The sequence below is a fragment of the Pholcus phalangioides genome, unplaced genomic scaffold (assembly GCF_987345545.1).
Source record: "Pholcus phalangioides strain wild (caught in Gottingen) unplaced genomic scaffold, Ppha-v1.0 ptg000004l_1, whole genome shotgun sequence".
NCBI classification, from domain to species: Eukaryota; Metazoa; Arthropoda; class Arachnida; order Araneae; family Pholcidae; genus Pholcus; species Pholcus phalangioides.
In genome coordinates this window covers 30,721,206-30,849,595 of record NW_028301597.1, presented here as the reverse complement: position 1 = coordinate 30,849,595, position 128,390 = coordinate 30,721,206, and the positions used below count along the sequence as shown (strand labels likewise).

Here is a 128,390-nt window from a genome sequence, read left to right as displayed (position 1 = left end):
TTGTCCTTCTTTACAGGTTTCCGGAATAATTTTCCCTTTTGCGTAAGTTTTTTTTCCCCTCCACCTTCAAACACACATTTTTTCATTCATATGTGTTTTTGTAGGGTTTTTCTTGCCCGCACGCATTCACAGCCGTAGATTTGTTTTGGTTTCCGCTTTTTTTAGCGGTTTGATTTTACGATCATAAAAGTGATGCCATATATTGGGAAAATCGGGATAAGTGACGTCACTAAAGGTGCATGCGTCCTCCTTTCTCAATTTGCGAAACTGTTAACCCTACATAGGGAAAGAGAGAGAGAGAGAGATTACTGGGGTTTTTTTTCACATTTTCCCCTCTGTTTTCCTCATGGACTGCACGTGCTGCCATCTCTTAAATAAAACTCAAAACTAAACTCAATAATTATTTATTAGTTACGAGCGTTGAACATAGATGTCAGTAAAATCCATTTCGGCTGAAAAGAACATTCGAATTTTCTTATTAAATTAATTTAATAAATTTCAATGATTAATAATGTGAGAGAAGAAGAAAAAAAATTCCCATTACTGGAAAAAAATCATATTTCCAGAGAAATATTTCTTCAAATACACTCAATGAAATCATGTATAAATATAATTTTGTTCACATATATTATTTTTAAAAGAATTTATTAGCAACTAGCGTTTTTTCCACTGAGGGCAAAGCAAGAATTGGGGAACGAAGGGGGGCGAGACTAAGGTGAAGAGATGCTTGGCTATTCAGTGAATATCTGTTGTTTAAATTTTGTTGGCTGCGTGGGCTATGCCCTCACATCCCGTGGGCTGGGATTTTTGGCGGGGTAGAGGTGGATTTAAGGGCGGGCGCACCAGGCACACACACCCTGAGTCACGTAAAACCCAAACGTTACACTTTTTTCTAAAATTTAAGGGATCCAGTATTTACTTTTTCATCCGGGACCTCAACTGACTTTAATCCGCATCTGCCCCCAAAGCAAAACTTTTCACGGGCCCTTCTGTAGTGAATTTACAGCTGGGAAAAAAAAACCCCAAAAAATTATGGTAATTGTCCCAGGCGCCAGGGCTGTTCCTATGTCATCCCTACCCTTGTGGGGGTCAAATGCTGAACTTGGCCATACGGAAATCGGGCGACGACATCTGCACAACAATTTAAAAAAATTTAAGAGTTGAACTTGAAGTTCATCAGTATGACACTATGAAATCCTTTGGACTTTGAAAAAAAACAAATCTTAAGCATTTTTTTTTGCTCACATAGGAGCGTTACATTATTCCAATAGAGCAAATTTGTGATTACTACTATCTTACATGAATAGTTCAATCTTACACGAAAGGCAAGGAATGGTTCGATTCTCTACATGTTGTTGCTGGTCATCTGACAAAGGTGAGCGGGGAAAAATATTACGCACCACCGTTGCTGTACAGCGGAAACGATTTTTCCCCCGTATATGGTAGGTATACTGTATATCTATTCAAGAAAACAGCCAGGGAATTAGCCGCACACTAATTGCATGCTATCAGAGGCTCACTTTTCAATGAGTGAAAAAAAGACCGACAGCTACAATATTATTAATTGAACGCAATGGGTCTGCAAAACGATATTCGAAATATTTGGTTCCGAGGAAAAAAAGAAGCTATAATATCCGTTTGCAGTTCCCGTTTCCCCCATGGTGCCGCGGGCATTGGTGCTGGCCTTGATTTTGAACAACACAACGCAAATCACAGGGTAGGGGGATGAATACAAGAAACGGTGTGAAGAAAATTACAACGACATTTGGTTACTGGCGTCCATTTTTAAGCGAAATTCTGTTTTGTCAACCGTAGGGAAGCAAGCGCCAGACCCTTGCACCAGATGTTTTGGGAAAAGTGTGCAAATTTCGCAAACATGAATTCATTGTTTCATCGTGGGTGGGGGGATGGTGTCTTTTACCGTTAGCAATGCGGAAAAGTAATGAAAAAAAAACCACGCATGTTAGCGCGCTAGTATAAACTAACAAAAAACTCGCGCTAGTATATAAGCACTTTTAGACGTGATTGGGAATTTTTTTTTGTTTTTAAGGAATGCGTGGGAGGTATGAGAACACACTTAAAAGATCTTGCAAGATTATAACTTTTTGGGGAGCGAGGAAATGGGCAAGGATCGCTTGCTTTACTGTGTACTCGGCGACCGACTCATTGCAAAAGTCGATCTTGCATGGTTAGTTAGGTCGAACATCGATTGGTGTGGAACATACCATAACTAGCTTATTATTAATCCCTTTGGTTAATCCAAAAGAAGATAATAGTATGAGAGAAAAACTTGAGAAATTTTGATGAATCAATGTTGATTATGTACGCGTGGGCTTGGTGGAGTCAAAATCAAAAAATACAAAAATAGAATTCAATTTTCTTATATTTTTTAAACCAATGCATTATATGAAATGCATTTGATGCTTCTAAGGAGTGCCGTCTTAACGCATGGGCCCATCCGGGCACGGCCCGTGGGCCTCAGGAGAAGAGGGGCCTCACAAAAGTGAGATCCGGTTGAAATTCTCTAAAATTTTCAAGGTAGGACCTTAGAAAAACCACTTGGCCCGGGGGCCAGTGATGCTCTTAAGACGGCCCTACTTCTAAGGAGCTCCTAAACATTCGATTCTTGTGAGCTGTTCATGAAGTTTTTATACTTACCAGCAGATGTCTCGGAAGTGCACTTCTCCCTATTTCCTATAAGCCAAGCAATAACGGTTTTTAACTTTTACATTTTAGAGGGAAATAACCACTTGTTGAGGAGAGATATTGTTGTATGAATTCTTCAAGGTTTCTAGAATATATAACATGCGTCCTCCTTTCTACGTTTGCGAAGCTGGTAAACCACGGTAGCAAAAGATTTTTTTTTTAATTTTTTTCCTCATGGACTGCACGTGCTGCCATCTCTTAAATAAAACTTGAAACTAAACTTAATGATCCTTTATTAGTTAAAAGCGTTGAACATAGATGACAGTGAAATCGATTACAGCAAAAACTACCGGATTGAAATTTTGTTTTACTAAATTAATTTAATAAATTTCAATGAGGAACAATGAAGAAAAACATTTTACATTGCTAGAAAAAATCATTTCCAGGGAAACATTTCTTCAAATACTCTCATGTTTAAATGAAATCATGTATAAATATTATTTTTTCACATACAATATAAATTATTATTTATTTAAAAAGAATTTATTAATAACAAAATAATAAGTTAGCGGTATGAGAAACAGTATGTGATAATAATAACGATATACGTAATCATTAAATTAAAATAATTCAACCAGATAAATTGAACTCATCTTTAGTAATTCAAGCATCAATGACTTCAATACATTATTTCCACAAATTTCACTGTATTGATTTTAAATAATAATAATACATATTATAAAAAAGTAAAATTGCACGTAAAAAACCAAGTCTGCATAACATCAAGTGACATGAATGCTTTGCAATTTTTTTCCCCAAGTATATGTTACGCGGTAAATGTAATAAATCCGACTATTATGCATAATTACCGAGCATTTCGGTAAGTTTGATAAGTTTATAAATACAAACACAAAGGCCACAACAGGCAAATTGTCCAATGAGGTTCATGAAAATAGATGCCAAAGAAAAATATGGATGTCAAATATAACAAAAATACAGCAACCCAACTATAAGAGCATATACGTATCACGAAAGAAAAAAAACTAATAATTAATACCATAAAATACACTGCCCATAAAATACATTATGGTTGTCTTATCCAAGTATGGATAGCTTCTTGATTTATCGTAATATATTTACCCGTATTTCTTTTTAAACGTGACAATTGTGTTAGAATTCACAATCCCCGGAGGTAAGCTATTCTATTTATTGACAAACCTATTCGAGAAAAAATTCATTCGAGGCAACAACCAGGAATTGTCCCTTACTAAACGATGCTGGTGTCCCCTCGTTGAAGCAGTTGATTGGCGGTGTATTAACAACTCACGTTCCATTCTATCCATCCCGTTGAAAAAAAAATTAAACACTTCAATCATATCCCCTTGAAACTTGCGTTCCTCCAATGTAAACATATTCAAGAAATCTAGTCCCTCTTCATAGCTCAAGCCTGCGTGCCAACAAGAGCACGCGTATCTTTTCTCTGCTCCACTCTCAACCTCAACCAAGTCTGTCCCTCGGTAGGTATTGTTTCCAAAACTTTACGTCATACTGCAGTCCAGGACGAGCAAAGCCTCGGAAAAGAGGAAGAATGACTGTATGAGAACACGAAGAGACTTCGCCGAATGAAACCGAGCATTCTATTCGATTTTTCGATCACCGCTGAACAATGCTCAGAAAACCCAAGCCGCTCGTCAATGAGAATACCCTAGTTTGATCTGGGATATCAACACCATTCAAAGTGTAGTGAAACATTGATTGTTCGAACCATAATGAGCGACCATGCACTTATCCACACTGAAGGCTCCATTCATTAGCCCATGTTGCGATCATATTCAAGTTCACCTGGAGCATCTCCCTATCGCTTGGATTCCTGACTATCCTTTAATTTTTTAATAATTATAATTACTAATTAAGCAGAAACTAATAAGTTCAGGAATTAATGAATTCGTGATGGTTAATTTATTCATTAAAAACGGACTTTGATTCGGTAAAAGTCCGAAATGAAAACGTTTACAAGCGTATTTAAGGTTTTTACCAATTCGCCTTGATTAAGCCTAGGTCTTACTACTAAAACCTAGGTTTTACCAGTCTTTGGGCTTTTACCATAACATATACGTATAAAGCAAAAACGTGATTATGAGGGAAATCAAAAGAATTGGCGAAGCTCCAGAATCAATTATAATTAAATCAAAAAAACACTCGTTTCTCGGGAAATCGATGTCGCATTTGGATATATTTTTTCTTCATTTTATTATTTTGGATCGTGGAAATTCCTCGCGCTTCATTAAATAAGTCATGTATCGTCTCTTCATCACGTTGTAGGGTCACAAGTTTTTTGCTCAGCGTGACGATCATCGTTAGAGAAGGTACATTCATGAATACAAATTAGCTGATCTGTGTGTAACGCCACTATAACGCTCTTCTATGTAATGACGTTACGGAAATGAAATTCTAGAAATGTAATTTAGCATATATGGACGAGCAACACACTTTTACAAATTGACTAGAAATTCTGACTGATTTCTACCGGTTACGTATCCTCTCTCGCTCGATAATATTGATATTTATCAGTACTTTGTAATGAGAATACACAGTAATGGAAATATTTTACTTTTTTAGGGTAATTGAAATTGTTTTTTTACATTCAGCTCATTTTGTTCTAGATTTTTCATATTTTGCTATTCAGTTTTTCGTTTCAGATCCATCACATATATTTTTATTCCTTGTTTTTCTGGCTGGTCATATTTTTTTTCATTCGTTTTCTTTCAGATATTCATATTTTTGGATCAATTTCAAATACGAGTTATCTTTTAAGTTATTTTCTTTTTCTTCAGATCAGTCATACTTTTCAGTTATTTCTTTTCAAGTTGATTTTCAAACATTATAACGCATAGGAGTTTTATCTATCCTTATTTCATCGTTTCTCAACCTATGGGCCTCAAAGATTAGATAGATAGATAGAACCACTCACAATCCCGGACTGATGCAAAGCAACTTACTTCCGTTACCTCAAAAGAGGCAAGGTTGTGTCGGAAAAATTAGCAAAGGTTAATAGTTGTGGACCCCCTTGTGCCCCGTGCTCGTGGGAGGTTCTACGCACGGCCACCTGAACAATATGCCCCCCCCCCCTCCCGAAAAAGGATGTTCTGGGGCCCGTACTTAGCTAGAAATAACAATTTAAAAATTTTCATGCTTATTCCTGAAAATTATGGAATCAGATCTCATCATGTAGAACAGTGATTCCCAACGTGGGCGTTAACGCCCCCTTGGGGGCGATGAGAACTTCCGGGGGTGGTAGAAGCTACGGGTATAACAGAGGATCCTATTGGCTAGATTGTGTTGGGAGCGATGGGAGGAAAAAATTTCTGAGGAAGGAGGCGATGGGAGGAAAAAATTTCTGAGGAAGGAGGCGATGTGACAAGAAAGGTTGGGAAACTATGATGTAGAACCTCTATAGACATGAAGTACCCGGGCGATGCCCGGATAAGCCCATGCTTAAAAGTGGGAGGATGGTTTTATTGGTAGTTTCACTATAGATTCAGAAAGTAACCGTACTTCCCCCTCCCCTACCATGTTTCACTTAAAAACCTTATTTATTTACATCCGAATTTATTTTTTCACGGCTCTCTGCGGCCCCTTTAACCTGCAGAGAACCTCCGCTCTAGAGGCGGGTTTTTAGCCTTCAGTGTTCCACGGACCCTTTTTGTGCCAATAACATGAAGGCCACGGACTCTTTCACAGAATAATATTGAGCACGTGGACCCCCCGGTTAATAACCACTTTGCTATAGAAGAATCTTTAAATACAGAAAAACTTCATCGTTAATCTTTTTTTATACCTAATATAATCACAGATAATTAATTCACACTGTTTTACTGTACCAGGCGTCTCCATCAGAAAAGATTCATTCTTCCTCCTTCCTCAAGAAAACCCCACCTCTAGTGTTAATGGTTGAAAAGATGACAATGGTAATACTACTAATAATAATAATAATTGCGTTATAGAAAATTCCATTCGGAAATCTTTGAATCCTTTGGGACAATCATTAAAGGACCAGAGAAGAAATGTATATTTAAAAAAAGAAGCAGATGGCGGAATCCAAGGTAAATTATAGGTGGCAAAAGGAGGACTTCTCTAGAAAGTTGATTGAATGTCAAAGCATGACAAGGCAGCTTAATGCAGCGTAACAAATAAACACTTCTATTCGGATACATTTTCTTCTTTTTCTTGCAACCTTGATATTATTTCGTGTCGGGAAATGGCACTTTTTTTTTTTGGTTGAACGTGTTTGCAACAGCTTTTGATGATATAATCATTTTCGCAGGTCGATGGTCAGCTAAGCATGGAAATATAACTTTTTTTTGCTATGCCTTTCTTTCTATATTATCATTATTATTATCGAGAATACAATATAAGTTACGTCTTAACACACTTCCTGAAAAAACCTCGAGAATCGAATGGTTTTCCCATTGAAAAATAGTACAATATCGATTCTCCGTTACATCATTCGCAATGCATTCAAAACCAAACATTATTTCCAAGAATATAACTTCTTTTTTTTCCTTTTACTTAATGTTTGATATTTTTGATGATGATGATGATAGTGGTGATGATAACGCGTCGAGGTTATTATTTCGACCGTCGTATAGATGAGAACATCGAATGGACGGTCCTAATGCCGATTCAGGCAGTACTGAAAATTTATTTTATAGACGTCCTAGAATGGCTTCCTTGCAGAGAAAAAAAGGTGGTGATTTGATGGGATATTACAGTAAAACCCCGCTTTTACGGACACTCGCGGGACGAAAAAAATTATCCGTAAAAGAGGTGTGATCATTTCAGAGGGTCCGTTTCTGTATTAATTGTATTATATAGTATTAGCAGTGACTGAAAAACCTGAAATGGTTCTTTATTTGAATATAAATGAAATTCTGACAATATATCAGATGCGTTTAAATTCATGAAAATACATAATTATTGCATAGATACGTAATTAAAATTCCACAAGAAATATTATACGAAGTTTATGTACTGAATTAACATCTTTTGGGAAAACTGATCAGAAGCTGTCTGGTGGGTTTTGCTGTGTATTTCAACTCCTTCACAATGCATTTTAAGCTGAGAGACTAAAATCCAATGACTTTCCGTCATTTCATTTACAGGAAAATGTATTTAATCAATGCATTGAATTCATTTTCAAGAGCCCGAATTCCAATTTTTCGTTTTTCACTGTTTTTGAAACATCAATTTTTAATCTCAGTGATAGAGAGCGACGATATACTAGAGCTGGGCGTATTAAACGGTGGGGGAACAATGTAAAATATAGGAGCACAATCAGCAATACGTAATTTCAGATTCTAAACGGACATCAGAGGTGCCAAACATTAGCAAACTTCAAGCCAAAATTCATCCATTCAAAAGGAGCCAAATATAAAAAAAGTTGATTAAATATTCAAGCAGCCTGGCAGTCCGGTGGTTAGGAAGCTAGCTTCTGACTGTGCAGGTCTGGGTCGAATCCCGGTTCGGGCATGGATTTCGACTAAACACACTAACAAATTCCCTGGACAGATCGTAAAGATCTCTTGGGAATACGTGATGATCACGTTATTTAAAAAAAAATTTTTACTGCTATCTAGTGAGCATAATTCGAATAAAAATTGCAACTATTGATGTCCGTCCGTGCAGGGGTTTCAGTCCAATAGAACGAATGATAAAAATGGCATATGTGACCGTATCTGAGGGTGATCGTTAAACAGGGGTTCGAAATACATTATTTAAATGGGTCCGGGATATTTTTATTTGGCCGTAAAACAGGGGTGACCGTTGAGAGGGAGTTTTACTGCATTACATTCAATAACTTCTTTATAAATTCCACCAAATACGGTTCCGTTGTTTAGCAAAATCACCAGTTGTTGCCGAAATTGTTGAAAAATTATTAATGTGTCGGATGTGAAGGGTACTGGAAATCGCAGTGAATTGAAAAAAAAAATGTTCATGAAAAAAAAGTTGTCTCATCATGTGCTACGGCAGTATTTCTCAACCTATGGCCTGCGACGATGGGTGGTCCGCAGAGGTTGACTTGATAATTTTAATCCTAATTGAATTGAAAATTATTCAGTTGTTGCAACTGATATTAGTAATATTTTCAAGGGTTCAAATAGAAAAAAAAATCAGACCTTTATAAAATAACCATATTTCATTGAGAAAAATACGGGAAATTGTGATTCCGGGATAATGTTGCTTGTGAAAAAATTCAACTTTCTACAAATTCAAAATAAAAATATTTTTCACGAAAGAACACGTTCATAGTGACTGGTGACCATGCATCATAGAGGAAAAATAGTGGAAATAATTGAAATCTTAAGGTGCGTTTACATCCACGTGCTATGCGTTGTTCTTGAGTGGTTTGCTGAGATTTCCCATCGATGTGTACGGCCGATGTCACGAAATATTTCGTTGCGAGCTAAGGAACGTGAACTAGACTAGATGAACGTCAAACATGGAGCGATACTCCGACAGTCGGCACATCAAAGAGACGTGCGTTGAGTCTCTTGAATTTTCTATAGCGAAGGCTGCGTTGCTGCTATCGCAACTGGGTTGTGCGAGGAGGGGAAAAGAAGTAAAAAAAAAAAAAGACGAATGCAAAAGTTCGAATTCATTCCCCCACAGTCAAAGTGAGCATTTGTGGAAGCCCGTTTGAATACAGGACGTCGCCAATTGTCACCAAAAACATCGCCATAACTTGACAAAATCACACACCAATTGTTGCTATAATTGCTGAAAAATTGCCAGTGGTAAGTGAAGAGCTTCTAGAAATCTCGGTGAATTGAAATTATGGTTTACGGAAAAAAGTTGAAAAAAAAAAGAAGAAAAAAATAGCAAAAATGGGTGAGATAAATACATGTATTCATATTTGTTGTTCAAAATAGAATTGAAAAGTTATTAAAATTATCGTAACTTCCATCGCAATAATCATCATACCATCATGGTCATCGTAATAATTTTAATCACGATATTTTAGCAAAGATTACAAATTCAAATGAACTTCAAAAACGAAAAAATACACATAAAGTAGAGAAATCGAAATGACCAAAACTACAGGAACTATGATCACATCACTCACGCTGTAAGTTGGTGGTCCGTCGAATTTTTTCAGACATATTTTACAGGTCCTTTGGTTCAAAACTTGTGATTTTTATTCCAAAAGTTTCATTTCATGCACTGAGTTGGTTGTCTGATAGTATGTTCTTGAAGTTGATACTCTCTCTGGTCAATGAAATAATCGGTCAAATCAATATCGGTCTTTTACAGCCTTTTGCGGTCATAATTCATAAAATTAATCAGAACTTTTCGGGCTGTATACAGTTTTGAATTGACGACTTCACTCAGCTCGCTAGAGCCGAGCATCTTGAGGAGTGTCTCGAAGAAGATGCTAGACAAACCGTTGATTTACACTAAACACGAATAAACAGCCCTTAATATTCTAATGGGAATAGTTTCGCGTGTGACTAGACACCATGGCGTGCTGAAACTGTGTGATGGTCACAATGACCTCCATTTTTGACTCATTCCCATTACATTGCGCTTTTTTTAAACCTGTTTAAATTGTTTTTCGCTGTGACTGGGTAGTTATACGCGATGATATCTTCTTAACATTAAATAATGACATAATGCGACTCTGAATGAATTTGCTTAATTGAGGCTCCTCGGTGTCCATTTTGAGGCTTTTCTCGAAAACATCATTTAGGAAAATTATGCCGCATAAAATTGTGCAGTTCTCTTTGCCCAACTATTCTTCTAGCCCAGATGGACATTAGGAATTGTTACGAGCAGGGAGGGTCCACTGCCTACTATCATTGAAGTTGAATTTACCCTTCTTTTGCTTACTTGCATGCTGATATAATGATGATGGCATAATGATGATACTCTCGTATGCTTATCCTTGATTTATCGTGGTGATTCTTGATGTTCTACTCGTTCTAACTCTTTCGTGGTTCTTTTTCTTCTATATTATCTAGCAGGGCATGATAAGTCGTTGTCCGCTTATCCCTCCTCGATTATCTTTTCTTTTTTTTTTTTCGAATATTCCTTCGTAAATTAAAAATTTCGTAGAGCTTCAAATTTAGTCATCACTTTATATAAATTGGGTTATAATAGACAGGGCCTCGATGTTTTGAAGCCGGGATTTAAAAAAAAAGATTCTAAGTCAGAATTTTTTCAAGGGACTCCTCTTTCCCCCCCCCCCCCGTTATAAATTGATAGGTAGAAACAGGACCGTAGCTAGCCATTCCTGTGCCCTGTGCAAGAACTTGAATTTAGGCCCCTCCTGGACCATTTTGGGCTCATTTAGGCCCCCTTCCAAATGGGCTCTGTTGCACCTACCTAGTTACGGCACTGGGTAGAAAAAACAAAAAAATATTATTCATGCCCGTGTCTTGGAAAAACAACTATAAAGTTTATTTTGATTGCTAATTTGATTGCAGGTGTGAAATATGCATTGGGACGCTAAATATTTCGGGCCGTAAAACAATATTTCAATTGATTACGTTTTAAGGTTTTGATTTCAACTGTTTAACAAAGCTATGGCTTTAAATTCTTTCGATCGTCATAGATAGGTCATATGAAAAAGATGTGTCGTACGATGACTATTGAATATACAGGCAAGAACCTATTTCCTCCTCCAGATCCTTGAATAGGGAATGGAGCACCATTGCGGCACACACATCAGAACCGGTGCCGTCTTAACACGGGCCCACCCGGGAACGGCTCGCGGGGGACCTCAATAGAAGAGGGGTGTCACAAAAATGAGATATGGTTGAAATTTTCGAGGGGTATGCATGTATATTTGCCTGGTAGGGCTTCAGAAAAATCACTTGGCCCGGGGGCCCAATCACCGTGGGCCCTGATCAGAACACACATTCTGGCATGTACGACATGATGTCCGGTATTTTTCCGTATGTAAGAGTTCGAGTGAAACAGGGTCACTTAGTCAAAATGAACATTTTTTTTCGTAAAACATTTCTTTACTGTGCTTTGCACAGTAGTCCATTTTTTTGGACGCTTAAGCAAATTTAGCAGTAGGCAATTAACAAAGCTTTCGGGAATTGATTTTTTTTTTTTTTTTTTTGCTATTAACAAAGAACTCATTCGTTTTATTCCACTCCGTATTTAGAATCGAAATTTCCATGTTCTCGATAGAACATGGTCACTCCAGTCATGAAGGTATAGCTTTCATATTTGAACTCAGTAAAATATTACTTATATTAGTTGCAGCGATTGAATAATTTTTATTCAATGACAATTAAATTATCAATCCTTAAGGACCCCACCCATCGTCGCAAGCCAAGGCTGTCGTTATCGGACGCGGGGCCCGGTGGGAAAATAATTTCGGGGATCCTTACTTTTGATTTTGTATCAAAAGATACAAGGAGAATCGGCATCGAAATATTAATGCATTATCACAGAATATACGGGAATGCTGAACTATCTATTTACCAATGAAAATTCAGAATGAATCAAAGAAAAAAAAATCCCAGAAATGATGGAAATTCAGAATTAATGAGAGAAAAAAATCCCATAATTGATGGAAATTCAGAATTAATGAGAGAAAAAATCCAATAATTGATGGAAATTCAGAATTAATGAGAGAAAAATCCCATAATTTGATGAAAATTCTAAATTAATGAAAAAAAAATTCCCAAAATTGACGAAACCTCAGAATTAATGAAAGAAACATTCCCAGAATTCATCAATTCTAGAAATTTTTTTTTCTGGATTTCCATCAATTCTAGAATTATTGAGAGGAAAAAATCCCAGAATTGAAAAAAAATTTGTTTGATATATACATTATATACGTATATTTTTCCACTTTTAATTATGCGACCTCACCTGTCGCATACCCCTAAGTGCGGCTTTGCCGCAAACCATAGGTAGAGAAAAACTGCACATGACGAGACACGATTGCGTACTAAATTAAATGATGTCCCAATTCATGGGACTATTAATCTCGAGATCATCACAAATCATAATGAGTCATAATGCATCACTGATAAAAAAAAAAAAAAAAAAAATTCCAGACCTCCGCCAAGAAACCTCACGGTGCCTAAATATTTAGATTCCGCAACATAATTTTTAAGAAAATAAAATAATAGCAGAGAAACGTCATTACCACCACCACCACTACTGGCAGTTGCAGTCACGAAAGCGAAACAGTAAAATCACGCTTGGCTTCCAGACTTTGTAATGGTCTCGTATGTATATACATACGTGTATTTCCAAGAGCAGAAATGAGAAGAAAAAAAAAAAGGCACCACGACTACCAACCACGACATTCTCTAAGCGTTTCGAATTTCGAACAGCAAAAAACCAAGGAAAGCAGCAGCAAACTCATATAGAAGAAGACGGGGGGACTCGACAAAAATATAACAACCAACCAACCAAACTCAAGGCACATACACACACACACACACACATGTAAAAGAAAAATGTGTAAAATATAAAAAAAAAGCAATGGTGGGCTGTTGACTCCTTTGGAGAAACGTCGACGGTCGCCCTTGGAGAGAACCATCAGCAGTTGAATTTTTAAAGGTTCATTCTTCGACGAAGCCTGATGCTAAGTTTGAAAGAAAAAAGTGGAAGAGAGAAGATTGGTTTCTTTTACTCTGCAACCTTATTCATTACTCTCCTTCCTCATTTTCTTTTTACTTCAATGTAAGAGTGGTATATTTATAGGCAGAAAAAACCCCCTCTTGAATATACTCCTATAAATTAAAATATCGGATAGTCTTCTTGTGTTATTGTGTGATTCTTCTATTCACCACGTTCACTTTAACAATTCGGTCTCTCTAAGTCTGAGAGAAACAACTTTTTTGCGTTTTTTCTGGTCACATTCCACATGAAATCATTTAATTTCATGTGCTTTTATCGATTCAGAGAAGCATAAGGCTGCGAACATACTGGGACGGACGGACGAACGAACGAAGAGGTACGAGGATAGCGATTTGGAAGGAAAAACATCGCATAGGGACGGAGGAAGAGATGTCCGCACATAGTTAGAGAAAATGACCAGAGTGGTTCTGAAGGGGAAAGCTGTGAAATAGTGAGAGGAAAAAAAGTGGAGAGCAAAAGACCAATCACAGCAGATAAGTCCCGTTTACATGTGTAATAAAATATCCCGGGAAGTTACCCGTAACAGGGATTTTCGCTAAAACCCGTTTACATAGCGTTTAGTTTATGCCGGTATTCCTCCTCTTCTTTCCGGAAGTCGTCACTGGTTACGTGGGTTGAATGGAAGTGGTTGGTTCAAGATGGCTGATGAAGGAGCTTACAGTAATTTTCGCGGCACAAAAGATTATGGGAGAGGAGGTCGGAGTCACCCACTAGTATTCCGCAACAAAGATGAGACTCTTTTGACTCAAATCGGCCTTCTGTTTCCCCCCCCCCCCCCATAACGAAAAAAGTTGCCATGCAGGTAATAATCACCAAAGCGACCCCCAATCTTACACACTTAAACGGGGCTATAGAGGTTAGATGCGAAAACTAAGCTGTTTGTTCAAGAGAGTCGCGCACCTCGTGTGTGGAAAGTTGCCTCTCCTTCTCTCGCTCCTTGAGTATGTGCGGTGTATAACAAGGCAATGCAACTGGGGTTCGTTGCTAATCTCTATTCAACAGTCTCGTACCTCTTGGTCGCCCTCACTATTTGCGCCATCTGAAGGCCGGTCGTCCACTGGAAGTGACAATATGCGGAAATAAAGAGAAACGATGTCACTCTCCGCTGTTCATACGAAGGCCTGGATAACCAAGCGGAGATCAAGATGTAGTTCGGAAAGAAAATTCACATTCCTCTGTGGGAAATCGAACCACCAATCTCTCACTATCCGGGCGAGTGTTGTAACGATTGAACTACAGAGGACAGACATTTTCATTCCTTAGAGCATATGTAAGAATGATGAACGGGACTGAGCATGAGCAGCCTCCTAGCTCAGCTAATAGCTCTTACGACAGTAGCCCCCAGATGGCGACATGTAGAGAGAAACGTCCTTTGTAGTTCAATGGTTAGAACACTCACCCGGACAGTGAGAGATTGGTGGTTCGATACCCCACAGAGGAATGTGAACTTTCGAACTACATCTCGATATCCGCTTGGTTATTCAGGCTTTCGTACTTCGTATGAACAGCGAAGAGTGACATCGTTTCTCTCTATATGTCGTCCTCTGGGGGCTAACGTCGTAAGAGCTATTAGCTGAGCTAGGTGGCTGTCCATGCGCAGTTCCGTTCAACATTCATACATATGCTCTAAGGAATGGAAATGTCTGTCCTCTGTAGTTCAATGGTTAACCACTCGCCCGGACAGTGAGAGATTGGTGGTTCGATTCCCCACAGAGGAATGTGAATTTTCTTTCCGAACTACATCTTACTTGCAAATCAAATGCAAAAATTTTCGTGTCTATAAGTTACATAATTCTTTAAAACAGAAGAAAAAAGAAATGGGTGACACACACACACAAAATATGTAAAAGATAGAGTATATCCACAAAGAGAAACAGACTTTGAGCGTGTTTTTCTGAGGTCGACTTTTTTTGCTGCACATCCGTAAGATTAAAGAAAAAAAAAACTATTTTGCCAAAATTGCTGAAATTTTATAGGATCGTTAAGTCGATTTAAGTTAGGCCGGGATCACACAATAAAAGTGTTTGATAAAAGCTCTTTGTATAAAACTTGCAAAATGCATCCGGTAAGCGCGTCGGTTACATTCGCGCGAATTTAACTAACAGGCTCATTGGTTGTTTCAAGTTTTATAAAAGGTCTTTCATCAAACTTTTATTGTGTAATCTCAGCCTAAAGCCGAGATTACATTATAAAAGTTTTTTAAAAGTTATTGGTTGAATTTTTCAAATTTTAAAATATAAGATTATCGGTTGCATTTGCACAAATGAAATCTATAAGCTTTGTTAGTTAGATTTTTCAAGTTTTCTAAAAGGGATTTTATCAAACTTTTATATTGTTATCCTGGCCTTAGTAAAATGCACCTCAAATATGGATATCAGCCCATTTATTGAAATTTTATGACTTTTAAAAGTGACATTAAAAATTTTTTTTTAAATTGTAATTCAAATATTAAAAAACAACTTAACATTAGTAAATTGCTAAATCTGACGTTCATTTTACTAACACATATTAAAATTGACATTCCTATAAAATTTCAGCAGTTTTTGTGCAGCTTTCTTCCCCTTAATCTTACGGACAAGCAGCGAAAAATCGATCTGAGAAAAACATGTTTAGAATTTGTTTCGTGAATTCTCTTGCACTGTATATCATTGATTTTATTATTATTATTATTAATATTTATTTTTTTGAAACAGCCAATCAACCGATTGACGTAAAAATCTTTGCATTTGATTTGCAATTGTGAATGAAACATTTTTTAGTCGTTTTTGACGCCTTCCTTCGACACCCAATTGATCGGCCAAATATCAGTATTTCTTGCCACAGAAAAGATTAAACGATTCTGAAACAACTACTTGTCCCATTAAGCTCCAAGCTTGAGAAAGTGTCTTTCACAGTCATTATAGTGAAATGAAGTTTTTTGGACTTGCATAACTCTGGACGTTAGTTGCAGAAATGTTTATATTAATATTATTAAATTTTATGAATCTGTAGACAAAATATTACGGTGATTAGATTTTTTCCTCTTTTAATATTTTTTATATACTATATGAATTAAATTTTTTTGTTAAATTTAGTTTTATTCTATCTCCGTTTGCAGTTTCTATTCTAGATGTGAGGAGTGCGAATCTCCCCTTTTATTGGCACGTGTCGTGATAATAATAGCTCTATGTTGTTTAGATTTGGCAAGTTTGAAATTCTGTGAGACACCGAGTGTTCAACTGTTAACTAATCAGCTGCTGACGCAAGAAGAGAGGATGTTTTGAGGATTGATTTTTACAGGAGCCAATGATGATGAAATCATCACTGGGATGGATTATTGGATACTCCCTGCATGAATGCTTCCCGGTGAACTCAATAGAATGGAAAAAAAATTGTTAAATTTCTGACGTTATGGTGACGAGACATCCGCGGTGTCCCGGCTGATTGTTTGAGTTGTCCCAAGAGGTACAATATAATTTCGTAGTATACAGACAGTATTTAGCAAAATACTGTACTTAAGGTATCTGACCATGAGTAATGTGCTGGGGTCCCAATCGCCACTGCAATATAGTGTCTAAAACCAATACCTACTAAAACAGAAGGTGCTCTAGAACAGTGGTTCTCAACCGGGGGCCATATGGCCCCCCTAGTGGTACTGGGATACTTCAAGGGGGGCCATGGAAGAAAATTTAGAAAGGGACCATGGCAGGTGGTTTGGAGGGCTGCAGATAGCTGAGAAGGAAAATTAAAGTGTGAAGAAATAATGATTTTACATTAGTGACTATACACTTACAGAATCCAACAAAACCACCCAAAACCAGGGCCGTCTTAGGGCATGGACCCATCCGGGCCTCACCGCCTACATTTTGGAGCAGGCCCCCAGCTAGATTCTTCACAGACAGGGTTCTGTGAAAAAGCTAGTCCCTATATTAAATTTATAGTGTGAAAAACAAAATATGACGAAAACCACATCAGGTCCCGGGCTGCAGCTCTGTCAGTCCCACTCTTGTAAGGGGTCATGCGCGGGGGGGGGGGGGGGTTCTCGTGTCCATAAATGACCCCAACTTATGATATTTTGTATAGTGCAATGTATTTAGGAAATATGTAGGCTGTTTATTTCCGGCTAAGTATAGGACTACCATAGCATCACTTTGCCTAGGGGAACCCATTGTGTTTAGACGTTGCTGAATAGAACACGGATTAGCTGGTAGCTCAATAAATTCTAGGCCAGTGGTCTGGAGGCCAATCTTATTAGCAAAGTTTTCATTCAGTAGAAATGCACTGAAAAACTTGAAAAATCAATGCAATACGTATAAAGATCTTGCTTCTAGATGAAGGTCGAAGACGGTAAGACGGGGGCCGCGAGAAAAAATGTGCTTCAAAGGGGGCCACGGGCACAAAAAGGTTAAGAAACGCTGCTCTAGGAGGTGTTACCCATACCTCTTTCATCTGTCTTCGCCATCTGCATAGCGAGTTCGCGTGAAGCCATTGGCGTTTGTGCAGACTGAATAAAATTAATACTTTCCTTGCGAAAGCTGGCGCCCTTAAGGGCTGAAATACTTAAGGTATCTGATTACGTTCGAGAGCAATTTCCTATAAAATGGTACCTAAATGAACTTTAATAACATTGTTTTTTTGATAGAAAGTGTCCCAAAATGATGAAAATAATCATAAATTTTGTCTACCTATGTCATATTCAATGAAAAAGTCATTTTTATGTCAAATATTCAACAAAATTCGTGTGATATTCGAAATACGATTGGAAAAAATTCTTATAAATGAAATGTTTTGTTATTTTTACAGTACACCCAGCTGGTAATGGTGCAGGCTATTCAAGTATGATACGCTCATGAGTTACATCCTAATCTGTTGATTGTACGTGTGAATTTTTTTTTCCGAAATTTCGTTCATGTATAAAATACTGTAATTCGACAAATAAACGTGAAAGACCTTAGGTTTTGGTTCATAACCTTAATCACATATAACAAAATATCATTTGAGAATTTTGTAATGATGCAATTAACAGATTTTTTTAGAAATCATGTTTCAAACTCAATAAAATGTCAAAAATAGCATCCTTCGTAAAATGCGTTTAAAGCTTTTATTCACGGATTATTTGTATCTTTTATGCAAAAACGAAATACTAAAGTGGACGTAACTTCGGTTCCGAGCGTCATATGAACCAAACAAGGCCACTTTTGGAATCGCAATAAAAAAATAGGGCTGTCATGAAGGAATTATTATATTTTCTTCCAAAATGGCGTTTTCAACGTAGTAGGATACGTTAAGCAAAATAACATTAGGTGCCTCATTTTCGCGTTCGAGTGACTGATATATTGTCAAACTAAGAGCCTAGTTAAAGAGAAAGTACTCCAATAATGAGAATATACTTTAATGTGTCACGTCACGTGTGATAACGAACGATTTTTTTGTAGGTCGAATGGTGTCAAAAACCAGCTATGTAACTGGGTATCGAAGCTTCTCAGCGGTATTATGGAACCATATAAATTTGATTTGTGCAGCCAAGGAAAACAGAATAGCCTACTAAACGCCCAGTGGAAAGGACTTAGTAAAAGTAAAAGATTTAAAGTCATAGACAACTAGCAATAATAACACTAACTATGCACTAACAACACTAGCAACTCTGGAGAATCCCACCCCCAATTTCTCTCAACATAATAGAACCCCCTTTCAAATGGCGGTCTGGAATCCAGTCTGACTGCTGGAGAACAAAAAAAAGTTGCACACTCACCTCTTGAATATTTCCTGAGGTTATATGTTCTCAACGGTGTAAGTCGAAAAGTGTTGTGTTGGTGATAATCTTATATTTTATATCATCGAACCTCGTTATAGCATTCCTCCGGTATGGCCCTACCCACGCTCAGCTTCATAAATTTTCCGTGAGCTAATCCTCCAAATATAGGGATTACAAGGGATCATCCGTGATTCGGTTTAACGCCAAACTCGTTAAAGCACCTTAGTTCTGAGATATAAATGTCTGCTTTGCATCGAGACTCGACTGTACGTGTTTGTCGGCATGGTGTTGTTCGTGTCATAAGGTTGTAGTGATCGAGTGGTCATAGTCGCGAGGTCCCGGGTTTGGACCGCACCGGTGCCATGGTGATGGCCGGCTGAAGTTAATTTTCTGTGGTTCCCGCAGTCCTTAGAGTCGCAATTGCGAGCCGATCTCGTCCTTAAAAGCTTTGCCACAGATAGCAACAACCTATTACGGTACAAATATTTAATAATTACGCTTCACTCATAGATGGCAGCACTGAAATTCAAAAACACGACGCTAGGCACGCACTCAAACTGTTAGGTACCTATATACACACACACGTACTTCCATCATAACTCAATCGGTAGTAAATTGCCCATGGTGATAGATCAGAGTTATGCTCGGTTTGAATGAATGGATGAATGTTCGTGTTATAAGTTTGAGAAGTTCTGTCATCTATCATTTCCCTATCTTGGGACAGAGTGGGAGACATGTTCTGGTTTGGTGGTGATGTCATCTATCATTCATATTAGAAGGAATAAATCAGTGACTGCAGTAACTGCATGTATTTTTTTTGTTAACGCCATTTCTGTAATGCATCTGGTTGTCACTATGACAACATGCCCACGAATTGAACCCTTCACGTACAAACTTTTAGCGTCAAATTTAGATGATCTGTATTTGAAGTATCAGCGATAAATCTGAAAATCTGGTTTCCTTGTTTGTATGTTAGAAATAAAGGGGGGGGGGCAATGAGTGCAATGATTTCTCTTTTGAAAAAAAAATCCGTCACGCGGGAAGAATAAATGTTTATACACCTCCACAAAGACGATAAAAGTGAAAAAAAAAAATGCCGAGGGGAGAAACAGCTTCCGTTCATAGGGTTGAACATAGAACAATGAAGCTTCGCGATGATGAGAAAAGAGGTGAAGGAAACAGGGAGAGCTAAGAATAAATTTCTTCCTTTTCCGTTTGGCCGAGACATCTCGTCTCTGATTGTTATGGGGGTTAAGTCAGTCACGCTTTGAAATTACAAAATGTGCAAAAGCATACTGCCTCATTATTCCATCATCCAGAATAACGTCATGACAGGTCGTAGCGATCCATCCGTAGATCTCCGAATCAACACTTTTTAAAATGGAAACAGATATTTTTGGATTCCACATTTAAACGAAGTACGATACATTTACCCTTAAATGCGTATCTTCACATACGCGCAAAGGATTCTTTAAAAGTTCATGACTGCAGCCTGTTTGAAGATAAAATTTAAGAATTGTAAGTGTCCTATTTAACGACAACAACTCTTTGATTGTTCCAGAGCACAAGGCAGTAGCGAGGGGGAGGGGGGGGGACTTAAGGGGTTCTGCCCCGAGAAACGTGAAAATTACCGGGAAAAGGGTGGAATGGGGGGTGTCAAATCTACTGTTCTCTATCACTTTGCCCTCCGGCCCTTGAGATATGAAAGTGGTCTCCCCTCAGAACGAAATTTCTGGTTACAGACCTAGCATAGCAGTTGTGGCTGTGATTTCGCTAATTAGTTAAATGTTTAACAAATTAGCGAAATAATTCGTCTGCATTTCTTTGTTCTCTTAACCTTGAAGTTTGCGATCAGAATTTTTTTTCTTACTAAAATTTGAAACACAAAAAAAGTTTTAACTCTATCAGACACGAGCATTCATTTTTTTGAATTTTCAAAATGTTTTTGCACTTTTGATTCTCAAGAAATGCATTAAAATCATAAATATCAGCACTTTTTTCTCCCTCAAATTTTCATTTTTTTTTGTGAAGAAATAATTCACATCGTTAAATTTTTTTTTCAGCCAAAATAATGGAGGTTATATTCATGTTTTGGCTGTTGAATAGTCCTTACTTGTTAACTAAGAGAACAAATAAATTGCTTCATTAAGAGGACTTGAAGGAATCGACTAGGAGTAGAGACAAAGTCCAATCCGCACCTTCTCGTGGTGCAGCTTGTAAGTAGCCATGTTTAACACGTTGCGAACGGACGCGGATGGGCTTCCTCCAATCCGCACTGGCCAGCGTGGAGGATTACGGCCAAAAACCCTCTAAAAAAGAAAAATTTAGAGGAGACCTTCATCCAGCAGTGAATTGAAAATGGTTGTTGTTGATTGATATTCATCTTTACTTACAATTTTATTGCTAAATTTTATATGAAAAATCATACTTTTCTCCGGAGGCACTTTCTCCTGAAAGTTATTTTAACCCCCCCCCCCCCCCGGGAAGTGCAGCTTTAAGTGTACCCTCTGGCCTCCAAAATTCATATTTAACCCAAAACTTACACAATCCTTTAAGTCAAGGCTCAAGGCTTAACTACCTGAGATTAAAAGAAAAACTCTACAGTAAAAAAACAACGACAACAACAACCACACATTTGTGGCACTGTGGTCTGAAAGAGATGTATTTGGAAAAAGTATACAGTAACGCACATATTACTTCAATACGTTTATTTAAGTGTGATATTTGAGGCTTCAACAAGGCCTATATAAGCAGTACAATTCGAAATATATATATTTTTACATATTTTTCTTTTCTTTCAATACGTGTCATTGACTATGAAAAAAATTATCAGCTCGAATTTTTTTTTTTTTACATTTAAGCGTAAAATTTTGAAAATATATTAGATTTATACAATATGACTAATAAAATATCATCACATTAAACATGATCTATACATGCAATTTTTAATCTCTCTCATCACAAAGGAAACATTTTGCTGAGAAAATATCGTCTCAAATATTTACATATTTTCTTCGCAATACGTACCAAAAATAACATGTATTTTCTATTGTTGACCTCACACTAGAAACATATGCACGATTTCAGAAAAGCCAAAAAAACTTCCAAACTAAGTTACATGGAAATCCATCCCTTCTGAGTGACTGGACACGAATCCACTTCAGAAGAATTGAATGGTCTGCAGAATGATATAATAAGCTGCTGTTATATCATTGCAGAGACTCACCCATCAGCATTCAAGCTAAGGGTCAGTTCCAACGCCTACTAATCCTATAAATAAATAAAAAAACACGAATCATAAGATTTAGAACATTGATACGACAGCATTCGACCATCTCAAAAAGAAATCTTAATAACGATAATTTTTAAAGGATCCTAAAATAATAACAATAAAAACAAATACAAGCAGAGCGGTTATTATTCGAACATCGGTCAAAAGGATTTAGATCCACGTTCGTGTGATACAACAACGAAAAGCATTGGTCAAGAGCTTGACCTCTAAAAGATTTCCAAGATTATCCAAGATCCTCGTATGTGAAATTTCAATGAACTTTACAGGAAGAACATGATCTTACCATACATATATATAAAAAAAAATATGTATATATTTTTATTCACATTTACATACGGTTATTCTTCCACGGTCACCAAAAAACACCAACATCTCTACACGCAATCTCTCAAAAAGGTCGCCTCTTTTTTTTACATGCTCAAGGTGAAAATCGAGCCCATGAACTTCAAAAAAAAAGACGATTCTTGTAATGTATTATCTCTCTTTTTATTTTTTCTATATATATTCACCCCTTTATATCCTCCAAAAATCTCAATTTTATCTCTGTTATTTCTCATGGGTCCTATATCATTAGGAACAAAGTAAACCGCGCGCGCATTTGGGGAACCGGTTCAGTTCGGAGGGAACCACACGATTACGGAATGCGGACTACGCCTTTTTCATAACCCCAGCACACACAATGGGCTATCCCCGAATTTTCTTTTTTTATATATATTCATAGAGACTTTAAATGTACCATTCAATGTGAATGGCCGAGGTTTTCTTTTAAAAAAAACAGACATGAGTATACATAAGAGAAAAATGAGATAATAGATTATAATTTCCTTCCAAAAATAATTTCAAGTGGGGAGAAAAATATGGATCATTTCAAAAATCGGGGGCGTCATTGTGTTATTTGTGTTGACTTCTGATGAATAGAACTTTACACGAATGGCGTATTGTGAGTGTGTTTTTTGGTCTTATCAATGCGATCTTGAATGCTATTTGTAGGTAAAATGGGACTCATGTTCATTCTTCCTACTCCTGGGTAATGTGAGAAAGATTAGGGCGGGTTCCCGTTAATCTCTGGTACCGTATTCCTTTTGTGTTGATTGGGTTAAGTGAAGCGTCTGGTAATCAACAATGATCGTCTAGGTCTTGGGCGTTTTGTCTGCTTTTGCTTTTACTGTCTGGTGTTTTTTTTAAATATTTTTCTGTGTGTGTCAGGTACTTCCTTCTGTTGGAAATCCTATAACAGGCTTTAAAGACTTTGGTTTAGATAAGAATGATTATGAAGCCGAATGGTCATTACACTGTTAAAAAGCTGATCCATCTACCAGACAGGGGATATTAAAAAGGCTTATCTATATAATGAAAGAGTACGAGTGGAATCATTGAGATGGATGAAAAGGTGGAGTTGATGGTGTGGAAGACTTATGCCTCGATGCATTACCACTGCACCACAGTACACGCACCAAGTGAACATTCTTATGGGAACTTCTGACGGATTGGAACATGCCGGAACCTTTGTTATGTACATCAGGCGCTGTGCTAACGTACTCATGATGCCACAGTTATGTGAGTTTAACGTTCGGCAGATGTCTGAATTTGAAGGAAAACATTAGAGATCGTAAGAAGTCAGCACAGGAAACCAAACAGGCATCAAACTTATTTAGGCATAGGCGTAAAGTTATTGGAAATATTGGGAGGGCTCAAAACTATATGTTAGAGAAACGGGGGGAGGGGTCCTCACACCTAATATTTCCATAGGTTACTATGGAGACGGCGGGTGTTGGTGGTTCGGGCCTATGAGCCGGAAATACGTTTACGCCTATGTATTCAAGTTGACACAAGATACTGGAAACTGGCGGTTTATGTGAAGATACTGATTTTTTGAAAGAAAAATTCTCCTCTACCTCTACGGAGACTCCAACCCACACCCTGAGCGTATATATCCTGAATGTATATCATTTACGAGCTATTAGCTGATAAATCACCGCCCATCGCACGGTACCGTCAACATATACACGCTCAAAGGAAGAAATATTCTGTCTGCTTCTATAGCGTAGAGGTAGTGCACTCATCCGTAATGCGAGAGGGCGTGGGTTTGACTCGGTGGTAGCAGTGGTGAATTTTTCTTTCCAAATATCAATATCTTCATATAAACAGCCAGTTTTTATTGTATCTTGTATTATCAAGTGGGGAGGACATCTTTCTCTGCATATAAGTTATTGTCCAAGGTTGAGAACTTTGGACATTGATGTTTTTTCGAAATCTCTGTTAATAGTTATTTATTCATCATTAGTTATGTTAATTTTCACTTGTAAGTGTGCAAATGGTTATTATGTGAGAACGAAAAGTAAGGTCTAAATAGCTCATTTACTGCAAATCGTGCCAACTTGGCGATTTGGTGAAATTAATAACGTTTGTGACGTATTCAGAAGCTTGTGGATGGTACGGGAAAGACGAGAATTCCCGATGTTCTTTGAGAAATTTTTTTATCCTTAAAGAAGTGGGACTTGTCGAACAGATGGATACGAGACAAAGAAACAAACCCTATGCGTTTTTTTTTGTAAGCGTGTCACATTGCTGTGCGTATTTGAATTACTGCTTGTGAGTAATGCAGAACTTGTTGTTCTGTAAATAAATTTGTATCGTCCTATATTAGGATCATCGTGTTTTATTCATTTCTAGGATTTGAGGGAAAATATTATACGTAACAATATAGTACAAGGAAAGCTAAATGCAGTCATCATAACTAATCGATCTGGCATGCTTCCCCTTGGTGAGATTCGGTTATACTCAACAATTCATACGGGTTTTTTTCGGTCTGAATAAAGGAAAGTGACATGGTTGCAGAATAGGCCCATGGGAGTGATGAAGAGCTTGCTTTCATGTTGTGAACATTGTGCAGGATTCTTTAGCATTAAAATGGCTTTTATTAGATTTTACATTACTCATATAGCTCCATACTGACGTACACAAGATGGGAAGGTAGGTAAAAAGGGTACTTCCCTTTCCCCCCTCCCCGTGAGAATCTTGCGTACGCTATTATAGCTCCGATCTATCATATATGATTTTCATTTGTTCAGAACCACGAGAGAAGTAAGCTCTAAAGACACATGGACGACGACAAACATTTTTGTGCTACAGACTCACACCAAGTTAAAATATGCCAGATAGATAGATTAGTCACCATGCTTTCGCTAGTGGCGGTTAGTCAATGAGACATTAGCCAACTTACCAAAATTCTTATCCCAGAGGAGAGAAATTCCTTCTTCACTGGAAGTTGGATGCCTGTCTGAATACCGATGGCAAATTCCCCTACGAACAGTAGTACATTCTGGTTTCCAGAAAGTGTTCTTTATTTAACCCTCTCAGACCTTACTGACATAAATATGTGTGGGTTGCTTTTTCTCACTACTACTACTACTACTACAAAGTGTGATTTATTACTTAAAATTTAGCGATGAAATTCTGGAAAATATTGCATGTGAATATGAATATACCCTGCATCATCTTGGCTGAAAAAATTTGCAAGAAGTGAATTATTTCTTCACAAAAAAAAGTAAAGATTTGCGGGCATTTTTATGTCATTAATGCATTTCTTGAGCATCAAAAATGCAAAAAAACATTTTGAAAATTCCAAAAAATGAATGTCCGGGTCATGAATGTGATATTCCATAACATTTGAAGAATATTGTACGACCCTCGTCCCCCTGGAACTACGCAGGGATGTCCATTCGTTGAGAAATTGGCAGAAATCTTCACTAAATGTGTACAGGTAATAATAGTTTTGTAATTACATAGGTAGAAAGCATACCAATACATTACTACCCAAAGATCTCATTAAACCTCCGATTACAATATGAAAACTATAAAAAAAACAGGGAAAAAACAAACTCATTATGAATAGTATACGAGACGGTAATTTCGAAATCCGAAACTTTTCCTATGAAGAAGGTGATTTGATAACTCATCTAAAGAGTTTTGTTTTTCCTTGAAAACTACGTCTCGAAAGGATTTCGTGCTCGGAATAAATCCAACACCAAATCCGTCAGCCATTTGTGGCGATTCTTCGTTGATGGGTGTGTTGAATTATGTCCAACGGTGTTGTATTTCACAGTGTCGTAATTAGAATTGAGTTCTTGATCTTCTTCCGAAGCGTTATCGCGTTTCTTTCGAGATGACGGGCTATTTAATATAATTAGATGCACTTAGAGGACAAGCCATTTTATCGGGAATTTTCTTGTTACATTACGAGCATGCAATTTTGCAGAAACTTTCACCATAATTATGACAGTAATTTGAAAGTTTCATAAATGGTTGGCTCCTGATATTTTCCTTGTTTTTTTGGAAACATTTGATGGGCTTGATTTCCTCATGGGAAAGTGGACATTGAAATTCGAGATTTCTAAATTTTAAGGAACAAACATGATTAACTAAACATCTTTGACAATAATCACAAGGAGAGTCCCCATAATTGGTTTGATCATATGGCCGGAACAGGGGGGGGGGGGGCGGGGGGAAGCAACTGTCCTAGACGGAAAAATTTAGTGGAACAGTTTGTGGGAACAAAGAATACCGCTATAAAATCATTTAATGTCAGAGTTGTAGGGTGACAAATCATGTTGGATGGCAAAAACCCTAGTTACGGCCCTGATTAAGCATACTTAGAATTTCTTGATTTTTTTATTGGAATCATTGGTTGAAATTTTTTCCCAAATTATAAATTACATGACCCGTTGTAAACTGTGTATGTGGACCTTGTGAACTCTGCCGTTGCTGGATTTGTGACTCACCTCCAATGTGTAATCCCCTGTGGCGGTGGTCATGTGGAACATATACTGCTGTAATGACCGATTTGGAGGCATTCTGTTCATTATTTGCGTATTTCTTTTATATATATATATATAAATGAAATAGCATTGGAATCAAAAATAGAATTTTTGATTCCAATTCCCCGTATATTTTATCTCAAGGAAATGTGGTCAGCCAACCAACATTGCTTCTTTGTTTTTGCCTAAGACTCTTCTAATCAGGAGATTCTAAACCTTTGTGTTTTATAGACTCACCGTGCCTTTAAGCTGATGGCCACGCGAACCCCATTACAAAATTATATCCAGGATACATAGTTCATTACATAATTCAGCACATATTATTCAACCACAATGTACACAGAAGTAGTAGTAATACATGAGGATTTAAAAACAACCCAACTGGTTAATAATTTTTTTCCTCATCTAATCAATCTACACACACCTTGAAACCTTTCCGCGGACCCATGGTTGAGTACCACTGCTTCAAGTGAAATATATGATATTTGGCTATGGAACTTAAGGAAGTTAAGTTACCCAGATCGGAAAAGATCCGTGTACGTGTGTACAGTTATTTTTCTGAAAATTCAGATCGATCGAATGATTTTTCAATTTTGTGATTTTGAATCAATTTGTCTTCGTTGAATTCATAAACGAATTATTATGAATAGCTTCTTAATCGGAATCGGTACGCGTTCTCTTTGCATCCATCGATTCCTCTCCCCCCCCCCCCTCCCCACCCACAATGTCATGGATCGATTGCTCGTTCTATCATTATCATAATCATTTCATATGAAAGAATTTTTTTTTTTTGATATCTTCTTTCATGATCTGTTTTGACCAATGTCTGACTCAGCCAAGGTCAATCGAACGATAAAATAGCGGAGAAAAGAAAGATAAATATTTTTCTCCAGGGGTAAATAAAAACAGATAAATGATTGGGTCGAATGATACTCAAGTAATAATTATGTCCATTATCATTTATAATTTGCATGTCATTTGACTATTAAGGCGTAGTAATAAATAGATCGCTTTGTGGAGTAGATCTAAATTGGAGTTAACTATATGATGATGGGAAATAACTGGTCCTCTTCGAATCGCTCGAGTTTACACGCAGATTGTATTGAATAAATTATTTCACTGAAGTAAATCGAAGATATCTATAAGGCCGGGATTACACTATAAAAGGTTTTTAAAAGATCTTTCACTAAACAACCAATAAGCCTATATTGGTTACATTCACGTATACAATACACTTATTTTAATATAGAAATGTCCTCTTCACTTGTTAATACAAGATTCATTGAAAGACCGGTTACTTGTGGAGATGAAGATTTTACAAGGAAGAAAAATCATCACTGCCCTCACGGGGACTCGAACACCGGTCTCACGATTGCCGGACGAGTGCTCTACCATCTATATATAAGCCATAGTTTCCCAACCATTTTTGTCCCGTCGTCCCCTTCATCAGAAGTTATTTTCTCCCATCGCAATCTAACCCATAGATATACTCTTTTTTTTTTGGAAAGAAAATCTTTTTGTATTATTTATATATATTCAGCGTATATTTCTTTCTCTTTTTTTCTTGTTCCTTCTCTTATCTAACCTTGAACAAGAGCTGACTCCGCACACAGGCAGTTGATTGATTGGGGTTAGAAACATGTTTCGCACTAAAGACAGCTTCAACGCGTTTTTAGAAGATGAGATATTTCGGGATGGCTGAAACAAAGCAGACAAGTTTGACTCGGAATCGCCACTCAAAGGGTTAAGTAGTGGCACATAGTAGAAACGAGCGGGGAGCCACTGTGCGGTTGTGTGGCCATAAAGACGGACTCACATAGCGAGGGCTCGGGTTCGAACCCCCCACCAGTGGCACAGTGGTGGTCGGCATAATCTTGTTTTTTGTGGTTTCCAGCTCCGAAGCATGAATGCGAACCAATCTTCCCGTTGAAAAGTCTCGCCACAGAGAGCAACAGAACAGATCCACAACGGTGCAAATATTAAATCATCGCAGTACTAAAATTCACGCATTAAATACGCACTTAGACTCTCAGGTACGCATGTACACTTCCGGGGAACGCTCATTCGGTAGTAAATTGCCCATAACGATAGACCGGAGTTGCGCTCGGGATGAAAAAGAAAAGAAAGTAACGAGTGAGAGGGGGACAACCCCTGTAACAACCCTTCCACAAGTAAATCCATCTTACATAATCATATGGAAGAAACAAATCATTAGGTCGCAAGTCCTCACTAAAAAGTAGGGAAACCTTATAAATTCCATGGAGACCTATATGCATATATGCCACACCAAGACTAGACTTTCTGCTAGCCTACCTCCAGACACGAACACATCCACGACTTCAATCTTATCAGATTACTTGCCGCCTATTACTCGAAGCATCCCTGCTACGGAATAGACTAACAGTGTGATTAGAATTCAATAATCTCTATAATATAGTATACGTAGCGTATTGCATCTCTGATGACTAGCCATACGTGATTGGGTTATTTGATGTGTACACATTTTTGTTTTTTTGTTTGTATTTCTGTCTCTGAAATGTTTGGAAATTGCGGAAGGCGTATGGGATGAGAATATGTATTATTTCATTTTGCATTTTAACCATATATGTTTCCCGGTTATGGCTTTTCGGTTAGAAGTCTCGTAGATATTTATTTATTATATTTATTTATTTAAAATACAAAGCTACAGGTTTTTAAAACCCAATTACAGCTTGTAGTAAAATAAAAATTATCACAGAATAGAAAATACAACTACATGATAAAGTACACAAAACAAATAAAAAGTAACAAAAATTATGCAAAATACAAAACTCCACACAGAGATATATACAACGCAATCACAGCAAAAATCTTCTAAAGTCGGTAACAGACGGATGAAAAATATCCAGATGTCGGAGAAGCTAATTATAAAATTCGGAAAATCTGTTTACAGCACAGTAATTACCAATATTAGTATTGTATGATTTGACGGCAAATAAGCAATTAGATCTTGTATTGTGGTACTTAATATTGAAACAGATTTCATTAAGAATGGGTATGCAATCAATTTGGTTAGTCAACAGTTTCTTGAACAAAAAAAATAACGAGCAAGTAATCTCTGCGTTTTTGTTAACTAATAACATTGAAACTGTTTCGTAGATGAGTGGCAGATAGAATATTGTTATAAGGAGACCATGTTTCTTGAAATATAAATACCTTCGAAAATTGTTTTGAATAATTTCAAGATTCATAATACGGCAAGCGTGAAATGGGTTCCAGATAATTGAAGCATATTCCAGTTTGGATCTTATAAGCGTATTAAAAAGGGATATTAAAGTATTACTATATCGTTGAAATCTCTCGACATTCTTTTAAGCAAGCCAAGTTTTTCATATGACACAGAACAAAGATTTCTAATGTGATCAGCAAAGTTAAAATTGGTACTATAAATCATGCCCAAATCGGTCGCAGAGGTTCTTCTAAGCCAGCGGTTCTCAACCGGTGCTCCGTGTGAACTCCCAGGGGCTCCGCGGCCGCTCGAAGAAAATAAAAAAACAGTAAATTTGAAAAAAATAATTATTAATATTTTTGAATAATAAAAATAAGTCATTAACTTTGATGAATAAATAAAAAATAGGCTTATGGGGCTCCGCCATAGAAATTATATACTGGAAAGGGCTCCGTAGGTCAGAAAAGGTTGAGAACCGCTGTTCTAAGCAATTGGATATTATTAATGCTATACGTATATATGGACCGAGCCATCACACACGGTTAGTTAGTTAGATGGTGTTGGCTGGACTCCTTGTGCAGCTGGGTGGTGATTTGAGCTAATGTTTGGCCTCGATGAGTCGGCTCCGAGAGTTACCCATTCGATTAGCGAGAAGGACTGATTAGACTGAACCCACAGGAATTTAACTCTCTCTGTAGTATAAGTCTCCCTTATCATAGAAAATATGAGGGGTTCTTGAAAGAGTAACTCCCTACTAATAATTCTTATTTCTTATGCTTGTATATTATTTTTCACCACCCATTCTAAGGGAGGAAGGACGGCCAATTGAATGTGAAACGATTTCCCCTCCTTCGCAACCATTATAAAGCCATTAAGAGACGATGTCTGCGTTATATTACCAAAACTAATTCATCTTTGCTCACGTATCAAACCCATTTCGTGTGAAATTTATGGAATGATGGCATTCAGAAGAACACTGCGCTACATGTGAAGGTCATTTCAGTGAAATTCACCAAAAAAAAGAAAAAGGGACATTTAAAAAGAAAATGTATTGCTTCCTCTTGATGATAAAAAATTTAGGATGTTTTTCCCGGTCTTATACCGGAAGCGGTAATGACAGGAATAAAAAATGGAGGTGTCTGTCACTTCCGGTTGATATAGAGTTTCTCTGTCATCTTGGTCAATTACTTTTTCCTCTGATACAGTATTAGTCTCTCCTAGATACATCACCAAAAGAAATTCCGTTATGATGCCATTATAGTTTGAATTATGTAGTTATAATAACTTGATAACTCTAAATGTTAGTCGCAGTTAGTTAGCAGTCCACGCTGCTTAATGTGACCACATCGGGACTCAAGTTTTTGATAACAATAACCGAATGGCTACTATATCCGAAAAAAAGCCCCCGTTTCCAAGTGCGGTGACCATGCATCTCGTCCTGGTGAAGAGAACGCGTGGTAAATGGTGGTGGTAAAACAGAGCAACTCTGTTTTTCTTTCAGGCATAAGTAGTTGCAAAATGTTCAATAATTCCATTTTTTTAAAATTCCATTCTGGAACGGGACATTTCTTCTCATTTGAGCTAAAATCTTTGCATTTTTGTTATTTAGCCATTGTGAGGCCTCAGAATGGAACTGCCTAATGTATATCACGAATGAAGATACTTTTTTAATGTACAAACTTCTCCCGGAAAAAGAAATTTGAATCTGGTGTACTGAAGAAACTGATCAAGAATTGAAAGAAAGCGCTTGTTTTTTGGTCATACATTTTGCTTTCACTATAGGAAGGCCAATGCAAAATCAGCTCCACATGTACATGGACCACAGTGAATAAATACTATTGGCTGATTACGACATTAAAGTACGGAAATGCTCGTCAACAAGAAAGGGGGAGAGAACACCTAGCACAGGGAAAAAATTATTTTGGTTAAACCTCAGCTTCAAAATCAGCAAATAAAAACTTATACGACGGAAAGAAAAATTAATAACTATTCGAAGTTGTGATAACAAAAACCAATTTTTTCCCCGTGTTGGGGATATTGGTCAGTTCCGTTCTTTGTAACAGTGATAACACTAACAGAATGGTGACATTATCCGTGTTTCTAACAAGCAGCGTAGACAATATTAATTATAACACACACCTCGTTGTGTTATAATAACTAGTCATACGTCCACTCTTATCGCTATCCAATAGATAATTTCTAAAAGAAACGTTTTCTCATGATCAAAATTGACCAAGTTGTGAAAACATTTTTTAGGCGTAGAGACAATCAGAAAATTTATCATTCCAACCAAGCTTCAAAATGCGGTACAAAAAAAAACAAAAAACTATATCCTATATCTACAACTATATCAGATGATTTTTTTGATACTATTTCATTCGATGGCATAACATTAAGGAGTCGGCTCCTGATGAATGAACTAAATTCATCAAAATCATTTGTCTATGAAGTAATTTTGTGTATGACCCGAAAAATGACGCTTCAACTTTAATTAGCTACAACTCGGCCAGCTTTTTCCCGTGAGGGGAAAAAACCTTCTTTGTTCTCGTGTCAGTGCATCAACAATGTTTTTACTAGATATATACTGTAATTTTTTCATTGATTCATTAAAATTTTTTCATTGAAATTTTTCCTTCCATTGATATGGAACTGTCATTCATCGATATGGAATTTCCATTAAATGCTAGTTTTCATTGATTCTTATTAAACTCTTTCATTAATAGGGAATTTTCTCATCAATGATTCTGAAATTCTTTATTTCAAATTGATTCTGAAATTCTTTATTTCAAATTGATTCTGAAATTCTTTATTTCAAATTGATTCTGAAATTCTTTACTTCAAATTGATTCTGAAATTCTTTATTTCAAATTGATTCTGAAATTCTTTATTTCAAATTGATTCTGAAATTCTTTATTTCAAATTGATTCTGAAATTCTTTATTTCAAATTGATTCTGAAATTCTTTATTTCAAATTGATTCTGAAATTCTTTATTTCAAATTGATTCTGAAATTCTTTATTTCAAATTGATTCTGAAATTCTTTATTTCAAATTGATTCTGAAATTCTTTTTTTCATTGATTCTGAGTATTCTTTTTCCTTGATTCTGAATATTTTTTTTCATTGATTGATTGTAATCTTCATTTATTCTTAAATTCTTCCTTCCATTGATACGGAATTGTCATTCATCGATATGAAATTTCCATTAAAAGCTAGTTTTCATTGATTCTGAAACTCATAGGTAGGAGCATTAGGAAACATTAATAGGTAATTTTCACATCAATGATTCTGAAATTCTTTTTTTCATTGATTCTGAAATTCTTTTTTTCATTGATTCTGAAATTCTTTTTTTCATTGATTCTGAAATTCTTTTTTTCATTGATTCTGAAATTCTTTTTTTCATTGATTCTGAAATTCTTTATTTCAAATTGATTCTGAAATTCTTTATTTCAAATTGATTCTGAAATTCTTTATTTCAAATTGATTCTGAAATTCTTTATTTCAAATTGATTCTGAAATTCTTTTTTTCATTGATTCTGAGTATTCTTTTTCCTTGATTCTGAATATTTTTTTTCATTGATTGATTGTAATCTTCATTTATTCTTAAATTCTTCCTTCCATTGATACGGAATTGTCATTCATCGATATGAAATTTCCATTAAAAGCTAGTTTTCATTGATTCTGAAACTCATAGGTAGGAGCATTAGGAAACATTAATAGGTAATTTTCACATCAATGATTCTGAAATTCTTTTTTTCATTGATTCTGAAATTCTTTTTTTCATTGATTCTGAAATTCTTTTTTTCATTGATTCTGAAATTCTTTTTTTCATTGATTCTGAAATTCTTTTTTTCATTGATTCTGAAATTCTTTTTTTCATTGATTCTGAAATTCTTTTTTTCATTGATTCTGAAATTCTTTTTTTCATTGATTCTGATTTTTTTCATTGATTCTGATTTTTTTCATTGATTCTGAAATTTTTTTCATTGATTCTGAAATTTTTTCATTGACTCTGACATTTTTTTCATTGATTCTGAAATTTTTTTCATTGATTCTGAAATTTTTTTTCATTGATTCTGAAATTTTTTTTCATTGATTGTAATCATTGATTCTTAAATTCTTCCTTCCATTGATATGGCATTGTCATTTCATCGATATGGAATTTTCATTAAAAATGCTAGTTTTCACTGATTCTGAAACTCTTTCATTAATAGTGAATTTTCATCAATTCTGAAACTCTGATTAATAGGGAATTTTCACAGGTTCTGGAATCATTTTATTCATTAGTTGCAAATTATCGTTTATTGGGAATTTTTCATTAATTCTGAAATTATTTCTTTCATTTTATTATGAAATTTCATTGTGAAATTTCTTTCACCAATTATAAAATTTTAGTTCAATTTTGTTCAAAGTTTCGTATTTGTCGGGCCTCATGCGTTAAGACAGCCCTGAAACCAACAGCTTATGATTTTTTTTTTTTTTTTTTTTGCCATATTCGAGTGAAAAAGGTAAAAGGTATAAGAGCATCATACTCAAATACCATTTACATGGAACGCAACATGATCGCATCAAACATGCGTTAGTTTAACGTTCAATGGACTGACTCTTGAATCGTTTGGCGATAGATGTTTCCTAATATGTCATGATCATGTTAAGTTTGTGTATTTGTTTCCTTCCGATGATGATTGAAAATGATGTAACTCGTAACAGGTGAACCGATGCGATCTCTATGATATAATATTATGATAAAACTTGTATCGAAATTCTTTACACAAATGAAAACGCTTCGAGATAAGTTCGTTTTTTCCGCTTCGTTTAACCGTATTCCGCAGATTCCTTTCCAGGTTACATTCTAAGTATAGCAATAATAATATTTATGTTTTAATATTTGTTATTCCAATGTTTAGAAATAAATATATTTATTTTAATGTTTTTCTTGATGATTATAATTATACTGAACTTGAACTACTATCAGTTCGTTTTTGCTCTTTTTGAACAATCATCTTTACTGCGCTTATGCCCTTTTTTGAGAAACACTGCCTTTAAGTAAGACGCCTTCATATTAAGGAGTTCTACCTTTAAGCATAAAGGGCCGTTCAAGTATTACGTCAGCAAGTTTTTAGCCGTTTTTGACCCTCCCCCCCCTCCCCTTGTCAGCAATATTTCGTCAGCACTGCCCCCTACCTCCTAACGCATATTGCTGGGATCAGAAACGTACGCGGGAGGGAGCTCGTGTGCAGACGAAATAAATATACTTTTTAATGTAAAAAGTTTTTGAAAAAAATTAAAATTTCGGAAGGAAATACCTTTATATGCGTTATTATAATCAATTTCTGTTAATTTCAATGATATTTGAGGTGTGAGAACTAAAAATTTCTCTTTAAGAAATTCATTGCGACCCTTTAAGCCATATATGGCAAACCCTTGACCCGCAGACCAAATGTGGCCCCGGAAGGTTTTCTGATGTGGCTTGCCCCTCAAACCTAATTTTGTAAAAATGCGGTACATTTACAAATCGCTCAAGTGGCCCGTGGCACATTTTTAGATCACTGAAGTAGGTCTCAAAGATCACTTTCACATTCAAAGATCTCTAAAGTAACCCGCGACGCAGTTCCACAAGACTTCAATGATCCGTGAGACATTTAGAAATCCCTGATGTGGCACAGTTTTAGAGCACATAAGCGGCCCCAGTGCGGTTCTACATCACTCAAGTTACCCGCGGAATATTCTCATATTGCTTAAGTGATCCGTGGCATAATTACGGATCATTTGAGTGATACGTGGCACAGTTCCAGAGCACTTGAAGGATCCGTGAAACATTTAGAGATCACTAAAATGGCTCTGTAGAGGACATCAATAGAGAGAGAATGTCAGTTCATGTGCCCAATAACTATTTAAAGATTTTATCCGCTTTTGGCGCACCGAGTAAGATGCCATCAAGTATATTTCATATTTTCATAAAGGGTAGTTGATGACGTAAGCATCATCCAAACCCCCCCACCCCCCCTTGTCATCTAAAGTCAGCAAACACGAAACCAAAACACGAGACCAATTTCGAGTGCTCCAGTGAGTACCGCAGTTCTCGTGACTAACACAGGTTGGAGATGCAATGGTTCATAAACACTAAAATCTATGACTACTGACGGAGGATGAAAGTTGCCATTCGTCTCGCATGTACGCAACTCAAGTCCGTATGTAGGAGAGAGAGGGTGTACAGTACATTGAATTTTATATTCATCAATTAGTAGGAGGACTCAACCCCTTCCCCCCCCCCCCAGGTTTCGGCGCCTATGACCCGTCATAATAATTAATTTTCCGCTTGGTTATGCAAATTAGAATAACAAACAGCGAAGCATATTGATTGACATGACATGGCAGAGAGGATAACACTTTGTCGAACCAGTACCAACGACAAAAATTAATAATCTCCAAAGAGAGTAAGTATTATTAATTACTTTGTTAGTCGAGCTGGACCTCGACAGCGATGGTATCTCGCACAGTAACTATTAATAACCTTATGGGAACCCTAATTAAAAAAGTGACGTGTGACTAGATCAAAGGAAAAAAAATACACAGTTTTAATGAGCAGATAGTAGAAGCGGGGTAGAAGCTTTAATTATTATTGTTACATCACGAACAAAAGGATCGGGTGGAGTGTCTTCTCTCACAAGACAATCACCAGACCTTTTATTCATGCTGACCACTAGTCCAAAAGGACAAATACCAGAGAGATATCCAGCCAATGTCTCATTATAGAATAGAATACCAGAGGAGGAAATGGTTTAACGCACACACATAAGAGAGAGATAACAAGTTATTTCTTAGGGATTAGGGATAAGAAAATTATCTGAACATTTTTATATTTTTCATGTCAATTAACCTCTCTCTTTTTTTTAAAGCCATCATGTGATACCAAATTTATACACATGGCATTTAAACGTTATTTAAGGTCTATTTTACTACATGTAGTATCAAGAGATCGTCTTTTATCGTATTTTATTTTACTCTAAATAACAACTGGTTTCAGTCTTTGGATTATGTCTCTGAAGAAGATTTCGATCTTGGAAAAGAGAAAAGAGATGTGTGAGATTGATGTTCTCTCTACAAGGATGAGTAACGATCATGAATCATGATTCATTTGATTCTGAAATGATCGCGTGATTCGTTTCGGGGATGGCCAGATGGCCTTAGACAATATTATAGATATTTGATTCAATGACCAGCTTTGACCTCTGGAGGAATACTGTACGATAAATACTCTCGAAATGGTCGAATACTCTTATTTCGTGCAATCTATCCCGTGGGAATCGGTTTATATTAGGAGGTTATTATTAATTATTAATTATTAAATTTTTTAAAGAAGTGTATTAGAATTTTTTCTTCTACCTGTAACAAAAAAGTATTTGAAATTTATTTTTATATATGGTGCTAACATGCATCGACCTATAGGGCAGTGTTTCTCAACCTTCCTGAAAGCAAGGAACAGTAAAATGTCTGAAACAATTTGATGGACCATTAGTGACCCGTTAGCTCAATAAATGGTTAGGTTCTCCCCGGAGGCACCCGTGTCCCCGGGGACAATGTGCTTATATCACCGAGTATAACAGAGCCTTGGTCATCACTACCACTATCACTTGTGACCCGTAGTACGGGACATTCCTGTAATTTTTATTGTTACGAGTTTTTTATACATTTGTCCCGTTTTTTTTAACGATACTCAGCACGCACGCACACAGGGCCGTCTTAAGAGCATCATGGGGGCCTCCGGGGCAAAGTAATTTTTCTGAGGTCCTACCTGAAAAATTCTCAAAAAACTCAACTGCTTCTCGTTTTTCTGAAGCCCCTCTTGTCTTGAGGTCCCCCATGTGTTAAGACAGCACTGCACACAGACGCACGCACATATTGTGGTGATTGTGCCTGGTGCCTGATTCTGACCAGGTTTTGGATGAAAATAGGTGATATCCCTTATTTTACTGATTGTTATTTAAGATTCCAGCTTACCGAACTTTTTTTTTTTCAATGAGATCATTTCAATATTTCTTTTCGTGAAATACATTTTTGTTTATTGCGATTTGTAGCAGCCCCTTATATCCACACCCTTCAGCAATTTTAGCAGTAATTAGCAAACTATATTTAAAGAAATAAATTTCAATTTTTAGAGAAATTTTGTGACATATCCCGTATTTAGGATTGCAATTTCCTGCATTCTCCTCGATGATGTATGGTGAAGCTCAGTATGAAGTTATAATTTTATTTGAACCCATAAGGATATTATATGGCCGGGATTATACACTATAAAAGTTTGATAAAAGATCTTTTTCAATACTTGGAAAAATAACAACCAATAAGGCTATTGGTTACATTCGCTCAAATGTATAAACCAGGCATCATCAACCCGTTGCTCGCGAGCACCACGGTGCTCCCTGAAATACCCAGAACGTGCGATGCTCGTGTCCAATTTCATGCCAACAAGCACTTGATCAACATTTCAATTAAACACTGGGTTAAAATTGCATTCAAGGATTGAAATCATCCTAATCGTATGCATTCGCATGTCAAACTTGCAGTAAGGGTGCTCTTCTTTTGATGATGGGGGTATAGGCCGTGCTCGCGACTGGAAAAAGTTGAAGACCTCTGGTATAAACCATAATAACCCACTATTTTATAAACCATAGTAACAATTATGATGCAGAAAATTTACACCAATATGTAGCATGAAAATTGAAGTAAAAATATTGAAGTAAAAAATGCAAACAAAAATGTAAATTCTTTGATACCAAAAAAAAAAAAATTCAATTCCTAAATGTAGAAAATCAGAACGGATAAGTGTATTTAATGGTTTCATTCCCCCCCCCCCCCGTCAATACGCCACTGCCACTCGATCATAATAGCCACGTGTCACAGGATAATACGATATCCACCACTGCGAATAGCGACTCACCCTAGTCTTGAGAGTGAGACTGCACCAGAAAATGGGAGTCAATAAAGTGAACAAGGGAAGGGCCACTCACTCACTCACACACACACGGCACGGAGCACGAGCCCCGGGTTGTGGTCGTCGGTGGAGTACACACACGCACACACACAAAATGGGATATTGTTTCTCAAGGAAACATGGTGGATCAATCCGTCTTCAAGAAAGGAAGAGGTCCAGTTAAAAGAGTAGGGTCTTAATATAGGTTCGTCCTCCTTATGGTTGAAGACGAAGTACAGCAGCACCAAGAAACGGCACAGAAGGCAGGAAATAGTATAATGTGTATTCAAAAAAAGACTACACCTTTTTTTTTCCTACGCATATAATAATATACAAAGTCACCGGAAGCATGAATACACCAGGTGTTTTCTCCAACAACAGAGGGGGCCCTTCTTATGTCTAAAAAAAAGGGACCCGGACTCTCAATAACACACACCGCATCGCCTGTATTTCCTGTGCCTGTACCATCTGCAGCTGGGGCAAAAGGCCGACCCATTCTTGCCTCTCTCTCATATGCGAGGGTTCAGATGGTGGTGCTCTTTTTATTACAGGTATAAGGGGTTACAGATCCATTTCACATGTTATACTTCCAACTTGATGCTTGTTTCATTGCACAGGTTATGAGAGGCAATAAATCGATCTATTCCAGTGTTTCTCAACCTATGGTCCGCGGACCACGATGGCACAAGTGGTCCGCAGGCAGATTTGATAAAATTATTCACCCGTTGTAATTGATATTAATAACATCCATATTTGGGTTAAAATAAAATTATACCTTCATACTTACGTTCATCATACATCATCGAGGAGAATGCAGGAAATTATGATCCTAAATACGGGATGTCACTAAATTTTTCAAAAAATTGCAATTTATTGCTTTAAATGCAATTTGCTAATTACTACAAAAAATTGCTGAATGGTGGGGGAAATAAAGGGTAGCTACAAATCACAGTAAAAAAACGTATTTCTCTGTCTCTCTCACGAAAAAAATACTCAGATGATATGATGACCATATTTCATTGAGAAAGATTCGATTTTGTGGGATCTTAAATAATAATCAGTAAGATATGGGACATCGCCAGTTGTCATCGAAAACAAGTAGGCGCGAACATCCCAATCGTAATTAAAATTCCAAAAAAATTGTGGACAAAACATTAAACCTGACAAATATGTGAGATGAATATTTATAATTTTTACCATAATTACCATGATATAATTTATATCATGAAAACACTGTGTATTCACTGCACAAGATATCACAAATTCAAATAAGTATCGTTGAATAAACGGGACAAATGAATATAATAATATAATATAACGTAATATAAATATCGAAACAACAAAAATTAAAGGAATGTCCCGTAATACGGGACATAAGTGGTCCGTCAATTTGTCTCAAGCATTTTACTGGTCATTGTTTTCAGAGAGGTTGAGAGACACTGATCTATTCGAATCGGATATAGATAGGTAGGGTCACCTCAACATGGTTCCCCCGTAAAAGTGATGTTCTTGAAACCTTCCCTTACCTAACCATTACAAGTCAAACAATTCTAGTCAAACTAGTAATGGACCCCCACTATGCACCGAGGGCTCCGGTCAGTATTCGGTTGGATCCATACATTTGTAAGACAGCCCTGAATTGAACATGATTTAAAATTGACCGAATCTTAGTACTGATATCAAAGAGAATGAAGCATTCGAATGTCTACAAGTAAAATGAGAAACCATGCCTAAGATGTATTATATGGAGGAGCCAAGGGTGCCGAAAGAGGTAGGGGTCTCTGACGTGTGGCCATGTCACGTCAGACTAGTGTATAGGCACCTTAAGCCTAGGGGAAAAAAAATCTTTCAGACATTGCGGGCCAAAAAAAAAATGTATGAAGCCCGAGGGCCAACAAGTCATACTGCTGTCTCTAGATTCCAGAAAGTCGTCTTAATGGGGGGCTCTATATTATTGGATAATTTTATTAATCTGAAATTGTTTTTTTATCAAATATGAATTTTTCAATAATTCCTCAAATTATTTTATTATTAAACATGAATCTTCATTAAAATTCTGAATTTTTTTAATATTAAATATGTATCTTTATTGATTCTGGAAATATTTTTCATTAATTACGAATTTTCATGTATTGTGAAATAGTTTTTCTTACCAATTCTGAAATAATTTCTTTCATCATTAATTCTAAAATTATTTCTTTCAGTAATTATGAAATTACTTCTCGTTAATTATGAAATTAATTCGCTCATTAGTTCCGAAAATTTTTAAATTATTTATGTTTCATCAGTTCTGAAATTTTTCATTGAGGTAATTTTTTTCAGCATTCCTATAAATTTTGTAACTGTGTAGACCTTTTCGTCGGCGGGAAAAAGCTTCGAGGGCCATGCGTTGAAGACCTCTGCCCTATGGGGAGAATTATGGTCTAGAACAGTGTTTCTCAACCACCGGGCCGCGGCCCGGTACCGGTTCCGGCATCAATCAAACCAGGCCGTGAATGGTTTACCGTTTCATTTTTACCCATTTATTACCCATTAGCAGTGCCGTCTTAAGGCATGGGCCCACCCGGGCACGGCCCGGGGACCTCAAGAGAAAAGGGGCCTCACAAAAATGAGATCTGGTTGAGATATTCGAGAATTTGCCTGGAAGGGCTTCAAAAAAATCATTTGGCCCGGGGACCCATGATACTCTTAAGACGGCCCTGCCCATTAGTCGTGTGTATGACCGGGCCTTCTACTCACGGAAATGAAATCAACCAGGCCATGGGCTTCCAAAGGTTGAGAACTACTGGTCTAAAACAGGTGTTTTCAACGCATGGCTCGCGGATTACATTTGTTCTTCGGTGCTTTTTTGTCGTGGCCCACCGATACTTTTCAGAGGGCAATCATTCAGAAAATGGTTGAAAACATTGAAAAGCGATTACTTCTAGAATTAATGAAAGAAACAATTGCGGAATAAATGAAAGAAATAATTCAAGAACAAATTGATGAAAATTCATAACTACAAAGAAGACGATATATCTCGCCAATGCCGCTTAAAGGGTTGAATTGTGGATCAGAAAATACTGGACGTACTACAAGGTGGGCCCCCTATTATAGAGCTAGCCCTTCATGGAGATATCCCCCTCCCTGATCATTTTGACTTCAAAATAACAATCCAGACACTATTCCAATACTCAATAAATAATTTCCCGAATGTAAAATTACGATGTAAATAGAAAATTACATATAAATCGAAATAAATAAAACCTCACACTAAGAAAAAGGCACCAAAAAATGGTGTGAAATTTTATGAACTAAATGCTTTGTATAAAAAGAAAACGGGGTTAATTACACAAACAAGTGTCACATTGCGACATGTTGCCCTCAATTTTAAAAATATCGACTGATGAAATCATCAAATATTTAAATTTTCTTTTTAAATATTTAACAAAGGAGTGATGGGTTATTCACAGACGTTTCATCAGCATAAAATTGACATAAATATGAGCCCAGTAACATTAACACAAGGTCTCTTCTTGTATCATCGTCGTCGTAAAACATAAAAGCTGTAAAAGTAGGCCGGAAAAATACAGTAAAATACAGAATGTGTGCCTGCGGGTTTTGAGTGAAATAATGTTATAAAAAAAATAGAAATCAGGTTATGGTTCGGAATTCCAGACATGGGCATTCCTATGAACAGCGGGGGAATTAATCCGAAATGCGCAGTATCATGACATCCTGCGGAAAAGCCCCCGTTTTTACTCTTTTGTCACGTATTATCATAGCCATTGTGGGCTTTCAAGGGTGGCCATTAACGCGAGCCACATAGGCCTACATATATGTATATATAGGGGAAAAAATGGTTAGCGAAGCGTATTTCCTTGATATATATTACATGGAAAATCAAAAAAAAAACCTCCACGAAACAATTTGAGAGAGAAGTTTCACTTTCCTCTGTGTATTACCGGAATTCCATTCAGATATTTTCATTTTATTCTTATATTATTTTGTTATTAATGTTGCTTTCAGTTTTGTTTTCATGTTGGAAGTCATGTGGAACGTTATGTTAGTTAGTAACTTTCTGTATGCAATAGTGTTATGAAAAATATATATGAATGATGATACAACGTTGAGTAATAGGAGGTGGAGGAAAAACGATTGCGTTGGTTGGATGTGAGAAATGAATTATAATTAAGGAATTTAATTAATTGCGTAACAAGAGAATAATTATCTCTTTATTAAAACCTCACGGGAGAGTTTTTCGAATTTATATGCAAGTGAGAATGAAGTATGAAAATATATATGTATATATACGTGCGTATAAAAAGTGAGATAAAAGAATTTGGTTGTGCCCAGGGAAATAATTTTTTGATTATGTCTGCAGAATAAATTTTCGATTGTCTAGTCCACGGGTTTCCAAACTTTTTGTTCTATTAAGAGATGGTATGTTTTCGGCCCGAAATATACTGAGAAATTGAATTTTCTGGATGTAATGCCGAAACTAATATTTGGAAAGAAAAGCGATTTGTCTCCTCCGGGAATAGTACCCGGGTCCCCTTGCATACCGGGCAAGTGCGCTAACCAATACACCAGAGGCACACTTTTCAATTCCTTATAACGCGTATTAGTAGCGTGAAGCACTGAGTGGAGACGGCAGCCTCCCTTAACTACAGCAATTTTCGCTCCAGTTGGCGTTTTTGTATTAAGAGATGATTTCTCAGTATACTTCGGGCCGAAAATGTACCATCTCTTAACACAAAACGCGAACTGGGGCAAAAATTGCTGTAGTTAAGGGACCCTATACTAAACTCAAAGCTTCTACCACCCCCCTCCCAATTCTCGGACCCCCTCCATCGCCGGAGGGAATGGATGGATGGTAGGATATTTCCCACTTTGGGAAACACTGGACTAGTCCACATTAATTTTTGATTATGACTAGTGAATGAATTTTTGATTGTCACGTGTTAATTTTTCATTATGTCTACTGAATAAACTTTTGATTGTCCAGTGAATCAATTTTTGATTATGTGCATAAATTGTTGATTATGCCTACTGAATTAATTTTTTATTATCACAAATAAATAATTTATTATTTATTGGTTATTATATAAATTATTTATTATATAAATTATTTATTATATAAATATTTTTTATTGCCTGGTAAATTAATTTTTGAGTTTGTAGTGAGTTAGTTTTCCATTATTACAATGTCAATCAAATTCAATAAAATATTTCTATCGACAAAATTCAATAACAATATCGTAGCTAGTTTCGGACACCAATTTAAATTAGTTTCTCCTCTTACGTATAAACTATGTGTGTCGCAAGATTGAAAGTACTAAAGCCATATAAAAATATCGTTCAGACTAGATATTGAAAATTGCAAATATATGGAGTGTAAAAATGTTCAATTACGTCATATAGTGCTTAAAAAAATCATGTTCCGTGTAATTTCAATTTTTTTCCCATGTAAATGTATTTCAGTTCCGTAAATATTCGGATAATAATGATTTCTCTAGTATTTTAATACTATTTTCTCTATCAGTGCCGTTTTAACGTTCTTACCCGGTGTGGCCCGTGGGCCTCATAAAAATTAAACCTGATTAATATTTTCGAAGGTAAACATGTAGAATGAGTATTATACAGCCCTGTATATATTGTATTAATTTTATTACGTATAATATTGATTCAAATAAGGGTTAGAAAAAATAAAATTTTTGTCTTCAGCAGTTTTTTTAACTTTTTAAATAAATCCCTACAAGCTCCAAGGTTTATTGAACAGTTGCTGGAACGAACTAACAAAAAACATCGACTAATCTAACATCTAACTAACTAAAAACATCGTTGCGGACAAAAGTATTGACTACACCATGTTGTGCCAACATTTAATACGTCAATCTATTCTTTTTCTTCTGTGGATTTCTTAAAAAGAATTGGAATTTGTTTTTTGGTATCTTGCCAGGGAATGAAGCCGGAAACATTAATCACGCTTAATTGAATTCTTTTACGATTCGGGAAATATTCTTTGAATATCGTTAAGGTTCTCTCGGAGGAAATCATAGAAGAAAGTAATTTCATTTGAAAAATCATTTTCCTTGGTTTCATTCGATCATTCATCTTCTATTTACACAATTGTATTCCATAAATCTTCATACAATTGTCTCGATAACAACAACCTTTGAACTATTATGTACAGATGGTTTTCCCCATTCAGTATTTTTTTTTAAATGTCTCAGTGTTTTTATTCGCTAGGCTCTTTATTTCAGTATTTTTCGTAATTTTTTATAAAATATTTATTTCGGTATATGTTTTATTTTTTAACACATTATTTTTATACAAATATTTTTAGTATTTTAAAGATTATTTTAAAACAAATATATTTTTCAGTATTTTTTTTAATTTCACTTTTTTATTTAAGCGTGTTTACGTAGTGTTCGTTATTGCATTTTTCAATATTTTGTATAGTATTTATTATAGTTTTATATATAGTATATAGTATTTTTCTTTATTTTTGTATGGCATTTTCTATTATTTTGATATTTTATTTATTTTTTACCGTATTTCTTATTTTTTCAATACTTTTATACGGTATTATTTGTTGTTTTTTTACAGTATTTTGCTCAGTATTTTATACAGTATTTATGGAAGCATTTTTTTTAATATTAAATGTTAAATATATTACTTAAATGCTTAGCGCAAATGCTTCGACTCGGGGGCACTATTCAACTATTGCTTTCGATTAGTTAGGGATATTTCTAGGTTGCTGTGACGCAGGGAATTTTTCTCTAACAGGGTTGTAAATGCGTGGAATAGGTTACCATCTGAATTCGTGAATTCCCCCTCTATTGAAGGTGATAGACACCTTCAAGAGGAAATGTGATAAGATGGTTGGAGTGATCGAGAAGCTATCCGTATTCAAAGAATGACAACCAGATTTCTATGGCCAGATATTTTAGTTGTTTAGTTACTTTTTGGGCTTATTATTTTTGTGTAGCTGTATTTAGGCTACGAAACCGTAATTTTATGGGTTTTTTTTTTCTCTAATACTATTTGTTTTCATATATTTAATTTTTTTTTCTATACCACCTTGTTGGGAAATTTGTCTGTTGTGCTTTCTAAAAAATTTTGTAATTGGAATTTTTCCTATTTTTAGTGTTTTTCAGTAGTTTTTATAAAATAATTTTTATTACTTTTCTAAACCATTCCCCCTCCCCCAGAATTTTGTGTACAATATCTAATATATTTCACTTTTTTTTTTGCAAATACTGTTCACTACTTTCTAGTATTTTATAGAAAACTGTTTAGCATCTCATACAGTATTGATATACAGGGTTATATACACGATTTTTTACGGTATTATTTGCTATCTAGCCTAACCCGTATACGGGTTTGAAATACCAAATTCGAGAAAGTTCAAACAGTGATCAAATGGGATCCAGAAATCAAAATTATTATAAAAATCTCGCTACTCAATTAAATAATCTCACCAAGATTTTTTTAACCATGTTTGTGTATTCTGCTTGATATAGCAATCAAAATAATTACTCATACAGTAAATCATTATGTTCCGCAAGCCTGATAAAAAGTATCACAGCCGGTGCAATGAACCTAAATTAAATCGGACCACCTTCTTTCACAACAAACAAGCATAATCATTTTTAATCCCCGTAATTGATTTCACTCTGATATACTCAAGAACGAAACTATATCTTGAGGAAACAGCCTCCAGCTCAGTGTTCTTCAATCCTTTTCTACTTGCGGACCGATAAGATTAAGTAAACAATTTCGCGGACTGGCATAAACGGGAAAAATAATTTTCAAACCGGCGAAAAAGAACAAACAAACAATAGGAGGAAAATTTCCTAACCTTTCTAACTTATTATATTTTATCATATGAGAAACATCATTGAGCTGGGACCCATGCTGCCACCTATCAAATCCAAACAAAACCATTTGAATAATTCTTCAAGTAAAACTTAGTTGTTGGTTTTAAACTGTGTGCGGCATGAAAATGAATAGTTTATGGTATAATACCATGATGTATTTTTTTTTATTTTCATGATAAAATTTTCAGTGTAAAATTTCTGCGTCTATGCTACTGTTCACTGTGTTTTTATTCTTGAATTTTTGAGACCGCATAGAAAAAAAATTTATTGTGCAGGGACATCTGCTGCCACCTATCGAATGAAAACAAATTAATCGTTATAGTTCTTTCAAGGTTCTAAAATGGTGTTCGACATGAAAATAAACAGTATAAAGCACGATTTTTTATTTTCCTATTACACCATTAGTGTAAATTTTACACACTATAATACTGGTTACTATGATTTAATGTTTACCAACAATAATTTTGCGGCAAATGTAAAATATAGTAACCGGTATTGCGGTGCCTAAGATTTTGAATCGGTATGCTGCTCGTACGGTAAAATACTATGTACTATTAATTTTCATCGGAAAATCCAACAGTCAATTTTACTTGAAGAATTTATAGCAAATAATTTTGTTCTTGTTTGATAGGTGGCAGCAGGGGTCTAAACGCATTCTACCACGAAGTTGGGCTTGAAGAGATCTCGGCAACGGGATAAGTTCGGTGGTGGAGTTCTGGCGTTCATTCACGGGTCCAGGAGCAAAGTTTATCTAGTGCAATCAATATTTATGTGCATTTCTCTTAACACAGAAGCATTTTTTTAAATAATATTTTTTATTACTTTTAAATACAGCATTTCCCTCCCCCCCAGAATTTCGTGTACAATATTTAATACATTTCATTTTTTTCATAAATATTATTTACTACTTTCTAGTATTTCATTGTTAGCATCTTATAAAATATTGATATACACGATTTTTTTTATGGTATTTATTATCTATCCGAGGATGACTCTTCGCTATCCATACAAACGTTTTTAACAGCTGGCACATGCTAAGATATATTTTCTCTCTTTCAAAAATATATTTTCGCATCATCCAGCTGTTAAAAACCTTTGCATTTATTATCCAGTTAATTTGTACGAGTTTGAAACACCAAATACGAAGCAATTCAAGCAGTTATCAAATGATATCCGGAAATGAACTAATAGGAAAATATTGCAACAATTAAATAATCCCCCACCATGATTTTTTTTAACCATTTTGTGCCCTGCATAATATAACAATCAAATAATTATTCATAAATCATTATGTTCCGTAAGCCTGATAAAAAATATCACAGCCAGTGCAATGAACCTAAATTAAATCGGACCACCTCCTTTCACAACAAACAAACAAAAAAAAAAATTATTTTTAATCCTCGTAATTGATTTCACTGTAATTTCATTCGTATTAAATGGCTGTTAAGATCCGTGTAGGTATATATATGCAACATTACATAATACTTCGGAACGAAACCATGCCATGAGAAACAGCCTCAAGCCGTCTAACATGTCTTATCTCTATGCAAACATCTCCTGCATGTGAATATAGACCGCATACTCGTGGTGGCTTGAATAATCGGCTCAACTGACTATAATCATGGTTAAGATAAGAAAAAAAAAAGGGTAATTCAATTTAATCAATGTTAATTGCCAGCCAGATAACAAAATGAGCCGAGTCAGTTCCGCTTCAGACATTCGTGGAAATAAATTACGCTAGGCAATTTGATTATTATGTAATTCTAAATTAAGAACAATTACGGTGATAATATCAATTAATGGATAAAAAACAAACACAAACACGATAATATGAAAGAACTCAATATATAATGTTTATTTCGAACGGTAATAAACATACGCATTACATAAAAAGCTCAAATAAACCTTTGAAATAAATCAAAAAAAAAATTTAAATAAATATTTCGGAAGTAAAAGATGCTAATATTTTTCCCCCATTTTTCTCCAAATATCCAGAAAAAGAAGAAGAAAAAAAGAAATGAATAAAGTCTATCTTCTATTCATTTTTCCACATCTGGATTCCAACTCGAAATATGAACGATATTAAAATGAGTCTCTGGTTACTCTCCTGCGGCCATTTATGATTGAAACTATTAAATTCATATAATTTTATTTTAGTAAAATATCGACATAATAAGCACGAATATGAAAGAAGAAACAAGAATTATGTAGTTTGATTCTATTCACAAGCTTCGCCACCTCCTCGATTTTTATCATCGATTGTTTTAAATGTGTGTATAAAACGGTTATAGATTATAATACATAAGCTTGTCGCTACTATTCCTACATTACGTGCTTGTATTCGTAAATGAAAATATAAATGCCTATTTATATCACACAACAAGATGACACAGTATTCTTAATGTATGTAGATAAGCGCGCTATTTTTCCGTGAAAAATCTACTAATATATTTACGAAAAAACCACGTATATACCGATTTTCATTCACGAGCGGGCGCGTGTTTTGACGCGTCGACCAATGAGAATAAGTCTCTTATTAAAAATTTTTTTCTTCTCCTGTAATATAATCAATGTAATTGGCCGATACACATTACCAGGAAAACAAAGTAAAATTATCACGCGTGCTCATGAATGACCGCAGAATTCGAATAATAAAAGGATTTCTGTCATGTGTTAACCCGTGAAACAGTGATGATAGATAATATAAAACATTTTGTGCGACTCAGAGGAAACTAAAGAAATTCGTAGCGCTTGTTATAGTAATAATAATAACAATATAATGATATTCAAATTAACCCAAAGCAAGAAACGACAAAACTCATCTCTAACAGAAACCCCCGTCCATTCATTTTCTACAATATGTAGCACCGGATCTTTCTATAACTTCCAACGTTCTTAATCCTTTTTTTCCCCGTCATTAAATTCATGTCCGGGAAAAAAACATTTCCTGGAGAAAACAACAAGAAAATAACATGGAAGGCCAGCAAATATATTTCATCGATCGCGGCCGTGATGATGATGATTGTGATGTGACAGTTCGAAACGGGCGATTCGATTGGACCGCTTTTTCAGTGACGTAATCCAGGCCGGAAGTGCTTTTTTTTTCCCATCAGAATGTGTAGCATTATCCCTATTTTTCCTGGAGAATGGCCGAGAAAATCGATAAATATATATATATATGTATTATATTTTTTTTCCCAGCGCGTGGCAACGTCGTCGTCTAGTGCGATTTTGGCTCTGTTGTATCATTTGCTGCTGTTGGAAGCGAATGGCGTTGTTGGGGGAACAGCGACACCGAATAAGCCATAGTCTAAGATCAGGATCTGAAAATATACAAAAAAAAAAGGAAATAAGCTTGTTAAAATGTTTTTGCTATTGGGAATCACATAATTCATGAAATCACATTGAAACGTTTTGCCAGAAAAATTGGGTATAAAAGCGTCGGGCCCTAACACAATTTCCACTAGAGTAGAGCTTGGCATTCATTTATGGGCGTGCCGTGAATCAACGGGTGTTATAAAAAAAAGAGAGATCCTTTCACGCTCGGCCGTCCGTTCAACTGTCCGGCAGGTTCTAAAAGAGCTTACAGATTCCTACGCCAGAAAAGTTTGGTTCATGATGAACCCTTCATGGTAAAGAATATAGCGTTGGGGGTTGCGACAGATGAGAAAATAATTAATTCAAGAAAGAAAAATAATTCAAGAACTGTGAAAATTCGGTGAAAAGAAAGAAATAATTCCAAAATATAATACGAATAAGGCAAAAAAAAATTATTTCAGAATTAGTAGAAGCCGTTAATAATTCCGGGAGCTCTTTTTTTTTATATGCAAATACAAAAGCCACAACTGCCGAATTGCCCAACGAGGTGGCTGAAGAAATTACGCCCATGGAAAATATGGATGTTAAACATAACCAAAATATAGCAACCCAATATAAAAGCATATGTCATGAAAGAAAAGACTAATAATTAATAATATATAATATACTCTGCCCATAAAAAGATTATGGCTGTCTTATCTAAGTATGGATAGCTTCTCGATTTATCCCATTATGTCTATCGTACTTCTTTTTAAACGTGTCAATGGTGGTGGAATTCACGACCCACGGAGGCAAGCCATTCTATTTATCAACAATCCTATGAGAGAAAAACCCTGCGAAATCACAACCTGGAGTTGTCCGTTACTAAACGATACTGGTGTCCCTTTGTTGAAGCAGCTGATTGACGGTGTATTAATAAGTCGTGGTCTATCCTCCCGTTGAAAATTTTAAACAGTTCAATCATAATCCCTCCCCCCCCCCCCCGACACAACATATTCAAGAAATCAAGTCTTTTTCATATCTCAAGCTTTGTATACCACCAAGAGCACTCGCACTCGTAGCTCTTCTCTGTACCCCCCCTCAACCTAATACAGGGTCTCCAATACCTTACGTCATACTCCAGTATAGGACGAATTAAGCATCCGAAATGCGGAAGAATGACTATAGGAGAACGTGAAGAGACCTTTTTGAGAATGAAACCGAACATTCTAATCGTTTCTGTGACAACCGCTGAACAATGTTCAGAAAACCGCTAGTCAATGAAAATTCCCAAATCGGTGACCCTACTTGCATCAGGGATACTAATGCCATTCAACTCTTAAATGAAACATGGGTTGCTCGAATCAAAATGAGCGACCCTGCACTTATCCGCACAGAAAACTCCATTCCCCGTATGAGTATCTCCGCATCGCTTGGATTTTTGACTACCCTCATTAGCTTCATGTAATCTGCAAATTTGCTAACAATCCGTTGATGCCCTGATCGAGTATATTATTAAAAAGTGAAAAAAAAAATACGAGCCCGGGACACTTCTTCGAGGGACTTCACTTTCGAAACCTGTCCGATCAGAAAATTTCCCGTTCACCATAACTCGCAGTGACCTATCACTCAACACGATTCTGTCCAATTCACCAAGTTGCTCTTCAGTCCAAATCTCATGTAAACGCTTCAAAAGTTTACCATGTTGCACCACTGCCGTCTTAACGCATGGGCCCATCCGGGCACGACCCGGGAGCCTCAAGAGGACAGGGGCCTCACAAAAATGAGAAGTGGTTGAAATTTTCGATAATTTTTCAAGTAGGGACTCAAGAACATCACTTGGCCCGGGGCCCCCGATGCTCTTAAGACGGCCCTGTGTTGAACGCGAGCGAATGCCTTCTGGAAATCAAGATAAACAACATCGAAATTTTTGCCATTTCCCAAAGCTTTAGTCACGTGATCATAGAAGCAAAGGAAGTTTGTTACACATGACTTTTCCTTCCTGAATCCACGCTGGGTTTTCCGAAAGTATGTTATTCTCTTCTAGCGACTTCACCAATTACCTTTTTGATAATAATTTCCAAAATTTTTGGGAGGAAGCTCGTCAAACTCACTGGATGATAATATTCGACACGATTTTTCTACTACCCTTTTTAAATATCGGAACCACACTAGCAAGCTCCCAATCTCCCGGGACGATACCCTCAGCATCACTTTGATTCGCATTGTCCCGTTTGATTCGGGACCCTGTGCCATAGGAGGAGATAGACTACAAAGGCTGGGGGGGGGGATTGGGTGACGATATTGATTTATTTGTATGTATATACGTTAGATCAGTCGGCTCGGTCATTGACGCTGTGGGGGGGGGGATTGGCCCCTTATGTCCCTGTATCTCCGTCCATGCCTTGCACCCGATCCCCTTAGCCCCCCCTACGTAGGACATTTCCACCTACGAAAAAGTCCCGTCCCACTATTATTTTTGCACCATGCCCAGCGCCTGGTAAGTTGGACCAGGCTGAATCGTTATTGCGGAACAGAGTTGTTCATAATGGCGCAACTTGACGCTGTGGTCTATGCAAAGGAACAAAAGGCCTGGCCCACACCACGCGATTCCCCTAAGTAGTCTAACAGAATCGCTTTGAGGGACCCTTGCTTGGAACGTCACCGCTGGCGAAGCACAGTTTGAGAACTCATGGCATGGGTTGAATATGTCCGGCCTTTAGCTACTAAAGGTACCGAAGAGATAATATCTTCCACACTCTAACGTTGTATATAGGCCTACGCAAAGAAAAGAATGCTAGGGGAGAGCTTTAAGCTATTTTAGAAGAACCAGCGTGGGTGAAAAAAAAAACAACGCAATCCTCACATCGACGTCCAAAAAAATTGCTTTAAATGTCAGAGGTTGGCATTGAATAACTATTACGCAATCGTTTTTGTTTTCTCTCCCATAATACACCGCTCTTCAAATTTCAGAGCGAATCCGAATTTCGTATTCAAACGTGTGGAATACATACGTATAAACTCGTCCTGCACGTGCGTCACACACACACACACACACACACACAGGCTGATCCAGCAAAAAATAACAATAAATACCCATACGCTTTTTCAAGACGGGCTAAATGCCATAAACGGCACGTAAGTCCCATAAATAATCAGAATCAAAAGAAAATATACAGTAGGGAAAGGTACGTTATTTCAGACCATAACACACCACTATGATTCTTCATTTTGGTAGTGTATAGGCACTCGTATATAAACGCCATTTTCTTTTTCTTTTCCATTTCGAAGAGGATGTGTTATCGTGTAGCACCTTTTGAAAACGCGGAAACGAATTCCTATTCCAATGAGGATGTTACAAATTTACGAACGTCGCAAGTTCCATTTTGACCGTCAGCCAACCAACGTCACCAAGCCGGTGACAACAACAAAAAAGCGCCAAATAAAATAGAATTGAATCAAACGAGTGGGTGCTCATTATCAAGGCAAAACAGTATCTGACAAGTGCGTGTCACAGATCTGATCTTTTTCCGGACGGACGCTGCGATGTGCAGGCAGTTACAGTAAAGTCCGTTATGACGAGTTCGGCTTATAACGAATGATTCGCAAGTGATTTTCAACACATTCGCTATAACGTCAAAAGGCTTCTCAAAAATACAAAATTTCCCTTCAAGAATTAAACACGGTGGCTCTTATCTAGGCACATGCACTCCTCGTAAAAATTACTCGTAAATTTGTAAATTACGTAAATTTGTACTTCGAACACAGAATGGACACAGAGTAGTCCAGTTTAAACCCCTTCTTCCCATTTTCATTTTTTTCCACTTTGTACATGGGCTATACAGAGGCGGAGTTATTGTTTTGTCACCCATATCGTCATACGCAATTTACTGCCGTTAACGAGTTTGGTTGGAAATGAAGGTACCATCTATCGGTGGTAGCTTCAAGCTCATAAGGGAAAATATCGTATCTGTATTCTTCCCCCGGATCGAACCTGGGACCTGATGTCAACCTTCACGGTGGTGGACGAGCATCTACCACCACGCCACTCTGGAGTTCACTCAGTCACTGGCTGGTCAATCGTTAAGTCAATCTTTTGGTCATTCACACGCTTGCACACACACTCTAGTCCACTCTTTTGGTCTTTCGACATGCTCACACACTTTCTAGATCTCTTGTTTGGTCACTCACATTCTTGCAAACGCCAAAGGTCTATCGTTTGGTCAATGACTGACCTAGTTCCCTAGGCAGGGGCTGATTTATGGTCTTGTCGCCTGTGACCTATAAAATTTTGTCACCCTTTTCCCGTCCTAATACTTTTCTTGATCACTCATCCCTCAAATTTTCCGCCTTGGGCCATAGCCCACGACGCCCCCCCCCCCGTAAATACTATTCTAGGGGCTATGTGATGATTTCATTCGACTTTAGTCTCTTCCAGTGACTAAGAGAAAACGGGACCAGAACGTGAAGTTTGCAGTCATTTCCTGGAATATCAAAAAAATTCTTGCTACAAACTTTCCGATTTGCGGGTAAATGTTGAAGAGACCATACAGCCATGGAAGGGAGCAGTTATGTGATAATTCAGACCAGGGCCGGAATTAAAGGGGGGCGATAGGGGGGTGCAAATGCCCCAGGCAGAAAATTTAGGGAGCGGCAGTTTTTAGGTGGGAACAAAGAACACCTTTATAAAATTATCAAACTTTAAACTTGTGGGAAGCGGCGAAATCATGTTTGCCCCGGGTGGCAAAAATCCTACTTACGGCCCTGATTATATGAAATTCTATGCAAAAATATGTCAGAGACTTAACTGCTATGAGACCAAAAATTCAATTTCATGGCTAGAGTTCTGTTCATCCGTTAATATTAGAACGAAACGATGTAAAAGAAATTGTAATGCAGATAAAGCAGCAATTTTCTACAATTTTTGTAATCTGACAGAGCAAAATATCGATATTCGCTTATAACGAGAAGTCCGTTATAGCGACAATTTTCCTCGTGATTGTGAACTGTCGTTATAACAGACTTTTTCTGTATTTAAATGGACAGAAAATGTATTGAAACAAAAAAACAGGTTTTCTTGTCTATATAAACACACACAACTCTCTCTCTCTCTCTCGGTCTTGAAATGGAAAAGGAACTTAATTTGACATTCGATCCACGGCCGAGGAAGAGAGAACAACATTACAGTTTTGGAAGATGTGCGAAGGGCATTTCGATGAAGGAGGGTCTCAGGGGCGAGAGGGAAGCCGCATCAAGAAAGAAGAGTGAAATATAATTTGGGTCATGTCAGGGTCATGGAGGTTATGATTATGATTATGAGGATGACACTATACTGCTACATAACATAACACACACACACAAGAGAATTGAGAATGACGTGGAGTACGTCATCCGGAAGATGAGCCCGAGGCCTTAGCTCGTCCGAAAGAATAACATTAATAAGTTCGTGGATGATGCCATTTTGTGGTGACGGGGGGAATCGGATTAAGCTTCGTTTACGATGAAACTGTTTCACTTTAACAAACTTTATAGCTAAAGATCTCGCCGACGTTTATTAAAGCGATTAATGCTGACCAATAAAGTTGATTTTAAGTGGAGAAAGTCGCTAGTGGCCGGACTATCACGAAAGCTGCAATAATTCTGCTCAGTCATTACGAGTATAAAAATGTTTTTAAGGAACAAAAAATGATTGTTTTTCACTGTCTAGGTTTCAAATGAAGGCACTGCGCCACGATTATCAAAGGATATTCCGTTGCATCGTATGATACATATTATTGGGCAGGAATGCAGCTAGATATTTCGGGTATACAGTTATAATGAGCGTGACAATAGCAGGGATGTGGACGCATATTACAGTAGCAATACAGTGAGTGATCTCTCACTTATGCACCCCCCTCTCATTTATACGTTTCTCTTAATTATAAGACGATTTTCTCCACTCCCAGCTGAGATTTTCCCCCCTTGGGTATTTGGCGCATAACTGACCATTAGAAAACTGACACAAAATTCCAAAATGTTATAACTCCCTTAATATTCGTCCAATCCTAAAACGGAAAACGCTGTTCCATATTAGTTTCTCACAAGGAATCACCTGTAATTATTGTTCGGTCGATAGCATCCACCACCCTGTATAGGTAGGCCGAATGAAAAATGTGTCTAACGACATTATCAAGAAACGCGCATGTCGAGAGAAATTCCACGCTGGGCTGAAGTTTTTGACGGTCTCCTAAATCAGGGCATTTATTAAGTTCCTTGAATAATAGCATACCTTGTCTGTGAAAATGCCTGACACATTTTTGAAATGGCATATAAAACTGGTAAAATTATTTTAAGCACGGTTTTTTAAGCACTTTGTTAACGACTTAAATGTTTTAAAATTTGTGATTTAACTGTAAACCTTATAACTTGCATGATTTTAATGACGGGGGACAAATAAATTATGTTATGTCGCATTTTTTCCGTACACACACACATAAATTGATAAAACCCAATCGATAAAAACCAAAGCGAACAAACATAGCAAGCTGTCAGATAATATATAATTCAAATATTATCTTGTTATACGTCTACAGGACCATATGGTCGCATCAATAACTTAATGGAGAAAAATTTATCTTCCCTTTTTTTTCTTCTTCTAATAATCCGTTATTTTCGTTTCGGGTTTACGATTTTACCGCAATGCTAAAAATAAGACCCGCAATGTCCAAAAAAATTCAAAATAAGGGGGAGAAAATGTCTAAAAAACTCTAAATAAAAGAAAACAATGTCTAAAAAACTCTAAATAAAAGAAAACAATGTCAGAAAAATTCAAAATTAGGGAAAACAATGTCCAAAAAATTCAAAATTAGGGAAAACGATGCCCAAAAAATTCAAAATTAGGGAAAACGATGTCCAAAAAATTCAAAATTAGGGGAAACAATGTCCAAAAAATTCAAAATTAGGGAAAACAATGTCCAAAAAATTTAAAATTAGGGGAAACAATGTCCAAAAAATTTAAAATTAGGGAAAACAATGTCCAAAAAATTCAAAATAAGGGGGAAAAAATGTCCAAAAAGTTAAAAACAAGAGAATATCGGAAAATTCAAAGTAAGGGAAAACAATGTCTGATATTTTTGAACGAAGATCAATTGATCGCTGAAAAATAAAATTGGAGCTCCGAGAGCTTTTTGTTTTTGTTTTTAAGTGGCTGCGAAACGAATGTTTTGATGCTAAATAAGCGTAAAAATTTTATGATTTATTTACTTTTTAGAATTTGTCTCAATGATTAATGGCTTGTTAAACCGAACGCGTTTTAACTTTCAGAAAGAAAAACAAAAGTAAAGAAAATTGCAAACCAATTATTTTTGGATTCTTAGATACTATGTTCTTCCAGGATGTTACTGAGCCCTACGGCCCATCATCGATCATATATTAATCATGGCCGCATAACAAGGAAGAATTTCAATAAGAAAATATTTTTAACAATGGATAAAAAAGGGAGGAACAGCGTTTCACGCTTTGTTGGAGCCCATTTTGCGACAGACATCCATTTTTCTTTTTTCTGGCTCCGGGGCCCCAGTAAAGAAAATTTATGACACTTTTTACAAAGTTTTTTGGGCTATAACATCATTTTATGATTCTGCTATGATAGATAGATAGCCTTTATCTCATGACCGTGTTTTTCATGTCGCGTGGCACGTTGATGTTTATTTCTCGAATATCTGGGAACCTGCGGCGGAAGATTTTAGACCTACCTGTTGGTGCTCGGAATAGACCTATTGTGTTTTATGTAGGAGATGTTTTTTTTCCTGTGTTAATTCAGAAGGATCCAGGCCAATACGGTGAAAATCTGAGCGGAAACAAATCTCAGCTCTCTTTTGCAAGAATATATTCCAATCCACATTACAGAAATAAAGTGACACTTGCTCCTCTCCTCCAACTTCCATACTACTACACCAAACACCAACTCTGACCATATCGCTATATTACAATTTACTGCCATTAATGAGATGGGTTGGAAAATGAATGCGCTATCTATATCGGTGGTTGCCTCAAGCCCGTTATAACGAAAATATCTTGCCTATATATTCTCCCTGGGGTTTGAACCTCGGACCGTGACAGCAACTTTCACGGTGATAGACGATCATCTTACCACCACGGCACTTTGGAGGCCCCTCCCATACTGTGCTTCAGTACAGTAATTTTGGTTGATCACTTATATTTTTCGTATTTTATGTTGAGCTTTTTTTTTTGGTAACTTAACAGAGGAAAATACTTAAAAATACAGTCGGCCCCACTTAATCGGATAACGGATACAGAGAAACCCCCCTCCCCGGCCTCCGCTTAAACGGATAAAATCCACCAGCACCAATATGATACCAATTATTTTTAGCACCAATTATTTCTCCCACAGAAACAATTTCAACTTTTCCTCACTTAATCAAATACATACTACGCTTCGCACGCTAACTGTTAACACATATCCAACCACTATACACATATTTTTTTTATTGAATGAAATATTTGGAATTAATGGAAAATATGTTACTAAGGTTTAGATTTAAAAAAAGCATTTGCGAGTAGGCACCAGCCTCCAAGTATTCGAGTTGTCTTCAATACGTACATCTAATTATTTAATTTCTTGTTCTCTGTAAAGCCAATAGAGGACGCTAACTTTCCTAATCAAGAGTAAAAATCGGGTGTTGTGATCATTCTTTTTAAAAATAATGTCAGTTTCATTTCTGATGTCTGATTTATTCGAGAAACTTTATTAATATTGATCCTTCATCAGTTTCCAACATATATATATGAATTATATTAACGTTGTAAAGTGGCAATTGAATTGTTTCCCGCTTAATCGGATATTGTGTGCTGGAATCGTTAATATCACGATTAACGGGACCAGCTGTATATAAGATCGATCTCTAGGTATCCGGGATACAGATCTGTTTCATTAAGGCTTTATTTGGCCTTCCAAGGCCTATTTTAATATAGGTCTTAGAAGCTCAACAAAATTACCGTAGTGTTTTAAACCCTTCTCATGTAATATTAATTTTATATACGCACAACATGAAAATTGGGAACCACTGAAAAGTACAATATCTATTTCTCCGTTGGGCGGTACCTTGGTTGTCGGCTGAAGTTGATTTTCTGCGGTTTTTCAACTTTGAAGAGCAAATGTGAGCAGATTTGAAAAAGTGTCCCGCAGAGAGCAGACAGACCTACAACACGATATACTTACATAACATTAAAATTCAAGAATTTGCCATTTTCGCTTAAAAATATGGACGACAGATGGTTTCACCAGTACAACATGAAACAAATCTAGCTCCTGTCGACATAAATGTGTTAGGGTCATGCATATTCAGACACACAACATGCCTATACATATAACCAATTCGTTAAAGACTCCTAGAGTAATGTTTTCACGAGGTTCATGTATGGTTAAGTAGTATCTGTTTCTGCTCAAACGTCAAAACACTTCCATGGGTAAGCAAGCATGGAAAAGGAGGTGCTGATAATAATGCAGATCAATCAAAGGATACTACTCATTCAGCAGACCGATCCCGTCGATTACGTGCAAAACTGATCAATCCCAACGATTGGCAACTAACCAGAAGTTGCCGCCCACTTACACGTTGCTGGAGCAATAACGGGGATCATCCACAAGATTGATGTCGATATTCCATCCATAGAATTTAAAACCTTCGCATTAGTGCAGATGCGATTACCAGGCATAATCTAGTGAGGCCTTTTAAAGTTCGTGCTCTCATTGCCATTATTCACAATGATAGATATCTTATGATGACTACGCGAGGGATGTAAACACGAGACCAACCGAAAGGAATACCTCACAACCCCTTGCATCACTCGTTTTGCAACTTCGCGTAAAATAAAAAAAGCACAATTTCCCATGCTTTTCCTTTCTGAACGGCAGCAGCATCCAAACAAGGAGGGGAAATTGCAAAATCGTGGTTAATTAACGATCAATTGTATCCCGAGGAGCAGGTGCGATTTGCCACGAACAACAACGGAGTAGATAGACTATTTGTGACTTTCCTGACCGCAATTTGCTATTTACTTACCTACGTTTTATATTTAGGTACGACACGCGACCTTGAATCAAGGGAGGAACAATAAATAAATAAAAGGCGTAAGACAGACAGACTCCATTTAAACGAGAGAAAAAGAAGGACCGTGAACCAACGAAAACACGCGCGTCCAAAGGAGGAACGTTAATTGCTTCGTAATAATAATTCGGAAGAGGTGAAGGTGACATTCACATCACCACTACCAGATGCCCACTCTGATAACAATCATGGACCCAATGCTTGAAGAATGGATGAAATGCAAAAAGGGGGAAGGGTTCAATAATTCCATGTCCGTTTCCTCTCGTCCACGCTATCCAAGTCCATGGCTATCCCAGTGCTGTTTAGTATTCCATCTGAGTCACTAGCTAGGGACGATGCAGCAGAGTCCTTGCCGCTAAACATTTGCGTCCCCTCAAAGGTCGTTGAGCAGCGTTCAAAAGAGAGAACATCTGCCCATGTTTTTTTTTGTGTTGTTGTTGAAGTTCTCTCTCTTCATTCCAGCTAGTCTTCGTGGCTGCCTAATGATGATGGTGCTCGTCATCATTCTGCTCCAATGACCCATACGTGCCTAGCCCGATCGAGAAAATGGAAAAGAGGAGAAATGAACAGCTGGGACTATTATCTCGGTTCTCTGTATATATCTTTGGGGAGAAGTTTCCAAGTTGCTGTCGAAGATAGACTCTTCTCTCCCTAGGCCACAGTTTCTCAACCGGGATTCCGTGGAACACTATAGGGAATTAGCAATGCAATGCGTGGGAATAGCAATGCAAATGGTTGTTTACAATGATATGATGATGGGGGGGGGGGGGGGTCTTTGATGGTTACGAGATTTACACAGAACCCAAACAAACACATGAATATTTCTATAATACCTAAACTGTAGCTATTTTAATATTGTGACACCGAATGAAAAATTTTGCAACTGTTTGATACTAGAACCCAGAAAAGCTCTTACAACTGGAAACTATAGATATTACTTTAAGGATTTTTATACTGTTTCTTACACGGATATTATTTCAAGAGGTTTTTTTTTATAACGTTTCTAACATGGATATTATTTTTCAAAGGGATTATTAAAAATGATTATTATTCTGAAAGGAGTTTCCAACACGAATGTTATTTTTCTATAGGTTTTCTAACATTTCCAGCATGAATATTATTTTTTATATGGACATCTTTTTTCAGCCACCCCGTCGGGCATTTTGTCAATGTGGTGGCCTCTGTATTTCTATTTGTATGACTGTTATTTTGCAAGGAATTTTCAGCATAAATATGTCATTTCTCAAAGATTTTTTCGAACATTTCTTCGAAAAACAACCTTCGAAGGGATGGCTCTTTCATACTATATGGAAAGATTCTGGAACAGAAATATTGATCCATCAAGAATGTGGCGCTTTTACAAGGGTTGTAGTTGACCAATCATTCAAAATCCATCATACAAAACAAGAAAAAAACTCACAATGTAGAAAACCAAACATTTCGTGATTTCAATGTTCATGTTATGATCACATATGTATTATATACTGTGCTAGGTTCAAAGGTTGAATTTTTTTTTTCCCGAGCAATGGCAAGAACCTATAATAAAGATGACAAGTAGTAGTCTAAATAACGAGGCTATACCACCAGGCTATCTGACAGTTGCTAACTACAAACATCGTAAAGGACCCAGGCGTTAATGCACAATAAAAAGTAAAACCAGTAGAGCTGGTTCCATCCTCACCATCATCGACAAGGCCATTAAACTACCAACAACGGTATTGCCTTCGGGAAGATTTCTTTTTAATATAATAATAATAATAATAATAACTATTTTCTTGATTATGATAATATAAATAGGTAAATAAAATTCCCTTTCATTCTCGAAGAACAGGTCGACCCGTCAAGTGAAAACTGGAATGTTTATTAATGGGATTATACTACACACATATTTTGTATAATCCATAGGAAAAATGCAGCTTATTTTTTTATTGTTGATTATCAGATAAACTATGATGTATTATAGAAAGCACATCGGCGAACTAGATATTGATAGTACAGTAGTATAGTAAATATAATCCGAAGGCAACTAAAATTTATGGCATTCAGTGTTGATGGAGAATTAATCAGCGCCTACAGGCGTTATTATAAATTCCATAACATGGCTGTGAATCCCATAAATTACGGACACCGCATCGTCCTGTCACCAAACTTACTTTATTGTACGCAGAAATGTTTCCAATACGGCAGATGAGGTTTTATCGTCACAAATATCTTATCACACCTAATTTGGTTTACTCATCACTGGTTAGAACGCTTTCCGTAGCTGTTCTCAATTGTGTGTACATACACAGGGTGCACAGGGAGTATGACATTTTACTGGGGAACCGTTGATTCTAGAGGTATACTTCCAATTAGAATTAGGCTGCTTATAATATATGCACATAAATTCTGTATCACAAGTAAATCATTTAGTGTCATATATATTGGGTGGCGCATATTTTATCTATCACTTTGAATCGACGACCCTGTAAGAATGCTTGTGCGCAAGCATGGCATACCCACATCAATTGGGGGCTGGCTTAAATCGGACAATAGTAGGCTATATCATGGACTGTTGACCGGTGCAGGTGCGGAATGTGCTAACATCACTGACTTTGATATGGATAGCGCTTCAGGTTATAGATCGTGGTTGTGATAATTGGCCCTAAAGCTTTCGCGGGTGATTCCAGAAACTGCGAATTGAATTGTTGCATCCGAATTCGGAAGGCAGATGACAGCACTTCTTGAGCACGTGACAGACATTCTTCAGAATCAAAACTAAAAGTTAGGTTCACAACACTTATATGGCACATTCCGACATGCACCAATGCACATTAGAAATTTCTCAGAAGAATGATTACGAAGTGCATGTCCGATTTAATAGCAGTAACTGTCAATCCACATATAGTTAGTAAAGCCTATAACTATACAGTTACTATTATTAGGAAAATTCAAACTGAAGTCGATCTTTGGACAACTCTCCCCCCCCCCCCCCCGGCCTAGAGCACTACCAACCTTCCCGTTGTAGGTGTTTCACTGAGTTCCACTAAGAGTTTTAGTCGCAATATTTCCACTTAAGGTGTATTTCATTCTCAACAACTGTATTTCTATCTCACAGATAGCTCTCTCTTGGGGCTCCTCAATCCCCTTTTACTACATTTCCAGCCGTGCCATCCACTCCCCAAGGATATTCCCGGCCTCCCAGGATTAGAACCAGCTAGTTAACGATGTTTTCAGGATTATAATTTCAAACTCCACCAAAAATCTCAAACCTCGACACTAAAACTCGCACGGAAAAGCATTTTATGCACGCGACTCGACCCTGTAATAGTATAGTTCCCATAGTTGCTGCTTCCCGAGGAACTGATTCCTTCCTACCAAATGGATGAGATTCTTCCTTCAGGAGGAGGGAGAGGAGGAGGGTCACCTTGAATTTCAAAATGTGACGGGGGGAAAAAAAATCGAACTAAACTTCTCCATGGTCGATCGAGGAAAAGGACTTATAATATAAAAAAAATAATAATAAGTTAATAAATCAGAAAAGACGGGAAGGAAATATCAGAAACAAAAAAAAAGTATGTTGGGAATTTCAAGCACTTTCTTATCAGCCAAGAGAATAAGAAAAAAAACTGTTGGCAACGTATAGGCTCTAGCAGTCGGTGTGTGAAGAGACAGAAAAAAAGACTCTCAGGAATATAAAAAAAGAGTAGATTGAGATGAAAGTCTCAAAAAAAAATAATAATAATAAAACGATAAAAAAAACTAAAGACTTTTCGAGTGTCTGCACTCGAGAATTACATCATTAATTGAACAGGAACCTCTCGAGTTGCAGGCCAAACTACGCTTATGTACACACACACACACACACATACATACACAAGAGCAAGAATGCGAGAACCTCAATATAGAAATTCACACACACACACACACACTCTCGAAATGCAATTGCCAAAACTTTCGCATAAAAAAAAAAAAATTTTACGCTGCTGTTTATATTTTCATTTATGATATGAATGAGAAATCAACCGATTACGTTTGGCTTCCAATAACTACAAGATATTATATATTATGATGTTATATACAGTGTTCTTTGACCTTCTTCACAGCAGCTGTGGACCGGTGAAAGTAGTTGAAATAATTTCGCGGGATGGCAAAAAAATAACTAAAAGAAATGATTTGCGTACCGGCAAAGACATATAAATAGGAGAAATAATTTGTGGATCGGGCCTGAAATCGGAGACGTGATTTGCAGCCTGGCAAAAGGCAAATATCAGAAAATAGGAAAAATCAATTGAAAAATAATAAGAAAAATAATTTGCGGACCGGTAAAAAATAAATAAATAGGAGAAATAATTTTGCGGACATGCAAAAAAAAAGAGTGAGAAATAATTCGCAGTTTTTCCCGAGACGGCTGACAGGAATAGAAACCAAAATAGAGACTATATATGCCAATACAGTATACGAATTGGTGAAAATACTTCGTGGACCGGAAATATACTCTCACCGGTTCTTGGGCCAGTGGTTGAAGAATACCGACACTTAGATGGAGTCACCTTCGCTTTGTTCTCTACTATTCTGTATCTCAAAGCGAGAGGAACGTAAATCGAAAGATTCGATTTCATTTGGAGAGACAAAAATTACTTTTTCAGCATTAGAATAACTATACAGTTCAATCTCCCCTGGGGGGGGGGGGGCTTTCTTCATATAAATTACAAAACATTTAAAAATAAGCAGTTTAATGTCAAAAAAACTCAAAAACTGTTACGTTCCCCTGGCTTTAGAAATACAATTATTTTTCCAATGCTTGCAAGAACAATACTCATGTGTGGGTGTGATAAATTTCACATGGTGAAGAAAGTTTTGCTGGATTTTTAAAAAAAAAACCTGCTGTAAGAAAGACAAATTTAATATTTTGCGTTTCTATGTCTATTCATTTTATACCTACTTTTGCCAAAACGAAATATTCATGCAAATACACAAAAACAAAAGCCACAAGCTATCTATGCTGGCGATCAGATCCAGGTTATTCTAAAAGTGATGTCCTGTCGCTAAGTTTCTAAACCAGTGTTTCCCAAAGTGGGCAATATTGGTCCGGGGGGGGGGCGAGAGAAGCCACGGGTATAAAATGGGATCCTATGGGTTCGCTTGAGTTGGGGGGAGATGAGAGAAAAAAATTTTGAAGAAGGGGGCGATGGAACAAAAAGTTTGGGAAACCATGTTCTACTAAACTGACAGATGATTTAACGTCATCAGTAAATTTTCATACAAATCCGCAAAACTCTTATCAAGTTTACGGCAAAAAATTGTATGTGATTCAAGATACATTCTTGAAGAACTCTTCTCTTTATGTCTGTCCAATTCGAGACCCGATTCCCAATTCAAAATGTCAAAACCATTGATCTCACCTATATATTTAACTTGTTTCCTATCATACATGTAACCATTTCTTAACCTTACTGTGAAGAACCAATCGAACGCTTTTTGAAAGGCTAAGTAGACAGAATCCATTATCTCTCATTATTTTTCATTGTACTCGATAGAAATAAATATTTGATAAAGAAAATAATATCATACATATATGCCAAAAAGAATCAGAAAAAAAACTCAGACAACGGTATATTTGCTCAGCATAATAAAAAATTTTATAATTAACGTAGTAGACGCTCGTTATAACGAGCCCTTAGTTCTTTGGACAACGGATGTGTTATGTAGGGATGTCGTTGTATCGAACTTTTAGAGAAAAAAATTAGCTTCTGAAGAAAATTCATACTTAGACGAAGTAAAAAATTATTTATTCATTTTGTTATAATGTAAGCAATTGTAATTAAAATTCAACAGAGAGAAAAAGAATAATAAAATTGTTATACTTAATTGCATGCTCACACTTATGTTGAGAATCCTCCAACATTAAAAGTCAAGGTCAAACACAATTTTGGAAAATGAAAAACACGGATTTTGTACATTTCATGGCAAAAAAGATGCTGGGCAGGGCTGAGTTCGGACCTTGTATTGAATTGAATGGTCTCTTTAGGTCGTTATGTTGGATAAAAAGCAACATGAGATGAATAGGAAAAAAAATTCGGATTTATCGTACCGGTCGTTATAGTGAAACGACCGCCATAACGAATGGTTGGTATTACGAGCGTCGACTGCATAATTATATATATTATTATATAGATATATTGTATATCATTTTAGACAACTACTATACAGACTGCGTAATTCTCTATATCTCTTTCAGATGTGAAGGGAGGTGTGTATCCGGTTCTTTAACGTTCACTGTATAATATAGACACAAATACTGCCTTACATTACATAGGTCTCGGAGAACTCCTTATTCGTAAAAATTTTAAATTTTTCTAATACGAAAATAATTTTTAGAACGAGAATTTATTAACGAGAAATTTCTAACTTATATGCGGTGCAGTATTCATTCACAATTATCAGAATTTTCCCCATAACTTGAAACCTTTGAAATAGCAATTCCAACAGTTCATTAACCCACGAAAATTTAAAAAATAAAATAAAATAATAATCAAAGGGCTTTTAAAAAAGAAAGAGAGAGACAAACTGGTATTACTTTTGTTCTTGAGATAAAAGGAAATACCCGAAGATTTAACGCTGGAAAGAAATTACCCAGCTCACAGACACAACAGTTGTATTGTATTGCATGGGGCCAATCCTCCCTTGAGAACATGACCTTAAACTTTCTTTTATATACTGTACAAAATAAAAAGAGAAAAAAACTCTCTTTCATCTTATTCCTTTTTTTTTTTTTGCCCTCCCCCGAAACACCATACAAAGTGAAATATTCTCTTTTTAACTGGTCCATTAAATAAAACACAAAAATAATAATAATACATCGAAGCAGTTGTATTATCAATGAAGCAGAAAAATAGAGATTGTAACAACAAATGTCTCAAAAACAACTGCGGTTTAAAAATAAAGAAAACTACTACATACGAGAGATACAAATCGGGCTATTAGAGAAAATTGCGAGATAGAAAATGGAAAACCGAAACAACTACGAACGAACCTGTTTTTTTTTCTGTTGCGATTATGGCCGTACCGTGGATGACAATACGAGGCAATAGATGATGATTGAACGAACTTGGCGTGTGTATGCATTAAAAAGTCCAAAAAAAAAGCTGCCCACTATTTTTTTACAATACGATAGCTTTTCTCTCTTACATAAGAGATAGTATTGTATATTGTGTAAGAGGCAATGTTTTTTTTTTTAAACTATATTTCATGCACACAATTCCACGCTACATTACGATAATGGCTTCCTTTAACACCTTTTTTCCTATTTACTTGTTCTTCCGCAGTTCAACGCCCCCCTTTGGGAAGTCTTTTTTTTTTTGACTTGTCTAGTGGTCATTTAGTTCATTCTTTGCTATTTCTTTCTCTCAGGGACCCCGCCCAGTGGATCTTCTGTTTTCCCTCGAGAGCTCTCATACAGCCATTGGAAATTGTTAACTGCGAGAATTGCAAAATCTTCTATTTGGACGTTTCTTGAGATAAGGGTGAAGAGTTTGGAGAGGTAATGGTCTTGACAAATTCTGACGATTTGACACATTCAAATCGTCACAAGTAGAAGGTCACGAAAGTCTATCTAGTTCAGTGTTTCTCAACCTATGATCCACGGACCAGAGGTGGTCCACAAGCAGAACTGATAAAATTATTCACCAGTTGTAATTGATATTAGTAATATCCATACGGATTTAAATAAATCTATACTTTCATACTTAGGTTCATCATAAAGCATCGAGGAAAATGCAGGAAATCGGAATCCTAAATACGGAATATATCACTAAATTTTCCACAGAATTTCAATTTATTGCTTTAAATGCAATTTACTAGTTACTGCTAAAAATTGTTGAGGGGTGTGGAAATAAAGGGCTGCTACAAATCACAGTAAATAAATCACTATAGCAACCTGGCACCTGGAATTTGTCAAGACCTGCTTTAGACTAAAAAAATAAAATAAGCTTGAGAAAAATGTCAGAATCATGGTTAGGGGCCATTCAAGTATTCCGTCAGCATCGATAGTGGGCAGGAGGGGGGGGGGATGTTTCAGATTTCCTGACTTTTGATGAAAAGGGGTTTGAATGATGCTTATGTCATCAACGCCCCGTTACAAAAATATTAAATATTCTTAATGACATCTTTATTAGAAATGCGAAAAACGAGAAAAACGTTTTCCTAATATGTGGGCATAAGAACTAAAATCCCTCCGCCCTGGGGCCTATTGGTGAGTCCTCAAAAGACCTTATTCTCTTGTAGACCTCTCGAACCTAAAGAGACGCCCCCCCCCCCCGCATATCCTGTCACACTTATAAAGGGTCAGCCGAATGGTTCTAGGTCCACTGAGTGTGTCAACATGCGTTGTCTTTGTGTGATTTGATAGACTCCCGTACACACGCTGATACATGAACGGAGGGGGTGATTGTGGTTCACCGAGAGTGTGCATTCGCGAGGGTGATTGTGGGGGGGGGGTATTGAATACTTTCGCTTACCTTGCCGCCCTATGTATATTCTCGAAAGCTAGTCCCAATCAGAAGCGAACGCAGGATCGAGGGGCACAAAAGGCTTTGGGGGAGGGGGGGGGGGTTGGAATGGTAGTTCGAATTTCTTAAAAAGAAGTTTTTTGAGTTCTTAGCCTTTAAACAGCATTGAAATTAATAGATATTGATTATAATAGCATATAAAGGTGTATTTTCTTCCGATATTTAATTTTTTTTCCATTAAAAATAAATTTTTGATCGTCTGGGGGGGGGGCATAAGGGGCGAATGTCCCCCCCCCCCCCTCCTTGCGTACGTCTCTAATCCCAATATGCGTTAGGAGATAGGAGGCAGAGCTGACAAGGGGATCAGAGTTTTGCTGATGGGGGGGGGGGGGAGGAGGGAGTCAAAAGAGGCTAAAAATCTGCTGACGTAACACTTGAATGGCCCCTTATCCCTACATATGCAGTACCCTTTTTTTTTAAGGGTGAAATCAAAGGGACGCGTGAGCTTTTCGAGCAGAAATAAGGTTAATTTCATTCATGCTCCTCCAACAAGGGCAACAAGACCCAGAATGTAAAAGAGGGTCACGACCAGGAAGTTACAGTATGTGACACGACAAGGAGGAGAAGGACACCACGGTCAGAACACGGCGGGTGACGGTAGGTTACTTACAAGATAACGGTTCATCCTCGAGAAAGAGATCACACGCGTCATGCTGACCGACAGCGTCCACCACAGCGTGATGTCCATCCGCATGTGAACTAAAAAAACGCACAACAAAAAAATGGAAGGAAAAACAATGGGGCGGACAAACCGTTTCATTCTCGATGCAAATCGTTCCCACACGGACAGATTATATTTGTCATCTTTGTGTGTGTGTGCCATTGTCCTCGCCGGGCGGCAAATCTGTTGTGTGAGTGTATTAAGGTCGACCCCGTCCATTGAAGAAAGGGTGTATACTCATAAAATAATGACTTCGCGTCGTGCGTTGAACAAGATCATCATGTTTTATATAGAAGTCAATTTTCTCTTGTCTCTCTCAGGGCCGCCCTTGCAAGATGCAGGGCCCGGTGGGAAAATAAAAACGCAGACAGAAGCGTCATAATAGTTTCGAGACCCCCCTTAGCCCCCTATTATATATATATATATATATATATATATTCTGTGGAAGCGGGAATCGGCATTCAAAAATTCCTACACTATTACAAAACACACAGAAACGCTGAAAAATATAGACAGAATTAAATGTAAATTAAAAAAAACACACAATAATAATTAATGTAAATTTCGAACTGAGGAAAAAATTTTAAATTTATTTAAGAAATTATTCCAAAAACCAAAAAAAAAAATTAAGACGAAATGAAAGAAACTATCGAAAACTGATGAAAATTCAGAATCGATGAATAGGAAATAAGAAAAATAATTGACGGAGATAACTCCAGTGCCCATGAAAACTCAGAATAAATGAAAGGAATAATGCAAGCATCCACGATAATTCAGAAATAATTCCAGAATTGGTGAAAATTCAGAAATAGTTCCAGAATTGGTGAAAATTCAGAAACAATTCCAGAATTGGTGAAAATATAGAAACAATTTCAGAATTGGTGAAAATATAGAAACAATTTCAGAATTGGTGAAAATATAGAAACAATTTCAGAATTGGTGAAAATATAGAAACAATTCCAGAACTGTGTGATGAAAATTAAGAATTTCAGAATTGATGAAAATTCAGAATTTTAGAATTGATGAAAATTCAGAATTTCAGAATTGATGAAAATTAAGAATTTCAGAATTGATGAAAATTAAGAATTTCAGAATTGATGAAAATTAAGAATTTCAGAATTGATGAAAATTAAGAATTTTATAATTGATGAAAATTAAGAATTTTATAATTGATGAAAATTAACAATTTCAGAATTGATGAAAATTCAGAATTTTAGAATTGATGAAAATTAAGAATTTCAGAATTGATGAAAATTAAGAATTTTAGAATTGATGAAAATTCAGAATTTTAGAATTGATGAAAATTAAGAATTTCAGAATTGATGAAAATTAAGAATTTTATAATTGATGAAAATTAAGAATTTTAGAATTGATGAAAATTCAGAATTTCAGAATTGATGAAAATTAAGAATTCCAAAAATGACACTAATTTAGAATTTATTGAAGAAACAATTCCAGAATTGTGAAAATTCAGAATTTATGAAAGTAATAAGCAGAACTATTTTTTTCCAGATGAAGATACAGAATTCCAGAATGGATGGGAATTTCCAGAATTTATAAAAGAAATAACTCCAGAATTAATAAAAATTCAGAATTTATGAAAGAAATCATCATTATCGTGTGCCCCCCCCCCCGAAAAAAAAAAAACGTGCGACCCAGTGTGACCGCACCTGTCACACACACCCCTAAGGGAAGAGGCTCTGGTCTATCTATCTCTCTCTCTCTCTCTCATCTCGAACACATCTTAGGATGATCTGGGAACAGTTCCAAAGACCTTCTTCTACTTTGCCTCGCTTTCTTACCTCAAAGCTAACCTTTACTTGAAGAATATATATAAAAAAAAAGAAGAACCACACAGCAATTGATGCGATCTAACCACGGTGTTCCGCTAAAAATATCTAAATTTCCTCTCTCTCTCTATTTTTTATTCCGGAATGATCATTCAGCATGACATTTCCAGTGGTTCACCAAAGGTGGGCCGAAATAAGAGGGGGAAAAAAAAGAAATTAAGGAAGAACAAGATTGTGGTGCAACAACTAGGAGATGAGGTCGGAGGATTTCTCTCAAGGTAATATAAAGAGCGACAAGATGGAGGAAAAAGACGACTTCAAGTACAGATTAAGAAGGAAGTGTGTGTATGTGTTTTTTTTACATGTCTCTTGGAGACAAGAACTTGCACTTAATTCTTTCATGCCGGAAGGCCATGGCCGACCTACGACTTTTCTTATTTTATTTATATACATACTTTATATATAGATCGACACAGTCTTTCAGTTTGACAAGTAAGTACCCACGAGAAGGTGTTCCGTCTTATTTTGTTTGGCTCTCGTTCGCCATTCTCTCCGGTATAATCCGCTCGCTGCGAGTCACAAATGAAACGTTCATTCTTAATATTTATGATACGTCACGGTGACATTTTTTTTCTTCTAGGTGGAAAAGTGACACATTCATTGCATATTTCTCCAACGGGACAGAGGAATCGGCGCTATTTTTAGTTTCCGATGATGGGAACAATATTCGGCACGTGGAATCGTATATTCGGTTTGGTTCATCGTTGTTTGTTTCCTCACATGGGACAAATCACGTGCCACGTGTGTGATATTAGGAAACGAATATGTGTAAAATCACGCTCTAAGGCCAGTATTACGCAATACAGTAAAATTTCTCCACGAGAGGCCACCCTGACCCCTTAATAGAGGTAAAATATTGTGTGGAGGGAGCAGAACAAACTCCGGACCAGAAAAAAGTTATTGGGAGGTGACCTCTTTTTTATAGATGTCGTAATTCAAAAAGATTGTACATTATGTAGTTATATAACTGACGTAAAACGTCCGTCGATGGCTATTACTGTGGGAAGGGCTACTTCCCTAGACTGTCAAATTTTTGGTTTCTCTGTATTCATCAAATAAAACAAGGAAGAAATGTATTTTTATAATGTCTCGTAAAAGGTTGGAAAGGGTGTGGTGAGGGGGGAAAAATAAAAGCTGAAAATAGATGCAGGAGTGGTTCTCAAACTCTGCCAACCGTGGCTCTCTTGCCCAATTCAAAACTCATCTAAGGCTCCCCAGAATAGTCTAATAGATATTTTAATCCTTTAAATCCGACATTGTGAAAAGTAGAATAAGAAGAAAATTATAATAAATTCAAATAAAAGTATAAATGTAATGGTAATAATATAAATATTTATCATGTAAATTATTTGGTAGGTCATTTCGGTTCTAATTAAAGACAAAATTAAAACAAAAACAATGATTTTTGAAACAATTGGTTAGTTCAAAAAAAATTATCCAAGCCTGTACTTTAAAGTACCGTCATATATAAAGGATAAACATGCAAAAGAACCAATTCAAAACGTAAATAAGCACACAAATCAATATCTACAGCTCGCCGTGACGCCCCTTGGACGACACCCCTAAGAGCCGTGACACACACTTTGAGAAACGCTGCTCTATATAATGCAGTGAAACATTTTTGAGGGCCACTACCTAGTAGGGCTAAATATAACGGCGATAAAGCCCCCCCCCCCCAAAAAAAAATAGGGCAGTCTGGTCCAGTATTTTCCTACACATCGCTTCATATTTTCTACATATCAGTTCATGTCTATTTAGGAGCCCTTTCCCCGAAGCGACGGTTTTTTGACGGAGAACGGCGATCTCTCAGGGAGAGATTTTAATGTTGTTGTTGTTGTGTGCGTGTGTGTGTGTGGTTTTTTTGTTTTTTTTTGAGCTCTTGAAAAATATAATTGGCAGCTATTTCTATAAATATTGCATCAGTTCGTGGTTCAATCAAGACTAAATATTTGTGAATTATGTTTCCATATGATATTTATGTTGCACTTAAACAGTAAAAACCTCCAAAATAGGCTGCCTTCGTTCCATAAAAAATTGGCCTTCTGGAAAGGAGGTAATCCCTTAATCTTTTGCTGTGCAGAGGTTTTTTCAAACACTTCTTTCGTCCAGTTCTTACTTTATAGTGCAATGTGTCGAAGGTTTAATGTATAGAAGAAAAATCTTAAAACTATTTTTATTGGGAAGTTCAGAGAGGTTTCATCACTCCAATGTTTCCCAAAGTGAGAGATATAGACCCTTCAGAATGTTGGAATGAACTAGGATGCAATATAGGATCCTTTGAGATGGCTTAGGAAAAGAACGCCAAGAACATTATCTTTCATTCAAAACTGGTAGTTGAACAATGAAGTAAACCAAGTTTCAAAGACAATACGTCAATTGATCATACAGCTAATTCTGTGGTATTATAATTAGATTATACGTTTTAGACGAATAGCTCTTTGATTATACATATTTTAGCATTAAATTATAATCTTTTCTCCCATAATATACACGAAGATGACAACCTTCATGGTTACGAGACAGATCAATCACTCGAGTTCACGTTCTCGTTCCTCCCCTCCACAGAAATAAGTATGGCTCTACGTCGTAACTAGAGCAAATCAATGATTCGAATTAAGGCTAATGCTGTCGCTGGAGAAAATTAGCAGCGAAAGGAAGCAATCGATGGAAGAAGTAACACGACATTTGAAGGAGGAAAAAGAAGACAATTTAAATACAAAGAATCGAAATTTTTAAAAAAAGAAAAGAATTGTGTACATACTGTAGCTTGAACGAAACACGTGAAATAACGTGGGACGGTCATATCTGAACCATATGCGTGTCAGATGATCATTTTGACAGATGAAAGGGTGCTAATAAAAAAATATAAAAATAAAAAGGTGAGGAAAGGTGTAAAGGTTGCTGTCGGTATTGTTCTTGAGCGACTATGTAATCAGGCCATCACGAAATCAGGTTGATCTTAGAGATAAGAAATGATCTCCAAATCACCTTGGCTCTCGATCTGAAGATCCGAAAAGTTCTCCCAAGTGTTTCCGTCCTCAGCAGCTAATAATAGCGCTTCATCAATCAATTTCGCATTCTCTCATTTTCTGTCAAGTAGGTGTTACCTGCGATCACCCATATAATGTGAATTACTTATTAATTTCTGAATAAAAAAATTTGGCCACTCGTATAATTGGACAAAAATGTCCATGAACGAATGCGATTTCAAGAACTCTTTGTCTTTCAAGATATTTTCAAACACAAATTAAATATACTGTAGAACAGGAAGAGTGTCCAACTAGGGAACCGGAATAATTCGACTTCAACAAGCAATTTTAAACTAATACAGATAAATATTTTAATATTTTAGATTTCAAGCCACCGCTCGACTCGTTGTTTTCAACTTAGAACGTCAAATTTTGCTTCAAAGTCACTTGGCAGCTATTATTTATGCTTCGAGTGCGGTCAAATGATTACTCTTACCCCAATATGCAGGACTTCAACTAGGGGGAAGCAGGCGGGTCTCGTGCCCCGGGCGCTGGACCCGAGGGGGGGGGGGCGCAAATTTCATTTTGAAACCTATCCTTCAACATTACAAGGGGGCGTCAAAATGCGCGCTTGCCCCGGGTAACCAAGCATCTAGTTGCGGCCCTGCCAATATGCAACCTAAAACAATTAATTCTCCAAACAACAGTTTTCCTCCTACCCTAATGCGACCAGAAACCTCTTTCTTAACCCAATACCAGTGGCCCCTACAAATTTCCATTGCTACAAAATTGGCTGCTTTTGTATTTTAAGCACAGCCGAAATGGTCCATTCCACCAGTATACGCCTTTGCCTCAAAGAAGACTGCATATAAGGTGAGGCCCCGAAAATTCGCTTTTTCCCAGGGCCTTAATTTAAGAAGGACAGGTCCCTGCCCAAAAACCGTGTTTCTTACTGCCTAATGGGGGGTCCCAGAACATGTTTTTTTTAATCCCGATTCGATCAAAACTTTTTTTTAAACCTTAATGCGACCCAAAACATGTTTCTTACCACCTAATGCTTGCGATCCAAAACGTTTTTTTATCCCAATTCCATCAAAAAACATTTTTCAAACCCTAATGCGTCCAAAAACAAGTTTTCTAACCCCCCCCCCTCCCTCCCCCCCCCCCCAATATCACCCAAAATACCTTACCCCAACGCAACCGAAACAGTGTTTTTACCTCAATGCAAACCAAACAGCTTTACTTAATCCGATGCAAGCAAAATCATGTTCATTACCGCCCAATGTGACCCAAAATGCAATGCAAAACCCTTTTTCTTAAATACAATACAATCAAAAAAACAATTTTTCCTATTCTCGATGTAGTCCGGAAAAAAAAAATGTCGGGCATCCCCGTTGTAGAACGGGCCCCTGATACACTGGGTTTTGTGAATTTAATCCCCCCTGTTCAATACAAACGTTATCATTAGCAAGAAACCAGAAAACAGACCACACAAATATACGACTCGTTTTTTCTCGTTCATTTAGAATTCAATCCGTTAGTTACTAATATTACAGTCTTCGGAGACGAGCAAGGAGGAGGAGCAGCAGCGTCGTAGTATCTAAGAAACTGTACACCCGATTGTTATAGTCGAACAAAGGTTTCGGTTTCGCGAAAGCCGATACCCCCACAAACAATCGGGAGTGGCGTGGAAGAGTCATGTGACCGCATTGTTAAATGGCATTGTCCGGAAAGGACCACGCATATAGAAATTCCCCCTCGAGCACACAAGGACGACACGGAAATCGTATTGGACACGAACAGATCGTCATCTCATCATCGGAAAGACAATGTAACACCGCAAATAGATACGTTATTTACACGGAATATAACTCCGGCATTTAGATCGGTACAATCTTGGTCGAGAACGCATTACCCAAACAAACCGGAACAACTCGGACAATTCCTATAGTTTCGACCCGTTTAGAAGAAACAATCTTGGAATTGTCAACCTGTCGGTGACAGATCAGTCGATCAACGAGATCCGAACTGGATCAAGTCATGCGTGTTGACATCGCGGACAAAATGTGACCGAAATCGGTCACTCAATAATCCAAGTCACATACGGGGTGTCACAACAAAAATGTCAGAGAGAAAAAAAAGACAACATAATTTTGTTGTAATGGTTGAACCTTTTGAAATATGAGTAAATATGAAAATTGAAATTTTAATTTGCCCTTAATCAAAAAATTGAGTTGCTATAAAATTTTTGGCTGTACTGTGTATATTCTACCTAAAGAAATTTACCCCGTTACAGTTGAGAGTTGAATAAATACTAAATTTTTTTGTATTTTCTCCAATAACATAATTTTTTTCAAAGCTTGCAACTGTCATAGATTTTAATAAGTTTCTCTTTTTAGTAAATTATTAAATTATTGAAAAAACTATTAAGAAATTATTAAATTATTGAAAAAACTATTAAGAAATTATTAAATTATTGAAAAAACTATTAAGAAAATATGGAAAAAACTATTAAGAAATTATGGAAAAAACTATTAAGAAATTATGGAAAAAACTATTAAGAAATTATGGAAAAAACTATTAAGAAATTATGGAAAAAACTATTAAGAAATTATTGAAAAAACTATTAAGAAATTATGGAAAAAACTATTAAGAAATTATTGAAAAAACTATTAAAAAATTATTTAAAAAAAATTTTAAATAATTTTCTCTCTTTGCCATAATTATTTCTACATTTTATTAAAATTTTGAAATGCACCGCAGAATTTACATTCTTTACTGCACACATTGACACTCCTGCTATAAGAACTTCCATTCCCCCCCCCCCTTATAATAATAATAATTATTATTATTATTGTCACCGTAACAAATGCTATACTGAAAAATCAAATTTAAACTAACCAAATTTAAAATTTTAACGTGAATATGTCTTATAAAACGGCATGATTTTTGAGCGTCATGAAAATAGGTCAGACTTTAAGGGGAGGGGGGCTCATACCTTTTAACATGGTGAAAAACTACGCTAATTAAATATCTCATTAAAAATATTATTTAACCATTGATTTATTTCAAATTTTTTACACATGCTCTTGATTGTATGTGCTATCCTATGCTGCTGCTATAAAGTTTTAAATATCTCTGATTTATAATTTTTTGTAAATTTTCCAAAAAATGCATTAAAAACAGCTTGCATGCATGATAAAATATCGTGACATCAATTTAATTGAATAAAAAATTAATTCAAAATAAAGGAAACTGTTCAGTCAGTTCATGAAATGAAGCAGAAGGTTCAGATTTCATTGACTCAATTTCATTTGAAATTAAATTTTAAATTTAAAAATTTCTGAAATCTGAAAAAATTAAGTATCAGAGATATGTGAAACTTTATATATTAGTATATAAGTACAGCAAATACAATCAAAAATATTTGAAAAAAATTTGAAATACATGTAAATCAATGGTTGAATAGTATTTGGATACTATTTCTAATAGAAATATCCAATTAGTTTTATTGGATGTTTCTGTTGGAATGTAGTTTTTCAGCATGTTAAAAGATATGAGACCCCCTTAAATCCAAATACTGTAAATTTAGCCCAACAAATGCGAAGACAATGGTCATGATCTCGTTGGGAAGTTGAAGATTCAGTCTCTAGTGAGGAGTATGGATAACACATTAGTGTGTGTCTGGAACATGGAGCACGTAAACTGTCGTTTCACACATAAAAATTGGTATAGCTTGAGACCCCTTCTCCGGCTTGCTACCACCTTATGTGAGGTGTCTTTTTATTCGCCTTAGTAAGTTCTAAAAGAATGTTACGTTCAAGCTTATTCGTCTACATCACAAGCAAGCAGACATACATATTCAAATGTGTGAAATAAAAGCCAATAAGGAGCATTTGAAAAAAAATTATGGTCCGAAAATTGCGAAATTTCCGAGTTTTTCAGAAAATGACGTGAGATATGACTAATAAATTATTTTTGAAACATTGAAAACTATTTTAGAGGATAGAGCGACTTGTAAGGAAATCCAAAAAATTCACAGTGCTTTACTTAATTTTAATGCTGTAACAATTATCGTATAGACGTTAAAAACTTACGGCCGTGTATCGGCACAGCCTACCCTAATTTTTTTATTGATTATTCATGCAATTTTATGAACACCCGAAAATTCCAATCCTCTTTGAATGTCCTCTTTTTCTAGCCAAATAGTTTTAATTTCTCATAAAATTCAAATTTAAATTTTATTGCCCTAGTCTTAAAACCAATTGATTTCTCATAAAATGGATAGATGATTTTCCTCAGACCTAGCACAAAACTGAATAATTTTATTGATCGAAAAACTCGTTAAATAGTTAGCAATAAGCCAATTGCAGAAAGAAAAATTCCGGAGATAAAGACTATAACTAACGATAAAATGAAATTTAAGATAAAAATCTCACGATTCTTATACTCGGGATGGAATAAAAGACAAGAGAAAAAAACAAGAGATCTCTGGCAAAACCCATGAAAATCTCTCAACATCAGACAGACGTTTGGATCGGATCCAAATATTTCCAAGTTCTACCGGCTCTTATAAGAATAAACTTTGGCGCCATTTTATTGCTGCTTCCGGAGCAAGACTAACGGGGAAAAATAAGAGAAAAGAGGAAATTTTTCTATTAATGAAAATAAAGGAAAAAAAAGGAGAAAATTCTTTTACTCAGAATAATTTTCAAAGGAAAAAGTTCCCATTTTACAAAAAATTGCGAAATGGAGCCAAAATGGAGCCTTTGAAGAGAAGATTCGCAACAACTAAAGCAATACGAATACAAGAAGCTGAGAGAGAAGATGGGTTTTATAGAAAATGTTAAATTACTTATTAAGATAGATTTATATATCATGTTATATATGTATAATTAATTGAATATATTAATATATAGCTTGGGGCCTTCATATATCGAAATAAAATACAATTGCAAATACAAACACAATGGCCACAACGGGCAGATTGCCCAACTAGGTGGCTGAAGAAAGATTACCATAAAAAATGTAGATGTCAAATATAACCAAAATATAGCAACTCAATATAAAAACATGCATCACGAAGGAAAAACAACTAATAATTAATAATATATAACACTACCCGTAAAAAAGATAATGTTTGTCTTATCGTACATTGGTACTTTGTCATATAGTAACACTTTTCAAATCCTGTTCGAAAATGCCTGCAGTCTAATGTTAAATAGCTACCTCTCGACTGCATTAATATAGCTTTTTTAAGAGAAAGAAGCCTCTTTGGTAAATTTCTTTCATTTGACCTAATTCGCAGTTTTTGGCTAAAAGTTTCTCAAGAGATCGATGAAACATACCAAACATTAAAAAAACTTATCATAATTTATAATGCACATAGTCATAGCAACTGAATAGTAATAATGAAAAATGAAATTTTCCTAATTTACCTCAGAAATCGACATGGGAAATATTTTTCGATATGTTTGATATTTTATGACCAATTTTGTAGGTCAATAATATTGTTTTTTCTTCAAAAATTGACAAAAACAAATTTCTCATCGTTCCTAAATGAATCCCCAATTAATTCAAAAGAAACGGTTAAATTTCATTCAAATATACAAACGTGATACAAACAAATTCATGGAGCGAATCTACTGCGAATTAGAATATATTCCATAGAAAATCTGAATATTTATATTTCTAATTATAAAAGCATGGGAATTATTAAGTTAGCTTTTTAAAACACCGGAAAAAAACCAGAACAATTTCATTAAAAAATTACGCGTCACCCAAAATACACAGAAAAGTCCCATAAAAAGGAATCATATTTATAATCTACTAATTACAGAGTGATTCCATAATTCTCCTTGCTGCCTTTTACTGGTGAACCGTTGATCCTAGGGGCATACCGTACTTCCAATTAGAAAAATTATCCAAACAACGTATAGAACTCGGATGCGTCACTCATGCTGTTAAAAAAAGAAATGAAATTCTTTTCATCGTCTGTATAGTTCTCGAGTAGGCTTCTAGTCATCTCCAGATGGTGAATACACGTTTCCTTGAAATTGATTTTGTGATTTTTTTTTTTTCTTTTATACGAAACGAACCAAATTAGTTTGATTTGTCAATATTTTTTTTTTGAATGAAGAAAACGGGTGGCTTTTATACGAAGCTGCAGCGTTTTTACGAAGGTTTTTTGTATTTTGTGCAGCTGTTGCACAGTGTTTAGAGTGGATTATTTACGGGGAAATTCATTTCTGATTTTTGTCCGTAAATTTCGCTGTAGAACGACTTAAATGTAAATACAGTCTGCGTCCCATTATTTTGCACCTATTGGTGATTTTGTTTTTCCCGCTAATGATCAGGTCTTGGGGGCCATTCAAGTAGTACGTAAGCAGATTTTCAGAAATTCCCTCCCCCCCCCCCCCCGTTAGCAAATTTTCGTCAGCAGCTTAGAATATTTCATATCTTCAAAAAGGGGTGGTTGATGACGTAAGCAACCTTCAAACCCCGATCCCCCACCCCCCTGTCATCAAAAGTCAGCAAATCCGAAACCCCCCCCCCTCCCCCCTCGATGTTCACGTAATACCTGAATGACCCCTTGACAAATCGAAAAAATATTTAGGCGCCAGCCCAATTTCTTATTAGCCAAGCGTGGTTCTTTGCTCAAGAAAAACGTCCTAAATAATGTTTTCTTTTGCTTTTCCCACGTTGAAAGACATGTCGTAATGAAATTGGAAAATTTTGTCACCTTTAGACTCTCCAATTTAGCAACCACATTTAGAAAATTTTAAACGTTAAATACCGATTTTCTAGTCGTCATAGCGACTCGGCAAATGAGCTTTGTCCAACCCTGCTAAGGATGATTAGTGTGTTTCAGGAGACTGGACAAATCCCAGACACGAGGTCACCATGCCGACTAAGAACTCGGTATTGGTGCCTGGAATTTTCTATGTGTGATCACTAGCTTGGGCAAAAGAAGAAATACGCTTGACTCGCTCCTAAAATATTTGGTTGACACCTAAATTTTCCCCCGATTTGTCAAGCCCTAGTGTATTTTAGGAACAATCCGTATATTTGTTGGTGGCGAAACGTGGTCAACCTACCTATAACAAAACAAGCGAAGAAACTTCTTGCGCCAACTCAGTGATTGCGCCAAACCAGTAGAACACATCAAGAGTAAAACAAAAAAAAAGAGAGAAACACCCGAAAAAAGAGAAAGAACACTTGATCTTTTCAAAACAAACTTCGCCATCATACCTGTGACTGCCAGAGACACTCATCAGGTGACTCATACGTAGGTATAAAAGACACGGGAGCAATCTTTTTTTAATACGCACTTCGGTATCTTGACTGACTTTGAAGGGAAGAAAGAAGGAAAGAAAGAAAGGAAGAATAAATTCTTTCGTGGCTGCGCATGCATCAGACAGGTGTAATGTTAACTGAAAACAGCAGCGAGAAGACGAGCCCAGGGTCAAATTCCAGAACAGCAATCTCACATACACTACACACACACACACACACACAAACCTTTTCCTTTCACCAAAATAAAAATAAGAAATAAAAAAATTAAAAGACAAAGGACATAGTGATAAGCGGAAGAATATTCAGCTCAAATGTTCAGCTCCTCTTTTTTTCCTTTCCTCGTGCTGGTTATTTTAATGCTAAACGACATATATTTGACCTTCCTCTAGAAAAAGAAGTCTCAGGACAAAAAAAAAAGAGAAGTATGGATCCACCAAAAAACAAAACTAGATCTTTCCGCGAGATCTTCAACAGCGTTTCCTGGAACATCGTTTCTTCGTAAATGTTTATCTATTTAATTATTTTATTTATTTTTCTTTTATACTTTAGGCAGAAACTGTTCGAGGGGGGATTAGGCATAGCTTTGTTTTCTTATTTGCTTTTTTTTTTTTTTTTTTTTTCACGGCCAACTATTCTCTTATCCCTCACAAAGGAACCTTTCATATTTAGCATACTTATCCTTGATTGTGATTGCGTGCTTTCTCGCTCAGTGTTAATGGGATAAATAATATATATTCACAGTATTTTCTTTTTTAGACCAATCAAAAAAAAATTGCGGACAAAAAGTTTTCAAACTTCTCATGCCCACGGCACTCTTTGAGAATCTGACTAGAATTGGAAATGTTTATGTTGCGGCACCCGTGCTGAGATTCTATGGGAAAAAGTGTCACTTGCATGCGGTAGAATATTGGTGCATCTGATTTACTGGATATTTAGCTGCGTTAGAGTTAGTGACTCCCTGCTTAGAACATGGACTACTATGTGTGTGCGACAGGTGGCGTCGCACGGGGCTCCGCACCCATGGCAAATTATTAGAGGCTTCCACACTAATACTTACGTTATTTTTTTCATTAATTTTGAATTTTCATCAATTCTGGAATTTTTCATGTGTGTGGTTCCGTAAATTCTTAATTTTCATCAATTGACTTTTTTCTTTCTTTCATTAATTCTGAATTTCTGTCAATTCTGAAAATTTTTTCTTCCAATTATTTGGAATTTTCATTAATTCTGAAATTACTTCTTTCATTAATTCTGAATTCTCATTGGTGATGGAACTACAGAATTTACTTTCAATTGTTTTTAATTCATCAACATTTTTTGGGTCCTGAACATTTTTTGTGCCCCTAAATTGTTGAGACGAACCTGGCCCCGCTATTATCTTCACAACGGAACCCACGTCTGGTAAGAAAGGCTCTGCATGGAGTCCTGCATGGACTCCTTTTTTCTTTTTGTTTGTGGCACCCTTTAGAAATTTTAAACACCTCCCACAGCACTCCTGCTGGACCTCAAGCCACTTCGATGCCAACCGGAATTGCCGGGATATTATCAAAATTGGTTGGGAATCCTTGCCCTATCACTAAGCATTTAATAGAGCAGTGGGTCTTCAACGTATGCCCCTTGGGTCACAATTTGCTCTCAAATCTTTCTGTAGAGGCCCGCCGAAGAAAAGTTCTCCTTCATAGTTTTTGTAGAAAGAGAATTTATAGAAAATAAAAAGGGACAAATTAAAGGGAGAAAAAAAACATCAATGAAAGAAATATATTCCAGAATCGGTGAAAGAAATGATTTCAAAATTAATTTTAGAAAACATTTCATTACTAAAAGAGAAATGATTTCAAAATCAAATGAGAAATAATTTCGAAAATCAAATGAGAAATAATTTCGAAAATCAAATGAGAAATAATTTCGAAAATCAAATGAGAAATAATTTCGAAAATCAAATGAGAAATAATTTCGAAAATCAAATGAGAAATAATTTCGAAAATCAAATGAGAAATAATTTCGAAAATCAAATGAGAAATAATTTCGAAAATCAAATGAGAAATAATTTCGAAAATCAAATGAGAAATAATTTCGAAAATCAAATGAGAAATAATTTCGAAAATCAAAGAAAAATAATTTCAGAATCAATGAGAAATAATTTCAGAATCAATGAGAAATAATTTCAGAATCAATGAGAAATAACTTCAGAATTTCAGAATCAATGAGAAATAATTTCAAAATTTCAGAATCAATGAGAAATAATTTCAAAATTTCAGAATCAATGAGAAATAATTTCAGAATCAATGAGAAATAATTTCAGAATCAATGAGAAATAATTTCAGAATCAATGAGAAATAATTTCAGAATCAATGAGAAATAACTTCAGAATTTCAGAATCAATGAGAAATAACTTCAGAATTTCAGAATCAATGAGAAATAATTTCAAAATTTCAGAATCAATGAGAAATAATTTCAGAATCAATGAGAAATAATTTCAGAATCAATGAGAAATAATTTCAGAATCAATGAGAAATAATTTGAGAATCAATGAGAAATAATTTGAGAATCAATGAGAAATAATTTCAGAATCAATGAGAAATAATTTCAGAATCAATGAGAAATAATTTCAGAATCAATGAGAAATAATTTCAGAATCAATGAGAAATAATTTCAGAATCAATGAGAAATAATTTCAGAATCAATGAGAAATAATTTCAGAATCAATGAGAAATAATTTCAGAATTTCAGAATCAATGAGAAATAATTTCAGAATTTCAGAATCAATGAGAGATAATTTCAGAATCAATGAGAGATAATTTCAGAATCAATGAGAAATAATTTCAGAATTTCTGAATCAATGAGAGATAATTTCAGAATCAATGAGAGATAATTTCAGAATCAATGAGAGATAATTTCAGAATCAATGAGAAATAATTTCAGAATTTCTGAATCAATGAGAGATAATTTCAGAATCAATGAGAAATAATTTCAGAATTTCAGAATCAATGAGAGATAATTTTAGAATCAGAATTTCAGAATCAATGAGAGATAATTTTAGAATCAGAATTTCAGAATGAATGAGAGATAATTTTAGAATCAGAATTTCAGAATGAATGAGAGATAATTTTAGAATCAGAATTTCAGAATCAATGAGAGATAATTTTAGAATCAGAATTTCAGAATCAATGAGAACTAATTTCAGAATTTCAGAATCAATGAGAAATAATTTCAGAATTTCAGAATCAATGAGAACTAATTTCAGAATTTCAGAATCAATGAGAACTAATTTCAGAATAACTTCAGAGAATCAATGAGAAATAATTTCAAAACCAAATTAAATCATATAAATAATATCTTAAACGAGAGATAGAGACGAATTCCCTATCTGCTTTCAGATATTTTTAGACTCTAGAAAAAATGCCAGCTATCTTTTTCTACGAGGACCAGAAAAGTACCCAAGGTCCCTCCTCACACACACACTCACAAAAAAAACGTCAGAAACAAACGAAATCGTTCTTTATCCATGATTTAACCTTGCCCAGCCAAAAAAAACAACACACACTCACACACACAATGGGCAAACAGCAACAACAATAATAATAATAAAAGGGGCGACGACATCATATTCGTGAAAATGCCGAACAATCCATTTGCTAGCGTGATAACCAGGTCTAGAATAAAAATGGAGAAATAAATGTTGTCTCCTCTCTTCCGGTGCACAAAAAAAAAATGCGATTCTTTCTACATTGGGAAAAAAATCCGTTGTTTTCCCATGATAACGGAATGTCCTTCATGTTCTTTTATATTTTTTTTTTATACGTACTTACCTCAGACAGAATACAGTACGGTATGTTACATACGTATAAAGCGATTTAGATAATGATCTTTATCGTTGGAGAAAAATGGAAACAGAGCAAAGCACCCGTAACGATAGAAAAGAAAAGCGCATTCTCTTCTCAACCCTTTTGATACGGAATAATAAATAGTATGAGAGAGAGAGGAAAAGGGTATACAAAAAAACGCAAAGGGCAAGACCTCATTCTTGGATTCCTCTTATTTCTATACGGATTCAGGGTCCCCGATATTTTCAAGTAGAGACTCCTAGGCCGGTATTTTTGACGAGCCCTAACGTTGTTAGAGATGTAGATATAGAGCGTGTTGGCCCTAGTGGGCGAGTGTGACTTTACAGTGAAATTAGTTACAAAAATAATATTAATAACATTCATCTAAAGCAACGGTTCTCAGCTGGTGCTCCGCGGAGCGCCAAGGGCTTCATGTGCACCTTTCATATTCACATGAAGCCACTTCGATTTGACTCGAGGAAAATTAAATGAATCAGTAGATTTGATAGATAAGTAAATAAGAGAGGCCTACAAGGTTTCTGCCATAAAAATTATGTACAAAAAAGGGCTCCTCGAGTCAAACAGGGCTCCGCCATAAAAATTATGTACAAAAAAAAAAAGGGCTCCTCGTATCAAACAGGGCTCCGCCATAGAAATTATATACTGAAAAGGGCTCCGCGAGTCAAAAAGTGTTGAGAACCGCTGATCTAAAGCAGTGGTTCTCAACCCTTGTGGTCCTGGGATGTTCTAGGAGAGCGTTTCTCAACCTATGGTCCGCGGACCAGAGGTGGTCCGTGACGATGGCGTAGGTGGTCAGCACAGGCAAACTTGATAATTCATTTCTAACTGGATTTCAATAATTAATAAATTGTTGTAATTGATATTATAGTAATATCCATACGGATCCACAAATAAAAATTGTACCTTTATACTTAGGTTAATTTTACTTTATCAAGGAAAATGCGAAAAAAAATTGCGATCCTAAATACGGGGTATTACTAATTTGTGGCCCAAAAATGCGATTTCACAGTTTAAAACGCAATTACTGCAAATCGCAGTAAACAAAAATTTGACGGGAAAAAACATTCAAATGACTCGATTACTGTAAAATACGGGACGTCATCAACTGTCTTTAAAAACGTTGTCATAAGTCAGCAAAATCCCGAATTGTTGTTAAAATTGCTGAAAAATTGAAGAAAAAGCAGTTTAACCTGGCAATGTGAGATGAATATTTGTATTTATAGCCAAAATTATCATAAGCCATAAAAACATTGTTAATTAATGATTTTAGTGGACATTATAAATTTAAATAAACATCATTGAGAAAAAACGGGACAAATATATAAGAAGAAATTCAAAACAACTAAAAATACAGAAATGTCCCGTGATACGGGACGCAAGTAGTCCGTCGAATTGTTTCAGACTTTTTACTGGTCCTTGGGTTCAGAAAGGGTTGAGAAACACTGTTCTAGGACAAGGACTCTTCAACGCATGGCTCACGGGCCACATTCGGCCCTCGGAGCTTTTTGTTGTGGCCCCCGTCGATCATTCTCAGAAAACGATTGAAACATTAGAAAACAATTAAATCTAGAATTAATGAAGTATTTCGGAATTGAGAGAGAAATAATTTTGAAATCTATGAAAGAAATAATTACGGAACAAATTGATGATAACTCGGATTAATGAAAGAAATCTTTACAGAATTGATGGAAATTCAGAATTATTGAAAGAAATAATTTTTAGAATTTTTCAAACGAATAGTTTCAGAATAAGTGAAAAAAGAGAAATTATTTCGCAAAACCCCCAATAAAAAGAGTAATTGCATAATTATTGGAAGAAATGATTTCAAGATACATTGAGGAGAAAAATAATTCCAGAATTACGCATTTTAATGATTACAGAATCGTAAAATGATTACAGTTCGTAATTATTCAAAAACGTTTTCTCTCTCTCTCTCTCTCTCTCTCAGAATTAGTGAAAAAAAATTATTTCAGAACTAATCAAAGTTGATAGTTAACAAAAAGAGCAATAATTTTAGAATAAATAAAAGTTTTTAATTGTTTTTGCCCCTGTTTAACTCGGGGTTCCCACATTGGGTCCCTTCTATTAAGGTGTCACTAAATTACACGAGTTGGTGGCCCCGCGGGCTTCGTGGGAATTTTTCAATTTGGCCCGCCGTGCATGAAAGGTTTGAGACCCCTGTTCTGGGGGGGGGGGGAATAAGTGGAAGTCAAGTTGAAGGAAACCATGATAGGTCTGTTTAAGGAAGCCACAGAGAGCTGTGAAAAAAAAATCGATCAGAGGAAATCGATATTTGAAGTGAAATACGGGAAGAAAACTCGTGACTTCAGTCAGAATCTAGCAAAATTGTCCCAGTCCGGGCATTACATGGGCGGAGATACGGGGGGAGGCATTGTCCCCCCACCCCAGCGTCAAAGGTGGAGTCGACTGATCTAATGTATATGCGTATACAGTATATGAACTGACATCATCATCATCGTGCCCTACCAGACTTTCAAGTCTATCACCGCCTATGGGGTATTACCAGGGGCTTCGTATCCACGGGGAACCAACATGATAAGATTTAGTACTAAAGTAAATATGTAAGCTGTTCCAGCCAAGCACCGTGTCCCCCATAATGCTCGTCGTTCCATTATTTTGAAACAGCCCTGTATATAACTCGGGCAAGAGGCAAGCTCACTAAATTCTCACCAAAGGGTCTGGAGACCAACCGTATTTGCAAAAAAAGAAAAAAAAAAATTCCATTTTTTTTATTGTGAAAAATAAATTTGATAAGTAGAAAGGATCTCGTTCCTGGAAGAGGGGTGTGGGTCGTGGTTAAAACAAGGAACCATAAGAAGAAAATATGGTCCAGGGAGGGGGGGGGGGAATAAAAGGTTGCGAAAAATTGATCTAAAGTAGTATTTAGATCAATTTTATCAATCTTTCTTTTTTTACTCATACGAGTCTGATGCAATCGCGGTGATGATGTGGTGATTATCAGTGATGATTTTGATCAGTCTCTGATTTATTGATTGTACAGGTTTGAATCTAAATATAAGGGCTCCTCGCATCTTGGTACGGGTAGCCTACCTGGGCCAGGATATTTCAATATGGTTGACCCTCTAATACAGGGATTGACAAATCCTGGGCTCCAACTCCAAGTCACCATGGCGAAAATGGGAAAATTCGAGTTAGCGCCTGTGAAATTTTCTATTTTTGATGACTATAATGGAATCGCTCTCACTCCGTCTCTCTGAGGTCAACCCAAAAATTTTGGAATTTATTTCGTTCCGCCAACATAGGAAAAGATCACCAAGACCTGAAAAAGCCTAAAAAAATTATTTTGGCTGTTTTTCCTGGAAAAACTTTTCGAAAGAAAAAATATCCTTGGCTGCCAAGAAATTCAGCTGGCGCTTAACTTCTTTCCGATTTGTCAATCCCTGCTCTGAGATAAGACTTCGAGCTTAGTTCCTATTTATATCGATTTTTCAGTAAATTTAGTGTAAAAAAAGCTAAAAAAATCGATCTCTTGGTCATAGGCTACATTACAGCTTCTTCCCTGTCTCCGGGGGCCCATGGTATGGTGAAGATAACCCCTGGTGGTTTTGAGTGCTTGGGATTCTTGGTTTCTTCGGGGTTTGACGAAGGGAGTCTTCTGTTGAATAATAATTGAAAAACACTAACCTAATGGACATCAGGCTAACGAACAAATTATCCTTATGATTCCAGTCTAGGAGCCCAGCTCCCGGATGCAGAGGTCCCAGTGGTAATCAGGTTGGGAACTACAGCCCCAGGTAATTTAATTAATATAGGTGTCAATGGTTAGCAAATATGACTAGCAATTAATTGGTACTCACTCTTCTATCGTGAAGCCGGTCGCCCAACCGAAGAGTTGCTGCTTCCGGTGCTGCCGCCCCTGCAACATCCATTGCTGCCGGTAGTGGTCGTCTTGCTTTTGTGATTGCGTTCCGGTGGCATCACCATGATGGACGTCGTGGTCCTCGATCCCACGAAAGAGGACTCGATCCAGATCACATTGTTTCCGCTCTTGCCGTCGTGGTTTGCAGCCGGAAGCGAGCGTGTGCTGCCACCGTCTTGATGAAGTCCTCCGACTACCACTTCCTCGTGATGGATGGTGTCGCCGTATTCACCGAACTGGTGCTGACCCTTCGACGCCTTGACCACCCCGTCCAGTTCGTTCTGGTAGATGCTGCGGTTGTAGGAGTAGCGCTTCCTCTTGGGATCGAACTTGGAACGTTCCTTGGCTTCCTTGATCTTCGGTTCGGCTACCTGAGAGTCCGAGGCGGAAGTAGTGCAGTCCTGCTGCATGGGCGACGTGCTACCGGAACGCGAACCACCACCACCGTTCACTACCGGGTAGGTCACCATGCACGCGTCAGAGTTGTTGTCCGTGTGAATGCTGGCGATTTCCTGACCGGTGCTTTCGGTGACCACGATAATGGACTCGCCGTTCAGGTGAACCTCGTTGGTCACTTGGCGGTGGTTCATGTGGGACGAAGTGTCAGTGGAAATATTGAGTATGTCGTCACTGGTATCGTCACCTACTGGTGACAACAGAAACAGCTTCGGTTCGTCCGAAGGCGGTGGCACGAGTTCGAAGGTATCCATCGTTATGTTCTTGATGTCGTCACAGGTGTCCTCGTTGTGGAGGTCCTGCATCTTGGAGTCGTCATGACAGTTGATCATCTGCGGCGCGTCGCACGTCTCCATGGAAATGTTTATGACGTCCTCGCAGGTGTCGTCCGCGGAATGAGGTGTCGGAGATTCGTCCTTCACTTTCCCTTGCTGCAGGAGACTGGACGTGTTCGCAGTCTCCAGTACGTCCTCCCCTTCGAACGAAAAACCGTTGTCCTCGTCCTCCTCCTCGTCCATGGCCTGTAGGTCCGAAGTGAGGGGCGTGTCGCTACGGTCCGTGTTGTTGTCCATCACGACCCACGACGGAGGTGAGAAGTCCGGTTGTGGCGAGGGTGAAGCGCAGGAACTCGGGGTCCGAGTCCTCCATCCGAGATAGGGCTCCCTGAACGCTTTGGCCACGGCCAAAGACAAGACGGGACCGCTATGCGTTCTTCCCCACCGGTTGCCATACGAGTTGTCGGCGCTGGCCGGGGAAGAGGAACCCCTCGACCACTGGAGATTCTCCCTGGAACTTCTCAATGACCTCGCCGTCGGCCTCTTGGGTTTAGTGCCCGCGGACGACAGGCTGGACGTCGAGGACGTCAGCGATTTCACTGCCGCCCAACCTTTCTTCTCGTCCGTCTTTTTCTCCAATATGAATCCCGTTTTGGGCCTCTGAGAGTGCTTGTACCATTCCGGTACCGTCAGGTTCTGTAGGGACCTCTCGATTCTCAATTCGTGTTCCGATTTGGTACGACCTGACTCATCAATGGGCAGGCCGATACGATGCTCTTTAGTACAAGGTACGGCGAGGCTCTGGGTGGAGTTGGCAGGCTCCAAGGTGGCCGTACTCGTGTACTTGTCGTCAGCCAAGAAAGCATCGATGTCCGTCTCGAGATAACTGAGACTTTGGCTCCTGCGGTTCAGCTGCCGTCTAAGAGACTGAACGTAGCTCAGCCAGACTTCATCAGGCGTTCCGCACCGTCCCGCGTCAATGTCTCCTGCGACTTCTGCCTGAGTCGTCTGACCATGTGGGGGTGGAGAGTTTTCCTTACCGTTCAGTCCGTTCTCGCCCTGTTTCCGGGCCTTCGACCACTGGCTCCTGACGGCCGCCTCGAAAGCAGCCAGGTCCGGGGTGCTGGTGATCAGTTTCGCCCTGTCCTCCTGGGCGCGATTGAGGAACTCTTCGAACTTCGAGCTGCCGTCTGCCCTCTGGGCAGCCATCAGCGACTTCGAATCCAGATACCTCTTCCGCAGCTGTTCTATGCGGGTCTTGGAATTGCCGGACCCGATCCTGTTCGAAGACAAGGACCTGATCACTGGTGGTAGCGGTGGCTTCGTGATGGACTTCTCCTCGGCCGCTTTGTATCCGGTAATCCTCTCGATGGCTTCCGGGTCCGGAACGAATTTCTTACGCGGCAACTGAACGTGCTTCCTGTATTTATTTAGCGCCAGGCTCGAGGGCCTGGAGGGCGTGCTCGTGAACGGCCCGCCTGGAACAGCATTAGAATCACCATTCTCCTTCACACCACAGTTTTTCTGTTGGCACGGTTTGAAGGGGATCGGTTCGTCCTCGGAGTAGTAACTAGCATTTTCGGCCCTGCCGTGACCGTTTGTGTACAGCTGATTGTCACCACCATCATCCACGCTGCTGAAGGATTCGTCCCTGCTGACGTCTGTCGACCGGCACGAATTCTCCGGGCTCCAGTGGACGTTTCTCTCGCCGGAATCAAAACTGGATTGGGACCCAGTACCGTTAGAATCTCCCGCCGAGGGCATGAAGTCGCACGTCTCGGACACCGGAGACAGCGACTGGTTCCAAAAGTCGGGCACCGGCGACCGGCGTTTGCTCTGGGCCGGCGAAACGTTGGAAATGTAACATCTCGTGGCCTGACCTTCCGGTGACGACTTGGTTTTGTTGTCCTTCTTCGAGTCGTAGACGACGAACTCCTGCTGGTTATTTTTATCTTCCGTCTCGAGCCTAATCCTCAGATCGATATCCAAATGTTTCACGGTTATCCTAGAATCATCGACTCGACCGTTCGTCGTCGTCCTCTGTCCCTCGGACACGCACACCGGTTTCACGACCATCTTCTGTCCACCCGGTACGACACTGGTTCGGACCGACACCACTTTGACGGGTTCCTTATTTTTACCCAAGTCCAAGGCCGAAAAAGTGTTGTATTTTGTCTGTTTCCTCCAGTTGGGCCTCCTGTTGTATTCGTCGTCCTCGTATCCATTTTCGGAAGGCAAGTCGTATATATCCGGATCGAGCTTGAACCGTAGGTTCTTGATTTTTGTAGGTGTAGGAGTCTTCGATGGTGTGCTGTTAGTCGTCGTCGTGATGATAGGAGAAATAATACTTGATCCGTTCGGTGGTGGAGATTGGATCGTCGTAGGATCCATATCGGTACCACCGTTCTCCATTGCGAGAGGCTGCTGCGGCGGCGTTAAATCATCATCACTGAATGATCGAGGTTCTCTCGGAGCTCTCTCTTCTCCGTCGGAGCGCGACCGCGATTGGATGAGGCGGTCTGTGACGTCACAGGAGCAGCGCCACTCGGCGCCGCCGCTCTCGGATGTTTTTGTTGCTGTTTCGCAGAGCTCGGCTTCTCCGAAGTGATGTTCGTGAACAGTTCGGCTATTATTCGGAGTCTCTCTACTCTCCTCCTCCTCTTCTCTTCCTCTCTCCTTCTCCTCCCGCTCCATCTTTCTCCGCAGTGGTGGCGGTGGCGTCGACCGGTTTTCGCCTCTGCGGATCAACATCCCATTTTCGGCAGCATCCGAGCCCGACGCGCACCGCCATCTATCGTCAGGAAACTGAGACGAAACCTTCTCGCATTTTTTAATCTCTATTTTCTGACGGAATTTATCTTCGATGCTACTTAACGGCGCTCCTCCTCCTCCTCCTCTTTCTCGTTGAGATAAGACGCTGTCGTAAATCACTTCCGTGTTATCATCCGCGTCCGCGCGTTCTATGCTGATTTCCGACGAGTAATAATACCGATCGATATCCGTATTGATCTCGTGGGAGTTCTTGACCACCAGCTGACCGTCGACGAGAGTGCTGTCCACACAACGATTTTGCGAGGTTTGACGACCCTCTTCGTCGTCCAAACGATTCACTTTGTGTCGATTCGTAATGTCCAGTTGGTCGCGGAACACGTGTCTCCCAGTGTCTATGGTCATCCGGTCCTCGATGGAGGTGAACTGCAGCTCGTTGTCGTTCAGGTCGCACGTAGTGGCGAACGTGTGCGCGAAAGACGATTCTTTACGGCCTATAATATCTTCAACGTGACCAATAGCCGATTCGAGAGCCCTTAATGTATCCCCGGACTCATCATTATCTTTAGGTGAACTACCGCGAGCCTTATGTCCGTTCTCCCGTCGGAATTCGGACAGCTCTTTCAGTCTCATCTGTCGCTCCTGGTCGCGTTCGAGGAGTTTCAACAACCTCTGCCGTCTCGGGGAGTCGACATCGAACATCTTGGAAGATACGCTGTCCTCTGAACGGTCTCCGATTTTGACCAGAACCCCACTCGAATCGGTGGCGAATTCACTGACGGACACCGTCGTGTGGTCACTGTTAGCAGATGGTGATACCGCAGCGGAAATGTCCGGCGTTGCGCTGCCACCCGATACCTTGAGCTTTAATGTCAGAGCCTTGAGGCTTTTCAGAACGAGCTCCCTGTTGTTGTTGTTGGAGGCACCGTCTCCGTCTCGTTGCTGTTGCTCTTCCACGGGCCTGATATTGTCTTCGACGATTTGCTTATTCGACTGGCCATCGTGTTTGAGATTCCCAATGACCTCTACGAGTGAAAATTCGTTTTCCGTCGGTGAAACAGCAGAACCCAGGGATTCGTCGATCGACAGGAGTTCCGTCCTCTCCGACGAGTCGCAGCCGTGGTCGAAGTAAGAGCTGCGAGTCGTGTAGGCGTCCAACACGTCGCTGTTCTCGTACGTGCTTGTCAAATCATCGTGCTGCTCCGAAGACACATAAACACTGGTGTCCGTGGGATAGCTCCCAGTCGTCGACTCATCACTGACCAGATAGTTGTTGGAAATATCCGCGTTGTACGAGGAATGCGTGGTGTTCAGCACTTCGTCGAGCTCGACGCTATAATTGTCCAAAACCGGGGAGCTCAGATCCTCGCTCTTCAGCTGATGGAACGTGAGTTCGTTGTAGTCGTTCGTAGAGCTGCTCCTGCTCGAGTGGACGACAAACGATTGTTGACAGGAGCGGACCTTCACTTCAGAATAACTCTGAACTTCACCGTTCTCGGCATCCCTGCGGACACCAGTAACAACATCGTCATGGGTCGCCGCGAAACGGCCATCTCCACCAGCTCCGTCGTTGGCTAGATGGGTTAATAGATCGACCAGTTCGTCCAATCGTTCCAACCCTTCTGACGGATTTTTCGCGGGTGTGTGTGTAGCTGCTGCCGTTGCCACCGCCGTTGTTTGGTCGTGACCATTGCATCTGCCCGAATCCGACATCATCGGGGATAATTGTATGCATCCGCTTGTGGCGTAACGCGGCGCAGGTGATACGGTAACAGATCGGTCGCAGTCTCCACTACCACCATCACCACTTTCCTCATGATAATAACAACAGCAACCTTCGTCTAGTTGCAGTCTTTGCTTTGAATGCGTTTTTTCGAGGTCGGTTTTCCCTATCAGGTGATCACGACGCGACCCTTGAACCGATGTGGCGGCTTTCCCGTCCTGCTCTGCGGTCGCTTCTTCAACGGCAGCAAACTCTGTCGATTTTTCTGCTGCTGCTGCGGTGACGTCACAAGGTGGAGAAGGCAAACAGCTGAAAACGGCGTCTTCTATTACTACTTTTTGCCTATTGTTTGTTGGTTGAGTTGCTTCCTCATGCATTTCGAACGACGTCGTCGGCGATGAATCGACGCATGCAGAATCCAAATCATCGTTTGCAATAATAATAACTGCAGGCTCTGTTCTTTCTCCTCCTCCTCCTCTTGTTCCCTCGGTTATCACGAATGGACGCGACTGATTCACTGAGGCAGAAGTAGCGGTAGACGGCGGTGGATTGTTTGTTGCCTCATCACCATCATCATTTCCTTTTTTTTTCTGTGAGGAATCCAAAACTGCACCTGCGTTGTTTTGAAGCAGCGGCGGCGAACGCACTGACAGAGTCGTCATAATATTATCCGCTCTATCGCTTCTGCTGATAAGATGCGCTCGCGTATTATCTGAGTTAGCAGTCTCAGTCACCTCAGAATTGTCGAGGAGGCTTGACGGAGGATGGGAGATCCTTTGATCGGATACATCATCATCAGCAGCGGTGGCACCGGAAATCTCATGCGATATCGATCTCTCGCCGGCGGGATCTGTCCTCCTTACCGTTAATTGCTCTGCAGTGTCTTGCAAAATTAGCGCGGAGCATTCAACGTGCGTGTCGTCTCTGCCCTCATGCTCTGATACCTTCGACGACATTTCTTTGGTATCCTCACAGCAGGTGCCATCTCTCTCCTCGTCCTCTTCATGCTGTAATAAACCGTTGCCGTTAGAATCTTCGACCTCCTGTAATGGCTGTGAAGTATTTGGATCCTCCACCCGGATTTCTTGATGAATGCGTCCTGAATCCAGTACCACTTCGTTATTGTTCTGGTCGTTGGACGGCTCCGACGAATCAACGAGATCGGTATCGACGTCGTTTGTCCGTTTGGTTTCATTTTCAGTAGAGAATGCCATCGCGACATCGATATCGATCAATCTCAAGTTCGCTGGCATCGATAAGTTTTCCGCTTCTCCAGTCGTTAGATGGTCTCTCTCACGGTGCTGAACGCTAGCGTATCGGAAAAACACCATGTCTGATTCGTTTTTGATCGAATGCCGGTCGAGCGGATCACCATCGCCACTAACATCTGCGAAATCCCTAACGACCTCTGCGGATCCATCAACTGGATCGATCTCAACAGGAGCACTGTCCTCCGAACCGAACTCAATCACCTCAGATGATTCGACATTACGCTTCGAATCTTGATGGAAATAGGCATCATCGATGTCATTAATAATTCTATCGGTTTCATGGTTACAGCCATTTCTGGTGATTTCGGTTCCTTTGAATGAAACATTTTCATTCGTAGAGGAAGATGTAGATTTGAGCAGGGTTTCTACTGTAGTAGACCAACTTTTCAGATCTTCGAAGGAATCCTCCGGGACATTAGAAGACAGCCCAGTCATCGATTCTTGAGATTCGGGCGGTGCAGTTAATTGCTCATGGATTAATTCTACATGTTTCACTCCGGACATATCAGAACCGAGTGGGCTTTGGTCAGCACATATGTGATTATCAAGACACTCAAATCCATTGATCATAGCTGTCCCATCGTGACAAGACCCTTGAAGGTTGTCATTAAAGTCTTTTTTATCCGAAGGGGTACCGAATATTTCCTCGCTGTTCAGTGAATCAGCGAAATCCCGAGATCCATTGATTGTTCCGCAGTTTAAATCACTGATTGGACCACAATCTCCAGCTGCCATGTCTGAATGACGGGGAATCCCAGAGTGAGACGTTTCTACGAATGACTCCTCCTCATCTTCGAGATTTTTGTCCTCAGAAATACGAGATTCGTACCCTCTACAAGTTGAGTATTTGTCGTCATTGAGCTTCAAGCTTTCATCGTCGTCATCTCCATCCACCTCCGGGGTCGACTCGGCGGTCACGGCCCGGTTTGCGTTTCCAGCTGAGGTGATCGGCTCGTGATCGTCCGTAAGCTGAGTAAACAACACCGAGTCCAAACCCGCTGTTATCTTAGCTATTGCTGAATCAGCGAAATGCGTTTCTAGCTCTTGGGAAATATCTAAAGCGTGCTTTTCGCTTGGATCGGCATTTTCCGGCGCGCATTTCTGTTCAGCGGGCATTTCGGCTTTAGTTGTATTCGGTTGTTCCTCCGTGCCATGACATTCGTTCTTTTGGAAAATAGAGCCTTCAGAATCCGTAGGAGGGGCTTTCTCACGCACAAGCTTCCCTCCTTCTGCTGCAGTTCTAGCTGCTATGTCGCTCTCGGTGTTCGAGCCTTCGGGCTGATTTTTGATGTCCCGGTGCCTCACTCCATTGCTTCTCGAATCGCTGAAGGAATCGGATCGAGACTTGGATAAATGACTTGGAGGATCGGATTCTAATGAGTCCCTGTCATCCTCTTCGCCTCTGTTGCAGAACAGGGAGTCGTTCGAGTCGGTTCGTTCGTCGCTGCACCGCCTTCCGCTGGATGATGAGGATCGCTCGGATTCCAAATTGTCTCCAGTCGTCGCTGACTTCTTCCAGGCGCTAACCGCCAACACCAGGGTGACCAGCGCAGCTGTCAAGGCGGCCAGAGCAGCGACCGGCAGATAGGCGACGTTCGGAGCCAGGCCGTCAACCATGCTAGTTATCCTCCAGTCTCTTCTTCGGGATTCGCCATTTTAGGGTGTTTCCAGCTTCTCTCTCTTTAATGTGGGTCTTTATGCTTTTCTTCCTGTCGAATTAGAACAAAAATTGACATTCAGTTAATTAGATATAATCAAGGTGATTATAACCACAACACGTCAGTTCGTTTCCTGCCAATAATCTGGCCGTGAACTAAAATTTGATATTGTATGCATTTACATATAGTTATTGCATATAGTTATTGCATATAGTATGTGCATATAGTATGTGCATATAGTTATTGCATATAGTATGTGCATATAGTTATTGCATATAGTATGTGCATATAGTTATTGCATATAGTATGGGCATATAGATATTGTAGGTATGCGCATATGTTAGTCCTGTTAACGCCCGCTGATCAAATGCACTTATTAATTAAAATTTCATAGTCTGTTCAATGTCCGTCATTTTGCCTAAGCAATAGTTCATTTCTATGGACATCATTAGATTTGCGAAGGATGTCGTCGGGGTCATGGGCTGTAGTATATATGCATGTATGGGCTAGCTATACGCGTAGGGGGGTATCTACCCCCTACTCGTATCTAGAAGACGCTTTGCCCCCCCCCCCCCAGCGTTTCAATGTATTCACACATAAAAAAAATTCAATCAAAAAATGTATTTTCAAACTTCCAAAAAAAGAGAGGAAAAAATGCGCACGAATCTGCATAAAAAGGGGAACCGCGTGGGTAGCACACCTAGAAATTGAGTGGCCAGATGAGTGGTTAATTGATTGGACTCACAGTAAGACTTGTATCCTGGAAAAAGGGTTTGGGCAAATCTTTGCATTAGGGATCCTGAATGATCAAAGCCAAACGTGTATTGTTGATACTTGATAGGAAACATTATATAGAGCGATAAGTCAGTGTTCGTTTTGAAAATTAGACATTTATTCAAACTTCTGAAAAATATTGAACGAATACTACCTAACCGCACAGGCACCTCGTACAAATTCCTCTACGGAACTTCTAACGTGCGTGTACGTGTTGTGAACCTAACGTGAAGTTTGCTTCGGTTTGATGCTTGTTATGTGTTGTGCTGCCATCTGCCATCAATTTTTCCAACCATGAGTGAATTGTAAGGATTGAATAATTGTACTCCACGAACTACTCTTCAGTACAAATAATTGTACTAAACGAAAGCCGTAATTTTTATAATACTGTAATTTAATTTTTAATAACCTTAATATGCTTGCACTTACACTTCCCAGTGAAGATTTAGTCACGAGTGCCTTTATAGGACCAACGCGAAATGAAATAAGAAAAATATGTTTTTGATGAACCCAATGTACCATATGAGAAGGTGCAAACGATTTATAACTTTCCCGAAACATTTTACTGGCTTTGTGCGATATCCGTATGTATTTTCGTGAAAATAGCCCGTATATTTGCGAAGATATGCAAATGTTACTTCTAAAAACTGCAACTGTTTGTAACCTAAGCAAAACACAATCGCATGTGTTCTGCTTATAATATACGAAGTTTTCAACAAAATTTTGCGAAGCTTACGGGGAACCGTCACTACTTATAAGGAAATTTTAAAATTAATTTCAATATTTGACAGGACATTTTAAGAAAGTGATTCTTAATGAAGCTCGTACGGAAAAGATCAACTTTATTTTTTCATATTTTGGTGTTGTCAATTTTTATTCATCTAGGGCAACTTATGTATACGGAAATTTCAGTTGAATGTCATGAAAATTCAGATAAATGTCGGCGACACAGATTTTGCCTGACTCGCAGCTGATGTTCCAATTAATAATTCCGCAGAAACTCAATATAGCCATGAATAGGTCAGTCTAATTCCTGAACAGTCATTTTATGATAAGCAGTATGGGTAGTTCCAAACGCGTTGAAACAGAAACGGGCTGTCACCGAACTGTTAGTACAGTATGGGCAAACCAAAGTTACCCACAATATCACAATTCGACGCTGTGGTCATAGTACATACCGGGAGAAACAGCCGCACAGTAACTCTGATCAGATATATATTTACATACCTATAAAAAGATTCGTAACACTTCCTCAATGAAGAATCCCACAAACCTTTGATCTTTACAGAAACCATAAAAATTCGCGTTCTTCTTGATGATATAACTCAATTTAAGTTTTCTTTTTCCCCGTGGCGGACATTACTTGCTATTGCAATTTTCTCACCCGTTTCGACAAAAACACAAGGTCAAACTTCAACGTTTTCAGCTCTTTATTCTTGATCGATTCTTCTTCAGAAGTAGTTACGAACGGTATATCCTAGAGAGAAAAGTTCTCTTTACGGATTATCAAAAGAATAATAAGACATCCCCCTCTCATAATTTCTTTGCCTACTTCCCCCCCCCCCATTCCTTAAAGTGCTAGGCAAAGAAGAGGTCCTTGAATAAGGATAAGATTGTAAGACATCTAATCGGTTTTTTCAAAACAAATCAAGTTATTGCACAAATTAAAAAAAAAAATTTAATCGAATTGATCGAGTGTCGATTAATTCTACTAAAGTTTTTAACTGCGATCACCAATTGATTGATTAACTGATCCAATTAATCGATTAATCGGACTAGCACTAATTTTAAGTAACAAGCAATATAGGCTAGTGTCCAAACAGGTTGAAACGGAACGAACTGTCTCCGAAATGTTACCATAGTCATAGGCATACGCAGAATTTTCTCGGGGGGGGTTCCGATTTTTTCCTTCTGAGGGGGGGGGGGGTTTACTTCTTTTCCTGCAAAATAGCACTATAATCTTGGCTCGGGGGGGGGGTTAGAACCCCCCCCCCCTGCGTACGTCAATGACTATAGTTATATACAGTATATCCTTATGGGGACAGCAGCGGGTCATGGTCGGTTTGTTATTGTTGTTAGTATAGTATGGGCAGAGCAGAGTTATTTTTTATGTCTATACGATACTGTAATAAAAAAAAATCATATGGTCAAGCATGACGCCGCCCCCTCAAAGATGTATGCGTGTGACCTAATGCATATGTGTGTAAACAGTATATGTATCGATACCATCATCGTATCGTCGTCGTCCCTTCAAGTATATCTCCACCTATGGAGTGGGGGGGGGGGGGACAAGTCCATAACAGAAGAAACGGCCGCACAGTAACTGATCAGATATTTACAGACCCATAAAAAGGAATTCATAACACTTCCTCAACGAAGGGTTCCACAAACCTTTGATCTTTACAGAAACCATAAAAATTTACGTTCTTCCACAGGCGATACAACTTAATTTCCTTTTTCTTCGCCGAGTGGCGGACATTACTCGCTATTGCAATTTTCTCACCCGTTTCGCCGCCAATAGAAGGTCAAACTTCAACGTTATCGGCTCTTTAACCTTGATCGATTCGTCTTCGGAAGTAGTTACGAACGATACGTACAAGAGAGAGAGAGAGGAAAAAGCTCTCTCTTCACGGATCATCAAAAGAATAATAAGATATCTCTTCATTTCAACCAATTCTTCTTCCCCCCCCCACCCCTTCCATTCCTTAAAGTGTTAAGCAAAGAAGAGGCTCTTGAACAAGGATAAGATAAAGAAATAGAAGCAAAAGAAAAACAACAACACATATATTTTCATCGATACAATCGTGCCCCATCCAGAAAATAACCACCGCTGGGTAATATCTTTCCTAAGGATCTCGTAATAGCTATCATCTGCTGTGGCTACCGCTATTTTTTTTTCTCCCCCGTATATCCACCAAATAGCCATCACCAGCCTGGGATTCAGACCAATAACTTCGTGGTCTGGAACCCGATACTACTTCTTTTTTTTTTTTTATCCATCGTTATTCCGTTCCATGTGATATTTCCCAAGGTTTTGAATAATTGCCATATAGAGAGAGAGAGAGAGACGAAACAAAAGGATAGCATCGAAAATCGTGAGGCTATTTTTTCTTCGTCCTCCTTTACAGCGAACCAAAAATGACCATTCGATTAAGCGGGAAGAAGAAAAAAAAGGGCTATGGTGGCTATGGAACAAAATATAGAATGCTATGAGAATTTCCAAGTAGGGAGTGGTTGGTTCATTTGTGTATTCCCCCCATTCAAACTAAATACAGATCTGTCATTAATAGATGCGTGATGATAGCGGCAAAAAGCTATTAATATTCGTGTCCGTTACCTTTTCTTGTTATTAGATCTAATTTTTTGATATTGTGTATATATGGATATTTCTTTTAAATCTGTAAATGAATCTTCACAGCATGTTTCGTGTCTGTTCAGTTTATTAGTTGGAATAATATTACCATATTATTTTGAATGGCTGTAACTTCAATTGTGTGTTTAGATTTTTTTTTTTTTTTGGTAAATATCAGGTGTAATCAAATGGAAAGCTGATGAGGTCCGCGGAAAACCAAAATGTACAGCATATGTTGCGAAAGCCGAATTTGTGTGTTTTGGACGCGATGTGGTGTCCTGCTTCGGTGGTTTTACCGGATAAGATTATTAAGAGGGGAAAAAAACATAATACAAAATACAAATACACGCCACAACAGGCAAAATGCCCAACGAGGTGGCTGATAAAAAGATGGCCATAAAAATATGGATGTCATATATTTAAAAAAAACAGCAACCCAATTAAAAATGAAATTAACACAAATTATAAACAATATATACACATGATAAAATATTATACAATGCCCATAAAGATATACATAATTTCAGAATATGCTGAAAAGTAGAAAAATATCTTCACAAAAAAGTGTGCGCGTACTATCATGAATTCCAGAATTAATGAAAGAAATAGTTCCAGACTTGTTGGAAATTCAAAAATAATAATTAAAGAAATTATTTCAGAATAGAGATGAAAAATTCAAAATTGATGGGAGAAATAATTTCAGGAATAATTAAAGAAATAATTTCAGGAATAATTAAAGAAATAATTTCAGAATTTATGAAATAAATAATTTCAGAATTTATGAAAGAAATAATCTCAGATATAATAACAGAAATAATCTCAAATATAATGACAGAAATAATCTCAAATATAATAACAAAAATAATTTCAGAAATAACGAAAGAAATAATTTTACAATAATGAAAGAAATGATTTCGCAATAATGAAAGGAAATGATTTCACAATAATGAAAGAAATGATTTCACAATAATGAAAGAAATGATTTCACAATAATGAAAGAAATGATTTCACAATAATGAAAGAAATGATTTCAGAAATAAAGAAATAATTACAGAATTAATTAAAGGAATAATTACAGAATTAATTAAAGAAATAATTTCAGAAATAACGAAAGAAATAATTTCACCAATAATGAAAGAAATAATAAAGGAAATATTTTTAGAAAAATAATGAAAAAAAAATACTTTCAGACATTGATGAGAGAGAGATAATAATAAAAAAATTACTGTACTCTCACACACACAGATATAGTTGAAAGAAATGTAATTTCAGAATTGCTGAAAGAAAAAATTTTTGAATTAATGAAAGAAATGGAATTTCGAAATTAATGCTTACATTCAGAATTGATAAAAATTCAGAATTTATTAAACTCAGAATTAAAAAAAAGAGTTTGATAATTTGGAGTCACATCTTCAGTTTTGGGAACCTAGGGCATGGTCCCCGTTGACCTGTCCATTAAGTTGCAACTGCCTTGGGCGTTATCCTTCCCCTGGGCCTCTGCAGCCCAAGGTATAGCCCTGGCCTTGACTGAGTATGCAATCCTTGCTCCTGAAAACAATTTGGAGATGATACTCTACAATAACTGTATTCCTGTCGTAATGTGGGTAACCTGTTGGTAATGGTGAGGATGGGGACTGACTTGAAAGAGCTCTAGGCAAAGGAAGCCCATGACTAGGGTTTCTTAAGACGATTTCATATACTCGTATATAAAGGGTTTCTATGTGACTGCATGGTACGTTTAAAATTTTGAAGGCCTAAAAATTGAAGGTCCCTGGGAAAATTCCCGACATAGCCATGTGAGAATCAGGCCCAGATGAAAATAGATTTTGCTTTTTTAAAAACATTTGAATTTAATTAATTATACAAGTGCAGAGTGGGGGGATACCTAATTTAACGTGAACTGTCTAAGTCCTGACATTTTTATTTGCTAAATCAATGGTTCCCAATCGGTGGATGACTGGTCCCACAGGGGTCCATGGTCCAATTGTAAAATTATAATAATACTAAGTAGAAAAAAAAATTAATAAAATATACAGGATGCATAGCAAACAGTGGGGACGGGGGTGGTATGGCATTTTACTGGTGAACCGTTGATCCTACTTGGGTACTTCTGGATACTTCCAATTAGAAAAAGTTTCAAATAACTTGTAGTACTCACATATTCATGTTTAAAGGGGTTGTATAGTCATTATAATAAAAAAAATTAACTTTCTATACAATCCCCCGTGTGTCTCAAAACCCAGAAGTCAGAAAGTTGTTGGCCTGTCTCTCCTGATGACAACCATAAAAAAATCCGCGTGTCTAAGCGCAATATTCAGTGAGATATTTGAATTCGAAAAACGGAGGAAAGTTAGGGGGGGGGAAAGCTCTAAATGCTGAAAAAACTGTTAACCCGCATTTAACGCCGTTTCCCCCCAAATTTCCTCCGTTTTTCGAATTCGGATATCTCTGTGGATACACTTAGAAACATGGAGCTTTATTTGTTAGCATCAGGAGAGACAATGCAACAAGTTTTCTAATTGGAAGTTAGAGCACAGGGGAGATGTGCCATGTAGAAATTTAGATTTTTAATTTTGTTACACACTGTATTTTCACTCTCGAAACTGGTACAGGGTAATTTTTGGACACCTGTTGAGCATTTTTTAAACTGAAATCTTACCTCTATGATGGACGGTTGATGAGATAAAGGCCGTGCTAGCATTTACAGGACGCCCTGCATATCACGAATTTTAATGACTAATTAATTAATTATGATCTCAATTAGCATCAAGATCATTGTTATTAATAAGTGACAAGTTTTCATATTTATGAAAATTAGAAAATTCGCATTTTTACTTACCGAAGTGCTTGGTAAAAGTCCGAAATGTTTACACGTTTACAAGCGTTTTTCGGGCTTTTACCAACTCGACTTGGTAAAAACTAGGTTTTACCACTCTTTCGGGCTTTTACCGTAGCATATATACAGTATAAATTACATGTACTTTAAAAGAAAAGTTTTAATTTACGTCCAAAAGCACCGCTTTAACGTTGGTAGACTGCAGAAATATGATTGTTACGATTTTACAGAAATTGTGTGTACTTTGGCGAATTCTCTCGATAGGAGTATGAAACATTGTTTTAGTTCTTTTGCAGTCCAGTGGATGGCATTGCTATTGCATCACATTTGCTAGAACTGGATAGAATGTTCTACAATGTCCGAGAACATTTTCGCTGCTAGATGGTTACAGTTCCTGCTGGTATAAATGGCGGTTGGGAGAGGGGAGGGGGAATGGCAGTCCCCAAAGTTTTCGGGTGTGGACACAAATATAATCAGAGAAACTTCGAAAAAAATCCGTTAAGTCGGGGGTTCGAATGTATATTATACGTCATAACTCTTAAGCTTTAGAAATTTTGAATTTATATATTATTTCAAAATCGAGCATATATTACGAAGTTGTGAGAGTTCAGTTCAAGGTGCCGCCCTCGCCCATAAAATAATTCATACAGGCCCTGACCGCTTAGAGTAGTAAAAATCTTCATCATGACCCGCTTTATACGTAACAAAAACCGGCTTTTCACAGTCACAAACACAAACGTGCACAATTACCTGAGTTCCGAAATTCTCATTGGAAGAAACAAATTAGGGCCGTAAGTAGAGATTGCTTTTGAACAATCATCTGAAATGATTTCAGAACTACTGTATATTATGTATAGATATTGAAGGGGGAAACTACAGAGGGCACTTTTTCATAAATTCGTGAACAGTTTAAAAATTCATAAAAATCGTGGTATATTGAAGTGGTTAGCGGAAAAGTTGTTCTCACGAAGGGGGATTTTCTTTGATGGAGGGCACCGCACAAAAGAAAATCACTGGAAGTATGCAAATCAGAGTCCTATAAGAGGCAGGGTATATCATTACCACCTTATTTCGGAATTTTCCTGTCACTTAGATAAGATTTTCATTGTGATGTTGACATTTGGCGGATAAAGCACTGTTGGTGAAGTTGTTTTAACTCAGCCACGAATCACCGGCTGTAGTTTTACGAACGTTTCGGAAACAGATGACATTGAAGAAAGGTTCAGGTCTAGAATTCTGATATTTGCCTTCGGACAGCTCTTGAGGAAAAACTAACTTCTTTTTTTTGTCTGCATTAATAAATCCGCCCCCCTCCCCTTCCGTGAGAATAACTTTTTTTTCGCAAACTAACATCCTAATACACCAATCCCTTGAATTTTTTGAGAATTTTTAAACTACTTACGAATTTATGGGACACCCTGTATAAAATCCGTTTAGTTCAAATCTTTACGCTTTGGATAAAGAATTCTTGATGACCAATGTCCTTAAAATTGAGATATACAGTAGGAAGGGGGGGAGAGGGTGAAATTTGAAGCAGAGAAAATTAACCCTGTAGATATGGGGTCCCCCTTCCCGTATTAGGAAGTTGGTCCTTCAGAGAAGCTTTAATGTAGTAGTAAAAGAAAATTTTCATTTGTCTGACACTCTCTATCATTTAAAAAATTTCATTATCATTATTTGAACCAAAAAAGTATAATTTTTCAAGAAAATTTTAACGGTATTTTAGCCAGAATAGTAACACTATGTGAGTAATTTTACCCCTTAAAACAGGGTTTCTTAACCTTTTGTTTTTCTGCGGACTCTTTGTGCCAATAACGCAAAGGACAGGGACTCACTGTGCCAATAAGATGAAGGCCGCGGACCCCTTTACAGAATAACGTTCATCACATAATAATATAAAAACAATAAGTTAGTTTTTAGAGAAAGATGACCTCTCCACTTGTTAATACAATATATACAGAAAAACTGGATAATTTTTGTAGGGATACTGACTTTGGGGAAATTTTTCATTTCTACCCTTACCGGGACTCGAACTCGGGTCCCTCGAATGACCTACCATCTAAGCTATAGTTGGCAGGTTTAAGCGTTCCATCTGCCACTATTAGCTTAGGTGGTAGAGCACTCGACCGGTGATCGAGGGACCTGGGTTCGAGTCCCGGTAAGGGCAGAGATGAAAATTTTTCCCAAAGTCAGTGTCTCTGCAAAAATTAGCCAGTTTTTCTGTATATCTTGTAATAAGTTAGTTTTTTCCTTCAAGCTGGACGAATCCGTTGAAAACATCTTTAAAGAGACACTCAAGGGGAGTTCGTAGACCCTGTGTTAAAATCCACTGGGTCATAGTCAGGTGGCTTCGACACCAAAAGTGTTGATGACCCCCCGTGTTTAAGATTTAAAAACACCATTTTTTAAACTAATTATCATCACATGATGAACTAATAACCATGTACTCTAAGATCATTATTAATTATTTTTTAAAAGATTGAAGTCATAAAACTGCGCTCCGTTTTATAACCCTTTAAAAAAGGTTACGCCGTCATAAACTATCCAATGATTTAATAGCCATGAGGTCATTGATATGAAGTCGATCATCAAGAGATCCTACCGATTCAGCCGATGAGTATAGTTGTCGGCACATTGTAATAGCAAAGGATATATCAAGACAGATGTGGCCGTCAACCGATATCGTTATGCAGCCAGGACCTTATTCGGGCTGGTTCAAAGGATATGGCCGCATCGGGCGGCAAAATATCAAGCCGTAATATGCGATTCAATACATTGATTATGTATTTAATTTTTTTTTTGTCTTTGAGAACATTTAATACTTTGAAATTCTAAAAATGTTTCAATATATCATGTCAAAAATTTGTGTCTTACACCTCATTAATAAATACACATACAGACAGTGATCCTCGCTCTAGACCAGGGATGTCTCAACAGTATCATGGGCTCCCGGGGTGAAGAGGCCATAATCAGTGTGGCTACCATCATTTGGCATCTTGCATTCTGAGAAAGTTACCCCCCTCTCCAAAAATTTTAATCTCATTAACGTGAGACCCACTATGCAGCTGGGGCATCTAAGTCAGTGGTTCCCAACTTTTCGAAGCCCGCGGCCGGTTGAATTCTTTGAGTGGAAGGCCCGGTCATGAACACGACTAAGGGGAAATAAATGAATAGAATGAAACGAGATGAAAATAACTCACGGCCCGGTTCGGCTGATGCCAGGACCGAGCGGTTGAGAAACACTGATCTAAGGGGTTGTGTCCATTTATTAAGAAGGCCTAGCCGCAGGCCAGGGTTTTGACTTGACCCCAAACATTAAGATAGACTATCAAGTTTACAGATCAAAAGTTAAAAACGAAATTGATCCTCGGGCCGGTAGCCCCGTCTGCCACTCACAAATGTTTACACAATTTCATATACTGTCATATGCTGTAGAGAAGTGTTTCTTAAAGTGGGTAATATTGCCCCCTGGAGGGGGTGATGGAATGGTCCAGGGGCTGTAGAAACTTTTGGTGTAGTATAGGACCCTATGGGTTGGCTTGAGTTGAGGGCGATGAGAAGCAAAATTTTCTGTGTTAGCAAACTGTGTTCAAGCAAACAGAATACTGTGGATGCTCGAGCAAACCACTGCCCACCCCCCCCCCCCGGCTTAAACACCACTGATCTCACCCCTACATAAATATAGGGTCTTATACAATATGATATTAAAAACTATATTCATTACCTCAAAAGTGGTTTCTTTGCAATGCTGATAAACATGCGTCGAAAACACAATCGTAACTAGGACTTTGCGCGTAACATCGGGAAGACAACGTTGACAATTTCCAGCTCGTCTATTTTCCAGGAGAAACAATCGTCATGGTCACAATCTGACACTCGAAGACGACGACAACAACAACTACTACTACTACTACTTCATTCCATCATCATCAGATCAATTCTGAATTGTGTCCGGAATTGTGTCAGTTTCGGATGCTTTTGTTTCACTGGTTTCATTCTCATTTTTTATTTTTATTTTTACGGACAAGGATGGCGAGCAAAGCGGAACGAAGCCTCACTCACATGTGTATAATACCGAAGAGAAGAAACAACGTTTCGCTACACCTATCTCTACATTTTTATTTGCTGTTTTCTACAGATGTTGCTCGACTTCTGTATGCAGAGAAAAGAAAAGGAAAAACAAGAACACGAGAATACCACAGATGTTCAACACCGTGTTATGGGACTTATACTCGAAAATAAGCTTACCCAGGTAGGTCTCATGATGAAACGACGAAGAGAAACACACGATTTTTGAAAAGAATTTTCTCTGTTACGTTGGTGAGGTAATCATGATCATCGTGTTCATCGAATTTAATGAGAGAGTAATGGAGATAATGTCATGAGAAAAACATGGACGATACCTTCGGATTATCACAGTCTTGGTAAGCTAAATCTTGTCGAAAACGTGAACTTTCTCTCGTGGATCTCTTGGTAAAAAAACACTGAGAAAAACAAGGACCCTTTCATTAATATATATGTAAGCCACTCACTATACTTCCATTGTAATTTATGATTTTTAGTAAATACATCTTATGGACCCCTCAGATGGCCGCGGACATCCTTTTGAAATTCACTGTCGTAGAACTGCGTGAGGCCCAATGCACACATGCATCTTATGGACCCCTCAGATGGCCGCGGACAACCTTTTGAAATTCACTGTCGTAGAGCTGCGTGAGGCCCAATGCACACATGCATCTTATGGACCCCTCAGATGGCCGCGGACAACCTTTTTAAATTCACTGTCGTAGAACTGCGTGAGGCCCAATGCACACATGCATCTTATGGACCCCTCAGATGGCCGCGGACAACCTTTTGAAATTCACTGTCGTAGAACTGCGTGAGGCCCAATGCACACATGCATCTTATGGACCCCTCAGATGGCCGCGGACAACCTTTTGAAATTCACTGTCGTAGAGCTGCGTGAGGCCCAATGCACACATGCATCTTATGGACCCCTCAGATGGCCGCGGACAACCTTTTGAAATTCACTGTCGTAGATCTGCGTGAGGCCCAATGCACACACGCATCTTATGGACCCCTCAGATGGCCGCGGACAACCTTTTGAAATTCACTGTCGTAGAGCTGCGTGAGGCCCAATGCACACATGCATCTTATGGACCCCCTCAGATGGCCGCGGACAACCTTTTGAAATTCACTGTCGTAGAACTGCGTGAGGCCCAATGCACACATGCATCTTATGGACCCCTCAGATGGCCGCGGACAACCTTTTGAAATTCACTGTCGTAGAGCTGCGTGAAGCCCAATGCACACATGCACACACACAACCTTCGCTATTTCCCATTGGATCAGAGTTAAAACATTTTAATTCAAAAAAAAAAAAAAAAAATGGCCTCCTCCTTCTCCTAACGGAACCAGATCATGGCCTGCCAAAGAGAATTCACGGCCCACCCTTGACAGAAAAAAGGTTTTCCAGTACCTACCTACTTGAGAGAAACCGTATAGGTAACAATATTCCACAGAATAATAATAATACAGTTTTAACGAATACTGTTATAGTGAAAAAATCTCTTTTTAACACGAACGGTTTTTCTAATCCCCCAGATAAGCTTACATAGGAACAATGCAAAAACGTGAAATTCCTTTATAGCGAAATTTCGTTATAACGAAGTGATTTCACCTGTCTCTTGGAGTTTGTTGTAACGAGATTCGACTCTAGTAATAATATATATATCTATAGTGTCTATATAATATCCCTGTCGCTTCCCCTTCCCGGTACGTTTTAGCGCTCCACCTTGGAGCAATATCACCCACTTTCTGGAAAAATAAGATTAGATCACTCATTGCCAGCCAGCGTCCGAGTGGCGTGGTGCTAAGATGCTCGGCTACCACCGTAAAGGTTACCGTCAAGTCCAAGGTTCGAACCGGGGAAAGAATATGGATGAAAATATATTTTTCCTAACAATTTTGAAGCGACCACCGATAGAAGATGACGCCTTCATATTAACCCAACTCGTAAATAGCAGTAATTTGCGTATAGCGAGTTGAAGTAGCCATCTTCCACCTGTTGCTCACGAGCATTATGGTGTTCCTCGAAGCATCAAGAGTGCTCGGGGGTCGATTTCGCGCTCGCGAGCACTTGATCAACGCTTCAATTAAATGCCCTGTAAAAATTGCATTCAAGGATTACAATAGGTTCAGATTTCAGGCATAAGTATGCCAAAGTTGCCGTAAAGGGTGCTCTATTGGCAGTGCTCGCAAGTCGAAAAAGGATGAAGACCCTTCGATTAGACCATAGTTTCTCCACGCATTTATCTTTGTGAAACCTTTGAGGTATCCACGTTTACGTAATTCGCGTTTTTCAGGGAATCTTTGAGGTAATTTCACATTTTATGGATTGAATTACTCTTGATATCGTTCTTGAAATTACATAAATGTTACTGTAATCATCTGAAAAATATACATGGTCGAAAGCAGTGATTTCCATCCTTTTGCCTCGTGGAGTGCTTATTAGAATCAGTTTTTGTGTCGGAACCCCCCCCCCCCCCCCTCAGATCTCTTTTTGTATTCACTAAATATACTGATTATTTTATTTCCCTAGACCAGCCATGAAGTGTGTATAGAGCTGGAGGTGCTTTGAGTGCTCGAGCACCAGCAGTGTTTTGCATCACAGGTCAGAGTACTCCCTGGATTAAGTTAGAAATCAAAATCTGTGCTCAGATGACAAAATGTAATGCCACTTTTTCAAAATTTCACGAGGGCAAATTTGTAAACAAAATTTTGTAAAAATGTTATACTGTGGCTTATTGACTAATTGCAATATGCCTCCATTGGTTCCTCATAAACCGAAAGAGATGGAATTTAGTCACCTTCCAAAATTTTGACGAACGAGACTCCAGAATGCGGACAACTCATTTTTTTGGCAAAAGTGACTTGTGGCATTTTGCCATCTGATCACAGAAATATCCTACACGAACCGACCACCTACTGGTCTACGGTAGAGCACTTCCGATGCCCCTGGAAAATAATCAAGGAACCTTAAGAGCTCCACGGATCACAAATTGGAAATCACTGGTCTAGGCAAAACTTTGGAAATATGTAACAAATACATATTCTCTACAGCAGGGGTACACAATGAGCAACCTTCGGTACGCGAGCCAAATGCGGCCCGCCAAGAGGTTCCATCCGGCTCGCAAGAGGTGGTCCGGTAAAAAAGTATCAATGCACGCAACACGATACGATGCCAACATAATGCCTAAACTGGTCATGTTTCCATTATAAAAATACGGTAAATCACAATCCATACGGGTTATTACCAACAGTCGCCAAAAATTTTTGAATGCAAGTAAAGTTGCGAAATACAGCCAATAAATTTTCAAAGGCAAGTAAAGTTTCGAATTACATCCAAAAAAATTTCAAAGGTAAATAAAGTTGCCAATTATAGCCAAGAAATTTTCAAATGTGATTGTACCAATCACAGCCAGAAAAAATTGTCAAAGGCAAGTAAAGTTGGAAATCACATTAAAAAAAATTGTCAAAGACAATAACTTTCAAGTCATAAAAATTACCTTAATTCTTGATCTCAAAAATTCAAGCAAGTCTCGTTGAAAATAAGGGAAAAAGCGGGACATTTATACGAAAAGGTTGGGACGACCATAGTTACGAGTATGTCCCGTAAAATACAGCTCGTATGGTTACCCACCACATGGAAGTTTCTGGCCCGTGAGTAGCAGAATTACGGGCGCGGTAGCCCAGGTCGGTAAGATACTCGCCTAAAGTGCCAAAGGATGTTTAGAGGTATCGCGAGTTCGATACCCGGTTCGTCCTTGTCAGCAAACTTTCCTGACACAGGGGTACAACAAAAATGGCGACATGACCGCAGCAAAAATTGCTACCGCAGGGAGTCCCCCATCGAGGAGTTAGCGCACCAACCTCTCGACGAGTATAAAAAACAAGCCTGCCGTTCGGAATCGGCAATAAATTGTAGGTCCCGGTCTAATTAGCCCTCGTGTGCAGAAAATGACCGTGGTGCGACAAAAATGATCAAAGTAGCAGAATTACCGCATATCTGGCCCGCGGATAGAAAAAGTTATGCACCCCGGTTCTACAGTCTACAACACTGTTTTCCAAAGTGGTGTTGAAAAGTACCTGGAAAGGGATGATAATGGGTTAAGAGTACAATGTAGGAATCCTATGAGATCGCTCAGGAACAGAGGCGATGACAAAAAAAAAAAAAAAATCTGAGCCTGAAGTAATTAACTACGCTGATTTCATCAAAGCAAATATACTGTTGTTCCCTGTTCCTAAGTACGGTACAGGTACTTACGTATGTATTATAAGTACAGGGGAATCCCAGAATTTTTACAGAGGAAAAAATTAAAGGGTCAATGGGTCCAAAAGGGTCAATGGGTCGATTTAAGAAAGGTTAGAATGTCGTGCTAATTACGAAAACGGTGGCCATGTGTCCAATCCCCCCATGGGCCATAATCTTTCATTATGCAAGCAATAAAAGCCTAATGTAATTTCTCGGAAGGGGGGGGGCGAATTTTCGCATTGATAGGAAGGAAAATAGCATTTCTAAATAGAAAAGTTGCCAAAATTCTCTAATTCGCACCCAGGCCAAAACCTTTTCCCGGGCTCCTCAGAACTAAATTTTGCCTGAAATAAATATAGGCTGAGCGTTGACAGCCTCCCCCATGTGCAAACCATTGCTGTTTCAGACACTAACTAAAGAGTAGGAATAATGTTTACATGCTTCCTCACATGAAAAAATTCACGTAAAAACTATATCTCTCAATACATACGCACATTCCAGAACAATATCTACCAAGAAATGCACAGACTATATTTATAATGCAATAAAAATTAGAATAAATCGATAGGCTTAGATATATTTTCATTTCGTATACGCCGCCATATGGTTTCGGAATTTATGGAGCAAAAATGTATAACACGAAAAATGCATCGGCATTCATTTACTCATCAAAAAAATAAAACTCATGAATATGATCTCATGAATGTATATTCCAAGGTTATATAAATCATGAATAGCCATGAGATTTCGACAAAGAGAAATTCAGTTCATGGGTAGGTATAAAGAATATATAATACACAACTGGAACCAATGACATACGCCATGAATAACAAGTAAATTAAATGATAAAAACTTACAATAAATGATGAAGTAATATCCGGTGTCTTAAACCGACTATTCACAGCCTACAGCTGTTATTCCGGGGGGGGGGGATGTATACAATAATAATAATAATAATACGTGTTTGTATGTATACATAAATTATTTGACGTCACCGGTCAGCGTGGACCATTGGAAATCCAGAAAAATATGATCCAGAGCGAACTCTGCCGGTGGAGAAAAATAACAAATGGAATAGGAAAAAAAAAAGATAACATAGAAATATAAATAATTTATATACACACAAGTATTTCAATAAGAAAGCTGACCTTGTTTCAAGGATAACTATCTTTCCGCCGAAAAAAAAGCCACAGTGGCGTAAGCGCGCGCCTCCGAGAGAAAAATGTATGTGTGTGGGTTTTTGTTGGTTCTGACGCAGTGTGGATCATGCGACAGCTGGTCAATGGAGTAATAACGGGAAGTGTGGAGAAGCAAAACCGTGGCGGCAGCCATTTTGTTCTTCGTTGCTAAGATACCGATCCCCACCGGCGTCGTTGACGCAACTGGCTGCCGTTCGCTCGCTCTTCTTGAATACTCTTGCGCGTGTATTTTTCCTTCAGTGATGGTAGTATAGTCGATAGATATTTCCGCTTTTTCCGTGTGGAATCGATTATGGATCTTTGGTTTAATTATTCCCAATGGAGGAAAAAAACCTTAAATTATCTCCTGTGTACGTAAAGAAAATCAATGAGATAATTGACGATCGATATTTCTCGAAGGTCGTATAAGGAAGCCTTTATATCGACTGGGTTACGAAATTTTCTATCGATATAAAAGTGATATCGAATTGAACGAAAAACGCGCAACTATCGAAGTAAGATCTCTCTAAACTTCTGAACCAGGTTATGTGGGACTTAAGATCAGCCGGTTGAAAGGTAATTCGGATAAATGGGGGGGGGGACCAAATATTAACCATGCCACTGGCATTGCCGAGATATCTCGCTTTCTTAAAAGTCTTTTATTCGTTCGCTCTTCTTTGTGACTACTCTTCTATATTTTCATGTGTGTATTTTTTCTTCAGGGGTGGTCGATAAATCTTCGCTTTTCGATGTAGAATAGATAACAGTTCGGTTTCATTATTCCCAATAGGGAAGAACCATAAATTATCTTCTCGTAAATAAAAAATCAATGAGATAATTGAAGATCGATATTTCTCGAAGGTCGTATAAGGAAGCCTTTATATCGACTGGGTTACGAAATTTTCTAACGATATAAAAGTCATATCGAATTAAGAGAAATACACGTAACTATCGCAGTAGAGAGTGGTGCGGCTTTCTCTCTGACCAATACATCAAGGAAGTAGACTTTTCTGGATATTATGCCAAGGTGAGCTCGAATAAAGGAAAGTCATCTGGCGTCCGCCGGGAATCGAATTCAGGACATGTTGCAAACCGGGTAAATGCGCTACCATATAAGTAGTAGTGAAAAATGTGCGTTCACTACAACTCATATACACCACTGCAGATATGACCCTGCCTACGGAAGGCTACTAATGCAGCGCCTCATGCCACAGTGCGTGAAATAAGAAAGGCAGGGTCAGGTCTCCAGTTGTGTATATGCAGAGCACTTGCCTTGTTTTTCAAGATGTCTTGAGTTCGATTCCTGGTGGAAACCTGATGGCTTTTCTTTATTCGAGCTCACCTTTGTATAATATCCAGAAAAGGTATATTTCCTATAGGAAAATACAACATTAAACGCCTGTAGATCGCTTTACCCGCATGTTATTGCTGCTCTGTTTTTTCCAACTTTCTTCAGATTTTTGAATTCGAATATCTCAGTGAATAATGCACTAATGTGAAAGTGGACTTTTTTTTTTTTTTGACAACAGAAGAGTCAGAGCAACGACTTTCTAACTGGGTTTTTGGGCACACGGGGACCGTATAAAAAATTATTATTTTTATTTTATTTTAATAACTATACAACCACTTGCAACGTGAATGACTTATCTGAGCTCTACACGTTACTTGGATATTTTTTCTAATTGGAAGTATACCTCCTCTAGGATCAATGGTTCGCCAGTAAAATATCACACGCCCCGTTACCTATGCACCCGGCATACAACGTGCCATATTCAATTGCAATCCCTAAACTATCGTAGTTGAAAATCACGGCTAGATTACCATGTTCAAAAAAACCTTGTCCTTGAGATATCTTACGGCATCCTAAAAATGTGTCATGGCATACCGTTTGGGAAACACTGGTGTATAAAGTGATACTTCTCTGAAAGTCCACATCTATAAAGCGGTAGCCTTCCACAATAACGACAATTTTTTTCTACCCCGAAACTATTCCCACAGTACTCGGCATTGAACTTAACAACGATAAATAATCAATGTTTCAAGCATACGCCCCTCCTCACATCATACAGTCGGGTCCCTAGACAGGGTCCTCCCCTGACAAGATATGGAACCCATATATCGGTGGAAAAAAGAAAATTATTCTTTTTTAATACTGATTTTAGATAAATCTCATTGAATGTAGATTGAGATTGTTCAGACATGCAATAAAAACTCTCTAAAGTGGGGAGGGGGGGGGGACAAACTTCCTATAGGGCCAACTTTTATGGTCCGTAATTTTTCACTGACAGTACCGTTATTCATGAAACTGAAGGGGGGTGACACGGCTAAAAGCGGTTTCACTGAAGTTAAATCCTATGTGGGCCCGAGCAATATAAGATATACATCTAAACCAGTGTTCTTCAACTTTTTTTTGCAACTGTGTACCGTTGAAAGTAGTTGAAAAATTTGGAGGATCGGCAAAATATAAATAAATAAGAGACATAATTGGCGGACAAATTGGAAGTTACCCGCACCGGTCCGCGGACCAATGAAGAGCACAGTGGTTCTCAATCTGGGTCTATAACCTGTTTGTGGTCCTGAGATATTCTAAGGTTGGCCCGGGTGAAAATCACATGAAAAGGAAAAGGGATCCACAACAAGTGGTGGTGTAAGGGGCCACGGAGAGCGGTGAAGAATTAGAGCTTTCGATTGAAATATGGTGGGGGGAAGATGTTACTTACTTTCAGAATCCAATACAGTAGTCTACAGAACAAGGGCCATCTTAACGGGCTAGTGTGGGCATTGCGCGAGGGCCTCATATCCATGGGGGGGGGGGACTAACATGTACTTGCACAGGGCTGTTTTAAAATGAGAAAAATTCATTAATGAAACAGAAATTTAAGGTCTGTAAATGCTATCGCCACATGTCTGCTTGCTTTATTCTCCTGTCATTTATACCAGTAGTTCTCAATCTGGGACTATACCCCCCCCCCTGCGGTACAAGGATATTCTGCAACAAGGGGGCCACGGGTGAAAATGTGATGAAAGGGGAGCCGCGACAATTGGCGAAAAAGTTCATAGCGAACTGTGAAGAAATGAAGCTTTGATATGAAATATCTGAAGGAAAAAATGTGACTACTTCCATACATGTCTATAGAACCAGGGTCATCTTGACCCATAGGCTCATGTGGACATGACACGGGGGCCTACACTATGAGATCTGGTATCATAATCTTCGAATATAAGTTGTAAACATATAAGCTGTTACTACTACTTAACCGTACATGTATGTCGTACACATTCCTCTACGGAATTTTTAACGAATCAGTACATGCCGGATTGTCCGGGTGCGTGTTGTGAACCTAACGTGAAGTTTTGTTTCTGGTTTAATACTTGTTATGTGTAATGCTGCATCTGCCATAATTTTTTCAAACAATAGGTGAAGTGTAATGATTGAATAATTGTACCGTTGTAGGCCTGTTGCTCTCTGTGGCGAGACTTTTTAATGGGGAAATCGTTAATATGAAAGCTGCTACTCCCAGCTAAGTATTGGGTTTTAGAAAATTGCTCGGTCCGGTAACCCCTAATGTTGAGATGGCCATGCATACAATCCCCCCCCCCCCAAGAAGGAAGCGCGCTGAACTTTAGCTCAGGGGTAAGCTCGGACCCAGGGTGATCTCTCAGAAGGGACGATTGTAGGTTCGTTTTATCGTCTCACATTTTGCACAGACCTATTTTTCACATTTAATTCGGCTCTTGGGAGGGATGACTACCCGTCTTCTGGATCCGTGCCTGACCCAGGGTTCTAGAGATCCCTCTCATTTAGAAAATTTTTCTTCATTATCAATTTAGCTTTGATTAAATTCAATTCGATAAGTAAAAGGGGGTCTCGATATCGGATGAGGGGTAGGGCCGTGAATAAAACGAAGGGGAAGGGCACGAGAAGAAAATGATGGAAACTTTTGTCCAAAGGGGGCCACGGGAAGGTTAGGTTGAGGAAACACTGATCTAAGCAACCTGAGGTGTTTTGAGACAGCCGCCAAAGCCATTGATCCTCTCACGTTGCCTTCCTCACGGTAATGACTCCTTTCGTGCTCAGAAATCTATAAAATACTCAGACAATCGTGGAGGAAACAGCGCAAACATCAGACATTAGATCAGACAGACACCATCCAGACTATCGAGAGAAAACACCTTCACCGATACACGATACTTTCAAAGCGGATGTTATGATATTTGAAGAGTGAGAAGAGGATTTCAGAGTACGAAAAGGCAATTACTTTTACTACTACTATGGGAAGAGGAAAGAACAAGAGGAGGCTTGGCTATTCCGGAAACAATAAACAACAACACACAGGTATTATATAGCGAGGGGAAAATGCACAAACGTACATTGAAAAGGAGTCATGGTCCGATGACAAGAGAGCGAAAATCTCCTCTCGCAGCGATCAAATCGAGCGTGTCTAATAGAAATTTCTAGATTTCTTTTCCTTATTTAACGGTTAAATAATTTATGTTATTACCAATTATACATTCACTTCCTTATCCTAAAATACATCGGAATTTGAAGAGAGAGAGAGAGAGAGAGAAACACTTTCGAATTTCTTTGGTTTTTCTTAAATTTCTTCGAAAGACAACTTCCTTGTGGTATGAAGGAAGTTCCCGGATGTGATTTAAGATAGTGTTAGGTTAGGATGTTTATTGATGTTAATGATTTCTCATTCGATTCAAGTATTTCAGTAATTTCTGATATGTTTACGGTGAATATTGCAATGTTATGGACGGAAAACAGTTGTAATTTTTCAAGAAATCATTTCTCGAATAGTTTGTTTTTTTCCCATGGTCATTTTCTATATTGCTTTTTTGTTTCTGGGGTTATAGATGTTAGGTAAATGTTATGAATTATATGTATAATTGCCAATCATCTCAGTCAGTTTGATAAATTTATCACTTTTACCGACGAATGCATACTACCCAAGCGTCGTTTGTAAATTTGATAAATACAAAAAAAATTATCACTTTTACCGATAATTAGCAGTAATTACCCAAGCTTACCTGGTAAAATTAATAAACACACGGGTAGGGGAACTGTTACACTCCTTGACCACAATAAACATTGAAAAAATTGAAATAGTTTTGACAGTAGTTTAGTGCTTTCTAGCCAAGGCCATAGCGAGGGAAGGGTTGGGGGGGGGGGGGTCTGGTCCCCCCGGAAATGTGAGGAAAATGACCGAAAAAAAGGAAAAAAGATGGCCAAATCGACTGTTCTACCACTTTGGTCCCCCCCCCCTCCTTAAAATGAAAATGGTTCCCCCCCCCCGCCCCCGAACGAAATTTCTGGCTACGGGCCTGTTTCTAGCTGATGTTTTTGGAGTGCAAGAGATTAGAAATACATAACCTTATACAGCTGAACGTGGTTTCAGCTCTTTGTCTATTGCATTGACAGATTTTTCCAGTAGGCACATAAAGTAAAAAAATTGTGTTCTTCTTTAGTGAACTATATACAGTAATTATAATCAATGCATTCTCCTGATAAATCGTACCAAGTGCGCTCAATCATACCAAGCCTCGTGAAAAAAGCTATTAATATTTTTATATTTTATATTTTTCTTAAATTTTAGTTCTATATATTTTTTTTCTTATAAAAATTTCAGCTGTATCCATTTTTTCTCTTCCGCACTCACCTTCGGTTATTGCCTAGTGAAATTTGGAAAACGGTGTAAGAGGCATCCAACAAAAACTTTTACGAAATTAATTTTTTTAGAAGAGGTGAGAAAATATTTTATTGTTTATTAGTGCCAGATAAATGTTGATATCATAGGTATAACAGGGGCACGATCGTAAAATTTTTGAAATAAAAGTTCGTTATATCGAGGTTCGATTTCAGATTTCGACATTCATTCATCCATTCATACCGAGCACAATTCCGGTCTATCGCCCTAAGCAATTTACTACCGATTGAGTTGTGCCAGAAGTATGAGTTCCCTCCCCCCCCCCTAAATCTTCTGGGTTCCCCGGGCAGTGAAAACGATTATATACGATATATACATAATACATCACACATAATACTCAAAGCTGCCTCGTGATATTTGGCCAGTCATGGCCCAGTCTTCAAAGTTCAACAGTTGCTTAATTGGCGCTGTTTTCAGTGCGCTGCCCATACGGAGCAGCTTCTGCCCTCCTTCGAGTAACGTTCGCAGATCTTGTGGGCAGTTCGGAAAAATTCGTTAAATCAGAGTTCATTAAATCCGGTTCAGACTCTAGTTCACAAATATGGTCATCTAAATAGTAAATCTTATCATGGCAATGGGATAAATTTATCATATTTACCAATACGAAATGGCGATTATGCTCAATAAGCAGCAAATATGATGAATTTAGTACAATATATTATTTTGACATAGGAAAACGCCTGAGTATGATTATTATGGTAAAAGGCAATTAATCTAGGGAAATTCATCAAAATTTTCAAAATGGCCGGTGATTATGTATAATAACTATAATAACTGGTCAATGTGCATAATAACCTGGTTTTATCAAATTTACCGTAGCATATTCATTTATTTCGATAGCAAAATAGCGCTATTTGACTTGACGTACGACTTAACATAATGAGTAATGATAATTAATGAAGCCATGCTCCACTAATCTTGGTGCTCGTGGATCGGGGTTGGACGAGGGCAAAGGAAACAGCAAATATTAATACCGGAATTCCCCCTCAAACCAAAAGTTAGTAATACTGCACAACATGAACGTTCGCGAGATCGTTCAAGCACACCATTGATTATTCGGTTCATTTCGCATCGCGCGTTTTGTGTGACCGACGCCCTAACAGATACATACAATACACTAACTAGATTTCTGCCTTATTTAAAAATAAAATGGAGGGTGCGTCGTCGTCGTCGTCAACCACCTGCCATATTGTATTGAATAAATACAGCTATGGGTGGAGCGACAAGATGGTGTGTGCTTCACAAAGGTGCTCCGATGTTCATTTATGCATATTATTTTTACACACGGATACATATGACGTACGTACAACAACAACGCAAACTCTCTGAAAGTCACGAAATCGTGCGTGAAATTAAGAAAATATTTATTTATTCGTCTTTTTAAATAAGTATTATATGTGAGATTGTGGGAGAGAAAATGTTTAAATACAGACCGGATTTAAAACTTTATTGAATCTGTGAAGCCAAAAAACTCGTTTCATTAGACACTAGCTGTTACCCGTGGCTTCGCTCTCGTCGATTTGGTAATCTGAAAATTGCTCGGCGATGATTTCCCCTTATATAACATTTGAACCTCTCATAAACCTTCCCCCCCCCCCCCGAGCTGTGTTTATGGTTTTGCCTCCTGTAGGCTATACAAATTTCACCGCCCTTCTCTCATTCAAGTCTAATTTTATTGACTCAAATTTGCAGCCCTGCGCCATAACCCTCTTGACCCCTGCCCCTGCAAATATACCTCTGTCTCTAGGTCACTCAAATGCCCATACGCTGTTTTGGTCACTTTCGTGCTTGAACACGTTCTAGGTTACTCGTTTGGTCACTCACTATCCTGGTTTCTCGCTCTCGAGATCAACTCCCATGCTCGTAAACTCCTTGGGTCACTACTTTAATTGCTCACTCTCTTAGTCCCTCACATGCTTTCACACTTCCTTGGTCACTCACTCACTCACTCACACTCTTTTGGTCACTCACTGGCTTGGTCCCTTGATCCCTAGGTCACTCTTATGCTCAGAAACTCTCTAGGTAACTTTTTTGGTCACTTACTGACCTAGCCACTCGCTCTCTAGGCACTCGTTTGGTCATTCACTGACTTAGGCAGAAGTAGCCCGCTCCCCAGGCAGAGGCAGACCTATGGCTTTACCGCAAAAAAAAAAACTTTTTTACCACGCTTCTCCCATTCTAATAGTTTTCTTTACCACTCAGTCCTCAAATTTGCCGCCCTTCCAAACTTGCTGCCTTGGGCTATAGCCCGCTAAGCCCCCACCCCCGTGTAAATACGCATCTGTCCGCCTCGCCTTGGAAGGGTTGAATTTCCAGAAATCCCGTCTTAGAGAGCCTCTATGTCATAAAATATATTGTAATATTAATGAAATTTCATATTTATAGCTTCAGCGATTTCGGCTCAGTGATGATTGCCTCATATAACCTTTGAACCCCCCCCCCCCCCCCGGATATCATGCAATCCTTCAAATTTTGGTTCATAATCTGCAACACCACTAGCTAAATGTAATGTGAAAACGCAACAAAACATTTCACTAACAAAATTTTTTGCAATCGTCTTTCGAATATTACGTGAATTTTACCTAAAATTTGACATAAAAATTCTTTTTAATCGAAAATGACATAGGTAGACCAAAATTTGTTTACTGTTTCCTCCATTTCGAGACACTTTCTATCAAAAAAAATGCTATTAACGTTCACTCCAACACCATTTTATAGAATAGTGCTCTCGAACCGTATTCGGATACCTTAAAACAAAAAAGAATCAGTTTCAACGGTTTCCGATAATTTTAGATCTAAAGGATTAACATTATGTATCAGTCGGGGTATTATTCATAAATAATCGTTGAGAAAGGCTTATTTATTAATCAACTGGGAAGATGATGAAGAATTTGGTGCAAAGAAACGGTTAATTATTCTCTCACGAACAATCATCAATCATCATTATTATAATTACTCACATCAATAACTTATTTAAAATGGTATTCATGACCTTCACGTGAGTTGGGATTTACGACACTCATAAACAGCTCTTAATACGTGAATAATGTTCTTGTAAAAATCACCTCAAACCACGTAAGGTCGACATATACGTATTTTTGTATTATTTAAATCAGTTTTTTCTCTCATGGTCACTCTTTTGGATCATACATTTTTCTTGTCGTTTTAACTACGGCTCCCAAAACATCCATCTATTTATTAAGTTGATTTCTGCAGAAATTTATAACGTACAAAAATTTTATAAATAAGATGGATATTTGAACCCTCGGGCTAGATAGCCGTCAGTCTCTCTCTAATGAGGTTTTCTACTGATAGTTCTGGATTCTAAAAATTATTAAAATTTTTTGCTCATCATATTTCACTTAGATGCTTTACACATAAAGGGTAGAAAATCACTTCATTGTGGTAGGCCTGAGCTATAGTCGGTTTCAGATAAAGATAAAGATGCTTTACACATCTGGTTTTTTCTTTGGTCATAGGCCTATGTACTCCCCCCCCCCCTAATAACTTGAAATGGCTCCCTTCTACTGGACAACCCGTGCCCCCCCCCCAAATAATGAATTCGAATATTTGCAGCAAAATTATGCATTGGGATATTTATTTCACTATTCGGATACTTGAAGCATTGGAGTATTTGTAGCAAAATTATACACTAGGATCAGTGTTATCCGAAACAATTAATTTTGAAAAGTAATTTCTCACTCTTCAAAATTTTAAGGGGTAGTTTTGTGAAGATGGGGGCGGGTATCTTTTTGTATGAAAAACAAAGAAATAACTAATAATATTAAAAAAGTTACCTAAAATTTGAATCAGTATTTTCACTCCTCAACTTATGGGAGTAAAATTGAATTTTGATGCGTGAATCATGCATCTGGATGCGGATTGGCGGGCGCTGACTAGGATATTTGCTGCAATACAATGTATTCGAATATTTTTTGCGAAATAATCTGTTGAAATATTGTTTGCGGAACAATGTATTGGGATATTTTTAGTAAAATAATGTATTGGAATATTTTTAGTAAAATAATGTATTGGAATATTTTTAGTAAAATAATGTATTGGAATAGTTGTAGAAAAACAATGTATCGGAATATTTTTTTTATCAAAATTATGCATTGAGTTACTTTTTCCATGCATTGAGATATTTGTTGCAATATAATGTATTGTGATATTATAAACAAAATAATGTATTGAGATGCTTTAAACAAAATAATGTATTGCGATGTTTTAAACAAAATAATGTATTGCGATGTTTTAAACAAAATAATGTATTGCGATGTTTTAAACAAAATAATGTATTGCGATGTTTTAAACAAAATAATGTATTGCGATATTTATAGCATTATTATAATGTATTCTAATGTTCAAAACAATATAGTGAAATATTAAAAAATATATATAATATATCCGAATATTTCTAGCAAAATAATATACTCGAACATTTGTAGCAAAAAATATTATCAAATATTTGTACCAAAATAATGTGTTGGGATATTTGCAGCAAAATAGTGGGATGTTTGCAGAAAAAATAATGGGATGTTTGTAGTAAAATAGTGGAACATTTGCAGAAAAATAGTGGAACATTTGCAGAAAAATAGTGGAACATACGCCTACGACTCGTTGCAAAATAATGCATCGAAATACGTTTTAGAACATACCAAAATACTCACGGAAAATCACTTCTTCCGGCATCTCGCTCAAGTGGCTTCTTGACGAAGTCCAGTCCAACGTAATCCTTTTATTTTTTGAACCCAACACGTGTTTATCGGTTATCCTCCTTTACATCGGACGCACCGGAAACATATTTATCGTGAGGGGAGAAGCTTCTTTCTTGTGTCTTTTCTTGGCCGAAATCACTGGCTGTTTGAGTGGCGACTTATTTTTCGAATAATAACAGCAATAATAAAGTCCGAGAGAGTTTTGTGTTGAAAGAAATGAAAAACTCATTCGACTGTAGCGTGTGAGTTTCTAACCTAGTTTTTTTTTTGAAATCTTTTCCAGTTCGGACTCAGCGAAGGAATAATAACAGAAAGCAATTCCCCCGTTATCTTGTCGGTAATCTAATTTGCATTTTTTGTTTTTGTTTTTGTGCTCTACTATGTCCAGGCAATGATCTTGATGTATTTCATCATGAAGAGTAATGATGAAGCAAGATTTGCTGAGTTGAATTTCAATCTATAAGAAATTCGGATAAAAAAAAATTATTGGTTTGTGTGACTTGAAAGACTTCTCTGATGATTCGTTGTGAGTCATTTTTCTCAGAAAACAATGTTAAATCGTCTCTAAAACCAAAGTGTTCTACTTCTTGCATATCGTTAGCATTAAATCTTGTTTGTTTTTCTCCCCCCCCCGAACTAATTTTTTCTTTTCGAGCCAGATCCACCTGATTAGCTTGCTTAATGGCTTTTTATCATCAAGAACTCTGAACTTTTTGACTACTCATCAGATTCATTAGATTCTACATTTACTCACGATTGGATGCTGACCGTATGTTCATTAATCGGAAAACTATCAAAAACTGTGTGTTGAAATTTTTTTCTCTCTGGAAAGATAGTTCTTACAAAGAGTCTCTTTGTATACTCCTTGTAGATTTTTTTTGTTTCAATGATAACATATATAAATAAAAAATAATATAATTATCATTTATTTATGAACTGAATTTAATCATTAAGCATTCCAATTATTTGAATGTTTCTTGAATTTTTGATCAATGTATTACCTGGAAAATCTCATACATTTCTGTGATGTTTTCATTAACTTCAAAGTAATTATCATCATTTCTGATAAAGAAATCGCTGGGATGCATAAAGGGCACTTAGAAAAATTTCCAAACGAAAAAGTTTTCGCAGAAACGTCGCAGATATCAACACAACACAGATATGCATACTGCAGATTAACGATGGCTACTTTGATATTTTCAATGGCAGAAAATTTTTTGGAATTTTTTCCACGAAATAATCTTTTCCTCATCCTTAAAAATTCTGAACATAAAATATCTAAGCCTTTCAAGGTTCTGTTTTCTCTGTCAACCAACAGAAATTCAGCCTTGTTCGAACCATGCAATCCAGATAGAAAAGGACAATGACCTCAACGTCAAAAATTTTCTGCAAAATCTCAAATAACAAACCCTTCCTATATTGCTCCGGATGTTATTTTGTTTCCATATTTGTCCTCTTTGTGAATGTATTATCATTGTACTGCTGTATTTTTTTCCCTAATACAAAGAGATCGTAATATCCACTGGAAATTTGTCTTTAAACGGTGAGATCAATGAAGATCGATACTATAACAAAATACAATAACGTTAGAGAAGAAAAAAAATTCTATTACAGCAAATACCAATAACAATAGCCTTGTCAACAGATGATTGACGTGAGAATCGATGAGCATATCATCCACGTTCTAAATGTCAACGGGGAAAAAAAATAAGGACGACGCCATTTCTCTTGAATGACGTACAGGAAGCGTATCTCGGCTTATGCTCTCAGAAAAAGGAAACATCAATTTTGTTTCTTTATTTGGAACATTTCAACTGAACACGCAAACGTCAAGGTACGTGAAAAATGGTAGCGTCAACGATAGTACCTACCATATCCCCCTCAACAATGGCAGCGATTGTTTTTAAATAATTAGGGATCTTATCTAACTTGCGGTACGTGGGAACAATATATATTGTAATAGGACGATGATCGTTAAGATGAAGAGGATCAAGAGCCACCGTTCCGAGATTGAGTAATTACATTTTCTACACAGAATGGGGATTGTATCGATACCGAGAAATAAAGTATTACAATTGCAGTGTATTGTATGTAAGGTTATTTTTCAATAAGGTTTTTCGATCTGTTTGACCGCGGTCCTGAGTTTCTCACACCTTATAAACATAGAGCAAGGATGCTGAACCTTTAGGAAAGTGCTGGCCACTTCATTGGAATGAGAACGCGCCGCGGGCCGCTTGAGTGATCTGTAAAGCCAGGTATTCCTAGGAGCAGAATTTCAGCGCCGGGTGCAGCGTGAAAACGCCAATTTTGACCAATCAGTGTTTTCACGCTGTGGCGCACCGTAGAAAACCTGCTCCTAGGAAAACACGGCTTAAATCTGGTACAGATAATTTGAGTGATCTGTGAATGTACCGCGGGTCACTTGAGCGATGTGCAACTGCACCACGGGCCGCTTAAGTGCTGTGGAACTGTGTCGCAGGTCACTTGAGTGATCTGAAAATATGCCAGCGGGTCACTTGAGTTGTATGAAAATGCACCGTGCTTTACTCAAGTGACCTGTAAATGTGATACGGATCACTTTAGTGATCTATAAATGTGATACGGATCACTTTAGTGATCTGTAAATGTGACACGGATCACTTTAGTGATCTGTAAATGTGACACGGATCACTTTAGTGATCTGTAAATGTACTGGTCATTGTCTGTAAATGCAGGTCACTCAAGCTATCTGAAATCCACCGCGTGTTAGTAAATGTGTTGTAGGTGACTCAAGTAAGCTGGAAACATGCCGCGGGACACTGAAGTAATCTCTAAATGTGCCACTTAAACTTTACAAAATTAGATTTGAGGTCGCGGACTACATCAGATGACTCCGAGGGCCACATTTGGCCCGCGGGCTATGGGTTAAGCATGTATGTTACACAGAGAAAGAAGGACTTTCTCTCTCAGGAAAGGACTGACGCTTGAATGGTTCTTCGAAACGAGTTTCTTTCTCGGAAATTTGAAAGTTTTTAGACCTTATTTCGTCTCATTGATTTCAAATTTAAATAGAGTCTGACCCCCTAGAAATAAAATGAAGTCAATGTTGCGGACAATGAAGTGGTTTGTATACCGCTCAATATTTGTTTCTATGAGATTCATGAGAACTGATAATGTTTGCTTCATTCTATTTACCCTGAATAAGATTGATATTTTCAAGGAAATATATATATTTACAGTCAGAATCATTTACCGAAAACGGGAAGAGTAAAGTTCATGTCGAAAGTAATTTTCATGAGCGGTCATCCTTGAAGAATGACCGGACAAAATGAGATAAATCACCGCTGAGGAAATCCTGATATACGTAATATCAATTACAATTGGTCGATTTTCTTTCAGCAGGTTTGGGCAATGAATGACTATTTGAATGGAAGACCATTAGTTCTTTTATTCTTTTTTGTAAATAATGATATTTTGACTTCTTTTTTTTCTTTTCGTCTCAGTCTGGTTGATATAAGATTGATATTGGACATTAAATGCTGTTTTCAGTAATGCATTTACTATCAAAAACTGTAGTCACAAAAGTATTTTTACTGTATAGTAAATTGTGATGAAAATATATAATTTTCATCTATCTTCTCATAACTGTCATATCCTTCAAACGGGTATCAATTAAAAATCAACTATTTTCTTTTGTA

At 37.7% G+C, this 128,390-nt stretch overlaps 1 protein-coding gene across 2 annotated transcripts; it reads right to left on the bottom strand.

The window, feature by feature from the left end:
• Positions 1-49,041: 49,041 nt before the first annotated feature.
• Positions 49,042-125,262, bottom strand: LOC149087081 (uncharacterized). 2 transcript variants are annotated; one of them, XM_089231313.1, is made up of 3 exons: positions 124,666-125,262; positions 89,617-97,881; positions 49,042-50,524 (listed from the first exon to the last, which is right to left on the bottom strand). In XM_089231313.1, the coding sequence occupies exon 2, from the start codon at positions 97,787-97,789 to the stop codon at positions 89,621-89,623; it is 8,169 nt and encodes a 2,722-aa protein (XP_089087439.1). In that variant the 5' UTR covers positions 97,790-97,881; positions 124,666-125,262; the 3' UTR covers positions 49,042-50,524; positions 89,617-89,620. The 2 variants fall into 2 exon arrangements, with proteins under 2 accessions (XP_089087439.1, XP_089087438.1); XM_089231312.1 differs by lacking the exon at positions 124,666-125,262 and adding an exon at positions 114,255-114,491.
• Between the last annotated feature and the right edge of the window lie 3,128 nt (positions 125,263-128,390).

Excerpts from the sequence above, each read along its gene's own strand:
- LOC149087081 (XM_089231313.1), bottom strand. The coding sequence starts at position 97,789 with ATGGTTGACGGCCTGGCTCCGAACGTCGCCTATCTGCCGGTCGCTGCT.